Source organism: Varanus komodoensis, unplaced genomic scaffold (assembly GCF_004798865.1).
Source record: "Varanus komodoensis strain SLA01 unplaced genomic scaffold, ASM479886v1 scaffold41, whole genome shotgun sequence".
Classification (NCBI taxonomy): domain Eukaryota; kingdom Metazoa; phylum Chordata; class Lepidosauria; order Squamata; family Varanidae; genus Varanus; species Varanus komodoensis.
In genome coordinates, this window is record NW_025335954.1 from 5,881,792 (window position 1) to 6,025,970 (window position 144,179).

The 144,179-nt window shown below is 45.5% G+C and overlaps 3 protein-coding genes across 8 annotated transcripts in view; 1 reads left to right on the plus strand and 2 right to left on the minus strand.

Annotated features, from left to right (window-relative positions):
* Nucleotides 1-20,003: 20,003 nt before the first annotated feature.
* Nucleotides 20,004-20,825, plus strand: LOC123029868 (transcription factor Sp5-like). Its single transcript, XM_044443245.1, has one exon. The coding sequence runs from the start codon at nucleotides 20,019-20,021 to the stop codon at nucleotides 20,823-20,825; it is 807 nt and encodes a 268-aa protein (XP_044299180.1). The 5' UTR covers nucleotides 20,004-20,018.
* Nucleotides 20,826-31,104: 10,279 nt separating this feature from the next.
* On the minus strand, nucleotides 31,105-93,862 carry ARHGEF25 (Rho guanine nucleotide exchange factor 25). Its single transcript, XM_044443319.1, has 16 exons — nucleotides 93,720-93,862; nucleotides 67,450-67,760; nucleotides 62,830-62,907; nucleotides 61,191-61,318; nucleotides 59,169-59,235; nucleotides 53,863-53,966; nucleotides 53,650-53,719; nucleotides 51,140-51,229; nucleotides 49,516-49,608; nucleotides 45,786-45,836; nucleotides 45,226-45,303; nucleotides 44,490-44,684; nucleotides 43,702-43,882; nucleotides 42,653-42,861; nucleotides 34,421-34,525; nucleotides 31,105-31,612 (listed from the first exon to the last, which is right to left on the minus strand). The coding sequence occupies exons 1-16, from the start codon at nucleotides 93,808-93,810 to the stop codon at nucleotides 31,502-31,504; spliced, it is 1,962 nt and encodes a 653-aa protein (XP_044299254.1). The 5' UTR covers nucleotides 93,811-93,862; the 3' UTR covers nucleotides 31,105-31,501.
* A 35,504-nt stretch (nucleotides 93,863-129,366) lies between these two features.
* The window catches only part of DTX3 (deltex E3 ubiquitin ligase 3), a 22,071-nt gene continuing 7,258 nt past the window's right edge, over nucleotides 129,367-144,179 (minus strand). For 4 of the 6 annotated variants that reach the window (XM_044443247.1, XM_044443248.1, XM_044443251.1 and 1 more), the window contains exons 2-6: nucleotides 140,708-140,782; nucleotides 138,334-139,085; nucleotides 134,447-134,664; nucleotides 130,780-132,569; nucleotides 129,367-130,550 (exon numbers count right to left, since the gene is read on the minus strand). In XM_044443247.1, coding sequence (XP_044299182.1) covers nucleotides 132,494-132,569; nucleotides 134,447-134,664; nucleotides 138,334-139,085; nucleotides 140,708-140,720 — 1,059 coding nt within the window. In that variant the 5' untranslated portion in view covers nucleotides 140,721-140,782 and the 3' untranslated portion in view covers nucleotides 129,367-130,550; nucleotides 130,780-132,493. The remainder of the gene's footprint in view (nucleotides 130,551-130,779; nucleotides 132,570-134,446; nucleotides 134,665-138,333; nucleotides 139,086-140,707; nucleotides 140,783-144,179) is intronic. The other 2 variants (XM_044443249.1, XM_044443252.1) reach the window with 2 other exon arrangements.

Sequence of the window (144,179 nt, forward strand, 5' to 3'; positions counted from 1 at the left end):
AGATGAGACAACTTCCTAGCTCCCTCTCACTGACCAGACAGGCTCCTATGTTTTGCCCATGACAAAACTCCAACAAGGAAGTAATTTCTGGGCAGCAATTTGCTCTGATATTATCATCTGTTTTGCTGCTTACGTTTGTATACTGACTGATAGCTGAAGGTCTCCGGGCAATTCACAACAATTAAAACTTAAAGCACAACACAATAAAATAGCAGATATAATTTTTAAATGACCATTTAAATTTTTTTAAAATAGAGAAACCCCTAGTAGCTGTGTAAAGGTTTAAATTTAAAACTTTAAACTTTAAAATATAGAAAAAAGGTTTAAAACAGCAAAAACAAAGGACTGCAATACCTGAGGAAATCAGACTTTAACCTAGGGATGAAATGAGCACAACATAAGTGCTTGGCAAGTTTCTCCGGGAAGATTATTGTACAATCAGGGTGCCATAGAAGGCCTTCTTCTTAGTAGCCATCCTCCTCACTTCCTTTGATGGTGACTCTCAAAGAAGGGCCACTCAATGATTATTTGTAAATAATCATATAGAACTTATATTTGTATTTCACACCACATGTGGGTGTGGGAGGATAGACTGGCCATGGCTTTGCAATACAGGCATAGCACATGTATGTATGGTCAGATTAGGAAATAATGAAAGAAGATTAAATTTCATTGAAAAATAATTTGCCTTTTAATCAAATAGTATGAGCATTATCAAATCTATCATCATACTGACATGTAAGCTAAATTACAACTTAAACAAACAAAAGCTATTACTAAATGCCAAGAGAAAGGCCACCTTTAACTGTTGGTTTTTATTTCCCTAATATAGTAATCTCCTTCATGGATCACTGTCATATCGTGGCGAAGGGGCTTGCGTAGCTCAATGAAGCTATGAGCTATGCCGTACAGGGCCACCAAAGACGGACAGGTCAGAGCAGACAGCTCTGACAAAACGTGATCCACTGGAGAAGGAAATGGCAATCCATTCTAGTATCTTTGCCATGAAAACCCCATGGACAGTACCAAAAGGCAAAAAGATATGACGCCGGAAGATGAGCCCCTCAGGTCGGAAGGTGCCCAATATGCTACTGGAGAAGAACGGAGGGCTAGTACTAGTAGCGCCAGAAAGAATGAAGCGACCGGGTCAAAGCCGAAAGGACACTCAGTTGCAGATGTATCTGGTGGTGAAAGGAGAGTCCGATGCTGCAAAGATCTATACTCCATAGGAACCTGGAATGTAAGATCCATGAATCAAGGCAAGCTGGACATGGTCAAACAAGAGATGACAAGACTGAACATCGACATCTTAGGAATCAGTGAACTAAAATGGACAGGAATGGGTGAATTTAATTCAGATGACCATCAGGTATACTACTGCGGGCAAGAATCCCTCAAGAAATGGAGTAGCTTTCATAGTCAATAAAAGAGTAGGAAAAGCAGTACTGGGATACAATCTCCAAAATGACAGAATGATCTCAGTTCGAATCCAAGGCAAACCATTCAACATCACAATAGTCCAAGTCTATGCCCCAACCACTGGTGCTGAAGAGGCTGAAGCTGACCAGTTCTATGAAGGCCTACAACACCTTCTAGAATTAACCCCAAAAAATGATGTCCTTATCATCATGGGGGATTGGAATGCTAACGTAGGAAGACAAAAGATAACTGGAATAACAGGCGAGTTTGGCCTTGGAGTACAAAATGAAGCAGGGCACAGGCTGGCAGAATTTTGTCAAGAGAATACGATGGTCATAGCAAACACTCTTTTCCAACAACTCAAGAGATGCCTCTACACATGGACATCACCAGACAGTCAACACAGAAATCAGATTGACTATGTGCTCTGCAGCCACAGATGGAGAAGCTCTATACAGTCAGTAAAAACTAGACCAGGAGCTGACTGTGGCTCAGATCATGAGCTTCTCATTGCAAAATTTAGGCTTACATTGAAGAAAGTAGGGAAAAGCACTAGGCCATTCAGGTATGACCTAAACCATATCTCTGAGGAATATACAGTAGAGGTGACAAATAGAGTTAAGGAATTAGATCTGATAGACAGAGTGCCTGAAGAACTATGGACGGAGCTTCGCAACATTGTACAAGAGGCAGCAACTAAAACCATCCCAAAGAAAAAGAAATGCAAGAAAGCAAAATGGCTGTCTGAGGAAGCTTTACAAATAGCTGAGGAAAGAGGGGAAACGAAAGGCAAGGGAGAAAGAGAAAGATACACCCAATTGAATGCAGAATTCCAGAGAATAGCTAGAAGAGATAAGAATGCCTTCTTCAATGAACAGTGCAAAGAAATAGAAGAAACAATAGAATAGGGAGGAGCAGAGACCTCTTCAAGAAAATTGGAGATATGAAGGGAACCTTTCATGCAAAGACGCATGATAAAGGACCAAAATGGCAGGGACCTAACAGAGGCAGAAGAGATTAAGAAGAGGTGGCAAGATTGCATAGAAGTACAAGAAAGGGCTTAACGTCCCTGATAACCATGATGGGGTGGTCACTGACCTTGAGCCAGACATCCTGGAACGTGAAGTCAAATGGGCCTTAGAGGGTCTGAGCAACAACAAAGCTAGTGGAGGTGACAGCATTCCAGCTAGGCTATTCAATATCTTAAAAGGTGATGTAGTAAAAGTACTACACTCAATATGCCAGCAAATTTGGAAAACCCAACAGTGGCCACAGGATTGGAAAAGGTCAGTTTACATTCCAATCCCAAAGAAGGGCAGTGCCAAAGAATGTTCAAACTACCACACCATTGCACTCATTTCACATGCTACCAAAGTGATGCTCAAAATCCTACAAGCTAGGCTCCAGCAGTACGTGGACCGAGAACTACCAGAAGTACAGGCAGGATTTCGAAGAGGGAGAGGAACTAGAGATCAAATTGCCAACATAGGCTGGATCATGGAGAAAGCTGGGGAGTTCCAGAAAAACATCTACTTCTGCTTCATTGACTATGCTAAAGCCTTTGATTTTGTGGATCACAACAAACTGTGGCAAGTTCTTAAAGAGATGGGAGTACCAGACCATCTTATTTGTCTCTTGCGAAACCTATATGCAGGTCAAGAAACAACAGTGAGAACTGGACACGGAACCACTGATTGGTTCAAAATTGAGAAAGGAGTTTGGCAAGGCTGTATACTGTTGCCCTGCCTATTTAACTTATATGCAGAGCACATCATGAGAAAGGCGGGGCTAGATGAATCACCAGCTGGAATTAAGATTGCTGGGAGAAATATCAACAACCTCAGATATGCAGATGATACCACTCTAATGGCAGAAAGTGAAGAGGAACTAAAGAACCTTTTGATGCAGGTGAAGGAGGAGAGCGCAAAAGTTGGCTTGAAACTCAACATTAAGAAAACTAAGATCATGGCATCTGGTCCCCTCACTTCCTGGCATATAGATGGGGAAGAAATGGAGGTAATGACAGATTTTATTTTCCTGGGCTCCAAGATCACCACAGACGGGGACTGCAGCCAAGAAATTAAAAGATGCTACTGGGGAGGAAAGCTATGGCAAATCTAGACAGCATACTAAAAAGCAGAGACATCACCCTGCCAATAAAAGTGCGTATAGTCAAGGCTATGGTTTTCCCAGTTGCAATGTATGGCTGTGAAAGCTGGACCATAAGGAAGGCTGAGCGCCAAAAGACTGAGGCCTTTGAATTGTGGAGCTGGAGGAGACTCCTGCGAGTCCCTTGGACTGCAAGGAGATCAAACTGGTCAATGCTAGAGGAGATCAACCCTGACTGCTCTTTAGAAGGCCAGATCCTGAAGATGAAACTCAAATACTTTGGCCACCTAATGAGAAGGAAGGACTCCCTGGAGAAGAGCCTAATGGTGGGAACAACAGATGGCAAAAGAAGAAGGGGACGGCAGAGAATGAGGTGGATAGATGGAGTCATTGAAGCAGTTGGTGTGAGCTTGGGTGGACTCTGGGGGATGGTGGAGGACAGGAAGGCCTGGAGGAATGTTTCCATGGGGTCGTGATGGGTGGGACATGACTTCGCAACTAACAACAACAACAAATATAGTAATGTACCAGAATACAAAATAATACAAGAAAAGTTATTTCTATAGATTACATGAAGCCTCACTGATTAAAATTTGCTTCAGTAAGTTTTAACATTTGATTTCACAAATTTTAATGTTAGTCCCCATTGATGGATTGATTAATCAGCTACAGTTTAGAGAGCACATCCGGGTTGGCGAGATAAGAGGGATGATGCTCCTAAGAGAAGGTATGGTGAAAGGCCTGTGACTCTTCTGTGCCTCTTTCCCCATGGCAAGGCTGGAAGAACTTTCTGCCAACATATCCCACCCACCAGGCATTATCTGACCTACCTGCTCTTCCACCATAACGTACCACCTGGATATTCATCCATCTCTGTCTCAGCCCAGCAACCACAGCCTGGCAACATCCTGAGCTGGTCTGTGGCGGGTGTCCTCCTCACAGGCAAATATCTAATGCAGACTATTGGCTTCTAACCTTAGCATCCACACAGGCAGGATGCAAAAATTTCCATCAGATCTCAAAAGGTCAAATGAGACACAATCAAATTACAGCCATAGTTTCCTCTCAGTGGCCTGGCTGGTCCTCGCTGGAGACTCTGAGACAGGTCAGCACAGATCTGCACTGGGGAGGACAACGTGTGGCTCTCCAGATGCTTTGCTTTACAGGTCCCATCATTCCTCAAATTGGGCTATGCTGGCTAGAGCTGATGGGGATTCTAGGCCAAAACATCTGGGCCACAGGTGGAGAAAGTGGATAAAGGGAGAGAAGTGGATAAATGCATTTATTATCCAGTGTACCCAGAAGCACAGCTTAACAGCTATTTCTCCCAAACCAAAGGAAGCAAACCAAAATGCTGTCTTGAAACCCTGGGAAGAAAGACATGGTGCTACATCATGGATTACCATGCTTTCTAAGGGCAGGAAGCTACCTTCTAGCTGCAAAAGCCCGTCTGTGGAAGTCTATTTAAGGTCAAAGCTATACCAGAAAATTACAGCACTTTATGCCAGTTTAGTGGTCACAATAAGAATGCCAAGAACTGTACTTTGGCACTGAAAATCCTGGCATTGGATTCAATTTGGCATTGAATAACCTTGTCACACAGCAGCAGCATCACCATCACGGTGCTCTCAGCAGAATGGTTCTCTACAGAGAACACAGCGGGAGAAGAGGATGTGCCCCAAGGAGCTTACAAACAAAATATTGACACCAAGGGAGCCTAATTTTCTGTTTTTGCCAAAAGGATTCTTGGTGTAGGGGAAAAATGGTGAGGGAGAAAGCATAAAGTTGGGTGGAGGAAACTTCTGGGGCTGGAAAGTCTTCACTCACAGTATTGCAGACTCTGGCTCCATGCCAGTGGTCCTACTATTAAATGAGGAAACCCATCACTGGTGGCGGATCTAGGGGCGTCATTAAATGATAGCAAACGGTTGTTTATTTAGCTTGACATCATGCAAGAGGCAAATTTTAGAGTTATTTCTTTAGTCGCAGGAACCAATGTGCCTTGGGCTGTCTTCTGCAGTACTTTGGTTGCACCTTGGGCTTACACCAGCTTTCAGGCCAGTCCTGCTTCCTGTACTTAGAACAGCAGCACTGAGTGAACTGCAGAAATTCAGAAAGAAAAACCTTTTGTATCCCAGGAAGCAGCTGCTTTATACTACTAGATCATGCAATTTATGTATTTGTTTTATTTCTATACCATCCGATAGCCAAATCTCCTTTTCGTCCTTCTAGCCCAGGATTGTCCACCTTGACTCAGGGCTGGCCCTGTCCTTAGGCAGAGTGAGGCAGCAACCTCAGGCAGATGTTGGGAGACGGCAGCAAGGTGGAGGAGAAGAGACCCCGTATGCCACAAAACCCTAAGTTAGCCAGATGCCTTGAGAAGCAGGGGAGGGCGCTGTTCCATCACCTTTATAGAAGAAAGATTCAATTGCTAGCCCAGTTGCCTCATTTCTGCATGGAATGAGAGGGGGCATTCTCTTCTGTTCTTTGCTCAGGCTGCAAAATGTTTTGGGCAGGCCCTAGAAACAGTTCTCCAGGTTCTCAAGTAGATCTTCTTTGCCATCATCACCTACCCAATTCTTGCTTTTCTTCTAAACAGGGATGGTGGGGACTGAACTCAGCCAGCCTGCTTAGCTGGCATGTGCTCTTCAACTGCACTATGGTCCCTTCCCTATGCAAGTTTCAAAGGATGGGTTCCAGCTGTTGCTGCTTTTGAGGAAGCCCAACATGTCACTTTACTTCCAGAGCACAAAAAAAAAAAAAACCTTCCTGTGCTTAATTTCCATATGTGAGACTACTGTTAAATATACTGGAGCCGAGCCAGTTAAAAAGTAGGTGATGGTAGCTGTAATTAGACATGCATCAATCAGCAAAACCTGAATTTGCTGAAGTTCTCTGAATTCTCAAGGAAGCTTGTTCTAACTTGAGGCTGTTATTAGAGAGATTTCTCCCCTTTTGCATGAAAATCTGTACATATTTTCCCAATGCATGCATCAGTTATGCACATGTTTGAAATTTATTTATTTGCTTTATTCCCCTCCCATTGAATAAAGCAAATTTATGCACATTTTTTCAGAAGTACATATTTTTCACATGCATTTTCAAAGGTATGGATCCTTTCTAATCACACTGTAAGCTCAGAAATGTGCAGATGTTTCCCACAGACTGCATCCAAGTGTGTTTCAAGCAGGGAAGTGCAAACCAGGAACATCCCAATGAAGAAAGTAACTGAAATTAATTTCTCACACAGCCCTAGTTGTAACATGCGCACTGCACCCCCATTGCCACAGCAGACTTTGCCACTCTTCCTGCTTAATATATGGCATCAACCATCACAATCCTTTCAATACACCCAAGGTGAGTGACTAATAAAAAAGGCTATGAGGGGGTGACTAAAAGCGGGGCTATGAGCACAAGGCTTCCTTCCTACTTCTGATCATACATGAAAGTCCTGCCTGCATGCCGATTTAAGGGCCCACACTCCATACAGCTGTTCATCCAAGCATGCTGAAGTTGCGGCCTTGCAGTGTGCTAGCACTGCCCCTGCCTTGACCTGCATCGTCTCCTTGCGCATACTTTGCTAGCTGTAGTGCTACCTGGGAATTTTGCTGCCCGAGAAGGAGGCCAAGATGGTGCTCATCACCACCCGTTCCACATGCAGAAGTTGACTGAACTGGCAGTTGACTTAGACACTGGCAATGGGATGCCATCCTCCACCACCCCTGAGCCAACAGGCTTCTTGAGGGGGCCTGAAACTGGCCTTGGACAGAGTGGACAGTTGCAGGCAGCTCTGGAGGAAGAATGAAAAAGCACTCCTGCTGGCTCCAGGTTTTTGAGGGTCTGGGGGCAAGGCACCCTCAGTGGGCTTCCTCCCTCAGGAAGCCTGCCTTCCCACCACCCTTGTCACCAGCTGCTCTTGCTCCTCATCCTCTCTCAGCACTGCTTGTTTCATAGGCCGGCAGAGAGCCAGAGAGCCAGCAGGTCACCCCCTGCTCCTCCTTCCTTCTGCCACCGTTGTCTGGGGCAGAGCAAGAGGTGGGGGAACATGCAGGTGGCAGTGGGGAAGCGGGAACAACTCCAGTTGGCTCTTGGCAGCCGGCCTCTGCTGGCAGGGGTGGGGGGCAGTCTCAGCTGGTCTCCAACCATACCCAAGTTTGGAGAAATGCTGTCATCACTACCCTGCAACATCTCCCTCCAAGGCAGTTGCATCAGTTCGCCCAACGGTAGGGCAGGTTCTGCATGTCTTCATCCAGGTAGCAATCAATGCATGGAGGAGCAGACAGGGAGTAGGCCTGCCCTGCTATAGATGCATTCCAGGGCACAAAACTTTTGTGCATGTTGACACATGGGACTCCTGTCTTCCATTTATGTGGAGCATGGATCATGCACACAGGAAAGGACCAAAACTTACAAAGCAGCTTTCCCCAACCTGGTGACCTCCAGATGTGCTGGACTGCAACTGCCTCAGCTCACACTGGACTTCCCTCTTTCTAGACCGCCAACTTTGTTTTTAAATGTGCTGTTTTGCTTTTAGATCTTGACACTGCTGCTGCCTTTTACTTGGATTTTCCCTTTAATTGTATGGCTGTCACAGTTGAATACTATTCTGTTGTTTGCTTTTGGGTTGTAACTTTTGTAAAGTGTGCAGGGAGCTTGGGCTATTGGGTGAAATAGAATGTCAAAAATAAAATAGTCTCCCGCTGCTGCCTGGGAGGATGCTGGCCTGGGAGGATGCTGGGAATTGTAGTCCAACACATCAGAGGGCAGCAGATTGCCCCACGGGTGGATAACCTGCACCCAGGGGACTCGGTAAATGTACCGAAGTGGGGGAGAGACATCACCTCGCTCTGTCCCACCATTTCTGCAAAGTTGACACGGCTGCCCTGTACTAGGCGCTGCTCGGGAGGGCACTATCGCCTAAAAGCGATGGCATTTTGGAGTTGCGGCACACCTGCTGCCTTCATCCCTTCCCTCTCCCTTGCGCTGTACCTTTAACGAGATAAAAGGAGAACCCGTCGCTATCTTGATCGCACACACCAGCCCAATCAACCCCTTTTGCATCCATAACAAGCACCCCAGCAGGGGAGCCCGGCACTTAAAGGAGATCTAGCCAGGCCCCTCTTTGAAATCATTCAATCTATTTTAATGATTGGTTCGCTCGCCCGACTTCAAAGGCGCCTCCAATCGCCACTCCTGATAGGCTGGGAAGGGCAGCCAAAAACAAAACCCCCAGAAAGGGGGGGAGGGGAGGAGGCGTGGGGGTGGGTGGGAGCATCACAGTAGGAAGAAAAAAGGTGCGGGCGGGGGGAAGAAAAGAAGGGTTTCCTACAGACAGAGGCAGATGGTCGCCTCGGATTTTCCGCCTCTGCTTTCTCGCTCTTTTCTCCTGGAGACGGATGATCTTTCGCCTCCGTGGGTAGTTTCCGTGGCCCCGATGGCGACTCTGGCTGTGCAAAATTCGGAGAACATTTTACACTCCTTCATGCAGGTAAGGAGACCCTGCCAGGAACAAAAGTAGAGGTGTTAACCACCTTGGCCGAGCGCGGCACTTCCGCACCTTGAGCCGGGCGTGCGGTCGAGCGGGCCATCCACTGAAGTTCCTGGCAGGCGTGGAGGAAAACTTCACCTGTTGATTTTCCTTCCTGGTATGAAGAGCGCTCGAGGAAACGCGCCGCGGTGGGGCGGGCAATCAACGGCTCTTCTAGAGTTGCAGGCCCGTCGGGTGCGCATCTACTGGAGAGACGAGACCTTTGCAGGTCAATGGGCCAAGTGAGGGTGTGGGCGGATTGCGGCCGTAGGGCGGCACTGCAAAAAGGGGATGCGGTTGAAACCCCTCGGGACTGGCCGTGCAGTGTTGGCCTCTCGCCTTTTGCCAAAGAGGCACTCGGTGCAGCTACCCAGGCAGAACCGAGGTAACCACGAACTCAGCATTAGCAACTACTGATCGATTACCGTGGTACGAAGGGAGAAAGAGTGGAAGTTCAGGACTGGCCTGCAAGCTCCGGGAACACACAGAACCCTGTTGTAGACAGAATGATAAACTGGCTTCTTTTGGGATTTGCGCTGTCCTAAAATCCCAGGGCTGGGAGGGGTCTAGATTGCTTTTATTCATTCAGCTCCCGTGAGCTGTAGCAGAGCTATTCATCATATCCTGATCGTAGTATGACTCAATCTAGGCTTCCCATACCAAATTTTGCTGCTCATTTCAGAGAACAGCTAAAGAATTGGTCTGGGGGAAGGTGTAATATAAATGTGTATCTGTCTTATATCTAAATGCACTAGTCCTAAACAAGGTAACTGTGAACGTTAAAAACAACAGGAAGTACTTCCTCTTGGGAACCTTTAGGATCCAATCTGATGCATATTTAGTCCTACAAGCCTGATCCAGAGTTGTGGATTTTTTTCTGTAAGTGTTCATAGGATAGTGCCTTTAGTCAGTCTATTGGAGTATTTGGAAGGACAGGACAGCAAACTCCAAATATCTTTTTTTTGGGGGGGGGGGATTAATTTGGTGGTTTCAGCCAGGTGCCAAGACACATGTAAACCCTCCCCACGGTGTGAGAACAGAAGGTGTGCTCAGTTTGGGGCCAAAAAACAGCAACAACACGAGAACAACCCTATTTCTGATTAACTGAAGCATTCACACTTGAACCATATATTTATTATACAGCATCTGTTGTATATCTTGCTATGTATCGTTGAGTGTTCACGTCTGAAAATGGTCTAATACTCTGGTGCTGCTTTATATTGTTACCTTTTCTGAGACCCATAAAAGGTCTGTATTCAAACTCAAGCAAAGATGATTTTTTATCTGAGCACATTTTAGTACATATTGTCCAACATCAGGATGGCTGATTAGATGTGGGACCACAGCTCAGAAAGAGAGTGAAGGCTTTACATGGAGGCGGATACCGATTTGATCCCCCGCATCTCCAGTTTGGAGAGAAGCAGGGGTGGGAAAGGTTTTCTGCCTGAGGCCCTGGAGAGGTGCAACCAGTCCGAGTAAACTAGACTTCCACAACTTAGTGCCCTCCAGATGTTGTGGACGGCAACTTCCATCATCCCAACCTAGAATGCCCAGTGGTCAGACAAATTCCAACCATTGGAATTGGGTAAATGCACGATGGAGAAACTATCAGTGGCAACTAGTTCAAAGATTTCAGGGTTGCCTTTGGTATCAGAAGCGGTGCTTCCATATACCAGTTGTTGGAGAACATGCATGGCTGAGAATAGCACTCCAAGATATCTAGAAGGTGCCGGGTTGGGGGAGGCAAGACTAGATGGACAAAAAGGTCTGAACTGATATAAGACCGTTTTTGTTCCTATGAGCAGGAACATTGATATGAGGCTTAGAGCAAGGCCCTTAAACTTTGTGTCCAAAAATAATTCTCTGCTTATTAGGATGTGTTTCATTATCTCAGTTATCCTGACAACAGGACTGTAAGATAGACTAATAATATTTCCCCCATATTGCTGTGGATAGAATTCTGTGTTGCCTCAAAAAGTGAATTCTGGACAAAAGGGACTTCCTGATTCACAGCTCACTCTCTGAACCACTCCACTGCACGAGCAGCAAGCTTGCTAGCTTGAGGATGGGGAATAACCCAGGTTCTTTTTCTTCTACTCTTTCCCCAGGCCCATCTCCCCATCACAACCGTTTATTGACCACAGATAGTTGTTACAGTGTGATTATGGCATCTGGAAGTCTGCCTGGAAAAATATGGTGTAGCCTAGCCTCAGATAAGATGAGCTGTTGTAGATTGGTGGTTTATGTGCCTAGGAAAATTGTGTTCACATTTTCTGAATGAGCTAGCACTCCCTTGAACGTCTCCATCTTCTAGAGAAGATCACACATAGTCACTAGAAGCATGGGACACTTTCTACCACTGGAGGTTCATGTTCCAACTACAGCCCTTGCTAGACAGGAACAGCCTGACCCCACTGCTGACCTCCAGCTTAGACTGCTGTAGTGTATCATATGTGGGGCTGTCTTTGGGGGTTGTTGGGAAAGTACAGTTAGTTCAGAATACAGCTACTTACCTATTATCTGAGACTATGCAATGCAAACACATCTTCCCTGTCCGTTGCCGGCACAATTCAAGCTTACTTTTAAAGTCCTACATGGCTTTGGTTGGGGCACCTGAAGGACCACCTTCTCCAACATCAGATCCTCACACCATGTCATGTGGGGCTTTCTCTGCTTTGGTTTTCTGTTCTTTCCCCAGAGCAGCTTGCATGGTGAAGAATCAGGTGTTCCTTCAGCATTAGATACTTTGTTTTGATTTCCCCAGCATTTAATCCATACATATTTTGAGTCTATGAGCAAATAGTTTGAACTGTGTTACAGAGCTATTGTTTTTTTTTAATCTGTTTGGATTTCTTTTTTGGTGCTCTGTTATTTTTGTAAGTCAACGTGGAAATGTTTCTCAATAACGGGTATGGCATCAATCACAGCTTTTAAAAGTAGAGGCAAACATATTGACTTTAGAGGGGGCCCCACCATGTTCAGAGGGACATACTCCTAAGGAAATATGCATAGGACTAGAGATTTAATGTTGAATTGACTGATGGAAAAATAGAGGCATTCTATCCAGTGTTAGTCCTACTTAGGGCAGCCCTATTAAAGTTCCATGGGACTTAAGTTAGACAAAGATTGTGTATAGCTCATTAAATACAGCCTAGAATCTGCCTCTGTTCTTGGTGAGGTCCCATGTTCTTCATTCCCTCTACTAGCATATGCTTTCTACTCAACATTAGTGTGAATTTTCAGTAGGAATCTTTAGAGGGTAGACATAAACAGAAAGATCTGTAGCACTTTAAAAACTGCCCTAAGCCTTCATGGGCTGCAGCCCACATTATCAAATACCCTTCAGGTTATTTAGACAATACAGATGGTGGTAGGGAGGGAGTTGGGGGTGGGGGGGTTGATTATGTGGTCAGTCCAGACTGGTTCTGACAATTACATTAACAGTGATCATTTCAAATGCATGCTGTTGCTGATAAACATCCTGGCATAAGGTGAGACGATTACCTGATGTGTGATAAAAATCCATTATCCTGATGCAAGCCTCTAGTGAAAGAATTAAACCTGATGATAAGTTCTAACCCAGCAGTTTCTTGTTCTCCTTTTGAATTTAGTTTGCTTCACCATGAGCACTGAATAGAGCGTGTGGGAGGCTAAAGTGTTCTCCCCCACTTGTGTCTATTTATCCTTTCTGTAGAGACTGACCTGTTTCTCCATGAAGAATTCACCACCATGTATATGTGTAAAACCCCCAAAATTTTAATATTCCATGCAACTGATGAAGTATGTTAGACTTCCGTGTACCAGAAGCAGCTTTATTTCAGTAGGAAATAATCCAGTTTTGCAAATGAAATGGCTGAGAATCAGCCACATTTCCCATGTGGCAGAGACCAATTCAAAGGTTGTTGACACCCTTTGATATATAGACCATAAGCCAATGAAAATAATAAATATCTCTTTAAAAACCCAACCTGCTGGTTACTGGAACTAAGAAATTCCAGGAACTTTCATTTTTACAATTAATTGTAGTGCACAAAATCATATCATTCATGAAATTTATAATAAAATAGCACCATGTTTTGTGCTATGTCAATCCAAAATAAATGATAACCATTACTGTACAAAACTTTCTTGATATAGCCTTATAAAATAACATGCTCTATATTATCCCATGTCTTTTGTACTGTGCAATCATGCTGATTTACTTGGAAATGAGTCCCACTGGGTTGAGAACTATCATATACATAGATTTAGAATTGCAGCCTTATGGTACAAAGCTGTGCTTGTCTCTTCCGGATTGTGCCCCAATGGGGCCTGCTCCCACACTGAATTGGCCATCCTACATTCACTAACCTGCAAGCAAGCTCCCTTGGACCCAGTGAGACTTACTGCTCAGTCGACACAGATAGGATTGTGCTCTCAGTTGCTCTTCTGCTACCCCAAATCTAGGTTCTGCTATGAGAGTCAATGTCAGGTCTGCTTCCTTTCCAGGGATGAACCACTTTATTACCCTCAGTTGAAAGATAAAATGGTATATATTTTAGATAAAATTGAAGATCAATTGAAGATCAATTTATCTTGAAGATAAAATGGTATATATCCTTTTCTGCAAGGATCGATAGGATTCTTCTTCCTGTGAATCACTGTGTAGGAACCAAGCAGATGCTGTCCATCTAGATCAGTCCTTCTACACCAGTGCATATGAGTGTAACTTTTTGTATTTGGGGCACATGTTTTTTCTTCTCTCTCTTGTATGAAGAGCAGAGGTGTAGTTCAGGTAATCTGATACATGGCTGGGGCATGCTGGGACTTGTAGGCCTTTCTTCTATCTAAACATAGGATGGCACCCTTGGGGAGACAGGAATTTCCCTAGTACTGAAGGGAAGCACTGAGCTGTAGCCTTTCTCATAGCTCAGACACAGAAAAATGCATTTATGCTTTCTGAGTCAGCTCCCACAAGAAGGAGCCGGCATTCTCCTCACAGCAGGAGAATGCCACAATTAATATTCCTCCCTGCCAGGCCATTTTATTTTAGGTATTTATGACATTTATATATTGTGCCTCATCTAGACAGATTCTGGAGTAGTGAACCATGAAAAAAAATAAAAGAATAAAACATCAGAAAAGAATATCAGCATCCATCGCTGCTCAGTCAAGGAAGGCTTCCTGAAACAAAGATTCAGAATTTGAGGGGCACCATAAACAGCAGCATGTTGGTGTTCCGCCTGACCTTCAGAGGCAGCTTGTTCCACAGAAATGGGGACCACAATGCTGTGCCCATTCTGTCAGAAACTAGGAATGGAGCCCTACTTTCTGTCCTGCCCTTTGCATATCCTCAGAATTTAGGAATGCCTCACACTTGCTAGGCAATGACAGAGTTAGGAAAGATCTTGACAATCAAACTCCAGCCTCAGGATGCAGTTGGACCACCTAGCCTTGGTCTAAATACCCCACAGCAAAGGACAACCCACCACTTCCTGAGAAAGCCTTCCACTGATGAACAGCCCAGACTGTTAGGAAGCTCATCCTGATGGTTAGATGAAATCTGTCATCTTGTAACTTCCAGCCATTGAGTCTGTTCCTTCCTTCTGGAACAAGAGAACCCGTTTACCCCATCTTTTGCTTGACAGATCCCTGAAGATGGCTGTCATGGCACTCCTTAAGCACCTCTTCTCTGAGCCAAGAAGGATGCTGCTGCTGCAATTTGCCTGCACCTGCCTGCTTCATCTACAGTGTAGATTCTACACAGAGGGACTTCTCATTGAGTTCAATGGGGTGATCTTCTTTGCTGGCTTTAGGAATTGTAGCTTTTCAAGATTATTCTGGCTGAGCCGGGGAGAAGCACCAGGAGGTGGCTTCCTCCAGCTTGTTCCAGGTATGAGTTTCCCAAGAGCAGTTGCTTGATCACTAGACTAACCATCTGGTCCGAGCCAGCACAGTTGGATCTTAGGTACCTACAAACCCTTGGACAGATGAAGATGAGTGTTCTAAGAACAGCCAGGGCAAAGGGGTTTAGTTGATGTTTAACATGGAGTCAGCGATAGTTAAGTATTAACTGCCTAGCTCCTTGCAGATCTGAGGGTAACAAACAGAAAGGGGGGAAGGAGGCATCTGTGGTCTGCCTTTAATGCATTCAAAAAAGACAGAAAAATCCAGTTGGCAAATCTCTTCACCCATGTTATGTCCCCACCCTCCTTTAGTGCTGATTTTGCTGCTATTTATCAATCACACTGTACCTCCCTCCTCCTCAGTTTCTAAGACTTGCCTCTAGTCCACTATTAGAGTTACAAGTTTGTGAGGAAACATCTCAAGCAAAAAACCCCAGCTGTAGACAAGCCCTTTGGTTATCATAAGGACAAATATCACTCCTTGACTTTTAACGGGTCCTTCCTCCCCTTATTGGTTTGACTTCCGATGTTTTAGTCAGCTCTAGGGCTTCAGTCTAAATAAACCTCTCCAAATTTGTAGGACTGCCCCACATTATCTGGGGTCCTCCTAATGTGTTGGAGTACAACACCCACCAGCCCCAGCCATCAAGGCCATTGTAGTCCAGGACACTTAGAGGTCATAGGGTTCAGAATGGATGCCACAGAACAACATTTGGCCCACACACAAGCAGAGATGGGCAGGGGATGGTTTCAGCTGGTACCAAGAGATCACCACGTCCATCACTTTGGGGATGGGAGAAATACTTCGGGAGAGGTGTGGCTCAGCATCAAAGGGAGCAGGGAAGCACTTCTGGAACCTCCCTCCAAAATACCAAACAATTAGCAAAATATTCCCATGAATGTCATGTTTTGCTGTATGTGAAGGATTGCAGGGGCATGCCTGCATTTAGTAGGGAACAGTCACCACTCTTTCTTCCATTTAAGAAGAATTTTAAATATTTGAGAAAAAGATCACTGCATTGTTCAGTCTGGGTGGGGCCTTTATGGTGTCATTAGCACTTTCTAATAGAGATTTTAACACTCATGCCACTGCATTGTATGTGAAACATGCTTTTACTGTGATTTATTTGCGGGTTTATATGCTAGAAGAGGCCCCTTTTGATGATGGGCAGGGTACAGCTGGAGTTAGGTCTCTGCACCTGAATGTGCTGCACTGCAGGTCTATTCTGCCAGCCTGGATCTGCCCCACATTGTTTCAGAAGCGGTGGGCCAAAGCTCTGCATAAGGCAAACAACAGCCCGAGAGCAGTGGTTTCAGGGCACTAACAGCAGAGCAAGTTGGTCCCCTGGTGCAGAGGCAGAGGAAGGTCGGAATTATATCTGAGTGGTGCAGCAAGAGTGTTTATGCTAGTGGCAGGCACAGCAAGGAGCTTCATTTGGGCTCTGCTTGGGGTAGCAAGCTGCCTTGGGCCAGCAGTGAGCACTTCGTTTTTCACTGTGGGATGGATGGAATGGTAGCCAGTCAACAGCTTAGAACAGGGGTCCTCAAACTTTTTCTAAAGGGGGCCACTTGACAGGTGCCAGCCATGGGCGGGGGCCGCCAAGGCAGTGCTGGCGGGGGTGGGTGGATATGCATGTAAGGCGAGGTGGGGCGCTGGCTTGCTCATGAGGAGATCGAGTCCAAAATGACCACCTTGTGAGCAAGCCACCAGGTGCCGGCTTGCTCACGAGGATATCGTTTTCTCTGAGCTAGTCCAAAACGACCTCCTCATGAGCAAGCCACGCACCCGCCCAGCAAGTGCAAAACCTGTGGAGTGGACCAGTTAAATGGGCATGGTGGGCTGGATCAGGCCCGCAGTCCTAAGTTTAAGGACCGATGGCTTAGAAAGTAAAGAGTTACAGTGAGAGACACCACTGAGGTAAAGCAAAACTGTTGGGAATAGCTCACTCAAGCATCACCAAAAAATGACAGCTATTGGCATAATATTTGCATAGGCATAGCTATATGTTGAGATTCAGATTTAGAAATAACTATTATTTAAATAGAAATACAGTCATGAGGAAGTTCTGACCAGGTGGTGTGAGTGTTATGCTCAGTCCTGCTGTCCTGAATATGGACAGGCAATTTCAAGGTTCTTCCCTGCTCATCCATCATAGGTTTCTTGATCTTTACATCGGACATGGGCTAAAGTCCCCATCAAAAAGAGAACCATCCTCTGTAAAACAGAACACCTAACCATCTTGATTGGCATGTCATTACTGCCCTGGTGAATTTAGCCACAGATAATCCTCCTAGCTCCATCCTGGATTTCTCAGGAGCTTGGCTCCATGGTCCCCTAATTGCATAAGAGCAGTGAGGTACAACCAAGTTCTGCTTGCTCAGTAGTTTTGGAAGGCTTTCCCAGAGATCGAGTAAGAAAACTGAAGGCCAAACTAGGCAAACATGGAGGGAAAAAAAAGAAGTCATACTCAGACCCCTTCATCTCTGTTTCTCTTAGTGGCTCATTTGTGGACAAGTTAGGCGAGGAAGGAGCGGAAAGAACTGTTCTGTTTCCAAATAGGACCATGTTGAATATCAGCTTGTTACTCATATCTAAATTTCACGGAAGTACATTTGGGGGGTGATTATAGCATGGCTTGAAAACAGTAATTCAACTGAAATTATATCAGTAAGAATAAGAGATAGTGGATGTAGACATTTAAAAAAAGTATAAGTAGCCATGTTTGCCCATGAAAGGAAAAAGTCCTAAAGCAATTGTTGTGCAATATCTTTCTTTGGACCAGCCCAAATGTCACAAAGCCATAAACAAGCTTTCAGGTTCTACAGAATTCTTCTTCAGATTAGATGTTCAGTAAAACAAAACAGGGGGAACTGGGGAGGAAAAGCAGAGCAGAATGTGAAAGCTCAAAAGAATCTGACCTTTAGCACAGCCTTCCCCAACCTGGTGCTCTCTGGCCATTTATTTATTTATCATAGAATACTAGAGCTGGAAGGCCATCAGGTCCAACCCCCTGTTGTTGCAGGACAGCAATTTAATTTATAGACTGCATCTGTAGCTCTGTTAGGGCTTTCTGAGCAGTGTGCATTTCATTAAAGCCAAGAATAAAATAATTGGCTCTATAAAATACTACAACACAACAATATGGACAGAATATAGAAGCTTAAAAAAGGTAAAGGTTTCCCCTTGACGTGAAGTCCAGTCATGCCTGACTCTAGGGGGTGGTGCTCATCTCCGTTTCCTAGCCGAGGGAGCTAGCGTTTGTCCGCAGACAGTCTCCGTGGTCATGTGACTAAACACCAAAGTGCACGGAACGCTGTTACCTGCCCACCGAAGTGGTGCCTTTTTATCTACTTGCATTTGCATGCTTTCGAACTACTGCAAGGTTGGCTGGAGCTGGGACAGAGCAATGTCAACTCACCCCGTTGTGCAGATTCAAACCGGTGATCTTTTGATCAACCAGCCCAGCAGCACAGCAGTTTAAACCACTGTGCCACCTGCATCCTTTCATAAGAACATCAATTAAAAAATTCATGAAATATATTTCACAAAACAGTTTTCACCTGGCACCAAAATGCTAGTAATGAAAGCACCAGGCAGACTTCTTTGGGGAGCCTATTCCAAAGGGGAGGTGCAACCTTCAAGAAGACTGCAGCTGGCTGGGACATGATGGAAGTTGTATTCCAGTACATCTAGAATGCACCAGGCTGGAAAAAACTGGTTTATTACATTACACAAAGGGCCATATGCCATAATAAGGACAAGCTCTCTCACCTGTTTTAAACTACCAGGACAGGTATGTTCAGAATAAGGTCTGCTCCTGTATCTTCATTTTAACACAGCTCAAGGCATCAGAGTTAACCAAATTTTACTAACACTCTGTCTCTGGATCCTGCAAAATCTTTTAAATAACAAGGTAAAATAAAATGAGTTTAAGGGAATTTTTTATATAATGGTACTCTTTTAGAAATCACACAGGGGTTTTATTGATCTGTAAAGATTCATCTGTCAAGTCTCCCATGATCTGTAAGATTCATCAGTCAAATTATTCTGTCTTAGCAATATTTTGATCAGTTCCATTCCCAAATTCTTAAGAAAAGCCTAAAAATGAAATCATCCCCTTTTAAGAATTGTTAATTTGCTCAAATAATATCCCACGGGCACGCAAAAGCCCTCTGAATATCATTTTAAACCAAGATTATTTAACATCATGTTCTACGCAACAGTTTGTACTGTAAAACTGTAACCAATTCAGCTCTGTGGTGCCAACAATGATCATAGACTCATTTTTGGAACTATCTCCAGGGGCTTAACTTCCCAGAAGCCCACCTGTGGGCCTGCCTCAGCACTTGCTTCGGCCTGTACCGAGAGACAAGAGCCCCAAGCGTAGCTGCGTGGTGGTTCCTTTCTTCTGTCAGCTCATGCAAGTGGGGTGAGGCTTGGTTCAGCACATAGGCGTGTGCATGTGAATGCACTTCCTCCAATGCCCATGCGTCCATTCAGCCTCTTGCCCTTGAAGCCAGGTGAGCAAGCAGCTTCCCCAAAGAGCCAGCCCACTCCAAAGGCCATGCTCCCGGGAGTCCTTGCGTAGAGTGAGGCCGTCTAGGTGAGGTGGCTGCACAGATGGCTTGCGTCGCTTTGGCACAGGCGATCGCCAAGGCCACCTTGCCCAAAATTCCTAATTTTAAAGAGGGACTCCTCAAAACGAGGCGTAGAAGGGGATGCAGGTAGCGGGGGGCAAAGAGGAGTGAGGGGTGGCCGTGCAGTGGAAGAAGAGGGGCAATGGAGGGGTGAAGAAGAGACAAGGCAGGGGTGTGATGGCAGGGAGAGAAGTAATGGGGTGGAAGGGGAAGATGGTCCCTGGAGCACCCAAACACCTAGAACGGGGCCCAGGTTAAAGAGTAGGGCTTGGTACCGCCTGTGCTCTTTCTCAGCTGTTTTCTCTCTGCCTCAGGACCGGACCCCCACATTGTCTCCAGGGGACGCTGCTCCCTGCAACTCCACCTTGGCCTTCATGGGAGCAGCACCCACTGCTCCTCACTCCTCAGCCTGCACCCCGAGAGCCTATGAGTCCGTGGGGATGTTCCAGATCTGGAGCAATGAGGTACCATCGGGCTCCCACACAGCCATGGCGTTTGGGCTGCCCAAGATGCCCTATCAGGGGCAGGCGGCATCTGGCACGACTGGCGGCACAGCCCACGAACTGCCTCTGACCCCGCCAGCAGAGCCCGCCTACTCCTTTGAGCTGTCGCCTGTCAAGATGCTGGCACCCCCCATGCCGGCCTCCTACCCCTTCTCTGAGGCCCAGGACTTCTCCAGCTTCTTACAAGGCCCTCGGCCTCTGGGGCCAGCCGTCGTGCCTCCCCCAGGCGCCCCCTTGGCGGATGATGTCCCCTGGTGGAGCCTGCAGCAGCCAGGCAGCTTCTCCCTGGGCCGCCCGCTGGTCCTCAGCCCCCAGCCGCCCTTGGCCGCGTTCCTGCAGGGAGCCCCCAAGGGGCTGCTGGGGACAGCCCGCCGCTGCCGCCGCTGCAAGTGCCCCAACTGCCAGGTGGCCGGCGGGGCAAACGAGGAGCCGGGCCGGAAGAAGCAGCACATCTGCCACCTGCCCGGCTGCGGCAAGGTCTACGGCAAGACATCCCACCTGAAGGCCCACCTTCGCTGGCACGCCGGGGAGCGTCCCTTCGTGTGCTCCTGGCCCTACTGCGGGAAAAGCTTCACTCGCTCGGACGAGCTGCAGAGGCACCTCCGGACACACACGGGCGAGAAGCGCTTCGGCTGCCAGCTGTGCCCCAAGCGGTTCATGAGGAGCGACCACCTGGCCAAGCATGTCAAGACCCACCAGGGGAAGCGAGTGCGGGGTGTGTCTGTGGGCATCAAGCAGGAGTGAGGAAGACGAGGGAAGCCGGGAATTTAGGCTGACGCGGGCAGCGCGCGGGAGCACCCGGGGCCCACACCCGCTTCCACACTGCCAGCCTAGTTCACATCATAACCCCCCTCTCCCCAAAAGGATCATGGGAATTGTAGTCCAACATGGTGCTAGGAATTTTCAGTCAGAAACCACTAGGCTAGGGGTGGGAACATGTGGCCCTCCAGATGTTGTTTGACTGCAACCCTCTCCAATCACAGCCAGCATGGACAACAGGGACGGGACAAGAGGCGATGCTCACATTCACTGAGGCTCTCCAGGCCCAACACAGAAACTCAGGCCACCTCATCCCCATTCCTGGTGGTGCTCTGGAAATGCACACCTTCCTTCTCTTGACTGAAGTGTGCATTTTAAATGCACATTTTTTAAAACGAATGCAGGTTTGGAAAGAGCTATGCTTTCCCTGAAAGTGGTTCTTCTGCTTATGTTTGTATTTGCAAATGGGGCAAATCCAAGGTAAACTTCAAGGACATCAAGTAGTTGCACTTCCCTACTGAGGGCTGATGGAGCTGCAGTCCTGCAACATTTGAAGGGCACATGTTCCCCTACCCATGGCCCTGCCTCAGAGAAGTACATTCCCTGGAAAGTAGGAAAGCTCTGTTATGCCAGTCTAAATCTGTAGGGTGAGGAGATATTTCCATACAAGTGGCACAGAATCACCTCTTCAAATGCACACCTAGGAAATGTCCTGCTGCAACTGGGTCAAATGCAGCATTAGCACAAGTTACAGGGCAATCCAAAACGCAAGGTAAGGAACAGGTAAATGGTTTAGCACAGCAGTTTCTGTCCAGTCAGGGAACAGGCTAAAAAGCAGGAGTGGTTGGCAGAGCAGCCAAAGGTTAAAACCACATTAAGCAGTCAGATACGTTATAGACTCCAGAGGCAGAAGCAAGCAGGAGTCCGAGGTTCAGTCACACAGAGCCTCAGTCTTAAGGCTGTGTCCAGAAAACAAGATATAAGGCACTAGACCTGAAAGAACAGCATTGTTTCCAGCAACTTTTTTCAGCTTCCAGCTGTTAAGCAGAGGCTGCCAGAGCCTTGGCAGTGGGTCCAGCCACAGCTTATCAGCAGATGCTAGAAAGCAGGAGTCCCCTTACTCCTGAGGAATCCTCTGTTACAGCCAAGCTCTTCACTTGAATGCAGGGAGTCAGGCCTGCGTCTTCCGCTCGGAATGCCCCTGGGACTGTGTGGTCTCTCCACTTTTGATTCTGAAGTAGAGCCTCCTCTTACGAGAGCAGTTTTTGCAGGTGCAGGAGTGGGATTACTGAAGACGCAGGCTTCGCTGGGCATTCTGGCCCTGGCAGGTTTTGGCGCCTCAGCAACGGCTGGAATCTCTGGGTCTTCCTGCAAAGAAAATTCCTTCAATGGGAGCTTGATTGGAAGGATGCAAAGACTTCTCCTGGCCAGTCCCTTGCTTGTGACTCACAGAGTAGGGGAATGGCTCATTCACATGGGAGCTGAGTTGCCCTGAGGATCCACCCAAAGAGGTGGCAGATGCAGACACAGAGAGGCACAAATGGGCAAGCCACTCACCCAGAAGTATTCTCAGTTCCATTCACAGTCAAATACCTCACTATCCAAAAGATTACAAGTGGCTGCAGGCTCAAGAAAGGCAGATCCACACCCAGTGACTTGCAGAGGGATCATAGTCACCCACTGGGCTTGATATCCGTGCAAACACATCAGTGCAGGTGTAACAGACGACTCAGGGATTGTAGGAAACTGTCATATACTAGCCAGAGAGCCCCACTTGGAACTATTGGATGTGGTTTTATAAATCAGATTATAACCAGTCGGAGCCATAGTTTCCCCAGCATGCTTTACACTGGTTTGGATCCAGGCTAAAGTGGGGTCAGCTGCAGTGGTGGGAACAGGCTTCCCCACCACCTCCTTTCTGTGGCTGCCCAGCTGGACCCCAGAACATGCTACATAAATTGTTCACAGCCTACTCCATCCAGTCATTTATGTGTGAAAGAAGGATCCCCAAAATTGGGCAGAGGGACTTTCAGAAAGCAGATGCTGTTACTGGGTTCTGCAGGGTTTCAGAGAGAGATGTGCCTAGCCCTATCTGAAGATGCCGGGCACTCTCCACTTGGCCCTACAGTCCTTCCCTACAACAGTAAGAGTGGTGTATATTCATTCCTCACCAAACAGTCATAATGAGATCATAGCACTGAAAGACAGCCCATGCATTTTTCTATCCCTGTGCTGGCTTCTTTCATACGTGCTTGATGGCCACTGGGAATTTCAATTGTGTCTGCAGTCCTCCTTCCTTAAAATGGTGCCCTGATTTCCTCTGTTCTTGCTAAAAAAAAAAAAAAAAAAAAAACACTGAGACTTAGTTGACAAAGATGAGGCAACAGAGCTGTTCTGGACTGTACCACTTCAGACAAGAGGGGAATTCTCATTATTAATCCCCCCACAACCCTATTGTGCCTTGCCCCTACTAAGATACACGTATTCATATCTTAGCTGCTAACTCTGTCTGGAAAGGGGATCCCTGCTTTAAACAAACCAGGACAACTGAAACAAATCTAGTGGGGGAGGGGGATAGGGATGAGGAGGGGACACCCACACCTGACACTCATTCCTGATTTAGGAAGTAGCCACCATCGAAACCCACCCATGTGTTCATGCAAATACACAAACTTAAATACATATTTGTGCATTAATATTTGGGGAAGGGAGCACCTCAATGTAAGAGCTGCTGTTTTGCACTCTCAGGGTGAAAGGTTTGATTCGCAACATCCCTAAATGAGGCAGGAGGAATTCCTGCCTGAAAGCACAGCTTCTGCGAGCAATTATAAAGCAATATCCGAAATACGAAATAGAACAATCTCAGCATAGGCTTCTGTGTCCCTGCGTACACCCTTGTTAAAGTATAACCTCCTCCCTGATGCACTGCATTATACCACACAGGGATATTTTTGTCCTGTGGACGTGCCCCATCAGGTGGTTCCATGGCTTGCCGTTTGAAATGGTATTGCTGAGGAATGTTTTAACCTCTTGCTGCTTAAGTGAGTTTGAGTGCTGAAAGGTTCTGGTAGTTTTACCCCATAAAGAGAAATACACAAGCAAAACTTGAATACACTAAGGGTGCATCCAGCTAAACCTTGTTAAGTTTCATTCCATGCTGCACATTTGGGTGGTCCTTCCTGTAGACTAGGAATATTCCTATTATACACACAAGTGCAACAGACACTGGACAGGAATACTCTCACCTGGCAGATTGCAAGAAAAAAAGTATTGTGGGGGGGGGTGAAAAAATGGGAGTGCAGCTGGGTTCAGGGATGCTAAAACTTAGGGCACAATCTTATGCATGTTTAGACAGAAAAAAAAGTCTGGCACTTCCCAGTATGCTTTGGAGCGTGCCCTAAGTAGTAGCCGAAACAAAGATATCCCAGTGCATGAATGCCAGTTCACCAAGCAATCTAGAAGTGTATGTGCGCACAGAGGGAGACATTTAAAAAGCTGTCTCTTTCCATCCATATTGCTGAGGTCATTCTGTACCACAGTAGGCAGAGAACACGTTTTGAATACACGTTTCTCTATGTAAAAGAAAGACAGTATCTGAGGAGCTGTAACTCATACATTGGATTTGACGATCAGAAAAAGAGACACGCTTGCACAGCCTGGTGCTTCATCCTCACACATTAGCACTACATTGCACCCCAAAATCTACTGATTTGCACGCAGCCCTTAGATACTACAAGCCTAAACCCAGGATCAGCAGAAGTGTGTATGGCCAAGATATGTACTTATGTAAATGATAAAAGCATATATAACTATACATCAACGTTTATAAGAAATACACAAAGACAATAGCCATTTACATCTTGCCAAAAAAAGGTGGTGCATTTACTCATTCATATGTCAAGACACAAATGTGGAAATAATTACTAGAACTGAAACAGGATAATAGGACATCGCACCCTAGTGGCTGTTCTCCAGGTAATGAGTGCTAATGGACATCTTTGAGGCTCCTTCCTTTAGGGTTTGTTGACTTTAAACAGACATGGAGAGGACTCCCCTTCCAGTGCACAATACCTTCAAATAGAACTGTCCTCTGTGAAGGGGGACACAGGGCCAGTCTAAGAACAAGAAATGAACAGACATATAATCACATGTGCTGAGAGCAGAGACTTCCAACCTGATTGCACCTATTTCCAGGTGGACACTGAAGCTTGTGGGCTGCTGAGTATCTAAGTCCTCCTGTTGCCTCATCACCTTGTTCTGTGTGGGTGCCCGGGGAGGCCTTGCTGTCAGAGGGCACAGCTGGTCTCTGTTGATGGGGAGGCTGTCGGGAACCCCAGCTGAACTGTAACATAGATGGACACCCACACTTTAACCGTTACCCTACCATAAGTTGTATGCAAGCAAATCATTAAAGCAGCTCCACCAAATAGGGTTGTGGCTTTTCATCTGTACCAGGACTGAGAACATCTTTCAGCAAAAGGGCCAAATGTGTCAACATCCTGTTGCGAAAAGCTCTCGCCACCAAGCCTTAGAAAAGGCCCTTCAATCTTTCAGAAGGGAGAAACTTAGGAAGCCACGGTATGGTCAGTGGTTGGGGCAGAGGAAGTAAGGCCCTCTAAGGAACCTCAGAAGGACAGATTGGGACCCCATGAGGGCCAAATTTGTCCCCTGGTTTGAGGATCCCGGCTTCTGATTTATACTGTTATGTGGGAAGTTGCCACAGAAAGGGCAAGGGTCCCTGACATGGACTGTTGCGTGTGTATATCTCCATGCCTGGCTTTGCTTCTTCTAGTGAACTGCCTCTGACTAGACGAGAGAGAGTAGCGAGAAGGTTCCCTCATCAAATGAAGTTGGCCTGGCAATACTTCTGCCCTAATCTCAGAACGATGCAAGGAGGCAGGTGCTAGAAAAACCATGCTGTTTCATCATGCACTATCCAGTTCCGTTTCCTGTATCCCTGTGACCACCCAGATCTTTCCAGGAAGCCCACACAAATACAACCCGAGCGCAAAAAGCTTTCCCTTGGTTTCCACCCCAAACCACACCCCATCTGAAACTGGATTTCTGTGACATATTACCTTTAAGTATGTAGGTACAGTAGAAGACAGGCACTCTGCACATGCTCCCTACTACACATCCTTTATGCTCCTGTTTACAGTTCTGAGGGTAATCCTGGACTGAAGTCTATCTGGCAAGCTTGCAACTACTCTGCACTGTCTTAATCTATTTCAACCATCAGCTCCTGGGCAGGGACACTTCTGTGGGATTTTCTCCCTCAGGAGCCAAAATAATTCTGCTCTCATCTACTGCAAACATTTGGGAATACAGTTCTTGCAGCATGCCTGGCTTGAGCACAGGTGATCTACCAAGCTGTGTGAGGCCAACCACCCAAGTATAGTGGCTCAGTGGGACCCCGTGCACTTTTGCTGCCTTCCTTTGGCTGCAAAACCAGGGCAGGGCAGCCATGCCATCCCCAGAGCTGTCAAGCACCAAACAGGCCACAATCCCAGTTGGCTGCCCAAGATGTTGCAACAATATAGCTCATCATGTCATGCAACAGCCAATGGGTTCTGGAGGACATGCTACCCACAGCAACAAGCCACCCTGGCCAGATTTGCATAACACAAGAATATGTGTGATTTGCCAAATTAGCTGCGATATGCACAGCTTCCCATGTTGTCCAAACCAAATACGTTGTGTGGTGATGCTAGCTTCAAAGCACCCCAGAACCCGTGGCTTGCTGCAGGATTCTGGGGTGGTTTTGATGCCACCCCTTGCCTTGCACCACACCGTGTTCAGACAACACTAGAAGCTGTGGAGGAAATCAGGCAAATCATGCAGTGTGTGACTGGTGGGGGCGGGCAGGCTTCTTTTCCACTGCTGGTCGTGTGACCCCAACTCACAAGAGGGAAATAAGTCACTGCAATCATAAGACTTAGGCCAATAGTTGTGGTGGGCCTGTGAATGTTGTTAATACAGAATAGAAGTGGACCCCCCTTTTAAGTAGGTTCTCCTTTGTTAAAATAGGCTGCATTGCCTTTGCTATACGAAAGAGCCAAGCTTGATTCTTTTGCAGACCCTCCATAGTTCTGGATGCGTTATACAAACTGAGGGAACAGAAAAAAGCAGTTCTAGCCTGATGGACGCTTTCTCTTCCGCAGGTGACATGCTGTCCACAGGGTTTATTCTAATGTGCAGCTGCTCACGTTTTGTTTGTGAAACTGAGATTTTTGCAGTCAGGAATAGAGGCTTTAATAAGGAACAGCACAGCATCTTAAATAGGTAATAAACAAGATCTAAATGATTATTACTGGTTTTTTTTTCAAAATATTCATAACCTTATTATATATTGTTAGGACCTACTGCTTAACTAGTCAGAAGCATGGATTAACTCATGTACCTACCAACTACATATGCAAATATACAAGTGATGCATTGCAGTACAAACACACACAGCAGTGTTGCCATAACTGTACAACTCACACTGAACCTTGCTTGAAGGCATTTGCAGATATGTTTTAAAACCACATCTTTCCTCTTATTTTAGAAGCTTTTTTGGTTTTGTGCTCTTGTTCAGTTATGCATGGGCACACTTGATACCTTGGGATCCCATTCAGCAAAGGGTGGCATATTGTGATAGATATATTCGTTTTCTGATTCAGGTGAGAGTTTGTTTCTGATTATGGCTTTCAAAGTGAAAATGCAACACTTGTGGTTATGAGACTTAATTGCTAGAAGACATGCCTTGAGTGTTGCCACATTTCTGTGGATTGTGTAAAAAAATGACCAAATAGGATAATGTAACCTTGCAAACATCATGGATGCTATCGCATTCAAGCAAGCGTTCTGCTAGGTCAAGGTCTGTACCTGACCAGCTCCCAGGTTTACTGCATCTGGTACCTACTGAAGATGGTAAAGGTCTGCAGCCAAGGAGGACAAAAGTAAGAGCTTATCTGCATCAAGGTGGAATGCAAGAAACCCACGTGCTGTTTTCTCATCAAGAGGCCTGGAGAGTGCCAAAACACTAGGACTGAACGAAGTAGCGAGAAGGAAAACTCTGTTCACCAGCCCTCAAAAAGCTTAGGGAGCACAAGCTAACAGCAGCTTCTGGCTTCTGCAATGTCCCAAAGTTCTCTGGATCTGAGCCTGATGTGTAGAAATCCTTGCTCAGCCTTACAAACTGCCAGAACATGTGTTCAACTCGGTTATTTGTAGCTCTCCACTAGCATTTCAGCAGAGGCACAAAGATTTTCAATTATTATCCCTCATTTTGGGTTGCAAAGGAGTCCACAAACCAGACTTCTCACCTATGGCGGACGCTCCACCTGTGACTGAAGAGGATGAATGCATGAAGACATGCCTGGCTGCTGTAGGCACACATGTCTTACCACAGGCTTCTTCAACTGCATCTAGCACTCCTTTTCCTCTTCAGGTTTTGTAATGACTTCCACAATCACATAGATGCTGTCACGTCTGGTTCAGTCCACCTCAGGGACAGCACCAATGCAGCGTCAAGACAATTCCTTGGTGACACTGTCTTTGTTACTTTCTACAATGCACTATATACTTTCTTTGTGGGCATAAGAGGTCACATATTGAAAGTCCATTTCAGTCCTGTGTACCTGTTCTACACTGCTACAGGGGGGAAAAAAACAGGTGCGAACTTACAATGACCCTTAGAGAAAACAACCACACACCTGGAGACAGTTTCTTTGCATTGTCCATAAATGTCAAGGAGAAGAGCGCCACCTTGTCTGTTGCTTTTTCATTGGCTCCGGATGCTGCTTTTTCCATAGAGGAAACCTGTGTGACACTCCACAGATGTGGTTGGCATCTCCACTCTCCTTTTGGGACTATCGGATGTCACTGTAAAAATGAAATAAATAAAAACTGATGGTTTGCAGGGACAGAGATGTTTGAGAGTACTGCTGGTACAGCAGAAACGGTTGTACTGGTAGCAGCAAACACTAGAGGTTCCTCAGCAGATGCCACTGAGATCTGAGATGTGAGTGGCATGTCAACAGGTGGTGCAGGAGTTATGTCAAGCCAGCAAAGACACCATGGGTAGTAGCAGCAGTGTATTGTTAGTACAGACCAGCACTGCAGAGAGCCTGGTTTTGCACTAGAAGCCTGGAATTCATGACTTTTTTGTCATTCTAATACACCTGATTTACTAAAACAAAAATTTAAGGACGAACAATTGACCATATGGGTTAAAAGAAAGCCTCATAGCTGCTTTTCTCCCTTCTGTCTAAATGTATCCCAGCAGATACAGACTTTGCCCTTGTCCTAGCCAGCAAGCATCTCCTTCCAAAGGCAAAGTGGCTAGTGAAAACTGGGCTGCACTCTAGCAATACCACCTGTTTTCTGACTACTATCTCAAGTAGCTACAGTTTTTACCAGCAGCCCTGGAACTGATTTCTTCCTTCTCAGCTTTTCAGCAACAAGAATTCACTCTAGTCCCTTTCAGCTGTCAGCTCAACAAGGGGCAGGCCAACTTTACTTCTTCATGTAGATTCTTCCTCTCCTCCTGCTCCTCTAATCTTTGAAAGGAAGAAAGGCAGGATAGAAATATAATAAATAAAATGTGCACTGCTTTGGGTTCCTTGGAGGAAAGGTGACATATAAATGCAATCAACAAACAAAAACTGGTCTGGAGTGGCTACTAGATCTTGGAACCAAGCAAACAACTCTATTTGTGTCAGATAAATTCGTAGGCGGGGCTATTAGCCATTTGCATGCCTCCCTGTCCTCCATATAAGTACAAGCAAATTCTCTGGCTCAGCATTTCTTATCCTGTGAATTACTGCATTGCTGCTTCAAAAATGTCCACTCCTTATGATTTCACAGCATAACAGAGTTTGTGTGTAGTGTCTTCTGGATTAACCAAAAACAGGCTTTGGCTTGGTTTAAGCTTCCACCCCAAAACAGGGTACTATTCTCTTATGAGGTCCCTGGATCATCAAGTGAATTATGACTTGGATGCACAAGCATGAGACCCACCTGTGCCCCTGCCAATTACTTCCAGAGTGGGGTGTTTGTGCATGCAGAGCAGCAGCCATGCTTGCTTAAACTGTGCCTGCAAAGAGACACAGCTCCACTTGCTAATCTTTTCCTTCCTCTCACTTTCACCTATGTAAGTAACTTGCTCTAATCACTGTTGAAATATACGTCCTTCCCTTGTATTCCATGAAGTGTTTGGGGGCAGGCACAGATCTAATTAATAATACTGATAATGCTATAATAATAATTACATACAGGCAGTTGTGCACCCACAGGTTCATCAATTAGCACAAATTCAAAAGCTGGGCATATGTTGGGTGCGTGTGCACACACACACACAGAGCAATATGCAGAGAGTCCAGATATGGGTGATTAGAGCAACATATAAATCTATTAAATTAATATATGCTCGGTGCCATATTGTAGTACATATTTAGAACCTCTGAGTTACTCCAGGGTAAATAAAGCAGCAGCAGTTGAGAAAGGACTGTGGGCATTGCCTCAGGATTTAAATGCAAGGAAAACCAGCTGTGTACATCTGTGAGGGTGGCATACACACCACGCAGTGCCATGTGTGCACCTTAAAATTTAACTCAGGTTCTTTCTGTAACTGAGTTCAAAAGTAAATTGTGACCATCTAGCTATCCTCATTTTTAAAAATAAGATGGGGTAGAAGGAGAGACTCGTGGAATCTCTCCTGCTAATAAAAGTGCCCCCCTTTTCTCTCTCTCTCACACACACACACACACACGAGCACTGTATATCCGTTCTGCACATTCTTGGACACATACAAGAACCACAGGGGCAGGGCTGATGAAATGGGCTTTCCACCCTGCACGGGCATCCTTAATTGTGGCGGGATGTCAGAGTGCTCTTGTAGTGCAGTGAAGGTGGTGTGCGAGTGTGCAGGATCTTCATGGAGTATGATACATGGCGGTGATTGGGACAGAGACAATCCGTCAGAGGCTCTTGGTTACATGTTGTAAAATGCTGTCTCTTAAAGCTTAGATTAAGTGAGTGGGGGAGTAGGGCGAATGGTGGAACACATTCATAGCACAGACAGACAGCCCTATAAGGAGTTATGAGGGGTTTAGTTTTATGCTAAACAACACAGAAATGGAAACAAGGAGAGGGATCTAACACACAGCGCACAAGCTAGTTACGGAAGAGAAGCTCCTAAGACTGAGCCATGTAAATGCATTGTGACTGGTGCCTGTGCAATTTGCCAGTCTTGGATGACGCAAAGACCTGGATCTCTGTGTTTGTTTTAACTAAAATCTTTATTATTACAACAAACAAAATAAAATTCTCATGTCACGCAATCCAACCGCCTTGTCTGACAGCCCTGACCTGAAGCCCTCTAGAACCCCACAGCATGCATATACGAGGGTTTGGGGGAGAGGGAAGGGCCTCCGGCAGCATTCCCTAGTCCCAATGTGGGGTTCCCGAACCCCAATATAGGAAGGGGACATCTGGCCTTCAGGAGCAGGATCAGACAGCAGCACGTGCTTTCATCCTGGTGCCGCCGCCGCCGCCACAGCCTCTCTCTCTCTCTGAGCCACCAGAAGGAGAGCGTGCAGAAAAGGAGGGAAGAGCCACTTGGATCTTCCCCAGTCTAAGTTCCTGGGCTTCACAGGGGCTGCCCCACAGTCCAAGAGTCACAGTTCATCCTCATCGAGTTTGGCGAGCTGGGCGCAGCCTTGAGGGAAGGTGATTTCCAGGACATCAGGTTCGGGGAGCAGTGGCCTGGCGTCATCGTCACGCGGGGCCTGAGAAGGGGCAGAGAAACGAGTCAACTCTGAAAATTCTCACAAGATCTTCACCCATGACACAGTACCATTGTACGGCTGTTTGCGTTGCATTGGGCTGAATCCAGACAGTCCTACTTTGAGCAGACCCATTAAAATCACACAATTGCATTAGTCCTGACTACCTTGTCCTGTTGGTTCCAATGGGTTTGGTCTGAATCTGGATCTGACCCCTTGTCAGTAGGCAAAGCTGGTACACAACCCTGTGTTGTGCTTTAAACAAACAAAACACTCTATGACCATGTGTTTGAATTCTGGCTCAAGAAAGCTACATGCTGCAACCTATTTAAATTATGAAAATGAGCACATGGACTGCTTCATTGCATCAGGTCGGGTTCCATCAAGGTCCAGCATTCTAGCCTGAGCGATCATCACCCCATGCACCACCGAGACACAGCCCCAGGTCAGTCTGTGGCAGGGACCGAGCTGACTGAGCACTGAGAGCCGGAGGGAGGAGCAGCAAAGCAGTGACACATTAGCTGTGGTCACTTGATTACAGCTACTCTGAGAGTGTCCCTCCCATCATGCTGGCCATCTTTCTCAGAAACCTTCTGCCCTGGGCCAAAGGGCACTGCCCATTGGTGCCTGTTTGATGTCTGTTTGGTGCCTGGTTGGGCCTGAGACTCCAGCGTTGGCCTGTTGGGTAGGTGGTTTGTAGTTGTAGGCTATACGATGATGATGAATTGTCTAACTTTGATTCTGTCTATTGCTGTTATTGCTTCAGAAATGTTTTAAATTCTGTAAATTGTGTTTATTGCCTCATCTAGCTGTTCTGATTTTGTCTTGTTTTGAACTCTTGTACCTTGTTTTACACTGTATCTTATTGTATTCTGTATATTGCATTTATGCATTTTGTAAACTGTCATTTTATGACTAAGTAGTGGTATAGAAATTTAATAATAATCCCTAAAAGTAACCTGACTGCTCTTTAGAAGGCCAGATCCTGAAGATGAAACTCAAATACTTTGGCCACCTAATGAGAAGGAAGGACTCCCTGGAGAAGAGCCTAATGCTGGGAACAAAAGATGGCAAAAGAAGAAGGGGACGGCAGAGAATGAGGTGGCTGGTTGGAGTCACTGAAGCAGTCAGTGTGAGCTTGAGTGGACTCCGGGAGATGGTGGAGGACAGGAAGGCCTGGAGGAATGTTGTCCATGGGGTCGCGATGGGTCGGACACAACTTCGCAACTAATAACAACAAAAAGTAACCAAGCAGGTTCCTCTGGAAGCTACAAGTAGGGCTGTTGTTTCTGGTGTTCAGAGGTATTTTTTCCTCTCTCCATTAGGTTTAGCCATCATGTCTAATAGACATAGACTGACCTATCATCCATAAATTTGTCTAAGCCAGTCTTCTCTAACTAGATGTTTTGGATCAAAATTTCCAGTATTCTTGACCATTGGCTATGCCAGCTGAGGTTGACAGGAGCTGCACTCCAGAATATTTTAAAAGGAAGGTTGGACACATTGAGGAAGGTTGAGGAAGGCTGATCTAATCTAAAAAAAACCAAACCAATTGCCTATATACATTTATTCTATATAGCTTATCCTGTGCTCCAGCAAATCACAAGGAAGGGCAAAGGTTGCTATGTACGGCTCTGCAAACCAGTCCCTAACCTAGTGAAAATGCACCCCCACCATACACGTGTGTGCAAAATTCTGCCTACTTCAAACACTTGCACTTGCCGTCACCCACAGAAATCAGCCTATCAACACTTGTCAATATCAGGGATTTTCACTGTCTCTTACAGCAAGGGCAGGAAAAGCATTGCTGGCATCTCTTCAGGTGCAACAGAGGTCTCGACCAATCGACCAATCGACCAATCTCCTAGACTTGAGAGACAACGGGGTAGAGCAGATGGTCAGGTCAGGACCAAGGGAAATTAGGACTCGGATCTTACACTCAGCCATGAAGACCTGGGCCAGTCACAATCTAACCTACCTCACAGGGTTGTTGCAACGATAAAAGTGACTTGAGGGGTGACTTGAACAATATTTGGTGTCATCAGCTCCTAGCAGGCAAAATGAACTGGTGCCTTGTCCTTTAGGGCAGCTTAAGGGGGACGCAGACCAGGAGAATGGTATGGGGGACAAAATGAAGCCCCTTCCTTTGATCCACTCCCCCTGCAGTTGCCTTGATCCTTAATAAGAAAGATTCTGACTAGCACTACATTCTTGCTCCTTAGAAAGTATGTTTAGGGAACTGTGTGTAACAAGAGGAAGGAGGACTGGTAAAGGAGAAACATGGATGACCCCCCTTTTGGCTCTGGCACACTCATTACTTGTGTACATCTCTGCACCCCTGCATGCACTGTTCTCATGGGCCACTGGCCCTTCACCGAAAGGAAGTTTGACAGCCTTGCTCTATGGTACTGATTTTAAACTGGGTTCTGGAGGAACCTGGAGTTTCCTGAGGAACCATTGGTGGTTTCCAAACTACAAGATCAGAAATGGTGGTCAAGATTTGAATTGTGCAGCTGGTACCAGATGCTGCATCACACTCCAATTCCCAGGTGTTCCTGTGGAATTCACAGCATACCCTCACAGTCCTGGTTAAGATCTACAAAAGGTAACATCTGGCCAAGCGGTAGAGACCGGTCTGTATGTAAACACGTAAGCATTCAACTTGAACCAATACTTAGAGGAAGGGTAAAGCAGCTAACCAACAGCTTTAGTGGGTGAACCAACAGGATCAGAATCCTCAAATTTTCCAGAATGAGCCTGAGTCCTCCTTTGGACGCGTGGGAGCATTTCCTGAACCCTCCCAAAACTCACCATATGCAGTGACTCCTGCTGGAGGGCACCTGTGAGCTGGACCTCAGAGCTCTCAGAGTGTATGTGAATCGGTTCAGGCCCTGGAGAGCTTTGGCTGCGAGGTGGCTGGGGATAAAAGGCAAAGTGGGGGGGGGTGTTAATGCAAGGAGACACACCCCACACAGAAGCTATACATCATGTCTTGGGGACAGGCACTTTTAATTTGGCACTGAAAAAGCACATAAGTCATAGCTTCACTAGTCCCACAGTCAATGTGGTGAATATTTTGACCTGGCAGTGGATAAAAAGCATGCACTGTGGTAATCTGATTAATCTGATCTCTCAGATAAGAAAAATATAGAGATATGCTCTCAGAAAGATAATGGTTCTTTGTGTTTTGCTCTCCCAGCCCCTATTCGAGATATGATAACAGTCATTTTACTTAATCCAGGAGTAGAATTCCAGAGAGCTGTACAAAAAGCACACAAAGCATGTCCACTCTACTGCTTCCAATCTTTCAATTAATTTCTAACAACAGAAGCTAGCAGTTTTGTCCCCCACCCATCAACCCCTCTCCCTCCAGCAGTCCTTCCCCCAACACTTTATTATAGTTTATAGAAATTAACATTTGATAAAATTGGATAATCAACCTAAAAATACAAGTTAAAATGTTAGCCAACACACTAAAACAATAATTTTTAAAGGCTGGGGGACACAACAATGAAATGCAGTGTCATTATTTACCAGACAGATGAACACAGGAACAATGACAATAATTATTTTCACAGAGGGATATTGGAAGGGATGCAGTTGGTCTAACAGTATTGAAATGGTCAGCTGAAATAAAGAGCGGAGTGTCCGCCATTTTGTTCAGTCTTTGACGACCGAACATATGCCCCCATGTGGAAAAAACTGTCACTACTAGATGAGAAAAAGTCGGTACTGTGAAAAAAGGGAAAGCATCGGTACTGACGAATATGTCCACTCCCCGACACTGACACTGAGTGGAGCCAGCGGGTGGGTTGTGTGACTGCACAGATGGCCTCTCAAAGAACATCAGTTACAGGTAAGCAACCTGCTTTTCTTCGTCGTGGCCTCTATGCATCACACATATGGGTAGATTAACAAGCTTACCATAACGGAAGTGTCCTCAACGAAGAACAGATGAAAGAACGGCTCTGCCAAAGGAGCAATCTTGCTGAGCCCGAATGTCTAGACGATAATGTCTGGTGAAAGTGCAAGGGTTCGCCCAAGTAGCAGCTCGACATACATCATCAATCGGGACTCCCAATGAGAAGGCAGATGAGGCAGCAACAGCCCTAGTTGAATGGCTTCAAGGAGCTGTGGCTAATTCAATCTTAGCCAGTTGATAGGATAAAATGATAGTATGGACTATCCACTTGGAAAGTCTCTGTGGCGTGACTGGAGCGCCTTGATCTCTGGTAGAATGTTTAACGAATAGTCTATTTGAGCGCCGAACAGATTCAGTCCTAGATCAGTAGAAGGCTAAGCAGCGCCGAATGTCAAGTGAGTGCAAGTGACCTTTCTAACAGAGTCGATGGAGACAGAAAAAAGGCAGGTAAGATAATATCCTGTCCCATATGAAAAGATGTGGCCACCTTAGGAAGAAAAGATGGATCGGGCTGCAAGACGACCTTTTCTCTGTGAAATTCAAGTAAGGAAGGTCTATGCGGAGAGCGCAGAGCTCATTGGCCCTTCGGGTCGAGGTAACTGCCACAAGAAACGCTGTCTTCCATGAAACCAGACGTAAATCGACTGTTGCCAATGGTTCAAAAGGAGCTCTTGTAAGCGCTTGCAAAACAACAGAGAGACTCCAGTTAGGCATTACTGGTCTGATTGATGGATTAAGATTATGAAGACCCTTAAGAAACCTCTTAATACTAGGTTGAGAGAAGATGGGTGATCCGTCCACCATGCCACGATGATAGGTGATTGCCGCCGTATACACTTTAATTGAAGATGGTTTCAGTCCGGAGTGGTGCAGTTCTAATAGGAACTGAAGGATTTGATGTATCAATGATGTAAATGGAGAGAACGAACGAGACTCGGCAAAGGTGGAAAATCGTCTCCATTTAGTCGCGCAGGGCTTCCGCGTAGATGGCTTTACAGCAGAATCAAGAATGTGTTGAATATCTGGATGAAAGGTTGTCGGATGCGATGGATCAATCCTCGGATCCGATGGTGCTGGAGGAACAAAAGAGGAAGTAGCGCTGAACGCAGCGGATTCAAAGGCACTGAACTCAGCGGATTCGAAGGCAGGATTCGAACCGCTTGAAGTTGCCATCGATACAGATGGCGCAAGGTTAGTTATCGGATTCGCCACGCTGTTAGGTTCAACAATAGTAAATCTGGATGGCGAAACGTACCGTCCTGTTGGGTTATGAGTTATGGAAGCAGTGGAAGATGAAGGTATTCCCCATGAGAGATGTCGAGCAGTGTAGCAAACCAAGGTTGGCACGGCCACCAAGGGGTAATTAGTATCCCCGTGGCCCGATCGTGTACTATCTTCGCTATCACTCTCATCATAAGAGGAATCGGCGGGAAGGCGTAAAAGTTCAGGTTGTTCCATGGGATCATGAAGGCATCCCCTAGGGATCAGTACACGATTCCCGCTCTCGAACAGAAAGCATCGCACACCTTGTTCTGTTGGGTGGCGAACAAGTCCACATCGGGGAACCCCCAGCGATGAAAAAGATAGTCGCATGTCTGAGGATCTAGCTCCCATTCGTGAGAGATGAACATGCGCCTGCTGAGGAGGTCTGCTTCCACATTGTCTGTACCAGCCAAATGGACTGCCATAGTGTAATGTCTCTCGGAATGCAACAGTCCCAAATCTGCATAGAAAGTCTGGCCAGAGTCGGGGACTTGGTTCCGCCTTGTTTGTTCAGATAAAAGACGGTGGCTATGTTGTCCAAAGTTATCTGAACGACCCGATGTTGGAGAATATCTTCGAAAGAACGCAGGGCTTTGAATACTGCCAACAGCTCCAGGAAGTTGATATGATTCGTGGATTCTCGATGAGTCCACATGCCCTGGGTATATAGGCCGGAGCATACTGCTCCCCATCCCAGAAGAGACGCATCGGCACCAAGGGTTATCGACGGGCATCGGGGCCTGAAGAGAACCCAAACAGTCAGATTGGCTGGGACCAACCACCAGAGTAGAGAATGGAGCACCGAGGATGGGATTCGAATCAACTTCGACGGTGAGTCTCTCTGTGGGTGGAACATCTTGTTGAAAAGTAGTTGTAAATGTTGAAGTCTGGCGTGTGGCACCACAGCAACCGAGGAAGCCATATGTCCCAGAAGCCTCTGGATGGACTTTGCCGGAACCGTCCCATCTCGTCGCATTCGATGGATGTGGCAAGCGAGAGTCTGTTGTCTATCCTGAGGAAGGAAGGCTTTTCCCAGCGTTGAATCCAAACAAGCTCCGATGAAGGTAAGCGTCTGCGTCAGAAGAAGAGAAGATTTCTCGGTATTAATGCATAGGCCCAGATCGTCTAATAAGGCACAGGTTGTATGGATGGATGTGAGGAGTCCTTCCCTAGACTGGGACACCAGAAGCCAGTCATCAAAGTAAGGGTAAACTTGTATGCCGTGGAGGCGTAGGAAAGCACAGACAGGGGCCATACATTCGCTGAACACTCTTGGAGCGGTGGTCAGACCGAAAGGTAGAACCGTAAATTCATATAAATGGGGTGCAACAGCAAAACGAAGGAAACACTTATAACTCGGGTGAATCGAAAAATGGAAATAGACGTCCTTCAAATCCAATGAGGCGAACCAATCCTCCTTCCTTAGCAGCGGCAAAATATTTTGAAGGGTGGTCATTCGAAACTTTTTCGTCACGATAAATCGATTTACGAAGAAGTTGTTGTATTTCATCGAGCAATACCGGCAAGCATGATGTAAACCAGATCGGAATCAATGGAGGAATGATGTCGAATTCTATCCGATAGCCGTGCTGGATGATGGATAATACCCACCAGTCAGATGTGATGGACTCCCAAATGGGGAGTCAGCTTTTCAGCTGGTCCCCAGATGAGAGGGGGGTGGGTATGGAAGGGATCAGAGGAATGGTTCGCCAGTCCCATCAATGCTGCCTCCTATCTCCGTCATAACGGCAATGGCTCTGCAGATAGCGTTGCTGGGGCTGTTGATGGCGGCATTGCTGTTGCTGCGGCCAGTGTTGGGGCTGTTGTCTAGGCTGATACGATTGTCTATAGGATGGACGGGTCCATGCCCACTTACGCCTAGTTTGAGTCTGAAGCTCCATCTGCCTGGCCGTGATGTGGGACTCATGGAGTTTCTTCAGCTTGTGGTCAGTTCTGGAGTGGAAAAGCCCAGACCCATCAAAGGGCATTTCCTCAATCCTCCATTTAGTCTCCTCCGGGAAGTTGGAATTCCTTAACCAGGCATGACTGCAGAGAGAGACGGCACCAACCAAGGCTCTTGAGTCCGTGTCCACATGATGCCTAGCTGTGGACAACTGCTGGACGGCGACCTGCATCGCCTCCTTGATACCCTGGTGGTCCGGGAGGGTTGAGATGATGTTGTGGAGGCATTGCATTATGAAGTATTGATACCTCGCCAACGTCGCCTCGTAGTTGGAAATGCGCAGCCCCAGGCCTGAGGCTGCGTAGACTCGCCTGGCCAGGGAGTCGATCTTTCGTTCCTCCTTGTCCCTTGGTGTGGTGTGGCCTCTCGCCTCTCTGCCCTGGGAGGACTCCACCACAACCGAGTTCGGCTTGGGGTGGCGGAGGAGGAAGGGAATGTCCTCCTCCTGAACCCGGTACATGGATTTGTACCTCCGAGACATGGGTTGAGGGTGAGAAGGCAAGTCCCAGGGTTGCGTCATTGCCTGTCGTAAGGTGGTGATCAACGGCAGGACGATGGAGGAGACGTCGTAAAACTTGTCCGTAGTGGGTCCCGGACACTGGACGGCGTTGATGTCAAGGGACTGGACAAGTCAGGACATCAGCTCCGTGAAGGAGACATATGATTCGTCCGGTGACGCAGGGACCTGGGAGGTCACAGCGACGTCAGGGGAGGTTGAATCGACCTCCGAACTGTCGGAGTCAGCACCATAATGCAGAGGAGCCGATGATGAGGACTCCACCGGAGAGAGGGACCGGCTACTCTCATCCCGAGGAGGTATCGGGGATGTGCGCCTCAGACCCGAGGACAGTGGACGGTCGCGGGAAGGCAGTGAAGACTGACCCCTAAGGGCGGGATAGAACCCGACGGAGTGTGGATCGTCCCAGGCTTGATAGTAGGAGTGATGCCATCCCTCGGAGCGCTGTTCTATGGAGTGACTCCTTTGGCTCTTAGGCGGGGACATCTCCACATCCACCTCCATTGTGGCTGCGGGCATAGGTGTGGACGACCTAGCCCTGGGGGGAGAATCTTGAATTTCCCCATCAGAAATTGACCCCCACTGTAGAGTTGGAAGCAGCTCAGCATAAAAGTCAGCCACACGGCGAGGGGACCCTTGAGGGGTAACCCTCATAGCCGCCTGAAGCACCAGATCGGGTGGAGTCGGTACAGTGACTGCCGCCAGTACCGAGGGGGCCGTCGAACCCGAGTCATGGTGTCGAGGGCGCTCCGGGTCCTTCGACTTTTTCGCCGGTTTCAGAGCCTTCTCCTTCCTGACTTCTTTGCTGATTTGTCGGTTTCAGCATGCTTACGCTTCTTGTGCTTTTTCTTTGGAGAAGCAGGTGGAGCCCCCATGGTAGACGTGCCTTCATCTGAAGGGCATAAGGGCGGAGTCACCATAGCAGAGCCAGGCTTCGAAGCAACGAGTGGGTCGGACTGCACGAGAGCCTCTGCAGACGATTCTCACGGTTTTTCCTGGCCTGCTTAGAGAAGGCCAGACAGTGAGAGCATTTGTCAGTCCAATGCCCCTCCCCCAAGCAGAGGAGGCATAGGTCATGCGGGTCGGTCGGAGACATCTTAGACCTGCATTCCGCGCATTTGCGGAAAGCCACTCGCTGCGCCATCGCAAGAAAGGAAAAAATAGGAGATAGTACAGAGGGTAAGAATATATTTTTGGTTTTTGTTTTTTTTTATAGAAGATCGAAAGAGAAGGTAGAACGATAGAGAACTATGAAAACTAACAAGAACTATAAGAACTAACAGGGCTATAACAACTGGGAGAGAACAATCGAGAACAAGAACAAGCTAGACGAGCAACGGTCAGAGCAAGAACGAAAGCAGCATGAGGCACAGCGAACGGCGGTCACAAAGACTGAACAAAATGGCGGACGCTCCGCTCTTTATAGGCTATGGGAGAGGGGGAGCAGAGCTTTCCCACCAAAAGCTTGCAATCTGCCAGCCAAAGGCACTGCGCAGGTGCAGCACCCATATGTGTGATGCACAGAGGCCACGATGAAGAACCAAACCTGCTCTAAACTTACTCTGCCTTTTCCCTGCCCTCTCTTCCCATCCTCTATAAGGTGGACAGGTGTGCAAGGTCCAGATAAGTATCTGCACAACGGTCCTTGGAGCGGAGTAGGAAGTAATAAAGGCTCATGGGGTGGACAAGGACCAGTCCTGCATCTCTTGCCCAGCACCTCATGGGCCGAGCAGTCTGGAGAACCAGGCAAGTACAGCCATGATGCTAGAGAAATGGGCAGCAGCACAGCCGGTTCCTTTGGAGGGCCTGGTGACTGAGTGAGCAAAGAAGCTGCCTCATCCAGGCAGGCTGCAAAGGGGATGATAGGCATTCTTGATTGACTCATTTGGTGACTGGTACTCGACAATTCTCCTCGCCAGCCCAATTCTTGAATGCTGCCTGCATAGATTAAGATCCTGTCGCTGAACATGTATTTATTGACTGGGTTTGCTTTGCGCCCAGCTTTTTAGTGAGAAAATAGCATTCAAGGCAGCTTACAATACAATCACAGACAAGTAAAACTTGATTAAAGCAATAATAGATCAACATTAAAACACAGCAACAAGAGTGTAAAGATAGCACCCAACCCAATAGACCTGCTTACCTGCCAAAAGTCTGCTTGAATAAGAACATATTTGCCTGCTGGGGGGAGGACAGCTGAAAGGGAGCCAACCTAGCCTCCCTTGGTTCCCCCCCACCCCCAGGACCTCCCTGGGTTTTAGAACCTCCCTAAAGTTGCCCTGGACCCCACTGTGCCATCCCCCACCACACTGGCAACAAGTGTCTGCTGCCAATCTTAATAAAGATGACTTGCCTCCTAGCATCCTATAAACCCCTGTTACAGCAACATTTTACATGTTGGAGGAGAAGATCTCTTTTCTAATTGTTTAGTACATACTTAGGCAGGAAGTGGACAAATTTAATCCATTAGCAATTGCTACAGAACCAGGCTGCAGTAGTTCCTTTGGATGAATGAACATGGGGGCACAGAGAGCAACCTTATATTTACATGCATGGCATGAACTCAGTGTCTTTTAACTCCAAAGACCCCATTATTTTTTTCCCAGCTGGAAAGACACAAGACACTCTAGTTTTATTCATATATTCATTCTATGTTTATAAACAGTTATAAATATTTTCCAATGCAATTTATAGGTGAGATAATAAAATATTAAATAAACTGGAGTCCCTTCCTCAGTATTTGCTGACCTGCCCTATTTTGCTAGGAAGCTAAGCCCTAAATTTTCAAAACATCTCTGCTTGGGCATCTCTTGCTTGGTTGACTCAACAAACAAAGCCTCCTGAAAGGTTGTTAATTCAGAAATGTTGTGGAAAATATTTTAATTTTTTGCCTTTTTACTCATTGGATTTTTTAAAATCAGGGGCAACCAGCTGTGGATGGTGCCTCGCAGCCACTGACTTCAGCTGAGGCTCCTGCAGTTGCTGCTTTGGTCCAGAGTCTGCTTTGCTGCCTCCTCATTTTCCTTGACTGATGAAAGGCTAGGGAGGATGGGTTTCACTTGAAGCATTTGTGGACTGGATGGGGAGCTCCGGCAGACCCAGTTTGGCCTGCAGATTAGAGGTTTCCAGCCCTTGATTAAAAGTATAAACATGTTATGAGTTACTAACCTTCCCCCAGTCTGGTGCTGCCCAGATGTGTTGGACTACACTACAGCAGAGCTGGCTGAGAATGATGGGAACAGTGGTCCAACTCAGCTGGAAAGCATCATGTTGGGGAGGGATACTGTAAGCCAGTAAAAAAAATGAACTGAATTTTAACCTGCCTTTTCCAACTACAAGCTCCTTTCATGTCCAAATTTGGAGCAATTATTACCTTACCTCTACAGATGGTGGATGTTCAGGTTGGGCTGGCCCAGGAAGGTAAAGGGAGGGCAGGGAGGCATTGTGGGTCTGGAGGCTAGATCCTTTGTTCTGGTCCATGGAGACTGAGGAGCAGGGTCGGGCAGGCGAGGGATGCAGGGCTCCTGTCCGCCCTAGACTGTGGGTCTTGCTTTCTCGGCGCTGGTACTCTATGGGTGATTGCAGTGCTGTGAAGAATGCAGTAAAGGGAATTGAGCCAGAATTTCAATTCTAGAAGGGAGAAAGTTCACCTTCACTAACAAAAAGATGCTGCCAACCAAAAAGGTTAGAGGTAGACAATTTACAATTTACTGCTGTTAGGTGTTTTGGGGTAGAAAATGAGTATGTAGGGAGTTGGTTGACATACAACTGTTCCCATCGCTGTGTTCGTTCTTTACTTGTAAGGAACTGGGAGGTATTTTTGTTTGTGCTTTTGGTAAAAAAAATAAAAAAATCCTAGGGACTGCTTAGTCTAAAATAGTACATTACATTCTAACACCCCATTCTTTGAAGTGTTTACAGAGCCAGACTTAATTATGTGTCTCCAAGCAATAAGACAATAAGTGACGAAAATGCGTATGTGTTATCAGCCCTGACAGGGGATACACTCTAAGTTTAATACAAACTAGTTAGCTCATCAGCAATTTTTAACCAGCCTCTGAAGTGGTTTCTTTCACAGTAGAAAGTACCAAAGACTATTCAAGTCTGTGAAAGGCAATAACATTTGTTAATAGATCAGTTTTGGAAAACTGTCTACTGGTTTATCCCCATCTATAAAAATTCTCCATGCTTCTGCAAAGCCCTGCAGTGATACCCCAGTAGCTTTTGTAGCCCCCCTGAGCAACTAGCAAGAAAGGGTAGGATATAAGTATAAATAAATGAATATTTAGCTCAATTTAGAAGCTAGGGAAATGAAGGGAAAATACTGAAGTATCAAGCCCCTGAAGAAGCTGGGTGTAAGTTTAAGCAACTCTGTGAAGTAACCCCATTGAACCAAAATAGGGGATTGAACGTCTTTGACCCCCTACCATTGAGGAAATCACGTTGTGTCTCCAAGATGAGGTTGATGTCGGCCACCCAGGCCTGGACAATCTCTGGTGTTGCAGCCTGCAGTACATAACGGATGGTGCCCCGTTCTGTGCCACGGGAGATCAGTGCAAATTTGCAGGGATCGTTGTCCACACAGGGCTCCAGGCCCAAACAGCTTACCTGGCATACAGAGGGGCAGTGGATAAGTAAAGACAACAGAACTGGAGCTTGCTGAAGAAACACTGGACCATATGAAACTCGGATGCATAGTTTTTCAGGCAATGATGCTCAAAACCAAAGAAGAATATAACTATCAATAAAATGGACACACACATAGAGACAGAAGCTGGATAGTCAAGCAGGATTTGGGTGCTTCTGCATGTATTCATGAAGTCTTATAAACTGCATGGTTCTCTGGATTTAGCTATATACATCCTGTGCTTTAAACATACATACATCAACATTCTGCAAGAAGCCAACCTATGTCAAGGTTGGCAGCATTATGCCATGTACAGTCATAATCTGCAACCTGTACAAAGTTTGTGAATCAAGCGGAAGTTGATCTTTTCTTGTTTTGCATCACTCCTGCTCTTTGCCCTTGAGATTTCACCAAGTATTGCCAACACCGTTGCTAGCCATAAAGTTAAGAAAATGCATGGCTGAGTTTTTCAAGATACTTAAGTTAACAAGCAATAATGCATCTGCAGAAACATGGGATATACAGCCTTGGATATGGGGCGACCCTGCTGTAAAGTGCCCCAGGAGGCAACTACTAGCCCTGTATTACCTTGATGCTGCTCTTGAAGGTATAAGATGGGGCGGCATATGGACCACGTCGCCGCTCCAAAGTCTCACTTAGGATGACAATCTGCTCAAAGAGAAAGATGCGGCGTTCACGACCACGGACCAGGATCCCACCTGCCTGCTCTGTCACCCAGAAGGTGTTCTGCTGCAGCAGCTTTCCCTGGGCTGTTAGGTTCCCCTGGAGAGGAGAGGTAGATCTTAGTTATTCAGCTGTGCAGAAGGTGCAAAATGGCCCTGTTTTCAGAGTGAAACGATGAGAATTAACTGTTGCAGATGGAAAATGTAAAACTAGGACTTTTCTTCTTAGCTTTCCACATGCAGAAAGCATTTGGCTTTTTTTCAGCTTGGAGCAGCATTGGAGCATGCAAAACTACAGGAAAAGCTGAACTACATGATATTTCTAAATGTGTAGTTTGGGCCTTAATTTTGCCCATTACTTTCCCAATTTCTCCTCTACTTCCAACTGTGATACTTTAAATTCACAGTTCCTGGGTTAATGCAGACTGAGGTGGAGAACCTACATAACAAATCAAATAAGAGCCCTTCATTGGACAGGTTCCAGGCTTCCCCCATAGCTACAAGACAGGAGAAGATTACTCCTGTGCTCCTGACCATACCTAGCTAAAAATCTGGAAGGCCTTCCAGAGTCCCCAGCTGACAGCCTGGCTCCCAAGGGATCAGCAGAATCTCCACCGCAGCCACCAACTCCCAGAGCCTACCTCAAAGCCCTGAAGACGACCCACATTCATCATGTCATTGCAGCGCTTGGGAACAAAACACATCACCTCCACAGCTTTCTGAAAGGCAGAATAAGGAAGGAACTTGGAAAAGGTGCTGGACCAAAAATGATCAGGACAATGGCTGACTGGAGAAGTAGGCAAGAACATCAGCGATGAGTAGGTAGCACCATCACTATTTAAAAGTATACCTGGATTAGACAACAAACACCATGCAGGCTGATGAGGCTAAAGGCCCAGGTCAAGGAATGTTGTCAGGTATGGATGCTGTTACAGCAGGGACTGTGAAATCTGTGTTTAAATTACCTCTTGGGTGGAAGTTTACACCAGGGAAAATGAGAAAGCCACAGCTCCCTCTCTCTCAAGGCTTAAGTAGAAAGAGGACAGATTCACAATGTGCCTAAACTGAGCTTTGTGTAGCCCTTGCAGGAGAGCTCTGCAAGTCCTGATTTAAAACCTGCCGTGGAATATCCAGTCTATACCTAATGATGCTGTGAAGGAACAATGGCTATGGGACAAGATTCCATGCATTCACCTCCTACCTCGAGCTGTTCTGTGTTGTTGCCAGCTTTGCCATAGTACTTCAGGAAATCCTGGGGGACAAGGGACGGGGAAGAGGAAAAGAATGCATATATTCTTAAGTGGAAGATGTAAAGTGATATTTGCTACTTTTTGATGACCAGGCTGGATGTGACCAGAGCTCTGGGCAGGATCTGGGGACTACTTTTCTGGTGCCCCCAGTACTGCTGCCAGCTATACAAACTGTGGAAACAAGGCCCCATTTCTCATTTGATTCTCCTCTATAAATTCTAATAAAGGCCAGAATAAGGGTCATTATCAATGCCAAGGAACTCAGACAGAAGAACAGACTCTAGATATACAACCTCACTCCCCATCATCAAAAATCAACAGGACCATTGTCAAGATTCCAAGATCACAAACAAGAAATGCTAGAAATTTCAGCTCTGTCACCTGGATGATTTTGTTAGCTCCATTCATGAAGAGACTTACTTTGCTATGCTTTACATACATGCGGTGCACATTATGATAATGCATTGTGGTGATTTGCCACAGTGGATGAGCTCAACAGATGTCTGGGTTGATTGTGGGTCCTTTGCTCACTCCTTTCCCATGTCTTAAAGGCAGTATTCCAGGGGACACCACTGCAGGAATGAGTCCCCTCTCCCTTCCTGATTCAAAGACAAGCCATTTCTAGCTCCCACAGTCCCTCTGTGGGCACAAATTAGGGGAACTCAAAAAGTTGAGAATCTTGCTGAAAAAAGAGGGAAATCCCCCCAACTTCCTTTCTTTGCTGAAAATTTATCAATACATGGGTTCCTCTTGACTTATCAGCTTCTCTGATGCGTCAAAAAAACTTGAGGGAGAGGAAGAAGGTTTTTAAGGCTCTGCTGTGCATTGTTCAGAATGGATACCAGCTGTCTCTGGGACATGGGTACCCCAATGCATGGGTCTCCAAGCCAGTTTGTAATGTTCCCATTAGCACTTTTGCAAACAGGTTGCTTTTGCATAAATGGAAATGTAAAAAAACACACAAAAAGTTGTTTTGTGTATATATTTCCAGGTGCAGATTTTTTTAAAAAAAAACATTGAAGCCAAAAATACCAGCATATTTTAACATAAATCTCCTACTGAAAGTAACTGTCATTTTGACCTTTTAGAATAGGGCAAAAAACCTGCACAAAAGCCAAGAAACCACCAAATTGACAAAAGAGTGTTAATGATTCCTAATGACAACAGATGGTCTCTTGAAAGGGCACTTCACTGCATGGGTGAAGGAGGTAGAGGACCAGTGCCTGAAAGATGAATGCATGATATCAGTTTGTAGCTGGAAGGAAAAGGAGATACAGAGACATTCTTGTTAAAGAAATGTCTCTCTGGGAATCTGTTTCAGACTATGCTGTTTACTCACAGGAGTGGATTTGCCTTCACTGATCCTCTGTTTGTATATTTATAAATAAAACAACAAGCCCAAAGGTTACAAATAATCTAAGTCTTCATGCAAAGGAAACTAAGCCCAGCAGTGATGACCCACAGACCTTTTACCACTCAGAGCAGTGAGGAGCATGTAAGAATAAGTATCAAAGATCTGAAGGGAAGCATCAAGGAATGGTTGCAGTCAAGAGTGTACACATGGTTGTTGTTCTTGGTCAGGAAGTCGTATCTGACCCATCGTGACCCCATGCACAACATTCCTCCAGGCCTTCCTGTCCTCCACGATCCCCCGGAGTCCACTCAAGCTCACACCAACTGCTTCAGTGACTCCATCTAGCCACCTCATCCTCTGCCATCCCCTTCTTCTTTTGCCATCTATTGTTCCCAGCATTAGACTCTTCTCCAGGGAGTCCTTCCTTTCATTAGGTGGCCAAAGTATTTGAGTTTCATCTTCAGTATCTGGCCTACTAAAGAGCAGCCAGGGTTGATCTCCTCTAGGACTGACTAGTTTGATCGCCTTGCGGTCCAAGGGACTCGCAGGAGTCTCCACCAGCGTCACAATTCAAAGGCTTCAGTTCTTTGGCACTCAGCCTTCCTTATGGTCCAATTTTCACAGCCATACATTGCAACTGGGAAAACCATAGCCTTGATTATACGCACTTTTATTGGCAGGGTGATGTCTCTGCTTTTTAGCATGCTGTCTAGATTTGCCATAGCTTTCCTCCCTAGGAGCAAGTGTCTTTTAATTTCTTGGCTGCAGTCACCATCTGCGGTGATCTTGGAGCCCAGGAAAATAAAATCTGTCACTACCTCCATTTCTTCCCCATCTATTTGCTAGGAAGTGATAGGACCAGATGCCATGATCTTAGTTTTCTTAATGTTGAGTTTCAAGCCAACTTTTGCTCTCTCCTCCTTCACCCGCATCAAAAGGCTCTTTAGTTCCTCTTCACTTTCTGCCATGAGAGTGGTATCATCTGCATATCTGAGGTTGTTCTCCCAGCAATCTTAATTCTAGCTGGTGATTCATCTAGCCCCGCCTTTCTCATGATGAGCTCTGCATATAAGTTAAATAGGCAGGGCGACAGTATACAGCCTTGCCAAACTCCTTTCTCAATTTTGAACCAATCAGTGGTTCTGTGCCCAGTTCTCACTGTTGCTTCTTGACCCACATAGAGGCTTCTCAAGAGACAAATAAGATGGTCTGGTACTCCCATTTCTTTAAGAACTTGCCACAATTTGTTGTGATCCACACAATCAAAGGCTTTAGCATAGTCAATGAAACAGAAGTAGATGTTTTTCTGGAACTCCCTAGCTTTCGCCATGATCCAGAGTATGTTGGCAATTTGATCTCTAGTTCCTCTCCCTCTTCGAAATCCTGCCTGTGCTTCTGGTAGTTCTCAGTCCACATACTGCTGGAGCCTAGCTTGTAGGATTTTGAGCATAACTTTGCTAGCATGTGAAATGAGTGCAATGGTGCGGTAGTTTGAACATTCTTTGGCATTGCCCTTCTTTGGGATGGGAATGTAAACTGACCTTTTCCAATCCTGTGGCCACTGTTGAGTTTTGCAAATTTGCTGGCATATTGAGTGTAGCGCTTTTACTGCAACATCTTTTAGGATTTTGAATAGCTCAGCTGGAATACTGTTGTCTCCCAGACTTCCTAAGGCCCATTTGACTTCACTTTCCAGGATGTCTGGCTAGAGGTCAGTGACCACCCCATTGTGGTTATCAGGGACATTAAGCTCTTTCTTGTATAGTTCTTCTGTGCAATCTTGCCACCTCTTCTTAATCTCTTCTGCCCGTTAGGTCCCTACCATTTTGGTCCTTTATCATGCCCCTCTTTGCATGAAACGTTCCCTTCATATCTCCAATTTTCTTGAAGAGACCTCTGCTCCTCCCTATTCTATTGTTTTCTTCTATTTCTTTGCACTGTTCATTAAAGAAGGCAGTTCATTTAATAAGGCAGTACACATGGTGGGAAGCACCAATTCACTGCCTTGTCATGTTCAAAGCAGCCCTAACCACAGTTCCAGCTTTGGAGGCAGATACAACTACTAGCCATTAGGTGGCAGCAGAAGCCACCAGATGGGTTAGCCACTCCTTTTCCTTTCCCCACATTCCAGTGGTTTCTTCTCTGTAGGTGACATAGCTACTGCAAGACTTAGACATCTCCTCAAAAGACAAAACACAACACTCCACTGCCTACTTGCGTCTGCTGCTCTCCTGATCTATATGCAGTCTTCCCTCCCCAGCCACCTACCACCAACCCCTGCATTGCTTTAGCTTTGGAGGGCAACACTCCACCTCCCGCTTTAGCACCTTAAGCAGCAGTTGGTATTTCATGATCCTCTGTATAGGTTTGATGAGCAAGTCACTGAGCTGCAAGCGATGTCCCAGTTCTTGCTTCATTTCCTGCAAGGGAAAATAGTGTGAAAATAGTGTGGGAGCACCATCATCCCGCCTTCTATATTCCCACCTTCTCTGCTGGAAAATTATCCTGCCCCCAGAAGCTTTTCACTCACATGCCTAGGAAGACCCTGGACCCCTTCCTACATGGCTGCTAAAGCAGGGCTGAAGAATCTGTGGTCCCCCAGCTGCTGTTGGGCTATACTTGCCATCATCTTTGATCACTGGTCATGCTGTCTGGGGCTGATGGTAACTGTAGTCAAACAAGCTCTGTGATCCAGTAAGCTCTGGAAGGCCACCCATGTTTCTAGAGCCTGCAGTCCAGTAAGTTCTCCACCCAAGCTTCCAGCCTCAACAGCAGATGGCAGCAAGTGCAGCAGGTCAGTCAAGATACTGAGCTGCTAATGCAGAGGTTTCCAGTTCAAGTCTCACAGTGGCCAAGAAGACACCAGGTTACCTTAGGCTACCCATTGCCCCTCAGCCTCAGAACAAAAGTGCCCACTACTGGCAGTGTGTGACAAAGCTTGCATGGCATGCTAAAGGTCCAATCCTGAGCATCTCCTTCAAAAGGATCTCCGATGGCAAGAATGAGAAAGGCCTCAGGAGAGCAACAGCGGGTTGGAGACCCTGAGAGAGCTACTGCCAGTTAGAGTAGCCAGTACTCGACCTATAGCAAAGCAAATACAACATATGCCCAGAGCATCTCTTGGTGCAGAGAAACCCTGCCAGGATGGGCACCTTGGGGCAGCTTGCAGTCAAGATCTTGTCTCAGTGCAAAGAAGCTACAGGAAGGTGCCATTCAGCATCCTGGGGAAAGACATTCCTTTCCCATTTAGTGTGAGGGCAGGTATTTCAGGGGGAAAGGGCTGTCTTGTAGCCACAGCCCAGATAAAAACATGCTCCCTGTGCCTATTCAAAGAGTCAGTCAATGCATGCAGGTCTCTGAGGGGCATGGCTTCGACACTGACTCTCATGGCAGCTCTTACCTCAAAGCAAACTAGAGCGGAAGGGACATGGTTCAGTGGAAGAGCAGATGCTTTGCATTTAGATGGTCCTGGATTCGATCCCTGGCGTCTCCGGAGAGCGCTGAAAAATTTCCCACCTGTAACCCTGCAATGCTATTGTGGCTGGTTGGTATCTACAATACTGGGGAAGATGAACTGGGTGTCTGATGCGTTATAAGGCAGGTTCCTATGCACATGCAGCTTAGATGTCAGGAGCTGAATCCACTCGTGTTGCATATCACAAATACTTTTCAGGTCTATCATGGCATGTAAAAATCAAGCCAGTGTGTGTGTCACTTGCTGCATGTAACTGATTCCCGCCTGCCCCACCCCCAGGATGGGAGCTGCTAGGTGTTAAAGAGGCTGCCAAATACCCTGGAGTTTATTTCTGCTGGCTCGGAAAGGGGCACGAAAGTGTGGGAGACAGAGGCAGATGGATCCTGGCGGGAGACTGAGTCACCCACAGGCAAGCCATGTGGCAACAGTGGTAGCAGGAGAGGACAAGGCTGCAGCAAAAACACAGAGCCCCTTACCTCAAAGTAAGTGTCAATAAATTCGGACACAACATGCTCAGATTTGGGCTTGTTCTGACAGTAAACAACGTACATGTGCAAACGGCGCTCCTGGAAGGCAAGATGGAAACCATTCAGTGGAACACTCAAGACAACCCTGAACATGGCACGTGGCACTGTAGCTTGAATACAGGCGTAGAGTCAGGGTCATCTCCTTGCTCAGTCATGCAGATCATTAAGTGGCCTTACCGAAGCCACTAGCCCTGTTGAAGGCCTCAGAACAATCTTGGGTAGGGATAGTCAACCTGTTTTGTACAGCAAAGACCAAGAAGAGTCCTGTAGCACGTTTACAAACTAATAAATAGCTCCTGTGAACCAGGATCCACTTCATCCTAGCTTTATAAGGGTGGTCAAAACGCCAAGGAAATGCCAAAAAAGGCAGTAGCACTGTCCTATTTCTAGGCAGAGCACAAATGAACACCAGATGCAATCAGCATAGCACTCCACTCCCCAGCCCATAATCTGACATTACTTTTTAATTGAATTACACATTTATATTCTGCTCCATATCTATTCAGATTCTGGAGCAGTGATCAATCAATGATAAAATGAGCAATGCAACCATATTAAAATGCATGTTTGTAAGAGCAACATATCAATAAAAACAGTGGCTGGTCAGGCAAAGAAGGCTTCTTCTAGTAAACATGTTTTCAGGAGGCACGAATTTTGGTGCCTCCCGGACCTGCAGAGGCGAAAGCTTCTGCAGCAAGGGGGTCACCATACCCTGTAGCAGCTCTTCTCTGGGTACACTTCAACTGGGCCATGAGTACATGCAGAACCACCAGAAGCATGTGTTCAGATGACCTCAGTGATAGGGCCAGCTGGTAAGGAAGACAGCATCTCAATATGATGGTTCCAAGTTGTTTAGGGATTTATGCACCAGTCCCAAAAACTTTAAACCTGTCCTGGGAGTGAAAAGGCAACCAGTACAGTTCTGCTGGCAAAGGACCTGCATGTTGAAAATAGCTCCTGACAACAGCAGAACTGCTGCATCCTGCATGAGCTCCAGCCACTAGACCAGCCTCATGGGCAGCCCCGCATAGAGGACATTGCAGCAATCCATTCCTGAGGATCCTAGCACCTGTCCCACTGTGGCCAAGCTATCCCTGCCCAGGACAAGTTGTAGCTGGCAAACCATCTGAAGCTCATAAAAGGCACTCTGAGCTGCCACAGGGCTCCAGTGACAGTGATGGATCTTGAATTTACCCCAGACTACAAACCTGATATTTCAAAGGGGATGCAACCCCTCTAGAACAGGCAATTAAGTCTATCTCCCAGACTCTGGGCCAGGATTCAAACTCAGTTTCTTGGCCTTCAGCCAGCCCATCACTGAGTCTAGGCACTGATCCAGGATCTGCACAGCCTCACCTGATTCAGATGTCACAGGGAGACAGTGCTGTGTGCTGGCACTTGGCTCCAAATCCCCTAATGACCATTCCTAGCTACATGGCCAATAAGCAACATTATTTACCATGTGGCCCTTTACTATTTTTTAAAGAACGCAACAGTATCTCCCACATGCTCCCACATTTGAGAGTGACTTTTCAAAATCCGTTTCCTTCCTCTCTTTCATATTCAATAACATTTTAAAAATGTTCACCTTCAGTGTGAAATTGACTAGACTAGAAGCTGCTTATGACCTACTAGTGAATTTCACAGTTCCACTAGCTGATATTAGACTAGGCTGCCTTGAGCAACACAGGGGGCCTGTGTGCAGTTTTTCATGGCCATTGTTATGGGGTCTCTGCCCCTGCTGGGCAGCCAAAACTGCAGCTATTTTGTAAAGAAACAACATATATGAGGAACACATGCCATGTTTGCAAGCAGCATTGCATTTCTGAAGGTCTCCTAGTGGGAGTGAAATACTGCTTTGAGTGAGTTTGGGGGAGGCAAAGCATCTCTCCAACCCACAAAAGCTTCCCATCTCTTGGGGAGGGGCAAAGTCTCTCCCTGTAACTTCTCCATTGCATGTGTACCATTCTGAAGCTAACAACAGAATTGGGCTAATGTTACAATAGTGGGCAAGTCACTTCTACACTTACCTGTGTAGAAATGATGGTCTGCAAACCACTTCCAGTGCCCTCTGTGTTCAGAGACAGCCTGTCCTTGACTTAAAATGCTTGAGATGAACCTCTGGGATACCAAGCACTACCATTTTCTGCAACTTGCCCTGAACCAATCACTATGTGAAGACAGTATGCTAAGCTAGATGGACACAGGAAAATAAGTTGTGCAGAGCTGATTCAGATTGAGGTTCCACCTAGCCCAGGACTGCTTCCAGCTGTGGTCATCAGCATCTTTTGAAGCCGCTTACATGACAAGCCATGCATGTAACAACTATGGCTACTATTTGATCCCAGCCCTCAGTAATGAGAATTACACTGCTTCACAGTGGGGGGTTCTATTCAGTCATTAAGCCCGAGCTGGGCAGCTCTTCTGCTCTTATTTTAGTAATGGCAGCAACAACTCACGTGCTTTATGAACAGGTCCGCCAACAGTTCAGGATCTTCGGGACACCTTTCCAGCTGCTTCAGCAAATAGCTGTAGTCAGGGGATGAGAGGGAACAGCAGTTGGTTGAGATCCACAGGACATGTTCTCTTGACCATACCCACTGCTTGCGTTCCATCTCATAGGCTTTCCCCCATGTCCTGATGCACCCAGGAACAGATGTTCACTCACTCACTCTTTGTGCCAGTCGTAGATCTGGTGGATGTTCCCAAAAATTATCTTGTCTTTGCCCTTCATATTCTCGGGGATGCCTCGGGCATTCATGGTCGCCATGTAACCCTGCAGAAGTCAAAACAGTAGGCTAGTGCAGGCTGCCTGCTTAATCTTTAAGATGGTGGAGGGAATAAATTGGAGAAGTGGTGGAGACTGATCCCAGCCCAATAATTCCTGGGCTGGTGGAATCAGTGCCCAGAAGGAGAGCGCAGAAGAAGACAGGAACAAGGGGACATGGGCTTAGCCTGGTGACCGGGAAGGAAAGGTGTGTGTGCGTGCATGTTACTCACAACAACGTTTTTGTTCTGGGGAACCCTGAGCGTCTACCAAGGGTTTTACCAGAAAAGTATCACTAATGGTAGACAAGCCCATCTTTCCCTGAAATGTGTGGCAGCAGAACACTCGAGAAACCAGTGCATTCTGTTTATATGGAATAATGAGGAGGAAGCAGGAATGGGGAGGAAGAATGCAGAGCAAACCCTAGAATATACCTCTCCTCAAAAAATAATCTGCAACACCATCTGGTGTTCCTCAAAAGACAAACTGGTGTGAAAATAGTTTCCTGAAGACAGAACATTTGGAAAACCAGTGCAGTGCTGAGCTGAAGACAGGACTATTTATATGCCCATAATAAAAATTCTAATTTTGCACCTGATGTGCAAAATAGTGCATTACATGCCTTTAATGTACATCACATGAATCCAGTTTAAAGTTGATCAACCTGCATGCTTTATTCTGAACTCCAGTATCTTAGGGCCACTAGCTCGGTGGTTTGGAGAGAGGCCCTTTCTGAAAACTCAGTCTCATGAAGAAACGGAGTTGTATTTGTGAAGATACAGTGGAGTGGTGCATTGCTACCCCATTGCTCAATAAGAAACAAACCTGCTCCCACCTTCTAGTCCTTTGGCTAAAGTATGGAAACCCCCAGAGATAAATGAAAAGCAAAGGAAGTGAAGATGTCGTGCTCCCTTTCGTTCTGCCTCCTGGTACTGACCAGTGCGCAGATGGTATTTTCATACTGCCACCATTTTTTTAAAGTAAAGCTGCCATTTTGGTCCTGTTTACCATGGCTGCATTGCTTTCATGTCTTCCTGGATTTGCTGGGCTTGCTGACTACTTTGCAGGCTTTTCTGGCTTGGTGACAAATTGCTGAGCACAGGACATTCATTTTTCTGGCTTGAGCACATCCTGGTGGGCACTTAGCACTTATTTTTGTCATCTTATTTTAATAAAATGTCATGAAATAATTTTCATCAGAGACAGGTTTGCATCTAATGGCCATTATTGGACTGCATAGACCACAGCTTGCCAGAATCTAGTGGGAACAAGTGAATGCTTGTCCCTGACATCCTATGGATTGTTGTAATCTGAACTGGGTATAAATGTACAACACCAGCATTATTATGAAGTCTTTGTTTAGAGTCAGCAGCACAACATTTCTGGCTATGTGCTTGCAAAATCTAACATTTGTGCAATTTGTGATGGCCTGATCAGTGGCAATATAGTGACAGAAATGGTTAAGGACCTAATTTAGGAGGTATTCCTCAAATGGAAAAGTAAATAAGGTTAACATAATAGTTGTAAAGATGTAATAATACTCAAAGAAAATATGTACCACGTTTTTAAAGGAACAAACAAGTGCAACAGTAAGCCAACATGCTTAAATAACAGAGCCAAGCAGACAAGGCAACATGATTTTCATTAAAAAGATGTTTTGCCTAAGTGAAGAAAGAGCAAGAATGAACACAGATTTTGAAAACCAAACATAGATGTACAATATAGCAAGCGGCAGAAAGGAATATGCAACAGAAATGGCTAAAGATATTAAAATATATGAAAACCCCAACCATATGTTTCTTTAATTGTATAAGCAAAAAGCCAGCCAGAGAGGCAATGGGACAAAGGGGACAAAGATGTGAGAGGAGTCATTACAGGAGGCAGGGAAATTGCAGAGAAAATAAATGAACTCTTTGCTTCAATTCTCAATATCAAAAGATGGTGGACTTATATCCATGCCTGAATCAGTCTGTTTTAGAACTGAAAAAAGAAATGAAAAGAATCCAAGGTTTGTGGCTGAGGGCATTCATCCAATGGTTCTTAAAGAACAAATAAAAAACTGCTGAAGTATTAGTTAAAATATGTAGGATTGCTTAAATTAGCTTCCTTGCCAGAGGACTTGGAAAGGCAACCAATATTTTAAACAGTCTTTTGAAAAGGAACGGAGGGCGGGGGGGGGGGGGGCAGGAAAAGATCCAGAAAATTACAGACCTGTCCCAGGTGCAGTAACAGAAAGTACTATTAGGAATAAAATTGTTTTTAAAATAGAAGAAGAGCAAGCTTTGCTGAGGGAAGAATAGCAGGCTTTTGGAAAGGGAAGTTTTGCTTCACCAACATTTTAAAATTCAAGAAAATATGTAAACATGCAGGCAAGTCAGTGGACACTGCATTTTGATAAAGACTATAGCTCCTAAGTTTGACAAGCAATGGAGGATAGGAGCAAATGGTAGAAAACATTATCAGAACTGTGTAAGAATCACTCCTATTTATTTTGTTCATACATTATCTAGAATCCAGTGTAAATACAAGGTGGTCATGTTGGAGAATGACACCAAATTATTCAGGAAAGTAAAAGCCAAAGAAAACTGTGAAAATCTGCAAAATCCTTTCCAAAGAGGGTGTCTCACTAACAACACCATAACAGATTAAATTTAAGGTAAGCAACTGTAAACTGATAGCAAAAAGCTGACTACAGTTCAGTAAGCAGAAGAAATGTACATGCTATTTTAAGGCACAATTCAATGCGTGTTTAGATAGAAGTCCTACAACTTTCATCACTCTCCAGTCAGCACGGATAGCTGGGCAATGCTAGGAGCTGTAAGAATTTTCCATCTAAAAATGCATAGAATTGCACCCCAAATATTAGAAATTACAAGTGGGAGGTGCACCAAAATGCTCTTGTTGTGCACAGTGCTTTTTTTGTAAAAAGAAAAAAAAAAAAGGGCTGGAACTCACCTCTTGGGGTCACACTTTTACACTAAAAAAGATTTTCAATTCACCAACTTTTTTTGAAACAAAGAACTTATTTACCTTTTGCACATAGCCAGTCACTCTACACACACATAAACATAATGGTCGCCGCCGGCAGTAAGCACTCAGCGCGCGACCACACGACCGATCCGAAGCTGAGCAGCGTCCCGGGCCAAGCAGCGCCCTCACAAGCAGCGCGAACACACACGCAACCCGCAGGCACTATTTCAATGCTTTTTGCTGCTGACCTGCTACGCCCGACAGGGCGATTCACAATCACATGGAAAAATCCGTCAAAAAATGGTGCCGGAACGCCATTCTGGTGCGTTCTATGACAAAAAAAGCCCTGGTTGTGCAGTGCTCCTGTTCAGGGTTCGAAAGTGCCTTCTATTAATTCTTCATGGATCTTTCATTCCATTCCATCCTACCTTCATTATTCTATGCCCACTGAATGTGCTTAGTCCTGACTGTTTGCAGGTTTTCAGTTTTACTCCCTTGTGGATGTTTTTTCTAAGTATTTTTGTACTTCTGCAAACCTTTTATACCCCTACAGACTCAAGCTTGTTGAGACCTCCCCCCCCCCTTTTTTTTTTTGCATAGATGGTGACATTTTGGTTACCAGGTGAATTAATTCACTACAGTGTACAGGAAAGGGATTGATGTAGTCTATAGTATAGCATCATTTGGAATACTGTATACTTTTGCAGATGATTATCCCTTTTAAAAAAACATATCACAGTACAGAGCTGAAGGAGAACTCACAGAAATGAGTAACTAATGAACTGAGGATACAGCATATTTACTACAAGGACAGGTCTGAGAAAGTGAGTATTTGTAGTTTAGAAACGAAAAAAAGATAACCAAACAGAGATAGGGCTTTGTTTATAAAATGACAGTGCAGAGAGAGTAAATACAGAAAAAAAAATCTCAGAATGCTGGATGTAGCCAGTGAGTGCCCTTAGATAGCAGCAGCACAGAAAAACAAATGCATTTATCTAGGCAAAATCAAATTACAAAGTGAATTGTCACAAAATGAGATAGTGGTAACTGAGATAACTTTTCAAAAATCATGGTGTCTCCTTCACAGAGACAGAGACAGATACACATACGCATATAATCTCCCATTCTCTCCCTCTCCAAGGGGGTCACTAGCACCTCTCAAGGGTGTAAGGCATGGGTCCTCAAACTATGGCCCACGGGACGGATCTGACCCGCCATGGCCATCCATCTGGCCCGTGCGACTGTTTGTCGCCCATGCACGGGCTCGCTGCGCAGGCTGGGAGATGACGGCTTGCTCACTCGGAGATGGTTTTGGACTTGCTGGGAGATCTCCGAGCGAGGCACCTCACCAGCCCGCGCCCCCAGGTACCCCCACCTCACTGGCCCCCAACGGTCACCATAGCCTTTCAACTGGCCCCCTATTGAAAAAGTTTGAGGACCATTGGTGTAAAGGATGCAATAACACCTGGAAGTCTGACTGCACGGGCCTGTATGATTCTTCTTATAAGTGGCATTAAGGACAATATATATGGGATATGACTAAAAACTATGAGAAAAGAGCAGAGACCCATATAAGGCAAGGATGCCACATCACTCAAAAACTAGATCCCTTTGCAGCTGTTACAGTTGGCATATTTACAATAACTGTGAGGACTAGAAACTGGTCTTATGTTAAAAACCAAACCAAACCAAACCAAACCCTCTTCCAGATGAAATGCTGTACAAAATTGTGTGTGTGTGAAATTACTTAAGAAGAACAGATGTAGCCAAGCTGATGTCATTAGGATAGCAGGGTCTCCAAAGGGGCAGTTTTCTGATCCTAGGAGACTGGGTTAGGTGATAAAAAGGAAGATAGTGGGGCCTTGGTGAAATGCAGCTGGGCTTTCATACTGGGCAAAGCTCTTTTTTCCTCTGAAAAAGCACCACTGATATACCACATAAGGAATGGGATGGTCAATCTGGCAGGCAACAGCTGCCTAGGGGTGGAGGTGGGAGGGGCACAAATACTTGAAAGACCCACAGAGTGGATCGCTGGGACCAAGTATGATAATTAATCCACCCTTCCTACTGCCCTGCCACTGCTGAGGACAGCAAGGAGGGTGCATCAAGAAAAACAAAAGTGAACAAGCAGCGCAGCTTCACTGGAAGATGGGCAGTTTCTTGCTCAAGGTCACACAAACATCTGTAGAGGGCCCTGCTGGATCAGTCCCAGAAATGGAAGGGATAGTTGGCAGCTGGTACCTCCACAATCTTGCCCAGGTCCTCCACATACTTCTTCTCAGTCTCGATCAACTCCCTGAGCACAAACCTGCAGAAAAGAGGAAGCAGCAGTGACACTCTGTGACCCTTGTTCCCTACCTTTCCATAAATCCTCCCCATCTCCCCTCCTCCTTGCATGGCACCTACAGGCTCCTGTCTTCAGATTATGCTACAGGCGATGGACAGAGCAGGTATACTTCAAGAGCACAACTGTGAGGTCATGGATTCTCCCAAACTATTCAAGGCATTTTTATACATGAACTTAGTAGAGGGTCAGGGTCAATGACAATTCAACGACTTTTGATACCGTTGACCATGGTATCCCTCTGGAGAGCTTGGTTGCCTGGGAGTTGGTGGCTCTACTTTGCAATGGCTCCTTTGTGACCACCTCCAGTTGGTGGAACTGGGGGACTGTCTTTCTGCACCATGACACTTGTGCTATGGAGTCCTGCAGGGCTCTATTTTGTCCCCCGTGCTATTCAACATCTACATGAAACCACTGGGAGAGGTCATCTGGAGATAATGGGCTGAAGTGTCACCAGTACGCTGATGACACTCAGCTCTACCTCTTGTTTTCATCTAATCCAGGTGAGGCAGTGATAGTTCTGAACCAGTGTCTGAGCTCATTAATGGACTGGATGCGGGCCAATAAGCTGACGCTCAATCCATACAAGACAGAGGTGCTGTTGGTGGTCAGTCCATCTGTTCAACTGGGGAATTTTCAACCTGGGACAGAGTTGTGCTACCCTTAAAGGATAACGTTCATAGCTTGGGGGTGCTACTGGACCCTGAGTTGTCACTTGTCTCACAGGTGAGTTTGGTGGTCAGGAGCACCTTGTAACAGCTTAGGCTGATTTCTCAGCTATGTTCCTACTTGGATGAGCGGAGCTTTGCCACAGTTATCCATGTGCTGGTAACCTCTTGCCTAGATTACTATTATACTCTCCATGCGGGGCTGCCTTTGAAAGTGCTCTGGGCACTTCAATTAATCCAAAATAGAGTAGCACAGCTAGTAACAATGACCAGTCTGAGAGACCACATCATGCTGGTCCTCTGCCAACTGCACTGGCTGCCTGTTATTGCCCGAGCCCAATGTAAGTGCTTATGCTTACATTCAAAGCCGTAAATGGCTTGGGGCTGGGATATCTGAAGGAGCACCTGTCTCCATAGAGCCCTACCAGGCCACTAAGCACTTCAATAGAAGCCCTCCTTTGTGAGTACCCCTGAAAAGAAGTGAGAGGAGAATTGGTGAGAAAAAGGGCCTTTTCTGTTATGGTACTTCGTCTTTGGAATTCTTTCCCTCAAGAGGTGCAACTGGCACCCTTGTTGCTCCGCTTTCTCCACCAGGTAAAGACTTTTTAATTTAGTACTTGCTTTTAGAATAATCAAGGTTTTGTCACACTATTTTGCTGCTTGGATTGAATGCTTGTTTATTTGTTTCCCCCTTCTGTATTTTATATTAGGATTATAATGTTACTTCAGATGTTATAGTTTTAATCTTATTATGGTTTTTTATGGCTAAATTGTTCCTGTTTCTTCTGAGCCACCCAGGGAGCCCCTGGGTTATGGAGTGGCATACACAACAAACAAATAAATAAATACAAATACATTACATAAATAATAAATAAATTCCACAAGCATTTGCACTGTGAAAGCCCAAGGTTCATTAACTACTACTTAACCTCCTAAGGCAGCCTTCTGCAGCCTTGGGGCCTCCAGATGTGTTGCTCTAGAACACCCATCAACCCAGTCTGACATGGGCAAAGCTCACAGTTGAGGAGAGTTGTGTTCCAAGACGAGTGCATCACACTGGGAGGAAGGCCACCCTGAGAGGTGCACCCAGAGCACACACAAGCTGACCGTACTCTGAAGCAGCTAAACATTCCTGGCTCAGTGCTCTCCAGGACTACACCTCTGTGCCTCCTGCAGCCCGACGCACTTGTTGACTTCTCCCCACATGCCCTTTTCTCCCTGTATGCCAGCACACCAAAGGAAATCACTTACATACTCTTTTCTAAGGCACTGCGCCTCTCCTCCTCCTCCTGTTCCTCAGAGGCTGGGGGCTGCACCACAGGTTCCACGGGGGGGCCAGGGCTTTGGGGATCACTGGGGAGCAGAGAGGGGTCAGGACCCTGCCATGTGAGAACAGAACCCGTAGCATTTTACAATTTTTGTCAATGAGCAAATGAAAGGGAACGGGAGAGAGAGGCCCAGGTATGCATCACATCCTTTTGCTTAAGCCAAGAAAGGGTAGTCCTCCAGGCTCACATCTTCCCCAAGCTCACTTAGCTCTGACAGATCAGTGGAGGGAGATGCTCAGAGACACAAGGACACTTTCCCACTTGGTGCAGACATCCTGCTTTCCATGTTGCTACCGAAGTGCCCAAAACAGAGCCAAAGCTAATTTTGTGGGAAACATTCCAAATCATTTTATTGCTTTTATATACTGTTCAACAGCTATACATGGCTCCCATATTAGACGTTTTCCTTTTTTAAAATTTAATTTCCCATTTCAATGGGAAATTTTGTTCACATTTTGCATTAATACTTTTTACACCTATACAATAGGAAAATGCATATAAAACTAAAATAATTTAAAAGTATCTTATTTTCTATTTGCTTTGTTTTCATTCAACTTTAATAAAGAAAAGTTTAAAAGAGATAATTAACATTTCCTATAGAGGTTATCAGAATAATTAATTCCACAGATATGCCTCTAGCCACACATATCATATCTACAATGGAAAGAAACAAAATGATATTGATTTATGGAATTGTGAAGAAATAGAATATTATTTGAAAATCCTTATATCACTTCTAAACGAAAATATAAAAGTAATTTGTTTCCATAGCTGCTAGATATCATCCTTCATTTTCCAATTCATATTAAATTACATCCAATCCTATCCATACCTTCTCAAGTCCCATTGAATGCAATGGGGCTTAAACGAGTATTAACTAGTTTCATTAACTAGGTCACATTTTTTTTACAGTATCTGTCAGAACATCCAGCTTTTTCCATCTTGCTGTTATCTCTGCTTTTAATGTCTCATGTTGCATAGCACTTAAAACACATATCTTAAAATCATGCTAAAATTTCAAGATAACAAAATATTAACAGCCCAGTCTTAGACACAGAAAAGTAGGTACAAACAAACCTGTTGCAATCAGTGGGCTTTATACAAACATTATTATTATTATTATTATTATTATTATTATAACATTTCTATGCTGCCCCTTGCCGAAACCTCGGGGCGGCTTACAACATGAGATCAAATGCATATGACCAAACACTATTACAAGCTCTCCAAATTCTGCATAAGTTTGTTTTTCTAAATCTACCTAAACATCCATCAGTGTGCCCTGGGTGTTACATATATATAAAAGAATTTGTTTAGATGCATTTCACTCTAGTCTAGAGATGGATTTAGCCACATCCACTCATTAAAAAAGGTTACTAAGAAGCACCCAGCCCACTGGCTGGGCACAGAGGTAAATCCAGAAGCAGCTGTCCATTCATGCCAAGGTCTAGACCTTTGTGATGTGCTGACAGCCACTTTATCCCATGGAGGATTGTTGCCCCAAACCCTGCCACATATACAGTGCAAGGCAACCTTGCCACTTCTGCTGTTTCTCAGCTTACCTGGGTGGGTTTTCCTGAGCCATTTCCTTCTAGCAGGCTGGAGAGCAAGGAAAGGTCTGGGAGATGAGCATTGCCTTCCTTTAATACAAGGGAAAGAACAGAAGAGGAATCATGCTGCATCAGAGAAAAGGTTCACCTAGTCCAGCATCTAGTGTAGACCACAGTGGCCAGCCAGATCTCTGTGTGAAACCCAGAAGCAGGATGTGATGGCAACAGCACCCTCCTTCCTACATTTCCCTGCAACTGTGTACATTGGCATATAGCCTGTGATACTGGAGGTCATACAGAGCCATCAGAACTAGTGGTCACTGATAGGCTTCCAGGAATTGTCCATCCAGGTTGATGGCCATCACTATATCTTGTGGAATGTGAATTTCATATAGGCATGTGAATTTCAATTGGCATGGGGCGGCATAGAAATGTTTTAATAAATAAAAAAAATAAATAGTACTATGCACTGTGCAATTAAATACTTTAATTGTTTGAATCTTCCACCAATCAGATTAATATGATGGCCCCAGTTTTTAGTATAAAGGAGGAAGAAAAATGTCTCCGTATCTTCTTTCTCCCTATCAACCATGGATAATTTTTATGCCTTTATCATGGGCTCCCTTATCTCTTTTCTAAACTAAGCAGTCCCACATATTATAGGGGAATTGCTCCAGCTCCTAAATCATGTTTGTTGTACTTTCTGCATCTTTCAGCAGAAAGTACAGCACGGTCATTGACACTGACATTGGTCAGTGGTCATCCAGCACATCCAGAGGGTATGAGGTTGAGAAAGTCTGCACTAAGCATTGCATACAAAGCACTGTATAAAAAATTCCAGTGGCTTTTTTCTTTTTAAGGCAAAGGGATCCCAACTCTGTGTTTCACTTGTAACTTGGCAGATTTGGTGGATGCGGTAATTTTCTCTTCTACTCCCCAATTCTACTTCCTTGCAACTGCCCATTCATTTTAATTTATTTTCCCTCCAGCTGGGCTTGGAAACTGGAAAGTGTCCTAGACAAGGCCTAGGAGAGATGGACTTTTGTATCACTGGAAAGGAGATATCAGCCTAGTTACTGAGCCAGATCCAGAACTATGAAGTTCTGTTGAAGCACCTACATTGTGGAACTCCCTCTCTATTTTATAGCAAAAAGCAGGGTACAAAGGCTTAAATAAATACGAATATTAACAAAACTTCTAGCTTTAAATAATGATTTAGGAAGGTATTTACTCTGCCTTCTCTGGGCCTTTTCTGAAAATCCAGCCTCTCCAATGGATCTACTCAAATCTTTCAACCAGAGTTAAATATATAAATCAAGGGAATTGCTTAAATTAGGCTTAAATTAGAAACACACAGAAATTGTGTTTCTGCTATTTGAATCTTCAAGTTCCTTGAATTTTTGAAGCATAAAGGCACAGTGGGGGTGATAACAGGCAAGCAGAATAGACTTTAGTCTGATAAACATTAGACATTTTTCAGGGGGAGTGAACAGGAGTGTTTTCAGATATGCATGTGTGTTTTAATAAAAGTAAAGATGGTAAAACTCATTTTATCTTCTTGTTCCTCAAAAAAGATTCAAGGAGAGTAATAATCTTGTTACCCTGTTTATTATTAAAACAGTAAAATAAGAAAAGCATTGTCTTAAAATATTGCAAAAAGTTTGAAGCAGCTGAGCATAAAACAGTTGCCAAAAGAAATCCAGTATAACAATCAAGACAGCTTCCAAGCAGATTAATACGCTTAACAGAAAGCCCATCCTGAAAAGAAGTGAAGGGGCTAAAAAAGAGATAGCAAGGTACATTCCCCCTAGGACAGAGGTCCAAAGGCAGAGTGTAGCCACCCAAAAAGGCCTTCTTTTTAGTCCCAGCCTAAGCTAGCCAAAATTATTTATTTATTTATTTAAAGTTTTTATATGCCGTCCCCATTGCTACACAGCCTCGGGATGGCTCACAACACAAATAAACAAACAAATAAAATTACAATTACAATTAAAACTTGGAAACACACTGGCTGCATAATTAAAACTATAAATATTAAAGATTATTAAAATACTGTTTAAATAAAAAGGTCTTGGCCTGGCGCCGAAACACAAATAACGACGGCACCAGGCAGACCTCTCTGGGGAGCGCATTCCACAGATGGGGCGCCACCGCAGATAAGGTTCTTGCACATTTCATAGCCATGCAGAAAAAAGTATTTCAGCAGGTGTAGAAGAAGATGTTTCAGGTGATGTAGTTAATCATGAAAACTACACCAGCTGAAATTCACTTTTGTATACAGGTATGAAAAGGTGCAGGAAACCTGCATCCTCCTTTGATGGATTTTGGCTATCCTGTCCCAACCAGATGTATGGGTTATTGGGACATGCAACAAGGACCCTGTTGAAGATTTCAATATACAGACAGGCTTGTATGGGAGAAAGCAGCTCTTTCGATTACTTTTAGACCCTTTTATTGTATGGGACCCAGGATATCAGCAGAACCTTTGAATTACATGAGAAAACAAGTGTGCTTCTTATTCTATTCATTTGTCCTGACTTGAGGGAGGAAATCAGACTGTGTCAGAGAAAATCCGCAACACAGAGATTAACAACATATAATACAGGGATGGAAGAAAACACAATCTTTTCCTAAAGACAGAGAGGGGGAGGGAGGAGGGGACAGACAACAAATCTACAAATGCCCTCATGGGCACCGTGGACAAAAGTCAATTGTAGCCTGGTGTCCCAAGTTACCCATCTTAAGTCACAATGATTCCTCTACAACTACCAGGCATTTATGTTGTACTAGCAGTACAGAAAGCGGTCTCTAACCTGTGGGAATGCAAAGGGACCCAGAAGTGGGTGGAACCAGATGATGCCAGTCTAAAAACAGTCCTCCCAAAGCCAGTGCTAGTCCCACCCCAATGGATTAATCCAGTTTCTAGTATGTGACCCAGTATCATGTAAATTCAGAATATCCAGGTCTGCATCTACATCTAGGATGCTGCAGCAGTTTCAGGGGCTTCATGATACTTTAGTCCCTGCCACACATGCACAGGGTCAGAGGCCTACTTAGGGTCCCCACTCCCCTATTTCAGACAGTATGGGATCAACCTATAGGAGTGTTCTATGACATACATTGTGGGCTTGGGGGTTCTATTTTAAGTCTCTACAGAGCCTTCAGACACCTAAAATAGTGCTCCCAGGGTCATGGTGCAAACAAAGCCTTCCAGAACATTCTTTCATGTTGCCAATAAGGCTCCATGTAAAAATGGAATTCACTAACATCGCCACAGAAAAGCAGTGAAGGGAAGAAGGAAGGGCTAACAAAATTAGAAGATGGGATGTTTCAGGGAAAACTCAGTTGCTGTGGGAGCAAGGATTGCTCAGATGCTACAATTATGATCTACTTCAATGAGAAAAGACAACCCCACCTGTTCTCTTTTGAAAAAATATAATCCTACATATTTGTTTTCCTTACTTTCTTGGGAACAAAATGAAAGGAGAGAGAATTTTGGGTGGTGCAGAGATGTATCCTGTCCGTATCCCTTGGGATGACCAATGAAATCATAGAACAGTGGAGTTGGAAGGGGCCAAGAAGGCCATCAGGTCCAACTGCCTGCTGTTGCAGGACACCAGTTTACACCATCCCACTCAGATGGCTGTCCAGTTTCCTTCTGAATGTCTCTAGGGTGAGAGGGCCCACCAACTCTCTAGGCAACTGGTTCCACTGTCATATTGCTCTGACAGTGAGGAATCTTTTCCTGAATCTGAATTGTCACAACTTGAGTTGATTATTCCTTGTCTCACACTCTGATATCAGTGAGAAGAGATCTTGACCTTCCTCTTTGCAACAGCCATTGAGGTATTTATAGAGTGATATCATGATCCATCTCAATCTTCTCTTCTCAAGGCTGAACATACCCAGTTCTCTCAGCCTCTCCTCATAGAGCAGTGTTTCTAAACCCTGGATCATTTTGTTGCCTTCCTCTAAACCCCTTGGCTTTAGTAAAGTTTCCATTTGAAATTCTTCCCCTCATTCAGATTATGAGTGTGTGGTTGTGGTGAGAGCAGCTTTCTCCTGCAGTATGTTGCTTGGCTTGCTTCTTCAAGTCATCTCTAGATATTTACTCTATGAGCACACTTGTGTTGAGACTACATAGACTGATCTGTATGGGGCTGGTAATTGGCTAGTGCTGCCTTGTGGCAGGAAGTTGAACTAGGTGGCCTCTAAGAGCAGTTAATTCGCAATATCTACTTTTGGTTTGTCAGAGAAGGGAGATCTGAGCATTACACAAAGGGCATTTCCTTCTTTTTTCTGGAACTATGGAACTTCTAGGTGGTGCTGTAGTAGTGCAAATACATGAGAAAAAATTGCACATTTTACCTTTCAAATTCAATGTCAAAATTTTCCCTGCTCTTAAAAAAAAAAAAAAACCCTCATGGAAAATGTTCCTTAGACACAGAACCTTTAGACAACCATGAGTAAGAAACGACAAGACATGATAAATGCTTTCTGCAGGAAAGCCCTAACTCTGCAAATCCGTGTTCACAGTTTTGTGGCATTCTGTGGCCAAGACGGCATAAACCAACCTGCAGGGGACTGTGAGTCACCAGATGGTCCCTAACTGCACAAGTCCTTTGCACTCACCGTGCTAACTGGCTCCTGTGGGGCAGGAAGTGGCCCTTCTGCTTGGCCCAGAAGGCCCAGGTCGATGCTCTTGCGATCCTCCTGACGCCCTTGTCGCCGAGTCCGGCCCTCTGTTTTCCTGAGTGGGCGTTCGCCCCGAGGTAGCCCACCAGCACTTAGCTTGCGCACAGGGTTGGTCAGCCATTTCTTGAGGGTGCTGACCGAATGTCGGGAAGCAGGGGAGCTGGGAGCCGAGCTGCTGGATGCCTGTGGCTGGACTGAGGCCACTGAGGCAGAGATGCTGCCATCACTGCCTGCAATAGAGTAGGGATCTGCCGGGAAAGGACAGGCTCAGTCAGTGCATACACAGACAGATCTTGAATGGTAGTCCAAAGTATACATAACATCGAAGGCAGAGCTATGCTTTCTTTTCAAGGCAGAAGCAGATCGTTTCCAGAGGAAGTCACACCCGTTGACCTGGGAGCCTTTCCCCGTAATTACCAGGAGGGTTCCTACGTGTTGAGACAAAGGCAGTCTGGACATGCTCAAAAGCACCCATGGCTAGGGATTGGAGAATTGGGCATGCTCAAGTTCCCCAAGAGTCCAGAAGCTCCAGACTGAAGCTCAGGATGCCTTGTTCCTAGTCCCACTTGCAACCTGATTTCAACTATGGAATGATCTCCCCACTAAGACCTACCTGGTGCCAACACTGTCATCTTTTTGGCGTCAAGTTAAAACTGCCCTTTATTTCCTGGAATTCATTGGCACTTAATGGCATATGATGGATTATATTGGCAATGTTACAAGGTCTAGTTTTATTGGAATTGTTTTAGATATTTGAATGGTTTTAAATTTTTGCATGTCAGAATTTTAAAAGTTTTTTAAATGCTGGAATGTTTTAAAGTAGAGGTGTCCAACCCGCAGCCTGTGGGCTGCATGCAGCCCAGGATAGCTATGAATGCAGCCCAGCATAAAATTGTAAACTTACTTAAAACATTATGAGATTTTTAATGATTTTTTTTTGTAACTCGATTGCAGTTTTCAACTGTGAACTTTGTAGACAATGTCATGTCACAATGTCATGTCACATAAGACCAGCATTCAAAGTGAGTAGGGGGGTGAAAAAATTACACCATCCTTGATTCTTCCCTCTCACCTCTGAGTAAAATTACCTTCTCCACTTTGTAATATAGGGATGATCAACACAGTTAAAGGACCACGTTTCAAGGCAGGGGCTCTATTGTTCTTAGCTTGCCACTAGCACTGAGCAGTATCTCATAGCTCCTTCACCAGCTAATCTCACCTCCTTCAGAAGCCATTCACATTTTATACAGGGCTTCTAGACAAGACATTTATTGTGCTCCCCTGATTCCTCACCCACAGTAAGCTTTCCATCAGGGCATCTTCCATGCTTTCTGAGCATTTCTGCAACTTGTTTTAAGTCAATAATGAGCTTTTAAAGGACTAGCATGCCTTAAAATGCTATAAAATGGTCTTATATTTTTACAATTCCACTATACTGCAGTGTCACCTTATGGTTGTATATTGGAACATAAGCAAAGGCAGAGAAAGAAAAATCCAGAGGGTGGGGAGAAAGAGATCACCTTAATCCTGCAACAAATCCAGAAGCAAAAGCCTTGGTAAAATTCTGGGTTAAAAGCCTAATACCGAGAAGCTGTAAGACATTACCTTGTAGTCCCCATGTTTATTTTAACAGAGTCAGCTCAAAAAACAAGGTACTACACGTCAAATATAATGAAATCTAACAATATACAGGCTTGTGTGAAGCAAGCGCTGATGACTAAATTTATTTACTGGCATTTATTACATCCCTTCAAGGTGGACAGGGTAAGACAGATAGCTCTTCTCTTCCTCTTTTGGCCACCCTGTGATGTAGGTCACTCTGAAAGAGAACATGGGATGTGAAAAAGAAAAGAAAAGAAAAGAAAAGAAAAGAAAAGAAAAGAAAAGAAAAGAAGTCATGGCAGCTTCCTTTCCCTATACCATATAGGCTGGATGCACACTGCCTTATTTCTGACCTTGACCAACATGAGCAGTAGAAGTCGCTTTCACACCACCACTTAACCCTAGAAGAAGCGTTGGGTTGTGGGATGGTTTGGAAGCCACCCTGTCACACATCTGTCTCATCAGGGACAGACAAGAGAGCAGCCTGCACCTGACATGGCTAATTAGGGAAATGAGATGGTACACAAGCAGCACATACAGGACAAAGTAAAAGAGCGGCCATGGGCTCTTTTCCTTCCCCAGTCCTACCTGTGATGGTCCCATTCATACACAAATCATTAGATCGTGAAGTTCATCAAATGATGAGCATGGCTATGTGAACTAACCCAGATGTAAGAGTAATTCAAATAGGGTTCCTAATAATCTTCCCATCTAAATAGCTTTAATACTAGCTTTTACTGTACAATGCCTTGAAATCTGAATTTGCTGTGTGTGTGTCTGTGTGTGTGTGTGTGTGTGTGTGAGAGAGAGAGAGAGAGAGAGAGAGAGAGAGAGAGAGAGAGAGAGAGAGAGAGAGAGAGAGAGAGAGAGAATATGCGCAAATAAAAACAAAAATCAAACAGGGCCAAATTTGCCTAGCTTCAACATTAGGGGCATGAGATACACCTTCATCATCCCATTGTCTGTTTAGTTCTACAGGGCTACCCCAAGACACTGCTGCTTGAGGCAAAGGACAAGATAGAACTGAGGGAAGGGCAGCATGTACAGAAATGAACTTGGCTTCAACACTGATGATGGATGGGACAGCATCCTCCACTGCAGCTCAGGGCAGCAGACTAGCTTGTGAGCTCACAGGCCAGGCTGAGCAGCTTACAGATAGCTGTGTGCTCCAGCACCTCCATGTCGCATCCTGCCCCCAGCATCTGCTGCCTCTGAGGTGGCTGCCACATCCCACCTAGTCTTGGGCTTGGCCCTGAGTGCATGGATTCATGCATGCCAATGCAGACAAGTGGGCATATGCAGAAATATGTCACAAGTGAGCTTGCAAGTTTTAAGGACAGAAAAGGGCAGACCCATTCTCAGTAATGAGCACAGTACCAACAGCCTCGGCAGTGCCCAGCAGGAGGCAATAATGCAGTGCAGCGGCATGGCACCTGATCCCAAAATAACTGTGCCTGCGTCAGGAACCTGAGATGTGTCAAGCTAATGCCACAGGCACCTGACCCCACCTTGGAAACTGACATGGCAGTGTGAGGGGTGTTGCTATGGCAACCAGCCGGCACTACATGGCCTAGTTGGGACCCAGTGCTTAGAAATAACCAATTTTTACCCACAACGGATAGCAAACAGTCTCTATCACAGCTGCAGCTTTCTTTACCCATAAGCTTTGGCCTGCTCTTTTCTTAAACCTGTGGCAAACCTGTGTCTGGGTTATACTGCTTCGAACTGACGAGAGCTCATGTCAACTGAAGATGCTCTTCCATATTTAAAACCAAAACCAAACACATGCACGCACAATCCAATCATGAAAAATAGCATGGCATGGAGGGAAGCTAGAAACCCTTTTTCTGGCATCTTATGTAGTGAGAATTCTTCTATATGGAGTTGCTCCTGCCTGCAATATGAAATGGTAGCATCTAGAAGCAGGTTTCCCATGTCAGTAAGAGCTCAACCATACTTGATGTTGCTGTTTTTTCCTGTTTATATTAAAAATGGACAATTGCGAGTGCTAGTAGTGGACAACGTATGGCTCTTCAGATGTTCTAACCTACAGCTTCCATCCGCCCAAGCCAGTATGGCCAACAGTGAGGGATTATGGGAACTGTGCCCCTGCCTCAGGCGTTTTGGCCTACAAGTTGTTCACACTTGCCAATAAAGTTCAAAAAGAAGATCAAACATGAGACTCAAGCATGCAGGCAGCACAGAATGACATCTGGAAATAGTGTGAACAAACATTTTCTGGCCAGGCATTTTCTGGCCAACCATTTTTTCTGCAGCATTGTCTTTTAACTACTTCATTCCCCAAATCACTAAGCTCATGTCTCTCATTGGCGTACAGCACATGGAGCATTTCTAAAGAGGGGTCATACACTCTCAGTCAAAGAAAATCCCCCACATTTCAAGTATCTAAGTTCATATGAGTAATTTAAGTTCACAGACACAAATTGATCAGTTGGTAACTTGTAGAATCCAGTGCATATGAACAAGCTGTCACAAGATCTAACACCAGAGACATGATTCTCTCATCACCTCAACACATAAAGCTTCTCTCTAGGTCTGTGGTGGCCAGCCTATGGCATGTGTGCTGCAGTGGGCACGCAGAGCCCTCTCTGTCAGCACACGAGCCAAGTCGCCCCAGCATCACCCCAGCAGCCAAGCATCGGATATCGGCGCACACAGGGGCCATGTGCATGCTCAGAAAGGAATAGTGGTGCCAGGCGATGATGTCACAAGCCATGTCTCATTAGTTGCAACTCATCCGAGCTTTCGCATGGCCAGTCAGTGCACTGCCAAGGATGGATATAGATATAGATACATAGATATAGATTTGCTTGGACTGGCTGTGAGTTTTAATACATTTGTTTTTATTAACACAAGATTTTAGCTTTGAGTTTTCATATGAAAAATTGAAATTTAATATCTAAGATTTATCAAAGAGATGTTCTAATTAAGAGACTGAGATTATTTTAATGGCGTGCTGTCCCCCTGGCATATTTGAATCTGCAGCATCATATTCAGGTTTTATTGCAGTGTTGGCACTTTGTGATAAATAAGTGGGTTTTGGGTTGTAGTTTGGGCACTTGGTCTCTAAAAGGTTTGCCATCACTGCTGTAGGTGAAATCAATTCAGATATTTAGTGACATATGTGCACGTTTAAATCAGCTTAAGAGTTAGTGTAAGCTTTCTGTTTACTCTTAAGTCACCACAGTATTATTGCTAATATGAAAATCTGCTTTCATACTTCACTCTCAATGCACACTTGCATGGGCACACATATTTTGCCACTATAAAATAACTGTGTACAGGCCATACTATTAATGCTAGCACTATGACAATTACCTCATGTCTCTCACACAACATTAGCTACACCTCTGGCTTGCAAAACTTCAGAGATCCACTGAATGCAGCCCATGAGAAGCTCAATAAGCAGATGTCAGCCCAAACTACTTTGCTGCCCAGTGGAGAAAATGCTAATGGCAAAGCTCACTGTGGCAAAGATCAAATAAATAATTAATTAGATCATAAATGGTCAGCTGTTTTGGATGGAAACCTACCTTGTTTCCCATCCCCAGGATGGGGAATCTAAGGCCTGGAAGTCAAATTTAGCCATTTTGAAATCCTAATATTGTTCTTTGGGGCATCAGCAGACAGGTCTGGATCCAGGAATGTCCTGGAGGAAGCTGTCCCCCACCCCCACCACCCAGCATTTTTTTCCTGCTCCCCTACCTTTTTAGGCCCCCTTGAAATTTTAGGCAGCCTACAAGTCTGACCATGCCCTTTCCCCCTGGCTTCATCTCCTTTCTCCAAACATCGTTTGGTGGCTTTCAGGCTTTTGTGCAGTTTTCCCCCATTCTAAAAATACTGAAATACTTCTGATAAAGCTGAGTTACTTACTAAGAGAAGTAGATTACAATATGCTGGTGTTTTTGACATTTGGCCACGCCCCTTTGCCTTTAGTCCTGCCCACCACTGGAAAGCTGGCTTGGAAAGCTTCTTCAAAATGAGTTCAGCCCTTGGTCTGAAAGAGAGTTCCCACGCTTGCTCTATCTAACAATCATACCAGCTCTGTGAATAAATGTCCTGTTGTTGCAGCCTGCCTAGATCTTGGGGTGGGGGTATAACTGAAAAGCTGCCAAAATCCTGGCAGGTCACAATATGTGGCTGGTGGGTTGTGCTCGGCTCATCCACTCACAAATAGTTGTGTAATCCTGCTGAAATTACACCATCTTTCCAATCCATCCCTCCTTCCCGCTGATCAATTTACAGAGAGCTGTCGCTCCGCAGCTCCGCAGAAGAATCCTAAGAGCCAGGGTGCAGCAGAGAAGGGGTAATTGTCATGCTCACATGAGCTATGCTGCAAAGAAAGGTCCATATTACTCTGTACTCTAACCAAGCCATTCTCCCTTTGCTCCCTCCTCCTCTTCTACGGGCAACAGGCAACAGCCTAATATTGGCGGAGGAGGAATGTGCACGGCACGTTCCTTGGCAGGGCCTGTGTATCTCTGGCTGCGCCTTCCACCATCTGTTTTTCAGGAGTTCAGTGTGCGGGTAGGTGGAGCCAAGTGGGGGAAGGAGAGGCTCAAACTCAGGGGGAGAGGACTTCACATAGTTTTTCCCTCTCTCTGTTCATCATCAATTTATTTTTCAAGGTTTTCTAAAGGCAGCAGCTTGCAGACTGTATTACCAGCCAGCACGCAAAACCTCAGCACTCTATTTTCAGTCAATATGGGGGGGAAAAAGTGCACCCAGGGAGGGAGCTGAACTTAATGTAAGTCCATCGTTTACAATGGCAGGGCTCCAGCGACTATTTTTCAGTGTCAAGACTAATTCCTAGAACCTGTGAAACAAAAATAAAAGTGCAGAGAACCTTTACATCTATGAAGAAGATCTTCTCTCTTTCCTCTTTTTCCCTGCCCTGTGAAAAACCATGACCACAACTGGAATTGGGTAGTAGGGCTTTCTTATTCAGCAGGTGTGATTTCCAAGCAGGATTAAGTCCATGGCATCGGTTTTGTAGAATGGAATAATTTCAGGACCTGAATTGGTGTGAAAAGGTTGTGGGGTGAAAAATGTCAACGATAAAATAATGTTTTGGAACTTTGGCTGTTCTAAAGAAGGCAGCTCAGCAGTCATGGACGGTGGCCTGATAAGGATTCAAAAATCTTGCATGGTGCTGCCTGCTCAAGTCTGAAAAAACAAGGGACCAGGTTGTGAAGCTCTTGCAAGCCTGGGAGACCAGTAGACAATATAATTTGCCCTTAAATTGGTTAGGCTTTAAAGTGCCACAAGTTTCTGTGTTGCTTTTGCTGCTGGAAACTAACATGGTTGCCCCCCAGGGGAAAATTGTAATGTGTATTAATATACAAAAGTGCCTTCTAAAAATCCAAACTTTAAAAAATAGAACAAAACTTCCTGGTAAACTACAGAATATGGCTGATGAATCCTAAGTTGTACAAGTCTAATCACAAATATGTGCAGCAAAATACATGAATAGCATGAATAGAAGAGTTTGGTGTAGTGCAGCCTTCCTTTCCCTGGGGCCTTGCAGATGTGTTAGACTACAACTCCCATGCTGATGCTGGGAGTTGTAGTCCAACACATCTGCAGGGTGCAGTTTAAGCTAGCTCTGATTTCATTCATCAAGACATGTTGTTTCAGCATTACCAGCATATGTATGTGGGCTAATTTAGGCTATACTTGTGACCACTGGCCACAGCTGTAAGGTACAAGTACAAGCTGTACAACTTATATGGCAAGCGTTTAGGGTCATCATAGGGTGTAAAGGCACAGAAACCTTTTTGTTGTTGCTGTGGATGCTGCTTTCTTCTTTTTGCAGCTTATAGGGCTACCACATTTTATGGAGAGAAGCTCGTGTGTCTTTACAGCTGCACAAACAGCAGTCATTCTGGAATGAACTATTTCCTAACTTTGTACCTCCTCTGTGGTGGTAAATAGCCTGATCTGTAGGAGTTAAACACAGAGAAGCTTCTGCCTGTAACCAAATGTGGCAATATTGCAGGGATGGCCATGGAAAAAGTAGATTTTTAGGGGGAAAATATACCATCTTTCCACAGGATACTTCCTCTCCCTTCCCATTCTCAGTCATAAAGTACTACAGCTAACCAGGAGTAAAAAGTGATGGTGCTGGGTGGGTTGCATCCTCAAGCTCTGGACAAATATTAAGGCACATCCAATATATTCAATAGCACCACCATGTTCAGAAATAAGTAACTATTATGTAATATAAAGGACACCTGGCGACATGAGTATCCAGCCGGATTCCTGATTGCTCTTATAGTTATGAATAAGAGCCCCTAAAATGTGAGAGTATTACCATAAATCTCTTGACTTCAAAGTTTAAAATGTCAACCTCTTTTCATGATATTTGCTTTTGGAAAAGTACAAGTGTTTATAGTAGGCAAAGTCATATTTTCCATAATATCCCCCTCCCCACACAGCCCGCAAGCTAGCAATTTAATTTAGTACCCCCTGCTGCTTGAAAGTTCTCATACGTAAGCCCCATTGAAAAGAACACAAGCAGTGCGAGAGAATGCAGAAGAACCTTCAGGTGGATTGCACACTTACTTTCCAATTATTTTCTCTATCGGTTTGTGCCTCTCCCACATTATTCTTTATCCTCCTCCTTCCTACACACCTGCTTGAACTTGTGTGGTCTCTACAGTTTGATAATCAAAAACAAATCATGCAGATGGGTACCTTTCAAATTTCCCTGTTATACTGAAATCATGAAAGGAACAATTCGTCCTGAATGCTGAAGCAGCTCCCCTCCTTAGATTCAGTGCTACATCCGCCTTCCCCAACATGGCTGAACTAGGCTGGGAGTTGTACCCTAACTTAGCTGGATAGTATTAAGCTGGGGAAGCAGGTGGGTTTCTTCAACCTGAGACAACCCACATTGCAGCACAAGCATGAGGGCCCACAATGTGCCTGACAGATGATCAGTCACATTGTAGGACCCACCAAGATCCCTCCACACACACCCCCACACACACAGGCACGCAGAGTCCAAAAAGGCTTGCATTCGGGGGGTGGGGGGAGTAGAACATGCTATGGACACAGGTTTATAGGTTTCAGAGGGGTAACATGAGAGGGGGTGGTGGTGAGGGAAGCCACAGTCCTGGCTAACTTGCAAGTCACCAGTGGTGATTGCCATAGTAACCTGCAGGAGAAGCCCCTGATAGCTGCTCCCAAGTGCTGCTTGGGCTCTTGGGGGGGGGGGGGGGGGGTGTCTCTCAGTGCTGCTTGCCCAGCTGACAGTAGGGAAGAAGAGGTGGTTTAGGCTGACATAGAAACAGAGCGAGGCAGAAGGGGCCTCCTGGGCCATCTAGTCTGAATCCCAGCCCCAGCCAGCTCTGCTCATGACATGCCTACTTCCTTTTCCCCACTGCCACCAGCCCTGAATGACTGGCAGCAGGGGCAGAGAAACAGAAATTGGGTAGGGAAAGAGGGCTTTTGCTGTCAGGTTAGGGAGGGAATTTGTCTGATGATTCCCCCCTTTTCCTCTTGTTTCCCTTTAATTAAACATTAGAAAGTGATGTGTGCATCTAAGGACTAAAACTGATGGAAAGAACATTCACAATATGGGAATTAGGGACTGCTGTTGTGTGCTGGTTTTGCTGGGGTTCCTCTGCCTACATCATCTATGCAAGCACTCAATGGGAAATGTTCAATCACCAAGGTTGTAGCTCTGGACACACATGCCACACAGTCAAGATGTTTGGACTGCATTGTTAAACAGACCACATAACAAGCAAACAAAAATGCTTACAAACAGCCTGAATGCAAAGGATAGGCGAAGAGGAGACAGAGGTCAACACCTTCATCAGGTGGGATGAAGCACCCTACCTCAAGAAACAGAATACTGAAGAGGAACTTTCCCCAATCTGGTGCCCTCTAGATGTTTTCGACTTCAATTTCCTTCAGCCCCAGCAGCTGCAGCCAACGGTTAGCAATGCTGGGAGCTGCGGTCTAAAACATCTGATTGCAGAAGGCTGCTTTAGTGGTTTTCTGCCTCAGGCATTTGGGCCATCTCTGAAAAGATCATTAATCCACAGTGGTATTACCTGCACTAGTCAATGTATTTGCATTCCAGAAACTCCCATTCCTATCCACCTGACACCACAAAAATCCCACAGCACCATCGGCTGGGGCTACATTGGGATAAAGTGGTGATTCTTCATCCCCCACAGAATATGGCTAGAAAAGACACTTGATATTTACATCTTAGCAGGAAAAGGCAGCTCAGGTATAACAAGAGGTTTCGAAGTAATCAGGCAGTGCCAGCACCCTCCACCCATTAGGCTCTCATGCCATATTTGATGCAGCAGGGTAAATGCAGGGAGATACAAGATAAAGAAGCAGTAAGCTCCTCTTTCGCAGCCAGGCTTAGATGGATGGTAAGGCTGCATGCTATAGCCAGGATAGGAGGAGGATAACATGGGATTCTGAGTCTTAAACATCACTCCAGGGAAAGCACAGGAGATTAATTCAGGTTCACGCGCCAGCCAGAAAGTCCATGTCAGCAATATCCCCCATTACAAGTGTGTTTATTTTAATGAGGTTGAGGAAAAAATGTTGGGTTATTGCAGTGGGAGGAGCTGCCAGAACAGCCTGAGAGTTGTGCTCTAGTGAGACATATATATGATGTTCCTTTAAACAGAGCCAAACCACTGATCTATCCACCTAGCATAGCTCAGTAATGTCTGAGAAAACAGGGCTTCTCTAAGGCAGCAGACACCTTTTCTAGAACTGTTGCTGTTTGAAATCCCCTTAGCTCCAGATGCCAGTAGCAGAACTACTTACTATTCACCCTAGAAAGAGGATATCAGCAGATTTGCATGAGCTCTGCATACTCTTAATAAAGATTCACACATATAGCTGCAAATATAGAAAGCATGACTGTAATCTGAGTAGACTGTGACCTGCCTGTGCTTGCTCTGTTTGCTGTCCACGTGCTAAAATTGCCCATGGGGGTGTATATTTGCTTATGTATGTATACATAAAGTGTCAATATTTCTATATTGTACTGCGTTTCTGAAGCTAATCAAGGTGGCATACAAAAATGTCAGAAAATAAAAACCAAAAATCAAATAAAGACTAAGCACAACAGTAAAAACAAAACAAAACCATTTAAAAGGCCAAGTCAAAAGATGCATCTCAGTTCTCCAACCCCCTTGCTGAATGCAGAGTGGACCCACATTAACATCTCTCACTGCCATTGAATGATTCTTTACCTTTAAACCTAACTAAGGACCAATAGCCCTTCAAATGGAGAATTGCTCTCTGACAACCCTTCAAATGCAGCCTGAGCACAATCCTCTGTAAAGTAGGACACATGGTCACCCTTTGCCAGGAAGTTGATGGGACCTTCCACACGCAAGGATTTCCGTACTCTTACACTGAGCTATGGGTCCAGCCCCAAAGGGGGTGAACCAGTAATGGGGAAAGGAGGAGCACCTAGAAACTGCCATGATTCAGAGCCATCAGTGTAAGAGGAAAGAAGAAAAAGAAGCAGTCAGTAGGGCACAGTGATTAGACTGGGACTCAGGAGACCCAGGTTCTAGTCTCTACTCAGCCATGGAGCTCACTGGAAGACATTGGTCCAGTCACTGATTCTCAGCCCTACCTCACACGGTTGCTGTGAGGATAAAATAGGAAAGAAGGGTGGTCTGACTAGATGGCCAGGAGACCCCTTCTGAGCTCTGTTTCTATGTTTCTAGGTTAACACAGTTGTGATTTGGCAGAAGCCTAAAGAATCTGAAGAGGCAGCCTTCTCATGACAATCCTACATAGTGCTGTGAAAAGCATTTAAGTTTCTAAAGAAGGAAGCAAATTACTTTGATGACATATTAGTGACTAGGGAGTGTCAAAACCTAATATTGTCAAGTACATATTATTGGGCTGTGTGTGAGAGAGAAGCTGACAGAAACCTGAGTGCAAGAGAGAAATGAGGATCTCTGTTTGTGTTTCTGAAGACAAAGAGTGAGCTATCTCAATCCAACGTTAACATCGCAGATTGATTTATTTACTAAGAAAAGGTTAGAGAACATCTTGAAACAATTGCACTTATTTTACAAGTAAAGTTTTACTTTGTTTATTGTTAACTCAGAGTCATAATCAGCATCTCATCCTCAGGACCACATAGTCCAACAAAGGAGCCTTACAGCTTGGGCACAATCCTGTGTGAAAGGTTAAGTGAAAAGATTGGAATTAAAATTCCTGGTGGCAGTGGTAGATACCAAAAGAGTTAAAGACAGACCACATCCATACAAGGAAAGGAGTGTATTCATGACAGGAGGGTCATGATGTCATCTAAACAATCCATAAACAACCACTAGTAGGGAATCATGAGCATACAATAAATGCCATGTGTATTAAAACTATGTTGCAAACTTAGACTGGCTGTATAACACAGTTAAGTGTTATTGCTTTCCCCCAGAGAATCTTGGGAGTAGTAGTTTACTGATGCTACTGAGACTTTTAAAAATCCATAGTCCCACTCAGAGAAGGAGAAGGAATGACTTATTAAACCATTTTAATTAAGTCTGTAATGTAAACATGCCCTGTTGGAGTATCACTGTTTATCATCACATTTCCCATATGCTTTTTAGAAATCCAGGCTTGAGGGGTCCCCCCACCAACAGACCATTGCACAACTACAGCCCTGAACATCTCAATAAAAGTGACACAGTTTGCAGATAAGAAAAAGATTTGGGGGAAAGGAGACAACATGTTGAGTTTGGGCTATGAATTAAGCATATTTTTATGTTGAAGTAACTGGTTTCATTTCTGCTGAAATAAATCAGCAGACAAAATTCACTAGGTGTCCAGTTCAGTGAGTGAGGACAAGCCAGCAGCAGGGCTGGCATCACTGGGCACTTGCCGAGATCCATTCCCTGAGTGAAGGGGGCACTGCCATGCACTGGCGCCCCCTGTCCATGCTGCTAGTGCTTGCTTCCCTGCCCTATTCAAGTGAGCACGCAAATAGGAGGAGGAGGAGGAGGCTAGGCTGAGCTCCCCTTGTTCTCTTCTTCTGCAAACTGGAAGGAGGAAGAAATCAAGTGAATGGGCAATGATGAAAGGGGTGGAGAGGCCCTGTTCAGGGAAGAAGGTCCCACAAGCTTCTTGGCCAGGCCCTCCCCAAAACACCTGAAGCTGGCACTCCTTTAAAACAAAAACAAAAACTGCACCAATTACAGAGGGTGGGATGGATGAAAATGATGGGTGGAGAGGAGAATAATGTAACTTTTCTGCCCAGATTACTTGTGCAAAGACTTGTATGTAAAAACAAGTATAATCCAGCACACTGCAGGATGTAGTTTGGATTACACCTATATTTTATGTTTTTTTTCTATAGCAATTTATGTATACCCCAAAACACTTGCAACTCACAAATGAATTAAGAATTTCTCTATAGGTGAGACAGATATAACATTTTTAAAACCTTTTACCCCATTTAGTTCAAGCACACTTTTTAAAAATTCTCAGGTAGCATTCTTAAAGTTTCTGCAAACTTGCAACAGAAGCCATCTGTAGATGACAATACCTGAACAATACCTGTGTCATCACAAAATGCTTCCTATTCCCAACAGCTCGAATAGTTTTATATTAAAGACAAAAACCTTTCCAATATAAAACAGATACAGTATTGTTTTAAAATATTATACAGATATAATGTTTATGAATATACTGAAAGACAAAGTGAAAAATTATCTAAATGCATAAGCCTTCATGTTCTGCTTTTAAAAAGCAAAAAGAGCAGGACAACCTGAATCAGCATTTACTTTGTTGCTATGAAAGCCTATTATTTCAATTGCAAAGCCAGGAGGAAGCTGGAGCTTTCCCCACATTTGAAGAATTCACCACAGACATTTTGCATACCATTGGCTGGCTGTCTTCACCCTATATTCCAAGTTTCACAACCAGGTTATCAGCTGGCCCTTTATTAGAATGCCTCCTAATCAAAGAACTACATCTAGCAGACAATCCGCCCACAGATTGAGGAAGTCAGTATGTACTTGCTAAGCAAGGGTTTTTACATTCTTCTTAGCTTTGCCTTATCTGGAAGCAGAGTGTCATTTTAAATCTGCATACATTTAAATGAATTATCATTAGTGTATAATGAGCAGTAGCCCTTTCCTTTGCTCCTCGGAGAGGGATGGCAACTCAGCACAGAGAAGAAATTGCCTGAATCTGTAAAATCCTACAGGATGTTGGTCTTTGACTGGTGAATTGGGACCCGACTGACAAGAATGACAACAGTGATGCTGCAGCCATCAGCTACACAGACAGAGGGGGAGAGAGATGGAGACAGAAAAGGTGAAAAAGGGTGGCATGAGTTTGAAATAGAAAGCAGAATAGATCTAGACTGGGTAGGGTGGAGTTAAAAATTAAGAGTAACATTAAAAAAAAAAAAACCCATGCAAGGGTTAAATGAAAATCCTACATCTGGAAAGAAGAAAAGGCAATACCATAAAGCAGACCGAAGCAGAGCACTGGATGTAGAATAAAGTCACAGCTTCAAATTCCTGCTCAGTACCAGACCCAATAAGCCAGCTTTCTCCAGCCTGGTGCCCTCCTGATGTTTCAGATTACACTTCCAAGCATTTCTGATAATTGGTCATGCTGGTTCAGGCTGATGGGAACTGAAGTCTAAAACTGACAGAGGATGTAAGGCTGGGGAAAACAGTACTATGCAGCTTTTAGCAAAGATCTTGCTCCCTTTCTCTCTCTATCACTCTCTCTAATTCAGTCATTCCATCTGGGAATAATTCAGTTTTCCCAACTCACCTCACAAGTAAGTTGAGAGGACAACAGAGACGAAAACCATAAAATTCATTGCACATTGACAGTGCTCTGTAACCACTCAACAACATTAACAGCATGACACACAATTTAAGCTAGCTTTTTCCTATGACAGAAAAGACAAAACAGGATGGCAGTTCTAGTCTGGATGTATTGCCAAATTATTATTTACTGTTTACCAGATTAATACACCACTTTATATTCTAATATAGAGATTTCTGGACAGTGAACAATAGAAGATAGATCAAATGAAGCAATGCATTCAAAACAAAATCAGTAAAAAATCAGTATCAATAAAATTGTGGCTGGTTAGGTTAGGAAAGATTATGATTTAGCAACACATAATCTCCAGCTTCAGAGGCTCACAGTGTACCCCCTACCTTAATAAAGCATCATGAAATGCATACACTAAAGCTTTTTAAGGTAGAGCCTATAGACCAAACAAACCTGATTGCTCCCTCAAATCTCACCTGCATTGAATAGTGCCAAATCTCACCTGTGTTGAATAGTGAACTATGGGACAGAAACACCCCCCCACTCATTGGAACCTCACAGAACAGATATTCTGCCCACTCTAAAAATGCAGCTTTCAAAGCAGTACAGCCCTACACTACGATCAAGCAGGCTAGAGAGAGCAAGGAAGGAATGCATTTATTGAAGTAACCAACAGAGAACAAGAGCAGCGACTCATAACTGTATTCTGTTGATTACTTACTTGGATGGCCTTTAGTCACTGTATTATACTCACCATTCACCTTGTTAGGGGTGGGAAAGGGCTTGGCTGCCCCAGCCTCACCCTTTCACTGAAGTAGCTTTCTAAACTGAGATAGATTAAAATGCATAAGTAGGGACTGAGAGATAGACCAGACATGTGGGACTTGCAGCAAAATGTTGTGAGTGCTCTTGTTCAGGGTTCCAGCCAACCTACCATGCTACATTACAGGATATTCCAAAGCTTTCTTCTCCCACCAGGCTTTCCATCTCCTAGCAACCCAGCCTAGAGTCAGTCAGCATTCGGAGCCCACTGAACAGACACAGTCTTCATTGGGTTGTTCTCAATATTCCACCCCCATTTTAGGGATCCTCCCCTTGCAAAATTTTACAAGCCTTGTGTGGATAGCATCATTTTGGCACATAAGGATTCACACCCTGAGAAAGAATGTACTACTAATATATAACATTAATACAAACTATTACTTGATTCACATGAAATAACATGGTCCATGATTAGCTATAGTGGGTTGTCATGTTGTATGAATGGTGTGGGTTTTTTTCAGGGTGGAGCATTTTTCATGCAAAAGCCATGCTAAGAACCCCTAAGCTTATTGCAGGGTTGCTCTTGCCCTTAATGGCTTATTGTGTCATCTGAACCCAGCAGGGCAACCATATCATGACTTGTTGGGAATGGCTAGAGAGCTACTCAGCAAGAACAGCCAATCCCTCGCCTGTTTGCTAGCATTATCATGCCTGTGACTGCAGTTCCACTGATGCTGAAATAGCAATTTGGCAGGACTGTTGCTTGTTTCTTGGCTTTTTTATTTTTGGAGGTCTTTCACAACTGGGGAAGTGGGTGCTTATGACTATTTCATATATGGAATCTTTTCTGGTCAATTTCCTTGTCAGTTTCAGGTGCTAAAGAGAAGACAAGGCAAGACAGCATACTGGCTAATTTGCAAAAAGTGACCAGGGCTCAAATGCCTAGCATCAATTGAAAAGCATTGGTAAAACATGGGGTGGGGGGAAGCAGCAAAAGAAAATGCACCAAAACGGGGTGAAGGAAATATCTCCCACTTAGCAATATAATATTTTCAATTTGACATGACAGTTTCAGTACCTTCAACCTTTTCAATACTTCCCTAAGTCTCTTGGAATGTCTCCCCCACTTTTCAGAGGACTCATTGCTGTTGGGACTGTGGTTTCCTGACAGTGTTTTTTTCAAAAAGCTTGCTGAACCCTGTGCAAATGTAATGCTTGTGAAGTAAACAGAGGCAAAATTTGCACAAATTTTTAATGGCTGAAGAGCAAAGTTGGGTGGAATCTGCACACCTGCATAACTGCTCCATTAACTGCAGGTGTGCTAATTCCCCCTCCATTTACTTTCTGGGCATTAAATCTGTGTCTATTTGTTTGTGGTTTCGTCTACTAATCAGTAATTAGTGCTTTGAAAAGAAGGGAAAGAGACTTAATGTCTCTCACCTTTCTCAAGTAACTGGAGAGTCAGGGAAGTCTTGAAAAGGTGGAGGGGCCTCCCCCCCCCATATATATGACCCCTATTTGCCATTTCTGAGGTTCTGGGGGGAAAGCAAATGAAAAGGTGTAGTGGTTGGAGTGCGAAAGAAAACAAAACAGGCTCTGCCATGAAGGACAATGAGATATGGATTGAAAGACCCAAGTGGAAGGATAGGGAAAACAGACCAGAGTGAGCCCAGTCATCTGTTGGCCACACCATGGGTTGTTCACCGAACCAAATCATAGTGGTTTATTCAAAGGATGGCTTAGCATGGTGTGCTAACCTGCCCTACATTAATGTAATGTTGCTAAAGCTGGGGACAGACCATTTTTTGAAGATGGGATAACAAAAGATTGCCCTTCTTGCCCTTGGCATACATGCCATTTCTTTCGTCACATTATGATCTCAATCGCTTTAATTTTTAAAAGATCACAAAAGAAACCTATAAAGCTTGGGATGACAACAATGAGATGTATGTGCACACTATAGGCAATGATCAGACCACTTTCAAAATTCAGAGGAAAAAAAATCATCTGTATACAGCCTAAGAGAATAAGGGCTGATTCACACAATTGTTCAGTTTGCAGTCAGCTGCTATTGTTGTTATTGTTGTTATTGTGTTTGCAAGAATACAAGGAAATGGCTGGCATTTGCACTGTTTGCCCTGAGCAGAAGCTGCAGGGGCGGTTTCCATGCCTCTGTTCAACCCATTACCCAGGTTCACAGGACCATGGAGGGAAAATATATCACTGCAGCTTACTTTCCCTCCCCACACAATCTAGTTGATAGCTGCCTAATTAGCATAATTATGCTGATTAAGCAGTTCCTAACTGGCATTCATGGGAAGAAAATAAGTCACTTTGTGCAAAGCTGCCCCTTATCTACCAGTTGCGGATTCTGATCATGGCCAGAAAGCCTATTCACCAGACAGGAAGACAAAAGAAAGCCAGCAGCCATCCACAAACAGACTGGTTGTGTGAATCATCCCTTCAAGCTCTTTCCACAGCACTTATGGCTGATGTATTTCCTGCAATGAGGGCCCATCTGGGGAAGAAACAGAACAGCACTCTCATGAAGATTGCTACAGGTGACGAATGGATGTCCTTGTATTTTAAACATATGCACACAAGAGTATTAGCATGCTGGGAATACTCCACCAATATGGGAAAGTCAAGGCCTATTCCCTAGAGTGCATCCCAAACAGTTCTAAGAGACAGCAGGTATGCCCAATTTTCTCATGACTCCCTTCCTTCTTTATTCGCCACATCAGCAAGATCATGAATTGGGTAAATATTCCCTATATACATATGTGAAATGAATAGGGTTCAAGCACTTGCTTCATAGATGCTGGCAACAGGGTACAGACGCCTACCCAATAGGTCCATGAATGGGATACAGGCTTCTCCCTGAAAGGTGCTATGAACAGGCTCCCCATAAAGGGTTGCAGACTTCCCTTCAATTTGCTCCCCCTCAATCCACTGATTCAGGGGGAGGGTTCATAGGAGCAGGGTGGTCCTACAGAAAAGGCCAAGCCTCAAGAGAGATACTTATTCTAACATATGATTGTTGTCCATGCAGGAAAGAAAACAAGTGAATGGTACTTGCATTGTGAGTGAGAATCTTGGCCAATGCAGCTTTTGCATTAGCTTCACAAATCCCGAATTAAGCAAAAGGTGTTGTAAGGCTTGCAAGTAAGAGAAACATGCCCAGTGAGCAGGCTGCAGTTTAACAACCCCTTCAAAACTTCATGAGACTTGGTCTTCTAGGAATAAAAAAGTGCAACATGGATTCCGTGATTAGCAGAGAGGCAACAACCAATTACAGCCTGTAAGAGGGAGCTGACAGCCAGCACTGGTCCAAGATGAATCCCCGGGATTTGTTTTGCATTTTTAGGCCTTGCTCCTTAGAGTCACATCTGTTTTGCAGGCAGACTTCCCCACAATACATGTATACCTTTGCTATGTTCTGTAGCTGTTCCAGTCAGCAGATGCTGCAACAGCATCCACTTAGGGGAATGTTGAGCTCAGGGAAACATGAACCATCATCCCCACCATGGAGGTTATTGACTGGTTCATACTACCTTGGAGCTCATGACAGCTCATCTCTCAGATACACAATTATCCATGACCATGTGAAAAATAAACAGGGATAGTCACATGTAGGTCCCCTGTAAAGTGCTAAAGAAGTGTCTTCTTTACTGATTGCTCCCCTTCCTGAAACTGAATGGTAGCTTAACATGAATTTGGCTGCCAAAGCTTTACCAGCTACTGATCAGCAGCAGCATTTATACAGTGCTTTCTAATCTTCAGTAGCTTTCTTGCGATCTTGTCATCTGAGGAATGCAGAGATGAGGGCTACACACTCACAGGCATCATTCATTGAGTAGCAACATCAACCTCCACCATGAGGTTGTACCTCATGCCAGAGAATATAATGGCAAAGTGGTGATTAACTTGGCATCTTCCATTAGTCAGAGAAGGAACTGCTGATCCAATGTTTGCCTTAGTTTCCCTTTTCCCTCCCCATTCCTTTTTCCTTTTTTACTGCATACATTAGATTGTGAAACTATGGGCAGGGGCTGTCTTGTCTTTCAATATATATACAATGCTTTGAAAAATTAAGATACATTATGAATGCTTACTACCAACAACATCAAAAACAACTAATGATAAAGGGCTGAGTCTGAGGGAGAGAGGGTTTTGTAAACTCACCCAATTACTACACAGCAGAAGCAAGATTTGACTTATGGGCATTCTGGTTTCTAGATTAGTCTTCTATACCAATGGAAACCTCCCTCTCAGGGCTAATAATTGCTGGGGGCAGGATGGGGGCAGGCTGAGATTTTCATTAGGACTGCACCAGGAAAGAAGGCTTAAAAACTACTGTAGCCCCACCTGGTTAATTTCAGTTTATTGGGCTGGTATTAAGAACACAGAAGCCAGCCAGTGAAAAGAACAATAAGATGTTGGCAAACCTAAAGTAAGAATGTTATGGCTGCAAGAAGCAATGGGAGGTGCATTTGGTTTTAGATTTAATTGCACACCCCAGATTCAAAAGTTGATTCACAGGAATGAGAATGTCCTTCTCCAATCACACACACTACACATAGTGGACCATGCAGAGTAGATCACTGCTTTCTTTCTTGTTTGGATATTATCTCTCTAGATGATAAGTTATCTGGAGATGGATCAGCCTCAGGCACTGCCTGTATTTAAAATAGCTACAAGAATCTGCTTTAGTAAGGAACCTTGCAGTGTCTCTCTTCCCCCACTCCCAGTCTCTACAGCCACACATTAGACCTGCATTTCACTTTACTTTCAAGATGCACTTAAGGAACTAACTCATAGTAGTCTGAAAATTCACAGCTTTGCAACAGATGTAAGTGCCTAACACATCTGGCTGGTGAAAGCCAGACTAAGTGGATTGTGAGCTCATCCACAAGGCAGTTGCACCACAAAAATCAGAAAGGATACTGTGCCGACACATATTTTACTCACACAAGTTTAACAATGCTCCTTATATTTGGATCATCTCTAGATGCCTCTTCAGAAGCAAGTGTCTTTCCATTCCATCTGACAAAGAGTTCCATGTACTTTAAAAGCTTGCACTGTCCTCCAACTTGCCTGCAATGAAAGGCCTGATTTTCCCCCACACCCTTACAATTAATGTCACACAAGCATTCTGCTTGAGACAGCCACTGTCTGCAACACATCTAAGATCACAGTGCAAGGTAAATGGTGCCTTCTACCCCTGATAAGCTAATCAGACATGCCCTTGTCTACCGTCAGCAAGATGGTTCAAACTGTGAGTAGCAAATGGCTACCGCAAAACAGAGGGGCCATGAGCATTAATGCTTACATGTGTTGTTAATAAAGCCATTCACTTCCTAAATTATTTATTGTTTATTCACTGCTAGTGATTCCACTGAGACTGTTAAGCGCATCTTGTCCGGGACAGTGTTTGTACAGGCTTCTGGGGCCTGCCTCTCTCAGATCTCATCTCAACATGCAGGAAGATTACCCATTAGAGCACAGAAAGGAGACCAAACAAGGGCAGCCTAAAAGGGGACTCAGTCTACAGGCAATATGAGGGGCAGCAAACAACAGGGTGGCAGTTACATTCAGGGTTAGTTAATAGAGACAGTACAGTAGTAATTTGGAGTGTAAAGTGCCACCCAGCTGTGTCTAGTTACTGAGCGCCAAGTGGGCACCCCATTCCCAGCTGACAAGTATGTCCTGCTCAGCTCCTCTTTTCCTCACAGGCAAAACAGCCTGCCCACTGATACTGAAACAATTCATCTCTACTTCCCAGAGAGAACTGGATCCAGGGAGCCTTGGCACCCTCAGATCCCAAATCCTAGGACCTAATGCATTAAGCTCCACACAGGAGAGGCCCTGACTGAGAATTCACCTGCCCCACCCCTCACTGCTTAAACCACCATATTTCCCTCCTTCATTCCCTGTTTAGATTTGAGATAAGCTGCACAAACACACACACAATCCCAAGAATAGGATTTCTAAAATGAGAAATGCCAGAGCTCACACTGGCCTAAACGCTATATCCTGTCAAACCTGGAAACAGTTTCTTCTATTCCAGCACAGTCAGTTGATATCAAGTAATTTGGAGGAAAGATGCCCTGCCTTGGCTGAAGGATGCTGCTGTCTTAATGGGACTTCCTCCCTTCTGGGGCTCAAACCAGTTCCCAGAGCTGATGACACCTGGCTTGCACTGAGACACCCCCACAGACTCACAGAGTCCCCAAATACCCACCCAGCATGTAACATTCACAGCAGGAAGCGTTTCCATGGCTTGCCGGAGGCCAGCAAGCAGGGATATAGGGGCAGAGTATAGCAACGCTTCCCCCGCCACAATCTGGGAGCAGCTCCAGTTGAATCTAAACTGGGAGAGTTGTTGGTAACTGGAGCAGCCAGCTGTAGCATGGATGGTGAGTCATGGATGCCTGGGCTTTGGCCAGCATTTATTCTAGGGTCAGATTCTCAAGGAATATCCTGTGGAGCAGGCAAGAGGGGCTGGTCTTTCCCCTCCACTCACCCTGACCCTTCCCTAGTGCCTAGTTTTTTAAAATAAGAGGTCTAGGAGCTACATCCTTATGTGAGGAAAAGGCCCTGTATTGGCCCCTACCTTTTTCACATGAGATGCCTTGCTTGCTTCTTATACAACCCTTTACTATGATGAGGGAGTTGGGGAACATGGAAGCAACACATACATCAGCAATTCCAGCTGACTGTCAGAGCACCACCTTTGATCTCTGAACACAGGAAGGGAGAATTAATGCAAGCTGCTATTTCCACAAACACTGCCTTACCATAAGCATCTTCTTGTGCCCTCCTCAAGATGTGAGCAGAAGCCAAGCATCCGGCGCCTGCACTCTCTGTTCAAACTTCACTAGGATCACTGCCGTTATCACAGCTATTTGTACGCCTATTTGGGGGGCCTTGCAGGTCAAGCCAAAATGGAGCTCAGATTGGGGATTAAGCAAAGAGCCTCTGGGATCCATAATAAGCACAAGCCCTACAACTTCACAAGTAGCGTGGAAAGCAATAGTAGATCTGTGCATGAATAGGGACATATACACTAAATCTTAAAACAGGGATATGACCAAGAATCGCAGTGCAACCTACAAGATGTTAGCTTCCATATAACCTGAAATGCCTGATCCTGCCTAATCTTAGAAGCTAAGCAGGGCTGGACCTGGTTGAAATCTGGATGGGTGACTTAAATGTTGTGAACTGCCCTGGGAGCTTTGGCTACTAATGCTATAGAAATGCAATGTAATAATTAAAAATTGTAATCATATTAGGTGAACTACATAACAGCATGCCAAACATCCTCAAAAACCTGCTAGTATTCAATTATTTAACAGTGTCCACACTACCAAATTAAATTTATTTATTTATCTGAACCCTGTCTTTCCCCCAAGAAAACAGTGCCCAAAGCAGCAAACAATCATAAGATCAAGAGGTAAAGGATTATCTGTCCAAATAACTGAATATTCATGTATGCAGAGTTCCTTGAAGGAAAAATGCAGGATATTGATATGATATGATTAATATACTATAATATGCAACCAGTTTCAAACTTCCTAATTGTGATGGGGCCATTTGGTGCTGAGCATTGCAGTTCTTGAGCATTCCATTAGTGAAATCTGAGGACTATGAAAAAAGCACACAGAAACAACACCCTACAGGTCCAACCAATTCTTAACTGGCTCTTTAAATCATTACAAACAGGTTTGAAACCCACAAAAAAGTCCTTGATGCCAATTGTTGCCAAATTGTCCCCTAGATGGTTAATCAGTGAGTGGTTCCATCTTTGAATCAGCACTCAGGAAGAAAGGTACCCTACTCTGCAAACCCTGAGAGGCACTGGTATCCCCTCGGTGGCAAAGATGTCAACTTTGGTCCTCTCTGTTGTCCTATCATACTGCTAGTACAAGTTACACTACTGAGAAATGGGAGGCATCAACTTATTTTAGTGAAACAGCAAAGGAGAGGGCAGTTCCAGAACAGAGAGAGGAATACAATAAGAGGGAACAAAATGAACAAAGAACATAATGATCAACTACCATCATTAGTATGATCAAGGAACTCTAGAAACTCCCTTTAAGAAAAGGTTACAATGTTGGGAGCTTTTAAGCTTAGAAAAAGCAAATAAGGGGGGAAATGACAGAGATGTATACAATTATGCATGGTATGGAGAAAGTGGAAAGGGAGACATTTTGTTCCCGCTCTCCTAATGGTAGAACCAGAGCTTATCCTATGAAACTGCATAGCAGGAATCAGGACAGATAAAAGTAAGTACTTTGGTAGCTGACACATGAAATTCAGTACCACAAGATGTGAAAAACGATAATTTGGATGACTTTAAAAGATTAGACAAATGCATGAAGAATAACGCTATCCATGGCTAGTAATCACAGTGACCATGTATCATCTCCACCATTAAAGGCAGTGTGCCTCTGCATGCCAGTTGTTTAGGAACATGAGCAGCAGGGTGTGACATTGTGCTCACGTCCTGTCTGTGGCCTCCCCTCTGGGCTGTATGAACATGATTCTGCATTAGAGAAGTCTTTGCTTGGAACCAGCACCCCTCTTCCTATGATCTTATGTTACATTCTTACAGTCAGCCTGGACAAAATTAGTTGGGCACAAAAAGCACCAAAGAAACCCATAGGTACAATGGCAGAACAAGGAGAGTCAAGTATAAGATTAAAAGCCATGCATGCATTCCTTTAACTACCTTTGCATTCATATCTGGATAAGCACACCCATACAAATTGGCCCAGTGGTCTTCAAACTTTGTTCCAGAAAACACCAGTGGGGTCTTTCAGAAGCTTTTCACAAGATTCTCAATGGAACAATCAGGAATCTTGGATGAGCTTCCCTGAAAAGACAGCATGTCCACCTCTACCAAGCTTCCCCTGCAATGTGCAGCCACGGGGGAGTGTTGGACACATCTTAGGGCATCCTTTCGCCAACAGGGGCACCGAAGTCTTACATGCTTGACCAGTGCCCTGCATGGCCTGACCACTTCCTGAATGCCTGTCCCAGAATCCTCTGCAAGTTACTGCAGCTCCATGGCCAGACTACAAGGGTTCTTCAGGAGAGGAAAGTCAACATCAGAAGGATTTGCAGAAGGCAGAATCCCTGAAAAGCCACTGACAAAGGCAGCTGCCCACATGTAGTTGTTATTTACATACAGTGTGGTCAATGTACATACTGTTTTCTTGACACAACAACAAGAAAAACACAGGTCCCTGCCCTGAGGAGCTTGCAATCTACATTTTGCCAAGAGGGAGGAAGTTTAGATAACTGTGAGGCAATTATAGGTTAAACTAGCCTTTGTTTCAAACAGCTAGGTATAGACAATGGGTGCTTAATTCAAAGGCTTCACAAAAAAAGTGGATTTTAGGGACCAAAAAATGGAAAAAATGCACCCTGTGTAACTATTCTTGGGTGGAGTTCCAGAAGAAAGTAGCAGCAAGAAAAATGCATGAAGAGATGGCGCCTTCCACCCACATTCACAAGACCAGCGTTAACACCAAAGAGTACCAAGATGGGGCTCCTAGTTATGTACCATCCCCAGCCATACCTTCATGGTTCCTCAATGCATAATCCATTTATTCTTTCCACCATTACTATGAGTGGCTTTCTGTCCTGACCTAGCTGTGCGGGCTATGAAGTCTGGCTGAAAACAGGGGCAATGGTGAATGGCAGAGAAATCACCGCAAGGAACATTGCCAGCTTCTGAAGTATCTCTCCCCAGTGCTGCTCCACATCCTCCATACCAAGTGCTTTACACTTCTTGCTGTTGCTGTTTATAACTATGGGCACGCAGAGTGTGCTATACATTCTCACACCTGTGCACAGAGCGCGGTACACTAACACACACCTACATGCATTCCCAGCCTGCTAAGCAATCACTTACAGACATATGGAAGAAATGCAGTCACTCAAATAGTGAGACACAACCATACACACAAGCAGCCTCCCACACAGACAGTCTCCTCCCACGCTTGCTCACACACACAGCCTTCTTACTTAGCCAACCTCCCACAAACATCCTTCCCCTCACATGCCTAAACATTGCCTGAATGCAGAGATGAACACATGGCTCATATAGAGATGATGGAAGAGTTCTAATTTACATCTGCAGTCCTGAATACAGTGTTCCGACACAAGCACACGCACAATCACACTGAAAGAAGAACAGGCAGGCGATGCCCTCTTCTGCATGCATGCATATTCAGATATTTATAAAAAACACACATCATCATATGCAACAAGACCCACTGATCTCCTCAATACCATTCCCCTTTCCCCGCTACTCTTCCCCCTCCCATCCAGCAAGTAAGATCCTGGACCACCCCTTCTTGAAATGTGCTTTTTATTCTTGCCACAAACTTTTTCTAACCCTTCCCACAGCTCTTTCCCCTCCCCCAAGGGAGAAGCATCTCTAAGATAAATCTGTCCCCCCCCCCTCCACACACACAATTCTATCATGCCTGTCCTCGCCTGGAACCAATCCTTTTGCAAGCCAGAAGAAAAAGAAAAAAAGTGTCAGGCTCCTATAAGGATGAGAGAAATAACATTAACAAAAGCAGAGCTCATTTCAAAGGTCAACCATACCATGCATCAAGACATGCCACATCCATAAAAAGCCTGGCACAGGTGAAGAGCAAAGGGGCTGGACATGGGACACAATGTTCCTCAGTGCCAGCGACAGTACGAAGGACCCCACTGCAAGCGGTGGTGCACAAGGACAGGGATACTGGTGCCCGAGCAGCAGCAACAGCATCAGTGGCCAGGAAGGGACCCCAGGGCAGGTGATGCTGCTGAGCAGGGAAGACAGACAACGCCCATGCCATGCTGAGAGCCGGCAGATGCTCACTTCAAGTGACCAAGTAGTAGGTGGCAGGTAGGAGGGCAGTGTGTGTTGGCAGGTGAAGAGCAGAATCAGGGTTAGGGAGGGAAGGCTGGGGCGGTCTGGGGACAGGAGAAAGCGGTGCCCGTGCTGGAATACCACTCACCTCGTGCCCGGGAGGGGCAGCAGCTACACTTGGCCAGGACTTTACGGAACAAGTGGTGGCAGGCACAGCCTTGCTGGCTCCCACCCCTCATGGTGCCGCCCGGCCACGCTGGGCTCTGTCACCCGTGGCGCCAGCCATTGAGCAAAGGGAGGGATGGCACAGGCCGGTGCTGAAAGGGGCCTGCGGGAGGGGGGCTCCCGCCACCGCAGCCGTTTGCTTAGTGACAGAACAACAGGGCTGGGCTGGTGCTACCCGTGGGGAGGAGGAGCCTCTGCAGCTCTCCCCCGCTTCACTGCTTTCCCTCCCTCCCTCCTCCCTCCCTCTTCATCCATCTCCAGAGCTTCCTGGAGCCAGACGCCCCCCCTCCCTCCTGCTGAGCCATTGCAGCCAGCTCTGCAGCACTGGAGCCTGCAGTGGGCACCGGTGAGGGGGCAGGCCAATCTCCCTGTCCCCCCACCCCACCAGCAAGTGGAGGATACTAGTGAGTGCTGTGTGTGTGTGTATGCATGCACAGAAATAGAAAAGAAGTAGAAGAAACCAGTGGATGCAGGGGTCAGAAGCTGGGCGTAAGGATGCCTGAATGTTTTTTAAAAATACACATGCACATAGAAGGAACAGAAAGAGGAGAAGCTGTGTAGGTCTCTCTCTCTCTCTCTCTCTCTGTGTGTGTGTGTGTGTATGCGCGCATGCACGTGTGGGGGCATAAATTCAGAATGCATGAAGTTGGAGGAGCTCTGAGTATCAGCTGATAGACTGCCCAGGAATGTGTGGGCAACTCTGTGTGGGAGGTTGCTCGGCTCAAAGGCTCCATACGGAATACGTGTTATGGTCACCCCTGCCTACACAGTTACCGGTGCTCCAGAAATAAGGAGTGCGAGGAGAGCAGTCTAGGTCCTCTCCCACTGCCCTACTGCAAGGTTGGGGACAGTCCGTATAGAACACATACTGGTCTTCCCCAGCTGATTCTTGCTTTCACTGTGGATGGATGGTATACGAGAGGAAAAGCTTAAAGCTGCTTCAAACTACTACATGTTTCCTGTGCAAAAAGTAATTCCACTTGGCAGAAGGGGTGGGGGGGATGCATGAAATCCCCTTGTCGAGATTCGTCATTTAATGATCATACACATATCCATGTGTTGTATGCACACATCATGAGCTCCCAATGCATCTATACACACAGTGAAACAGATTCATGGTGACTGGCAAAGTGAAGTTTAGTGGTGAGAGTGTCTGCCTAGGGCTGGGAAGAGCCAGGTCCTTATCCAGTCATGAGTGACCGCTGGACAACCTAAACCCAGTCATGAAGGGTGCTTCCTGACAAAGCTTTTATAGCACAATTGCTGTGCTTCATTTGCAGAATCAAGCAGGGGGTCTACATGAAGGACTCCTATGTATTTCCACCACCTTTTCCATCTTTACTGCAGAAGTGTTATTAGGGGGGCGGGGGAAGCAAAATAGCTGCACAATGACTTGGTGCTGGTATCACTAGTAGTCTTCCATCTGGTAGCACCCTGACCTTGACCTACCTCACAAGATTGTTGTGAAGTTAAATTGAGGGTGAGAGGTGAACCATACAAATGTTTTGCGAACAAAGGAAAAACTGTTGCATTTACACCAGCCCTCAAGTGTACAAGATTGCCATCTGTCCTCTTGCAAAGACAGCGATTCCTTCCCTCACCCATCTTTAGCACTGCATTCTGCTGCTTGCCACAGTGAGCAAGCCACCCTCCTCCCAATGACATACCCATGGAAAGGAACTCTGAAAGGACCTGCAGTTTTTCCACAGTTCAAAATGCAACCCCTGACCAAAGCTGCATAGAGGGCTGGTTTGCACAAACTGCAGAATGAGGTTCAAAATTCTGGCGTGACAGAATGCAGATTTGGAGGAAAGGAACCCCATCCGTTAATACGCTCTTGCATATAATGATTTCCTCTTGATGAAAACTACCACTAGCGGAGAGAGAACATTTCCCCTCTGATGGGTCAGGTTTGGGGGATTTGTTTTTACTTGTGGGAATTTATTTACCACATGGAGTAGCAGTTAACCATAACATCTCCAGTCTCTAGAAAACACGGGGAAATGATGAGCAAGGTGGTCTTGAGCATGTGAAGAGTGCCTCCCACTTTTGAGTAGCCAGTCATTCCTAATATATCCTTGACTCCACAGGGAAGTTTCCTCGAAGCATTTCTTTCAGACACCTTTCCCTCACCTTGTGTTTTTTTAAGACCCCAGAAATAGTTGCTTCTGGATTTGAGCACCTCGACAGTTGAAAATGCTTGCCCTCTCAGAAGGCTATACTTAAGATACTTATGTTGTTTTTACACTACTTCAGCCATCACAGTTTCCTGGGGATGAGGTGCTTATTTAGACAGGTGCTGAGAATTACCTACTGCGGACTTCTGTACACAAGGAATTTATTGTGCGCTCATGATCCCTCACTCTTGGAAGCCTGCAGGTCTTTTTCAGTGTCACCATTCTCTAGGGTCTCTCCATGTTTTTCAGTCATTTTGAAGGATTTTCACAGCAAGGAAAGTCAGCTGTTAAATTCCAAATGCAGAGCAAACCAGAATCCACATTCAGTATAATTCTGGACCAATTCTGCTACCCTGCAGCTATATCACAGTGCTTCCTTGTGGCTGGATAAAGGCTGAGAAAGACAAATCTTTGGACAGTAGTAAGAAACATTGTAAAGGAAGAGTTCCTCCTTTGGCAAAGAAAACAAAAGAAGCCTCAGTAAAGTGGTGACTTAAGCACCTCCTGTAAAGAAGTTGCATCTCCTCGCCACAGTTCCCAGGAAAAAAGGAAGCTTAAATCAGTTAGCTAGTTATAACTGAGTTTCAGAATAGACTAGGGTGAAGAAGAAATCCAGCCTCATTGAGCCAGGATGCTGTGGGAAGAGTACAGAAAATTAAACTTTGAAAAGAGAGGGGAGGGGGGACTAGAAAGTAGGAGAGGTAAGGCAGAAAGAGAAGGGAAAGTGAAGAGACAAAAGTGGAGAGACACTAGGAAATAGAGAAAAGAAGCAGGAAAGAAAGGCATTGCTTGAGGTGAAGCAGTGAGGGGCTGTGGATTGTAGATTGACTAACTCTTCTGCAGAGTTGGGACAGTAAGAGGAATGGTCATTGCTCATTTGCTTATGTTAACACACTTTCCCTCTTCTTAAATGACCACTGAATAGAAGTGGTATTTGGGCTGTTTTGCATTCCCCCTAGCCAGTGATTGGACTCACATAAACACAGGGAGCAAAAATCATGGTGACTTATTTTCTCCCCCCACCCCCGTGCGCCCGGTGCAAGCCACCTAATTACCTGCACTGGGCATGAGTTACTGTGACTCCAAACCCACCCGGTTCAGACGTGACGACAACCATGCCCAGTGAACGTATTTGGGCTAATTAGAGGCTCACCACCAGCCCCTACAAGGAGGGAAAATAAGCCACCATGGCTTACTTTCTCTTCATGATCATGCAAAACTGCCAAGCTGGCAGTAAAACCAAACTGGAACAGCAGAAGAACATCAGCTGCATAGGAACTGCCAAAGGCAGACAATAATAAGATAAGAGATGGCACATCAGGTAACATGACATACACAACAGCCTCCCATTCTTCGATTCTGTGTTCATTCAGCTATTGGGCAACATAGAAACTAAATAAATAAATACAATTCTTGGTGAAGTACAACTACCCACTAGTTTCACACTGAGATGCCATTCACACAACCTGACAAACCCCTGTGTGGTTACCATGAGTTGCAGCTTTTTACTATGATTTACACGACAATCAAGTATCATGGTTTTCATCATCCCTCCTCAATCCCCCTACCCTTGGCTGGTATCCCATCAGCCACTATGCCTATGTCACCTTCCTCTTTCTCACTGGTCCATACATATAGGCTGGATGGCTGAATTGGCTCCTGCAGTTGCCACTCTTTATTTATTTACTTATTTACAGCTTTTATATCCTGCCCCTCACAATGCCTCAGAAGACTCTGTGCAAATTGCGTACCAGGACTATGCAAACCATGATCCTGGGTACATACAACATGACTGACCATGGTAGTACAGAGAAACTATAGAGCAAATCATTGTTTCTTATATAACTTCTAAAGACCAAACTTACTATGGTGAAATACTACAGCTGGGTTCAGACAACACAGTAGACCAATGATGATTTTAAAAATTACCATGGCTTGTCATGTTCCCTGAACCCAACCTTGCAGTCACTCAAATGAATTGTCCCATCCCAAATCCAGACTGGTTGAACTGTACCAGCTGGCTCTGTACAACAACAAATGGCCTAAAAGTTCCCACTAACTTTGCATGCGGAAGGACCCAGGTTTAATCCTTGATATCTCCAGGTAAGGCAGGGAAAACTAGCCAAAACTCTTCGGGAACCCTGCTGCCAGTCTATATCATCAATACTAGATGGACCAAGGGTCTATAAAAGAGAGCTTCCTATGTTCCCTCTGGATCTGAAGATACTGTAATAGGAATAAAATTTGGAGTTTGCTAGAGAGCAACCCTTGCCCTATCCTGGTGTGACCACCAGGAAGAAGGAACAGGCAGGATGCTAGCCTCTACCTGCACTCAACAGAATTTCACTGAAGAGATGTCATCAGGTCTGAAATATCCCTAACTTGTTTCCCTGACCTGTCTGCCTGTTTTTCACAGAAGTATTTCCAAGAGTGACTGCTTATTCCTCAAACTCACATTCCACAATCAACTAATGTCAATTTTTGCACAGACTGTCACACCACCCGCCTGCTCAGTCTTCTTGCCCCTTCCTTCAAACCTCTGGCTTCTGTTCTGAATTCCTTAGTTGGCCCAGTTTATTGCACTGGTCACTGTGATCATCTGACTCCTTTTTGCCTATATTGGTTCCCTCTTTCTTCTTGCCTTCTGTTTAAACTTGTTCATCTGTTTAAGCAGACAATGCAGGGCTAGAGGGACCGCCCAACATTTTAATTCTTAGTTCTCACTTCTGTTGCTTATTAGCTTCTTTCGTGTGCTCCCCCCCCCCCGCCCCACCTACCCTGAGCATTTTTCTCAATCCTTTGGCACCCTTATGCCCCAGAAACCATGATAGAAGGGGATGTAGCTCAGTGACAGGCTTTAAATGCAGGAGATCCCCCAGATTTGATCCCCAGAATCTCCAGAAGGAGCAAAGAAAAAAATTACCTGAAACCACTGCCAGGTCAACAATAGATACTGGACTGTCAAGGGTCTGCCTCAGTTACAAAGCAGCTTCCCATGTTCCTAAAACTCAGATTAAATCCCCCATCCCCTAACTGTGCTGTTTCTCTTTTGCTGCTTGCTTCCCAAGGCCAGTTTTCTTTCCCCGAATCTGTATGGCCCCTCCATTAGACATGACAAAATAAGACAAAAACTCACTTCCTTGCTTTATCTTTCTCTGATCTCACCTCTTTCCCAGGCTCTCAGCATTCTCCTTGTGTGTCCCTTCTTAGAATATAAGTCTGGGGCAAAGTCTGCTGTGTGTGGCTTTTATTTTCTTCTATCTGCAGTGCTGTTTATATAGGTCCTTTAGAATAATAGCCAATCAGAACAGGAATACCTCATGACGGCAATAGCTTACACATACAAAGGCTTCTATAATGTTTATCTATCGCCTTCATTTGCACTTTTGCCCCAGAGGGTGGTTTACTCCCTTTCCCCACTGGCAACCAAGAGACTAAACTAGGTGTGACATCATTCACATTAAGGATTGCTTGTTCCTTGTTGATCTTTGGTGTCAATAGCAGGGGAAGAGCCCTGATCTGGAACAAAGCCCTGATGGTGGATAAGGAGGATTTATCCCTTCGCCCCCCCTGCTGTGCTTCTGATCCAGGATAGCCCCGCTCCCCACTATGGACTGTCATGTTAAAAAAAGAACTTTCACAGTCTCTAACTTCCTGAATGGTGTTTACACAGTCTCTATTTACATTAATGGTGTCACTTCACCTTTGGCCCAAAGACAGAAAGGCAGAGACTTGCCAAAGGCCACCTCACCACACACCCATGGTTCACCCAGTACTAAAATGAATGAATTCTGGTTTTATTTCATCTACATCTTAAGATCCTGGTCTGGACCAACCAGGAGAAAGGCTAGGAGAACCACTGAGAACCAAACAAGGGTGAGCGGAAAAGAGTGGGGGGAATGGGTTATTCTCTCTTGTGTCCCCCCTTCATATATACTAGTGTTGGGGAATCTGTGTCCCTCTAGATGTTCCTGAACAGCAATTCCCATCATGCTGCTTACTGACTATGCTGGCTGGAGCTGATAGGAGTTGGATTTTAATGACCTCTGGACCAGCACATGTTCCACAGACCTACACTAAGCACTCACTTGGTTGTCAATAGGCAGTATAAATTTTAACAACAGCAACAACATCATCATCACCCATCATCAAAAATCAACAGCTACCCTTTGCTACCAATTCCTCACCATCCCCACTTCCCTTCTCACTTCAATTATGTAACTTCTTCCCTTCTACAATCCGAAGTGGCATACACATAAAATACTCCTCTGATTCTATTTAGGTTAGCCTTCAAGCAACCCTGAAGCAGCAATAAGAAGGTGCCATATAACAACCCAGTATGGAGGCGGTTGTTAAGGTTAAAAGAACAGCAATAATTCAGGCAGAAAGACTGATGGCAGACTCCAGGGTGGCCAAGGGGGGGTTATTTATAATGCCAGACAACCAGCCACTTTGGCACAAATCAGCTTTGGCCCACACCTAGCCTGTTGCTGACTTCAATTATAATGGGGCTAACAACACATGAAGCCAAAGTGATGGGTTGTCAGGGAATGCTAGGCCATGTTGCCTGCCTGCCTCTTTTATTTTACAAGCCATGATCAGCAACTTCGTTGTGCAGCACGATGTTTGAACCCAAAGCACTGCTTTGTTTAACTCGGTATTTAACTCAACAATAAACTATGCATTCTAGCTTCTAAACAACCCAATAGTTTGGGTTTGCACATCATTCTGAACAACCAAAGGAGGAGGAGATTTTCACGTGTATGCTAGAGCAGAAGAAGTGGGCAGGCACCACGCAACCTTGCATCTCTGACAAAAGTAAATGGGTTGTAACCAATGGGTTAAAAACGGGTGGGTAGCAATTACCTGTGAACCATGGGCCACATGTTCCCAGGTGTTTGACACTGAAAGGAAATAGTGAAGCAGCTTTTAGACCATCAAGACAAGCATCTGGGAAATTCTCTCAAAGGCAATCAGCAAAAGAAAAAAAAGCTTCAAAAGTGAAAGGAATATAGTGTTGCCACTCTTGTGTAATATAGAGCACCATTACACACAGGGCAATCTTCATTGAGGGAGCAGCATTTCTTTATTAATAAATATTTGCATAATGCTGGAAGGAGGGAGGTTAAATCTCTTCTACTTCAGTGCTGTGATCCTAACCAAATTAACTTTGTAGTATGTTTTTATTTAAATAAATAAAAAAAATTCAACCTAACCAAATTAGATAAGGAGGCTGTGGCTAGTGTTATGTTTTTCAAAAGAGTAGGGGACTTTTTCTGGCCTGAGGGCCAGATTCCATTTTGGGCATACTGGACAGGTATTTCTAGCTTTCTCAGTGCTCAGATTTCAGAGGGGAAGATCAGCTACAGATAAAGGAGAAGAGCTTTTTCCTTCTATGGATGTGGGTCAGCTCAAAGGTTCCTCAACCTTGATCTCTAGTTTGGTCTCTAGGAACAAACTGCACATTACATGCAAATGTGTATAACAAAGTCCGGACAGTTTTGGGAGGCTGAGGTTTTGAATGGAGGAGTGGCAAGCTTGAAGAGAGTCCTTTGCTCGCTCACTCACTGGCTTGCTCACTCTTTCTTTCTTTCTTCTCTCTCTTTTTTTTTTTTTTTTTTTGGACTCAACATCATCATGGCATGCCAAGCTGCTTTTCCTTCTTCTGTGTTTCCAGATGCCTGTTTGCAAGGAGCACAAGAAGCTGCCATATAATGAGTCACATCATCTTTCCTTATAGCTCAGTATTGCTTACAGTGACTGGTTTGAGATAACATGATTACTGACATGCAAGGATTGAGTGTGGGTTATCACTGAATCATGGATTATGGTAGAAATATAGGTTATCATATGCCTGAACCCGGGAAAGATAACAAACCATGATGAACAACTCACAGTTCACAACTCAACAACAAACCATAGGTCCTCTTTATGGGTTGTTTGTAGTTAATAAGCCATGACTTGCAAGCACAGCTGGATGCAGACAACACGATAACCCATGATTCAATGACAACTCACACTCAATCTATACCTAACCCTTGAGTGTAGGTCATTGTGTTATTTGAACCCAGCCAGGGACTGGTAGCAGCTATCCAGGGTATCAGGCATAGATTTTCCCCTGTCCTGCTGAAGATATTATAAACTGAGTCTAGAACTTTCTGAACACAAATAATCTGTTCAGAACGCCTTGGGTGTGGGAAATAGGACCATTTGAGGAAGGAAACTGCACTGGGGAAAAGGGCAATGAAAACATTAACACCACCCCCATGCTTCACAACTCCAAGCTGCTGTCACCAAAGCTGTTTCACTCCTCTCCAACAGAAGCAGCTCACATTTGTGTAGTCCTGTGTAGTCCTGCCCTGATCTTAACATCTGAGCTTCCAGGACCGCATCAGCGGTTAAGCATGTGATAGCTGCCCTTCCCAGTCTGGCAACTGGACTACTCTCTCAGATTTTCCAGTTTATTTTGCACTCTGTGCAATAGATGGGAATTCTAAGGCAAAACTTACGCTCAATCTGACCCATTTTAAGGCTCATGTGGCTGGCTAAAGGCAAACGAAGGAAGCATTTAGTTATGAAATCTGCAGAAGTGTCCTATGTTGGTTGTACAGAGTGTAGATGGCTCCATCATGGGTTCACAGATGGCAACCTGTGGCCTGAATCAGACTTACAGACATCTGCTCATAGCTCCACCAAACTATTCTACACTCACTTATATGCACTCGCTTCCCTTTCTCCCCTTGTTCCTAATGTTCCCACTCTTGCTTTGGAAGGTTTAGACTCTAAACCTTTAGAGGAAAGCACCTTTCCTCAACCTGGTACCCTCCAGATGTGTTGCAACTCCCCTAATTCTGAGTCAGCATGTTGGCTGGGATTCATGGGAGTTGGAGCCCAACACTTCTGGAGGACACCAGGTAGGGAAAGGCAGCCCTGAACAGCAGACCATAAAAGGACACTGGACCCAGGCATCAACAAAGAGCAGAAAAAATGGAAACAAGTGAAGCAGCGATCCTGCTAGGAGAAACTGGAGAAAATGGGGAGATGAGGCCATTAGCAGGTTCCCCTGAAGTGATGGGAACCCAGAGGTAATGACCAAGTGCCCATACTTATTATTGTTCACAGGTCAAAGGAAAACCAGCAGCAGAGCCAGAGGAATTATTTGTTCTGAATACAGTGAGAATTGCATATTAGGAGGGAAAAGATACCAAGGACTTCTTCTGGTTGAGAGAGGACAGCAGTTGGGAAATGGAGTAGGGAGTGGCTGAAAAGAGCAGGCTGATGAGAGCAGAAAGAGAGCCATTCCAGTGGTCCCACTGAAAGATGACTTCACTTTTCCTCCTTGCTCCGCATCCCTTTTCATTTGTGTGTCATGTCATTTTAGACTGTAAGCCTGAAGGCAGGAAGGGATTATCTTGCTTTACTGGATGCATATAAGGCATGATGTCAGCACCAGATCTGGCCTCCTACAGGCAACTCATTTGAGAAGGGCTGAAGGTTGGGAATGGAACACGCCACCTTGCACCAAAAAGGCCCCCAGATTCAGAGCTCAACATTAGCACTTAAAGCCGCCTTCCACAGCCTGGTGGCTTTCATGTTTTGAATCTCAGTTCCCATCAGCTCTAGCCCACATGAGCAATGGCTGAAGATGCTGAAAGTGGTCTTCCAAAGCATCTGGAGGACACCTGGTTGGAGAAGGTGAAGTAAAAAGGACCACTGCTACATGAGGTCTGATAAACCCATCGACCTCCAGGTCCACATGAGACAAGCTCAAACAGGTTCTGGGGGATCATTCAGAATGCTGGGCAAGGGGATGCACTCTGGCACGAAGCCAGAGGAAACTCCACAGTCGGTCTGTCTCCCTCACTACAGCAGACCTGGAAAGCTGAACATGGAAGGAAACTAGAGGCTCACCTTTTTCTGTGCTCTGGACCTCAGGAGTTTTGGGCTGGGAGTCCCCATGGTGCTGGTCCCCATTGCCCTCGGAAGGCTCAGCACTGCTGCTACCTTGGGGCTGCATGTCAGCTTCTAGCTCCTGAGAACACAGGTCTGGCGGCTGCAATTAAGCATGGAAAAACAAGTTCAGGTTTTAGGCAGGACGTGGACAACCTGTTTGGCGCAAGGAGGATCTGCGTCAGAAGTAGATCACAAGCTGGAGCACAGCCGTTAATGGGCATATTTTAGAAGCGTGCAATTAGCATCTTTTGCAGATCATTTTCCTGAACATCGAGGATGCCAAAACTACAGTTGGCAGACATATTGCACTTATCACACCATATTCTTATTCAAGTGTAGCTGTTCCCCTTAAATGAGAAAAATCCGAGAGCTGGTGTGCATGTTCACATGTATGTAGGAGGCATGGGAATAAACAGCCTTAACATGTAGCCTTAAAAATAACAACTGCTGAAAAACCATGATTTCACTTCTTTTTCTTTGCCTCACCATTTTGTATTTGTCAAGGTTTCTGCCAACTCATTTTCAAGCAACTCTACGAGGACCAGAAACATACTTTTAAAATAAAGATCAGCACAACTAAGGAAAGTGGAAGTCTGAGGGTCACATAAAAGTGCCAAAGAATATCCATCTGTTCTATAGTGTACGTATTTGCTCTGACCACAAGAATTAGTGATCTTATTGGGATGAGAAAGAAGTGAGGTACTGATAAACAAATCCAATTCCACAGAGAACTTCTCCCCCACTGAACTGGATATAGGCATTCTCAAGGGGCTATTAATCTGATAGCTAAACAAAACCTCCATCTTCAGAGGAAAGATGCCTCCAAATAATAAACACTGGGAATAAGTAACAAGGGACAGCCAACACCTCCTGATCTGGGACTTCTTAGGGCCATCCATCAAGACTGCGAAAGGAAACAGAGGACACTGGACTTAATCAACTTTTAGTCTGATCCCAGAGGGGAGTTTGCAGTGATTGAAATCTCACTGCTGTATAACTCTCTACAGAATGAGATGCAGGGGAGAGGCAGTCATGCACTGGAATAGACTTTTGAGTAAGCAGCTGGAAGAAGGCGTGTGGATATTGGAACTTCGACAAGAGGTTCAAGAGCTTTTACAAGTATGGGGAGCAGAAACACATAGGATAAAATAAAGCCACAGCCTCTGAACAACATCCAGGAGTAAAAAAAAAAATCCCACAGCAGATACATGGGAGGAAAGGGAGGGAATGTACTAAGGGACAACTCTAAACCTTCTTATTTGGATTCTTCCCACAGATTCTTCCTTTCATCCCTCTTGAAAGCAGCATTGGAGCTCAGGCTGGGCCGTGGGGCAAAGCTCAAAGGCCACACAGCCCAGTGCCCCTCACACAAATAATCAGCCAGAGAACAGCGACAAACAGGTATCCTCCTCCTCCTTCTTTTTTTTAAAGACATTTCAGAGTTAGGGGCAGCTGACTTAGCATGTACCAGATGCCTGTTGTGTTATGCTGACTTTGAAATTACATCATTCTTTTCTATAACAAATTGGTGCTTATTCCTAACTCAATGCTCTCAGCACCAGGGCAGCCCAAGCAAATTCCATTTCAGTCCTATGCTCAGGTTGGTGCTACAATTTAAGTAAGTTTAAAGTGCAAAATTGCACATACTCAGAGTTGTTGTTTTTTTGTTTGTTTGTTTGTTTGTTTTTTGGTGGGGAGGCTGTTAAGGGTTAGCACATAGTTTTGTTTTGGTTGGTCCAATATACCAGGAATGTAGAAGCAGTTGTGAATGGAATGGTTGGGAAAGGAGAACAGAAATGTTAGCTTTGTGCTAACTAATCATCATGGCTGTCTAAAGGGGACCCTCAAAATGTAATGAGGATCCAAAACCTCTGCCTGGATGTAAAAGCCCTGCTGAATCAAACCAAAACTCCATCGAAGTTTAGCACTCTATTTTCTGCATTTGCCTGGTAGAGGTCCCTTTGAGGCCCATAATCAAAATATGAATGCACTAGCCCCGCATTCATTCCTGCCCCATCCCCAACCCACACATACCAACAATTGTGTAGGTGCTTCTGTACACAAAGCTTTCATTTAGCTACCCTGGCCCATAACCATACAAAAATGATAACCAGTGGCCATCACAGCTTGTGGTGATGAGTTCCAGAAGTTGAAAGAAATGTTTATTCTGGCTGTCCTAGTTGTACTACTCCAATCACTTGACTTTATAACATCCCTTTTAGTTTTTCTGGCCTAATCTGACAATTCAACACCCTTCCTGCAAATAGGTGTAATTTAGAGAGGCGGGATGCAAAGACACAAGGCTTCTGTACCTTTTAGAAATATAGAAAGGAGGAAACCCAACAGGTGCAGTTACTCTAACTTGTGCTTCTCTGCAACAGAACACATTACACCTGTCCCATGCCCTTCACACCTCTTAAAATTTGCAGTAGTTCTGACTTCCTCTGCATCTTTCTGCAGCACTCCATATAATGAAGGAGACAAGTTCGGACTGGAATTGGGCATGGCTAAGGCTTTACAATGCTCTCCCAGAGAAATAAAACAACTGGAAGTGCGAATGAGCCCATATAAATCCATCCTTAGTGAAATATAAGTGCCACTCCATGCCCCTTTGAATGTCAATGTCCTTTGCAGCAGTATTGGAAGAGAGTACAGAAAAAAGCTTGCAAAGTACCACTAGCCTGTGGCAAGCCTGTGCTACCTCCTGTGGCAAGCAAAAATGTACTGCAGGCAAACATGTGATGATAGGAAAATGCTATGGATTACTAAAATGGGTATTTTCCATGGTAGCACCACCTGGAGGGGTAACTGTGTTCATCAACTGGAAGGTATGGGGGAAGCAGTTTAATGATTAGGAGTTTTACTGTGACAAACCTTTTTAGACTGGAGTCATAAAAAAGCTCAGGCTACAGTAAAGCCTTTCTAAAGCCACAAGATAAGTTTTTGTGTTAATGTCACTGCACTTGAGCAATGGGGTCAGAAACAGTAATGTTTATGGACCCAAAATTTAGGTCTAGCCTACTCCAGCTTTCCCCAAGCTGGTGTGTCCCAGATATGTCAATTTAAAGTCTAGGGAATGATGGGAATTCTAGTCTAACACATCTGGGGGTTGCCAAGTTGGGAAAGCCTCACTTAATCCATCCAATGTTCATTAGTTGCTTTCTTCAGATGCTCAAAATACCAATGCCACAAATGCTGGCTTGGCTCACTTACCAGCCCTTAACTGCGATCAGCATCACACTCCCCTCCCCCAAGTTACCTGGCATGCAGAGGGCTTGCAGGGAGAGATGGATTCTTCTGTTAGTATAAGTGGAATAAGGAGGGGGTAAGACCTAGCCTGGTCTGCCCCACTGCTTGGAAAATTCTGCCTCCATTGTGTCCTTTCAAACTGCAGCATTTGAAGGAGGGGAATCTGTGCTGGGTTGTATTCTGCTCACCCTATCTGAACAGCAAATAGGGGACAACCAACCCTGGCATTTTATTTGTAGGGGCTAAACGTTAGTAACACAATTCAGACAGTGAAAGAGAGCCAATTTAAAAACGTACATGTACTGCAATCAGTGTAGAAATTACTTCTCCATCTCTGTTACAAGCATGGAGAAATCAAAGTGCTTCCTTATGCGCGCGCGCACACACACACAGAGAGAGAGAGAGAGAGAGAGAGAGAGAGAGAGAGAGAGAGAGAGAGAGAGAGAAATGGGGGAGAGAGAGAGAAATGGGGGAGACAGAGTGACAGATCACCAAGATTCCCATGCAAAGCCTCTCCCCCAAGAAACTGGAGGGCTCCCCTTTCATGCAGCTTCTGAGAGGCTCTAGCCTACAGAATTTAAACACACACACACACACCATTGCTACAAACTCAGCCCCCTCCCATTGCACTCCCCCTCAGTAACCACATCATGTTGTCCTAGGTGTAGAAGAGGCTCCCTGGTTAACTTACCAGTCTAGCCTTCTGGAGCACATTTTGCTGTGCAAAGCCTGGTAATTTCCCAACAGCATCAGAATCTTTGCTTTTCCACTAGAATTGTGTCTGCCTCACGCTTCAACACTGCACTACTCCACAATCCCCAGCTCGTTTTTCCCCTCCTGGAGCTCAGATATCAATTCTGGGGGTGGGGAGAGGCACAGCCTCACCTGGACTCAGGTTTGTAAGATGCAAACAGAACTGCCTCCCCACATCCCCAGGCCAAGTAGTTATTGCATCCCTGTTCTCAAGTAACAATAAGAATAACATGCAGGAGTTGGGAGATCTATGAGCAAACTCACCCCACTGCCTAGGAACCTCAGCTTAGTCTGAACTGAGGAAAACATCCCAACAGGAGTGAAAGAAGAGAGCCCTTCTCTCTCTTCCCTTCAGAGCAGGAAGTGTCTGGAGGACTGGAAGCATGTTCATCTTGGACTAACAACCAACCAACCAACCAATGCAGTGCCTATCTAATGACAAGGCACCTTGGCAAAAGCTTCTGCAGCCCCAATCTCAGATTAGTATTGGCTGTTTAACTGGGGCCATCGATATCCTTGTTGTACAAAAGAGCAGGAGCAAACTCACCTTTGTCCAAGGTGTTCCAAAGCGTGGATTGCACGTCTCAGCTCATTACTCACTCCCTGGAATACCATCAGCCAGCCCCTCCCCTTTTTCAAATGCACAATGTATCACACAATTGTCCCTGCAGCTACAAGAACACCTTTGACTCACCAGTGCCTCTTCATGGTGCCCCAATTCCCCAATATTTCTGCATGCTACCTCAACATTTCATCCACATGTCTGCCTCTTTCCTTGCAAAGTTTTTTTCCCCGGCCTGCAGCCCCAGCAACTTTCCCTTTCACCTTACCCAGTGTTGGCTGGGCAGGGCCAGCGAGGTCAGGATATCCCCCATAGCCCCCAGCATCTGGTTGGTACGTCCCTCTGCCCGCTGTGGGGCTTTCATGATGCAGCAGCTGGCGCTCACCTTCTCCCAGTGCCTTCAGCTTCAGAGTCAGAGGCATTGGGGGACTGGGAGGAGACTGGGCACCCTGCCCAAATGCTGGGTGCTGGGACAGCCAAGAAAAGACCAATTTCCAGCCAGCTCCAGCTACCATAACTTCTCTGCTAGAAGCTGCTGCCTTTGGAGCCACACCCCTCTGTGCCTGGAGATCAAGAGCCCTTTATCTTTTTAAATATCATCCTTGTTTACACTAGGAGCCTCATAGATAGCACATGGATCGGGGAGGGGGAGGGGGAGCTGGGATTCTACGGACAAAGCCGTGTATGTAGTCATGGCTGGAAGCTCCGTCTATATATGGGAAAAACAGATAGCATGGCTGAAAAGAGAGCAGCAGCTGGGACAAAGCAGATTGTTTCAGAGCAATAGGTGTCAACTAGCTTAAGTACCCCGTTCATTCAGTTTATATGCTTCCCAAGATGTCCTTGGGAGGGTTATAGTCTAGAGTGTGGAGAGGTAGGATTGCTGATAAAATCAGGCATTTAATTATCTGACTCAGGTAAGTATGGCACACAGGTCAAAGGTATTCCAACTCTGCTGTTATCCCATCCTGTCGGTAGGTAGAAGGGACATGTGTTCAGGACAACTGCGCTCTTGAGGGCATTATGTTGCCAATTGCCACCCTCAGCCCATGTTCTCTCCAGCCAAGAAGCAAAGGGAGGTGTGCAGCAGGAAGGCCCACCATTATTCCACCTCCAGCCCCAAAAAACGGTTTCTGGGCCCAGACAGCCATTTTAATTATTTCCAGGCAAGAACAAAGGGGAACTTTGTAATCCCCTAACAAATATTGGGTGCTCTTTACAGGCACAGGCAGTTGCATGGCAACCACCAATTCCTTCCTTTCTTTCTCCCATTCTCCTAAAAGACCACTTCAGAGTGACCTCCCAAAAAATGAAAAGGGGTTAACAGAGAACATGGAATAAACTGTGAAGTAGATTCTGATGTGGGCCAAACTCCAAGCAATTGGATGTCCATGTGAGGAAAGGATGAGACACCCCTCCTCACATGGACATCCAGAATACCACTTTATGCTATGATTTACACCCCTTGGGGCAATTTATTTAGACCTGGCATTTGTTGCAGCAGCTGAATGACTATAGCTAAGATTAGTCCAGTTTGCTTTCTGTTGCTCCCTTTACACTATATTTACAAGAAGAACTCCTGCTTTGCACCTATAGCAAGATTTGGAAACTCTGTCATTCCAGAAATTGTTGGAAACTCAGCTCCCATCAGCCCCAGCCACAATAGTAAATAGTCTGGGGAGTTGTAGCCCTACAACATCTGGAGAGGCATAGTTTCTCGAGTCCTGATCCTATGCATGCTTACTCAGAAGCAAGTCCCACTGGAATCAATCTGTAAGTATATAGATAGAGCCTTCTCCAACTGGGAGGGATGGCCGAGAATGATAGGAGTTGCAGTCCAACACAACTCCTGGAGGGCACTTGGTTGGGGAAGGTTGCTATTTGGGGTCACCATGCAGGGTTTAATGCTGTCCTTTACAATCTTGTAATAACAACAACTACCACCCATTGTAACCTCTTTGCAATGATGGGACATCACCCTATGGTTGGTCCTGCCCTCTTATCAGTAGTCAGAATTCAGTCCAGCTCACTGTCTACTATAAAGTTTTAAATGAGGGCACCTCCTAGAACCTCCCTGCCTCCCAGCAAGAGAGATATTACAGAAGGGTGTTCACCCCAACTGGTTTCCTTAGCTGTCCACTATATTCTTGCAAATACGGTAGCAGGAGCTCCCCCGGGATATTCATTTCCTGTAGTTTTTCATTCCCACTTTCCAGAGAGACAAAACACATTTCTGGAGCCAGAATGTTGAGGATGAGCCATAAGCGAGTGAGAGCGGGGGGGGGGGGGCGCTGGGCTGGGCTGAGCTGAGCTGCAGAGAATGGAGCAGCCAGTACCCCTCTCCCCTCCCCTCCCTGCCACGCAACCACTAAGAGCCTTTTCCCCACCCCAGGAAACCATGCAAGGCCTTCAGCACAGCTTGTCTCCCTTGCATACCTTCCGTCCCACCCAAATGCTTCCATTCGCATTCTGAGCCCCAAAACTGCCTCTTTTGCTCAACTCTCCCTTCTTTCTTCTGGATTCAGCACTAAAGAGCCTTTTTTCACCTTCACCCCAGTAAGTAGCCTGTTCTTAGATCCTGTAACAATAGCATATGCCAGCAATGGCAGCACCCCACCTTGTTCGTCCTCCTGCAGGGCTAATTTGCACAGTCCTATGGCTCGTGGCGGCTGCTTGAGGTTGCTGTACTCAAAAGTGCCTTGACTTTGCAGTAACCACAAGCATCTACAGCTTGCTGTTTATTTACTGGTAACAGTCATACCCTACTATTTCCTTAAGGAGCTAAGGGTGGACAGGGATCTCCACCCCATTATATCTTCACTACAAGTCTGAGAGGTAGATCAGGCTGAAAGTGGCCAAAATTATCTGGAAAGTCAGGGCACGGTGGAGATTTGATCTCAGATCTCCCTGGTAATATTCTAACCATTACAGCACACTGTACTGCCATTAATTATGGGGTAAGGGAAGGCCCACTGAGGTTTCTGCTTTCTAGCAAGGCTGTTCCCTCTTGTTCAGATTTTGTAAAAGCAATACACACATCTTAGGTGAACAGATTTTTCACTGGGCTGCACTAGTAACATCTGGGTTTCTTCCCTGGCATGCCCAAACCCCAGACCCGAAAGACTGCCTCTGGATATTACTTGGAAAGCCTATGTATCTTTTATACCAAGAGCTGGCAAGCCATGGCATGTGAAGGACTTAAGGTTTCTCATGCCAGTCCTATTTACTGGGATGTTTCTGATGGGAGGCAGACAGCCAACTAAATGCTTCACACCGTGGTTTCACAAGGCCACGGGCCAAGAGACTATATGCGCAGCAACATCCAGAGATGGGCAGAGGTAACATTCATCCATCATTCATTCCTACTGCCTTGTATTCATTGGTTCCTTCCCAAGGTGTGCCAGCAGACTGATCTATGCAGTCATCATCCACTGTCTGTGGTGCTACATCTTCCACCAACCCCAGCCAACATGGCAAATGGTCAGTGACAATGCAGCCCAAAGCAATCTGGAGATGAGGCTGGGAAAACCTGCTGAAGGGAAAGCACCTTCTGTGTACCCAAAAGCTGGCACAAGATTCAGCCAGGAAATATCCTTTGCCACAGAGGACCCAAATGAATTGGGGATGGCAGGGACAGATCTGTCTTCAGAAGTTCCTTCTTCAGTCTCTTGGACAAACTCTTCTGCTGAAAATGCATCACTCCTCTCTACTGAATGACCTGCGCATCCAGTCAAGCTTTGGCCTGCTCTCTGCAGGGACTCAAGGTTGTATCCAGTCTGCTTCTCTTCAGCCTGGTTCATAATGCTGATGAAAGGCCGGACTCCTACAATTTCACTCTGCTGGTAGCCTCCATCTCCTGGAAGCCCCACACTGGAAGCCCCACTCTGCTGATCCTCCTACCCAGACCCACCGGAGTCCGAAGAGCCCAGGAATCACTACAAAGTACAAAAGCAAGCATCTGCAAAACTTGGGGTGCTTTCTTAAATACCAAGAGTAGGAAACCCACTGCCTTCAAGATATTTTGGACTACAAGTCTCATCATCTTTGACCATTGGCCATGTTGGTTGGAGGTGTAATCCATGTAATCATCCAGAGGGCAGGTTGTCTATCCCTGCCACATACCTTTTTGTATCATAGCAACTTCTTCTCAGATGAGATTCAGTACATCTCTTCTTAATCCCATGCTATGTGCTTCAGCTGGGAGGACCAAACTCCTTCTGTTCCTCACTTTGCTCTCTTTATGCTGAAAAGTAATGTTTATCCCCCAACTTCATACAGTGACTAAAAGAGTAGGGAGGATATTATAAACATTTCCTAACAAGTCTTGTCCAGTGAGGACAGCAAGTACTTACTCTTTGCTCCAGAGCTATCCACACTGTCTTTTTCAAACATTACAGATACAGCATGCCAAAGATCTTTAAACTACTCCTAAGTTGTTATCAATGTAACATCAAATTACTACCAGTCAAGTGTGCCTTCTTGTTCTTCTGTGACAGATATACAGGCCATAATGCATTCTGCTCCTGGCAGTGAAGACTTTGTCACTAATCAGCAGAGTTTTTTTCAGTTCTCATTTGCTCAGGGAAGGAGCTAAACAGTTTGCAGCCCAGATAACCTTGAGGGAAGAGGAAGTTGTCAGTGTGATTGGGTTTCCTGCCTAGCATCAGGCTGAGAACTGAGAAGATGGGATACCAGGCAAGGAAGAATCCTAGAAAATAGAGAATAAACTCAGAAAAAGGAACTGGAAGTTTGAGTCAGTGGCTTAAGGGAAAAACCACACCAAAGACGGGGCACTGAGGTAGGATGAGGCTAATCAAAGAGGTTGCATTGAAGAAAATTAGGACATTGAACATCAGGAGGTTATATGCAACAGATGGTGAGGCTGGGGGACAGGAATGCAAGAAGGACAATGAGAGAGAGTAGGTTAAAATAACATGAGAATTCCATCAGTTTCCGTTTCTCCTGAAACTGCAGCATTGTGACCTGGCAACTCTAGGGAGCCAATGAAGTCCACAAAGCAGGACAGGTGAGGGGGAGTGGTTGACTTTCACAAACCAATTTGAAGTAGACAGCCTATTCCAGAGCTGCAGCTAGCACGAGGATCTAACTTGAGTCTCGATTCTCAGAATGTACACCCCCCCCCCAAATCTGTTTCTGGATCACAGCTCTGTGACACATGAAGGAATAATGAAAAGCGTACCCCACACAGCTAACTACACACATCTGGTAAAAGCCTTTTATGGAAAGGAACTTAACTTCCAAGCAGGCACATGGCCCAAAACCCCTCAGTTTTAAAAACTGTCCTATGAGTATACGTGCAGTTAAGTAATTTTGGATTTTGGATTCAATGGTCTGACAGGAAGCCCATGCTTTAGAATTAGTGAAGTTACTTCATGGACTTCAAAATGTGGTAAGTAGGCCATGTTGCTTTTGGGGACCCTCACGCTCATTCTGAGTGGCTTCTGGACTACTGCCCCACAGCCCTGCCCTTATGGCACCACTGAAACTAATAGTAAACTGCAAAACACCAGAAATTAAGCATTAGGAAGGCTGGAGCTCCATGTTTGTCTAGGTTGAATTAATCATCATGCTAGGTCTGCTACAGAATATAACTGCAGCCTTAATGGAGAAGGGAGAAGGATCCTATTTTCTGTGGAAGAGATCCTTTAAAATTCTCCAGAGCTGAGACATGACAGAAGCTTAAGCAATGGCAGTGTTCCAGCAGTGGGGAAATTAAAAATGGTGAGAAGCTCGCCTTGCAAAAGGAACAGAGCTGTTGCAGCCTAGGCAGTCTCAGGTTTCAAGGCAGGAGATTGGTGAGACAAGATTATTGCCTCCGCACTAGTTTGGATGGGTTGCAAACAAAAATATATTGGATATCCATCACAGAGACTTGAGGGGTGGAGGATGGGATGAGCAAAATATTCCAGCTATATGTATTCTAAGCTGCATTCACCCTGGAATTTTGGTGCTTATATTTGGTTTGACCCTTTACTCTAGGTCTTTTCAAAGCCATATAAGATTCACTTCCAAGATTCATTTATTCACTTGTTGGATTTGTACTGCAAAGTAACATTTTGACTCCTGAAATATTCAGTGTGAACGAATTTTTGCTAAGAAATTATCCCGTTAAAAAAGCTACACTTTAAAAAGGAAGTTTCAAATATACCCTAGCATTTGACTGCTTACCAAAATCAGTGATTTAACAAATGTCTAGAGATACTTTACTCGTTTCTCCAGGCAGAAAGGGGAACTACTAGGAGGTACACCTGTGTGGTGACACCACATTTTGACCTGTAGAAATGCTACTCTTTGAGAGTGAAAGCTGACTATGAAAGGGGGGAAGTACTCTCTTTAGACTGAGGCTGCATTATTCCTTCACATGCTCCAGGACACACAACACAGGTAGTGAGACATTTTTTTAAGAGTTGCGGGGTCGGCCGTCTCTCAGAAAGACAGGACTCATTCCCCTGGAAGCTCCGGCCCTTGCGTTCAGGTCCATGAGGATCGGGCTGTTCGGTGTTGCAGAAATGCGCCCTGTAAATGTTCGGGAACGCCTTGTTTCCTCTTAAAATCAGGCTATCTACACACTCGGGGTGAGGGGGGGGGGCGCCGTGCAAAACACTTTCAGCAAAGGAAGGCGCCTGACCGCGCATTAAGCCGGGTCTGTCTCTGAGACGAAGCGGAACTTAGAAGCTCCACTCCGGTGAAGTTGCCAGCCGGCGGCCACGCCCATGGCTCGAGACGGTCTCTATACAAACACGCTAAAAAAAAGTCGTCCTTTTCTCGTCCAATCAGGGAGCGGCGTCATCTCAGCGGCGGCTTGGCGGGAGCCAGAATTTTTGCGGCGCGTTCCGCCAATCGGTTTCCAAGAGATTCCCGGGAGAAGTGTTTTCGCGCAGCCCTGCTCCCAAGGCCCACGGTCTCGCCCCTACCCCACGCTTTGTTTCCTCACAGGAGTGGGACGTGATCCCCGACACTGGGTTCCCAGGTCGGTTGTGCTGCGGTGGTGGCTACAGTCGCAATCAGTCACCCGTTGTGCGCCGCCCGGGCCAATCTGCTCCAAAGAGCCTGGGGCCGCCGCCGTAACGTCGCTCCCGCAGCAAAGGGTGAGGGGGGGACAATGGAGAAATAGCCGGGAAGAGAAATCCGATAGCTGCGGGAAAGCAGCCAGGCCGAATTAAGATGCGTCTGCTGACGGATGGAGCGGCTGCTGCATTGCTGAACTCTTAAAACTCAAACCCCAAAGCACGCGGACGAAATGATGGCATTATTAAGTTTGCACTGTTGGGTGCCGTGTTGAAACTGCGCTACCAGGCTAGAGATGGACTGAGAGAAGAATATTCCATGGCGAAGCTTCTGCCAGGCTTTAAAAGTATTCAAAAACACATCTCATCTTTACAACAACCCTTTTAGGTTGGAATTGAAGCCTAGAGAGAGAGTGGCTTCCTCGAGGATACCAAATGGGTTTATGACATTCGAATCTGAGACCTTGTGATTCATAGCTCAAGCAGCCTCAATGTCGTGCCTGCTCCTCCCTTTAGAAAGAGCGTGTACATGCGGTATGTAGGGGTTTAGCTCAGACTTTCCCAAACCTTTCCCTATTTATTTACATAATTCCAGTAATTCTTCATCCAGCATAGTTGTAGCCAACATCCGGAGGGCATTGGGTTGGCGAAAGCTTGTTTAGCTCCAGCAGAATCGTAGTGTCCTATATGAAAGCATAATGGAGACTTGAAGAATCTGTGGAGTCCATCTCTGTCACCACTGCTGCAGAAGTGTAGCCTTGTGTAGAGCACCTCCCGCAGTGCAACCAGCCTGTGCATAATCTGGACAAGTTGCTAGTATAGTCTTGAAACCTGGCACATAACATATTGCTCATCAGCTACAGAGGTGCCAGATGTTCCCCCCATTATCACTCCATGGGATGGACAGGAGAAGGCCTCTAAGACAGTTTTTATCTGAGATCTAACAGCAACTCCTAACATTTTACTTGGTTTAGGCTAAGGGTGGTGAGCCAAATGCAGACTCACCATTTTGCCTGGATTCTATTAGTATTTGTTATAGTTATTTATATCCCACTTAATTCCAGAAACTGGGACTCTACGCTCACCAGTCTGGTTATTGATAGAGTTTGCTCTGTCCACCAACTAGAAAGCTGATGAAAAGAAACCTGCATGGATGAAGAGAAGGATGAAAAGTTCTCCTCCTCCCTCTCATTCAGGGCTAGTATCAAGAAAAGGCATGATGGGACAGCAGCGGAGGGCCCACCCTCAGGAGTTGTCAGCTGACAAGAACCCAGTCAAACTGCTCTTCATTTTCACCTTTGCAGCCTACTTGTTCCCCCTGCCTCTGTCCCAGGCAACAGTGGTAGCAAGCAACAGGAGACGCACCAGCCTCCTTGCTCCCTGGCTCTCTGCCTGTGAAGCAGGCCAGTGGTGGCAATGAGGAGAGAGAGGATAAGGAGCAAGAACAGCTGGTGACAGTGGCAGAGGGACCCAGGAAGGGGTCTTGCCCAAGAGCCCTCCAACCCCTGGAACTAGCACTGCTCCCACCATATGCTAAACTTAAAAAATCACATTTGTAACTCCACCCACTTTGTCTTTGGCCCCACCCACTTTGGAATACAGACCTTGACAGAAAAAACAGTTCTCCACCTCTGCTGGCAGGATTTCCCCAACAGCCATTTGGGAATTGGAAATAGCTTCAGGGCTACAACAGATGCGATATTTGGCACATACCTCTGCCACATAAAGCTGTTGTTGGATTTAATTTTAAAAAATAGTCAACACAAACTAGAACAGGAGTGTGGTGGGGAAGCAGTAAACCTTTGCCCCACTGGGGTCACAGTCAGAGTGTCCCCACCACGAGCACCACAAGCCTCCTATTGAGAATGGGAGGAAAATGCTGAATGGCACCAATAGGTTTCCTTCCATCGCAAACAGCAGACATAGGAGGGCATTTCCTGTTGTAGCCACAGGTTAACATTTTCCTGTCCCACACACTATATGACTAACCAGGTGACACATGCCACATCTGCTTTGGCCTCCTGTGGTTTTAAGGCTTTCAAATACCCATCTGTTTAGAGTGCACTTGCCACATCAGTTTGTTTTCCTGGGAAACCCCTGCACCTTGCGGCGGACTGGGAAACATTTCTCTTTCAGCAAGGGGACTGTTTTAACGCAGTGTTTATTATTATAAACAGCGATTATTATAGCTAGTACACTCTGCTGCAGGAGTGAGCAAAACCCAGGCATGCTGGAAAGATACTAGGTGCAGAACACACAGAAGTAAAGAATTCTGAGCCAGGAATTTGTTTAGATTCCAATAACTGGACAGAACTCACAGTCCTTCCACAGGAATATGTACTCCCAAGCCCCAGGCCTCCTACATTTCACCAGTACCTCCTTGTCACTGTTGTTAAAAAAGTGGGGCATCCAAGATCCTGGATGATCCGCAAATCACCCAGAGACCTACTTGTACTGCACATCCCCTTAGAGTAACATTGTGTTTATAATCATGACAGTGTTGCAGAGCTATTAAATATGCAGCACTCAACATGTTTACAGGAAAAGTACTTTCAAATATGTCAGAATACTGAACATCTTCACTTTTTGGCCAAGTCTCCAAATCTACCAAACATAATGCTCCTGCAACTTTGAGGCAAAGACTTTGTACGATGCAACCACTGGCTCTTCCTGTGGTTCACAGGCAATATTTTACCTCAGAGTGGAAGAAATGCTGAAAGTTTAAAACACACAAATCAAGAAATAAACTAACACAGGAAAGAAGCCTGTTGCAATTCACCCAGCCCCTTTGTTTTCTGAGGCCTGTGAAGGCTCAGAGTCTGGGTTGAAAACAAAGGAATCCTTCACTGACAAGTTGAACTATGCTAGGATTGTCAAGGATGCAGCATTTATTGAGACAGAGGAGGATACAAAATCCTGTGTACATTTATTGCAAGATGAGCATAAATATAGATATATAACAGCCTCACTGGGTACAGCAATAACTAAGGAGTCCAACAATATTATCAAGTTTAATCCAAATTATTGTTGCTACTCAATTATGTTTAATGCTCTTTATTTTCTACGTATTTTCTCTAAAAATGGGTGAGGTGCCCCAGGCCTGGAGGTAAATTCTATCCCTCTGAGATTACCCAAGAGGCCCAATTTCCCCCAACTTCCAACAAATTTGCAGTTTTATTGGCTTTTGTACTAATATTTCCTCCTCCTAAAAGGTTGAAGTGCCTTTCCTGAAGCTTAGTTACAGGTATTTTTGGCTCTACCATTTAAAACATTTGCCTTGGTTCTGTTTCTGCACAATAATACTATGTTCTACAGTGTTGTTTCTAAAGTCCAGATAATAAAGCCTTCCTTTAGTCAGCCACAGTGATGGTTGTTTGTGTTTTCCATTTATATTTATTTTCCAAATGGCCAAAACTAAGATATGTCTTTATCAAGCTGCTTACAGTACAGCAGCTTACAGCTGTTCGCTAACACTGGGTATATTTGTAATTACTGTATTAGTAAAACAGAGGCATTTATTTATGTCTAGATGTTATAATAAAGCCCAATGTTATAACGACTGCAGTGGCACGCATACTTCCTCAGGAGCAAGTCTCACTGAATGCCTCTGTTCACTAGGCCTATAGCGGGATGGCAGAGCACCTGCTTTTTAACCCAGAAATTTCCAGGGTGAATCTGCATGCATTAAAAAGAGTTAGAGATAATGGCAAAGACCTCTGCCCAGTCATAACAGGAAATAATGAACAAGATGAAAAAGTCTCACCTGCTATGAAGCAGCTGGCTCCTATATTCTTTCCAATGAGTTTACTTCTGAGAGGACAAGCATAGAGTCACTTTTCATGTTCTTAAGTAGTAAAATTGGTAAGAGATACATTTCAAGTTTCCCTCAAGCCTGCTGGTTTTTAAATTGATTTCTTCCTCCTACCCACCCCACTACCCTCTATTACTTCAAAATGTACAGAAGCTTTACATCTCTACTCTGTGCAACCCTGCACTCAGGTGGGCTGGTGGTAACACATTAGCACTAGCCCTTTCAGTGTGGTGTGTTGCTCCTGATGAAACAGCAGGCTTGGAACATCAGAGTAAGAAGTCTCACTTTTGTCATTTAACTTCTGCTCCCTCTCACTTCCATTTCTTTCCTTGGAGTCTCTTTGTGCTTTCTGCCTCTAGGCTTGTGATAAAGCATCCTCTGTTCAGTGCAAAGTCTGCTTAGTTCTGTACATCTGAATGTCCTCAGGTAGCCTTGCTGAAAGGAACAGACCAAGGCAGGAATCTGTGGCAGTCCAAGTGCTGTCTAGCTTCGCTCACTCATCCCCCTTGTTCATTCAACTCTTCATGGAGTAGAAAGGAAGTGAAACTATCCAGGCAGCTGGGAGGTGCACTGAGCCAGGCAGTAGCAAGACCAGGTGCTTCCCGAAACAGCTGTCTGGACAGTTCTCAAAGGGACAAGTCCCTATCCCCAGCACTGAGAGAAATGACTGAGAGTTATGAGGCCAAAACCAACTTCCTTAAATGGCTATGGACCGAACACAACAGAGCTTCTACTGGAAAATGGAGGATGTGAATTCAGATGCAACTCCATCTCCTGTGCCTGCAGGGGGCTTACACTTCCTCTTCTGGATTAAATTTGTCTATCCCATAGTGATTACCACAAATGGAGCCTGGAATGATCCCTGTATGCATAAATAAGGGGAAGGGACAGAGGAGAGGAGAAAATGAATATTTGTCTGCCCTTTCTGTGGTGAATGATGTGTTGGACTTGGATTAAGGAGACTGTACTTCAGATCCCTGTGTGGCCACAAAGATTTACCACATGGCCTTGGACAAGTCACTCTTTCGCAGCTTAATCTATCCCACATGGTTGCTTTGAGTATAAAAAATATAACTCTCAATTTATGCTGCTTTCTTGCACACATGCATGCAATCACCAGCCATCTTGCTTTCCCAGCCAGGAAGTCAGGCCTGGTTTAAATAGAACACAAGTCAAGGCTTTATTGTTGATGGTTTTAGGGGGAAGGTCTTGCTTGTTTCTCCCACTGCATCTGTGGTACTTGCACCAGTGGATGCTCTGTTAAGGTTGCACAGGCAGAAACCTGGCTTATAACCAAGGGTGAGCATAGGAAACACATACCCGGGTTATGTTTGTTTATTATAAACTCTGCGTCCAGTTTAGACTAGTCAAGCTTAATAGGGTGGACTTGTTCCCACCATCACTGCCTTGCCTTCATGAGAGTACTAGGACATGATTCGATAGCTCTGTGGGTAGAGGAAAAACATCCCATCCCCTTCACTGTGTTAGGTCAACCTTCACTTTGGTGTCCATTAGGTGTGTTGAACCACAGCTCCCATCATCCCCATCAGGTCATCTCTCAGATGGGGGAAATGACTGTAACTTTCAAGGTATTAGGAAAGGAGGAAAAGAAGCACCCCTGGACTGGTGACAAGGAGTTTGTTGCAGTCCAAGATAATTCCAAAATATATACTTTTGAGGAGGAATTAGCCAGGAATGCTCTGGTTTTGAGTCCTACACTTTGGCCACAACCACAGCATCTGTATGTCCACTGCAGGAATACGATGCAGGTACTCAGAAATGAAAGGTCCACTAAGTAGTTGCAGCCTGAAAAGTCATATTACCGGTTCATCTCTAAAACTACTTTTTCTTTTGGCTGCCTGGGGCAAGCCTGGTCAATGAGGCTTTCCCTACCAGAATCATGAGCAGAATGGCAAGATGCCTTGCATTCACTTCCCACTTCAGGGACAAGATGGAACAAAAGCTACCAGGCTGGAGCCAGGGGTCAGACTAGATGGCCCAGGAGACCCCTTGCTCTGTTTTTCTGTTTCTGTGTCTATGCCTCTTCCCCATGAACTGTCAAATGGCAGCAACCGTAAGGGTGTGGTTGGGCACAGGCGCACGCGTGCACGCACACAGAGAATTAAACACCTCAATGGAACTTTCTTCCAAATAAGAATCCATGGGATCAACTCAGAAATCCAGTAAGACCAAAACAATTTGCCCTTCAAGTGTGTCTCCTTCCCAACAATACGCCTCTAGAAATGCAAACAAGGCATTGTGGCAGTAACTTTCTTCCTATGTCCCCAGAATGTACTCTTCAGTGGTATACTGCTTCTGAACATGGAAGTTCTACTCAGACCAGAGATGGGGATGGTGTGACCCTCCAGATGTTGTTGGCCTGCAATTCTCCCTGCCCCTCACCATGACCTATGGTGGCCAGGGCTATGGAGAATTTCAGTCCAACAACCTCTTGAGGGCACCATGTTTCCCTGTCTCCCCTGGATCCTGTTTCCCCAGCTTGGTCATCTCTAGACAATCCAAGAGACAGGGACTCCCAGTCAGTTCAAAACTTCTGGAAGACATCAGGTTGGGGAAGGCTGCTAAACACCCAGGAACCTCTTGAATGCTTGCCTTGATTGTCTGTCCCATCAACCTGGCTTTCAGCTTGGCCTCCAAAGTACACAACAGGGGCTGGGATGCTTCTGTATTTAGCCTAGCTCAGCTCCAAGGACAGGCAGGGCCAGCTTAATCATTGTTTAAGTGCTTTATAAATTCCCACTGTGAGAATATCTTTCACACTTACACTCCTCTCATCATTAAGCCAGGAAGACAGCTGAGCACCACAGCAGCCTGAGAAGTGTAAGGAGAGCCTTGAACAAAATTTGTATCTGTACTGCAGGCAGGAGTGGACAAGGGCAGGAGACTGACTGTGTTCAGGCCTACCTGAGCAGTATGTGAGATGGCCTGCACATTAAACCGGGGCCTTTGGAAAATGGCTCCTCAGGCCACCAACCACATCCCTCAAGCTAATTCTGTCCCTTGACCCGCACACAAAAATTATCAGGGCTGTGCCAGACTTCAGAGACAACCTGCCGCTGTGCTCCAGAAGCGAAACAGCCAAATATGGGGAAGGCACAAGGAACACCCCCCCCCCGCCCCCAGAGGACTTGACTGAGCCTGAGCCAACTGCAGTGCCTGTGTGGGTGGGTGGTGGGAGGGTGGGTGTGCGGGGGAGACACTGTGGAGATGGAAACGGAAATGGAGCATTAGCTTTTCCAAGAAGCCTCCAGTGAAACACTCCCCCACTCCAAGGCTGCAGCCAAGCAGGCCGGGCGCCCCTGTGTGTCACCCCTCAACAGCCTTCCCAGAGTGTCTCTCTGGATCAGTGCTGCCCAACAAGAGCCCCTGGCATGAAGGGAGCAGAGATAAAAATAGATGCACCCGAAGGTTAAAAATAGCCAGTCTGACTAGGCTCGCACAATTTGCCAGGCAATGGCAAGACACTGGAGGTTTGCAGGACAGGGAGAGGGAGAGAAAGGAATTGGGGGTGCACAAAGATGTGGGCCTGTGGGCATTGGGAAAGGGAAGCTTCACTCGACTGGGGCATTCCTGTCTGCAGAGACAACTGCTGGGTTTGGGGTTGGATTACAGGATGGTGCTGCGAAAACATAAAAATGGGATGGGCAGCCCTGCAGTCTCATCTCAGCTTCGGGAGCCAGAGAGAATGTGTTCTAATTTTTACCATGTGTAGCTATTTCTCAATCCTTGGGCTCTCAGCAAAGCTTACTGCTGTAAACCCCCCCCCCCCCCCACACACACACACAAACATTACTGCATCCACACTTTTGTTTGGAAAGGGAAGGAGGAAAGGCGGAGGGGTGAGGGAACCAGTGCCCCTGTTTTGCCACTGGGTCCCGATTTCCCTGCATGACCTGTACTTGTGCACTATGGCTGGGAATTCTGCAACTTCATGGCGCCACCTCCCGGAAGAAAAATGCCGCAGCCGCTTCAATGACAGCTCTGATTACTTTGCTTCTCCAGCAGAACCAGCTGGAGATATTTTTCTATCTGTGGCAGAGCAGAAGATGCCCACCAGCCTCAAGGTGCATAGAAAAATCCCACAAGTATTTTCCCAAATCACTGGCACTAAAAATGCTAGAGCAGCACATTAAATTACTAACTTTTTTATGACACCCATCATCGGCTGCCTGAGCCAGATGCCTCACTCTGCAACAAATAGGACCGTGAACTCCTATTTTTCACTGCTACTGTTGCTGTTCATTTCGCTTTTGGGGTGGTCACCATCTCCTGACCAGATTGCTCCAGAATGAAGCTACATCTACAACTTTGTGAAGCAGGCAAAACTATAGTCAGGCTGTCCAAACACAAACTCACACACTTTACAAAAGAGAACAGAAGAAGGGGTGCTAATAGTTAAGCTGAGCAAGTTGGAACATCTCTCCTCCTCCTCCTGCAGATATTTGGTGAAATGGCCTCACCGGATTCTCTGCCTACAAGACAGAGCGGAGCATTCCAAGCGGCCGTTCGTGCAACGATGCAGAGCAAGCGAGCCTGCTGCCATCCAGTGCAAGGGTTGATGCTGCCCCATTGCCAGTGGCAGATTAAGATTCAGTTGTGAGTCCGGCTGGTTTCTGCATAGGGAATGGTGGAATGTGCTGGAGCAACTGTAGCCTCCTAATTTTTCCCTAAGGCAAGCAGGCAACTATTTATGACTACCACGTATACCATGAAAAGATTCATTATTTACACTATAAAACAGGAGTGGTCCTAGTCCAAATGTTTCAGCCAACATAGCTTCCAGAAATCCTATTCCACATAGCCATGGGTGGATAGGACAATGGGAATTGTAGGCCAAAACACCTGATGGGCTACAAATTGCCCCCCAGCTCTGGCATAAAGTAATTCCTTACTAGGTCCTGCTTTATCTTCTGTAAAGTGCTGCCTGAACCCGGCATATATTACCACCTTTTTCGCTGGGGGAACATTTCCCCCACCCCAAAAGAGGGGTCCCCGGCATCGATCTTACCTGGGAATGCCACAGGATTCTCAAATGCAGGGATGGGAAGAAGACAGTCCAGATTTCTGATCTGCTGTGAAGGAAAGGGTATGGTTTTGTGAACTGTCTAGAGTGCTACCCCACCCATTCATGCTGGCTTGATTTCTGAGCTGTATTCTCAAGGGGAGGTTGACAAGAAGCCAGGACAGCTGGTTTTGGCTCAGAATCCCTCATGCCTCAAGAGTCCTATTTTCCTGCCCTTGGAAAAGAAAATAGGAGCCCAATCAATAATGGTTTGGAAGGGTACAAAAACATACTGGAGGTACAACCTCTGTCTCCAAGCTAATAGAGAGCAAAACTTCTGTTTGGCATAATGATTTTTTAAAAGTCTGGTTTTCACAGAGCACCTATTCTCAAGATTATTCCATTTAATTTCAAACAATTCCAGTCCTAACACAACCCTGGCACTAGTCCTCGTGCAAAAAATTAAACACTGCAGTACAGCCATATTCTTTTGTGAAGAGTAAGGGAGCTCAGCCAATGACAGACTTGGGGGAAATTGTCATTTTTGTTCTAGTTATTCTGGGGAGGAGCAAAGTATTTACCATAAACTCCCAGAAGCTGCCAGGCCACATCATCACAGCAACAGAGTTGTTCTTGGCAATTCCTGAGCACTGCCATGGTTCCCTCATCCTGATGTGTCCTGATCCTATTCAGTGTTGTTTGGAAATAAGCTGTTACCATAACTATTATTATAACTGTATTAATTTCACATCTCGGCCATCAAATAGCCAAAGGTAAATGTGCACAGGATGACAAACTCAATTCAATGTGGAAACCACACAGGTCATTGGGTAGCAGTGCCTCCCTGAATTAGTTTCCGCAGACATTTGGCTGGGATAACCTATGCAACAGTTCCAAGGCATGACAAAGGGGAATATTTAATCACATAAGGCATAATTTGCTTAGGTGGGAACATCTAATTTGTTTAGAATGCAATGATAGCCAGAAATTCATAGGATATTTGGCTACTGGAACATAGTAGGCATGTTGTGCACATGGTAGGTATGTCATGAACGGAGCCAGCTAGACCTGGGGGTCAGACTAGACGGCCCGGGAGGCCCCTTCCGACTCCCTGTGTTTCTATGGATTTCCACATCAGGGATACTAGACTAGCAGTTAGCAGATAATGACTTGGTTCAGATAACTCATACTCAAGAATTGGGTGTGGGTTATCACTGAACAGTGGGCTATTGATAAAATGTGAGTTTTATCTTATCTGAGCCTAGCTAAGATAACCCATTACAGGGAACAACCTACAGTCCATAACTCAGCAACAAAATATATGTTCCGTTCATGGGTTTTTAATGGTCAACAAGTTGTGCAGCTGAGTTCAGACATAACCTACATTTCAACAAACCTTGAGTCAATGACAAGGCCCACAACCGTTGAATTGAGCTATCGTGTTGTCTGAACCCACATGGGAAAATACTATGGCCATCTCTGACTTGCCCTGATTCTGAGCACACTGATGGGAGTAGACAAACCTTAGTCTGATTTGGCAAAGCAATGGGCCCGCTCTCACAGAATAGACCTAGGATTATAAATTTGGGGGTTGTTTAACCCAAATATGATGACCTTCTAATTTGTTGTAGCTTCATCTTTCCAATATATTCCTAGTGGAAAAAGGAAGCCAGACCTCCTCAGGAAATGCTTTAAAGTAACCACTTGCTGGATTGTCAGTGCACCAATCAGACCATTAGTGTTGAACCTCAGGCCCGTGGACCAAATCTGGCCAGTTGGCCCCAGCCCCCCGTCCCCATCCATCCTATCCTCTCTTTGGGAGGTTTCTTAGCTTTTATGCCATGTTCCCTCATTTTAAAAGGTTGAAACATCTCTCTTCACGACAAGCAGAAAGCTTTAAGCTAAAACATGCTGGTATTTTTTGTATTTTCCCTTTCTCACCTTCCACGGGAATGCTGCCTCCAGTGCTGGACTGTAATCTGGAAGACTGGGCCCACTGGTAGCAGTGCCCAACAGCCGCCCAGGAAATCCTTTCCCCAGCACCCCTTGTGAGGTCACCTCCTGCTAACTCCCCCCATCCTTTGTTATATCATTCAATGTTGCTGAGCAGTGGGTGTCACTGTAAGATGGTGAGCAAGTTATGGGAGAAAGGACTGAAGGAGTGGAGCAGGTTTAGCAACAATCATGGGGCTCCATCATGCCTCCTCTGTAAGTTTTTAAGGGTTATCAACCTACCCACCAGTTCTTTGTACTTACTTGGATGTGTGCTCCTTGGAATGGTGCAGAGCTTGCTTCTGAATAAACATCCATAGGATTGTGCTGTAGATGAAGGGTGCATAACCAGCCAGCCCAGCCCTCTGGGTTCCCAGATGGCCAAGTCCCCCTTGCCTGTTCTTTGATGATTTCCCAGCTCTTGTGCAGTTTCTCCCATTCCTCACTAAAAGGTTGGAATCTCTCCCTTAAGGCCTACTTTACTAGTAGGAATAGCTATAAGGTAAAATGGATATGCTAATATTGTTAGCCCTGCCCTTTTTGCCTCCAGCGCCATCCCCTACTGGCATGCAGCCCTTGAGAGCCGCCCCAAAATGGCTCTTGTCATGAAAGACCCCTGCAAAAGACAGAAATTCATCCAGCACAGAACAGCACTATAGTGCTTGCCCTGACCTGTGTAGAATCAGGCAAATCCTACACTCAGGACAGTAAAATACAAGATGCAATCTACCTGGTCTGACCTTGGACTATTTACCAAGTTGGAAATCCTCGTCAGCATGTCTCCCCTTGTTCTTGCCTTGACATAAATCCTAATGCTAATAAATGGCCAATGTGAAGTTCTTAAGATGCAGCAGGCAAGATTGAGCAGCATCAGGGCCTTGCACATTCTAAACATCACAGGACATCACCTTCTTGAATTCTATACCATGAAAGGTCAAATACTGCGATTAGATTTGTTTGTTGTGCAAGAGGAAGGGCTGTAGGTCAAACACTGATGGCCAATGGCTGAAGAAACCAGCCTTGGGGGCTTGCGAAGCAGAAGGTAAGAGAACTTCAGCCTAGCACCTCCAAAGGTCAACTGCAGAATTCTTGAGCCAAATGCATTTCTAAACATTAGTAGCTTTGTTTCTGTCCTTTGGTGGCTATGCAGACAGCTTAATTGTTGTTCCTTTTCGCCTTGTCCACACAGCTGGGAACCATTATGGCAGCTACCCCATGGGTCTTTGCATGAGAGCAGGTAGAGAATCCCTTTCAGAACAGAACTGCCACATCTACAAGGCAAGCAGTAGCCTCCTGATTCGTTGAATGTGGAGGGGACCAGGTGGTGAAGTGGGAGAGAGGAGGGTTAACCCTTCCCTTGTTTTCTGCTTTCCCAATCTCCAAGACTGCTTTGCTCTCAGCCAGATTCTGAGACCTAGAATAGCTTGAAACACACCTTCCATGCACCCATCCATTGGGCCTTAGCAACATGGGTTTAGGGTTTAGGAACTTGTGCTTGCTGAGGTAGTGCTGCCACAAGAAAAATTAACCATCTTCTGCTCAATTTGCAAGGCAGCACCAGGAATTGGGACATCCTCGAACAAGAAAGCATGAATTGTACACCTCCCAGCCCTTAATCACCAAAGAGAAAAACACAATACCTCAAAGGCATAACCACTTTGTGTTGCTGCCAGCACTGCTGATCCTTCACCCTCACAAACTGGAAAGTCCTCATCACACAGCTACTCCAGGATCCCCACAGCTCAGAGCCCCCACCCAAACAACCATCCCAGAGCAGCAGGGGAGAGCAGAAGCGGCAAATGTTCCCTGACCAGGTTTGCATGATCACGGCAGCTCACTGTGGCTTACTTAAGTCATGGTGGGTTGTGTTGGGTACTGGCTGGCAGCCGTTCTGAATAGATGGGTAGGCTAGGGCCATCGGGGCTAATGCTGCTTGCTGCAGCATTTTCTATCTTTAAGCATTTCAGAATGGGCACCATATACATGGAGAGATGCTGACTGTATTATTTTAACTTACAAATATACGATCCTTCCCCGCAACACAACAAACCGATTATTCCCAAGTGAATCTGTTTGGCATCAGAGGAGCAGAAGCACACTCTATTTTATTCCTGTAGACATGGTGCTGTGATTAGAGTTTAAAATGCAGAACTGCACACACTTGGTAAATAGGTATTTGTTTTGTTTGGCTCTAAACAGCAGGCATGTAAGTGCAGTTGTGGCACTTGGGGTGGCAGGGAGAAGAAAATTCGGTTGCCTGCCTCACTACTCAAGTAGCAGGACATGGGCATCAGCCACTCCTCCATTGCCCACTCCCAGCCAGGTCATTAAATGACCCAGCTGCAACAGTGAGAATGATTATCAGCCTGCTGTGTTCTTTACTAGGGTCTGGGTTTCAGCAAGCACCCACTGGGACCAGTCAGGTTAGGTCACGCTCTCTGTTGCAGAACCACCTGCACTGAGCCTCTCAAATATCCTAGAAACACAGCAACTTATGGCAGCCACTACATCAAAGTGCTGCAGGTCAAAGAGAAATCCTGCACAGGTGGAGCCCACCCCTAACACAGTCAGCAAAGCACAGCTGGTTAGCTGCAGGTATTGTCTCAAACTGTGTCATCCATAATAGGTACAAAGTAGAGTTTGGGATTGCTGGCGTTTTTTAAAGGAAAGATATCAATATTTGTAAGAATCCAGATGGCACCAGATATATTCTTTGGGGAGTCAAAGGAAATGAACAGCCTTGTGCCTCGTATCCAAATAATTAAGACGTTTAGATTTTGTTTCGGTTTCAGATGCCCCAAGCCCTATCCCAAACATCTAGTAGTCCAACTTCAGAATGTTTGCTTTTTGAAACTTTTTGTCTACTAACAAACCCTTTTCAAACATTTTCCCTTCCTTACAAACATTCTTAGAGTTGCATTTACTTTCATCATTTTAACCTTTAAAAAAAAGTTTTGCTCCTCCTGCCCCTGCATGGGGCAAAGAGCCTAATCTTGTGCACATTAACTCAGAAGTAAGTCCCTCAAATTTCACTGAGGCTTTATGCATGTACGGTTGGCATCATACAGTATATGTCAATTCAGAATTTAGTCCCATTGGGTTCAGTGAGGCTTATATTCCCAGGAAAGTCAGTGCACAACTGTAACCTTGCATGCATTTGTTTTCTTTAAAAGCAAAAAAAAATCTTGATGGTGACTAAAAGGAAAAGAATATCTGAAGCAAGATGTCTCAGATTTTCAAACACTACAAAACAACAAAGATGGAATAAATTTCCCTTTGATTCCCCCCTGCCCACAATTCTTCAGGCTGGTCCCTTTTATTCTGGACACACGTCTTGGCTGTGTTGTGTGTCAGCAAGTCTTGTCCCTTCAATTCCAAGAGATGCCTCTTATTGTGCAGATAAACAAACCGGGGACCTGTTAGGCAGAAAGGCAACACAAATAAAAACAGAGCTCCGAGATAAAAGGGAACCGTGATTGAAAGGGCACTACAGTACCTTTAAGAATTCTCCCACAAAATCTCAGTCGAATAAAATACAGTATCTATCTCAAAACTGGCTTATATATAACCACTTACTTGGTCACCTGTGGAAAGGAAGAATCAGCTCCAGGTAACCAATCCAGAAACACTTTTTTAATCTTGAAGAGAAGCAGTTCTTCCCTTTTGGTAAATGGCAGATAGACCAGAAATAAGAGAGATCTACTCCATTGGCTTGGCTTGGCTAGACTGCAGTTCAGCTCCGCCTCTCCTAGAACTCTTTCCTCAATGACTGTTCCCATTATTAAGTAATCTCCCTCCCCTTTCCATTGTTTACTGTGTCCATTCTGTGGTATGACAACATTTTAAATCACAGGCCATCTTCAGTACACTGGCCAAAAGGCAGCATATAAATGTAATGACCATATGACCATAAGCATGACCATAACGAGGGAGTAATAAAAATTGTTGTGGGTGAAGAACTTCTATGGACTGATTTGTAAGTCCGACATGGAAATCCCCAGATACCACTATCCCACCCACATCAAAATTAAAACAAAAACCAACCAACACACACATCCCTGCCACACATACTTTCCGAAAAGATCAGAAGAAAGAGTCATATTTTCAGTTACTCTTTTTAAAACAGTGAAGAAAGCCCCGTTGTCCAAACTGCATCCAAGGGGAGCTCTTACCAGCATGAGACAAACCGAATATTAGAATTCATCTCTGTTGGAGGCAACACACATAGTTAGCCAAGAGACATCCCTTCCCCGCCCCCCGCCCGCCCCCAAACACTCAACAATAGGTGGGTGCCAAGATCAGGAGCACAGAGGCCAGCCAAGACGTTTGGGCAGGCCTGGCTAAGTTCCAAATGACACAAATTATCCCAAGCGGGACCTGTTTGGACTAATTACATGACAGCTGATATGCCAGCATGGTAAGTATATATACACACGAGATGTGGTCCATGGGATCGCCAACCATCCTTGCCAGAGAAGGTGATTGAGTGCGTTGTTTGGTGACCAGAGTCAACAAGCCACTGCCTGCCTAGCCGATGCCAAGGGACAGTCCAACAATTCCAGAAAGTTCTACCAAGTTGTTTTGATGCTGATCCTGGAGATTGGCCTTACGGGAGTGGATAGGTTCTCAGATGGCTGGGCAGCTTAAGTGACCAGCATGGAGGGTTGCAGAGAACAAGGGACACGACTGCGTACAAAGGTCCAAGTGCTGCCACATGCTTCACTCTCCTGTCCCCATTCCATCACTGTTCCCCACAGAAATCCATGCAGCTGTCCCATTGCACTCTGCTTTCAGCCAAAACCTGCCACTGTGCCTTCTGTGCCCAAATGATACCAATTCTGCAAGTGTGCTTTGCTTGATTTTATTCTGCTTGCAATAGTCCAGTTCCCAAAGTGTTTTAGAACTCTGTGAGAAGGGCTAGAGGGCAAAGAACAGAATAAAGATACACGTTGGGTTTCAGCCTACTTTTGGCATCCTTATAGGCAGATTATGAACTCTCACGTTCAAGAGATCCACTGTGGTCATAGAAAATGGACACTCAGCTAGAAGACCTCAATTTTAAATCCTCTGCCGTAGAAACCCCAGGCAAGTTGCTGATTTCTCTCAGGCAACACTCCTTGCCCAGTTTTTTACAACATGATTTCCCACTCACACCAGTGTCCCGTGTGCCTTCCCTAAAGACTGGCAGTTTTAATCTCACCTATCCCCATCCGACAGAGGCCCATGCAATAGAAGCACAAATGGAGGGACCTAACTTTTTCATCAAAGGGGGCATCCAGGTGAGGGGCACAGAATCCTCCCAAGATGTGTAGCTTATCTCCACCATCTCCCAACCTGGCTCTGTTCTCAGAAGATGCCCTGGTTGAGAGACAGATGCCTGAGTATGGGGAGGGGAGGAAAGTTGGCATCCCCCTTTTTATGTCAAAAAACACCCCACCCCATTCTTGAGATGCGAATGGAACAGGCATGTTAACAAGCAACCCATGGCTGCCCCCATCATCTTATCTATTTCTGACCCCAAGAGCCAACTTGCTATTACATAGGATTCTGGACTGTGTTTCTTCAGACTGCAGGTGGAGGTGGCCTTATTTTTGAATGCTCCCCCATATAGAACAAAAGCTAAAAACACCTCCCTGCATGAAGCAGCCTAGCAAATGAGGGAGAACGATTTAGTGGACCTCTCTCTTGTTTCTCACATGAAGGAGCTGCTATCTTTTTTAAAAAAGGGGGAAAAAGCACAGTCCATCATTCAAAATTATACTTCTTCCCCACAAGCAGTTTTGATGTGGTACAGCCCCAAGCTTAACAACTCTTTCTGTATGATGAGTAGATTGGGTGCAAAAGCTCAAACCAATCAGTTTAAATGCATATCTCTAATTCTCATTCTCTCTCTCCCTCTCCCTCTCTCACACACGCACACACACACACACAGAGCTTTCCACATGCCTCTGCTTCCACATGCCCTTCTTTCAGGCAAGCAGTTCCATTGGAAATGTCATCCCAGCCTGAGGGCCCAGGCTCTGCACTCTGGATCAAGGTCCCATTGCAAGACAGACGGCTCCAACACACAAGGAAGCTCCCTCCACAATGGCTGGGCTCAGCAGAAACAACGTGCCATTCCTGGGCATGTGGGCAGCCAGGAAGCCGGATCAGTCATTGGCGATACCCTTGGCCCGTAGTTCCTCTTGCACTCGAGCAAGGTAGGTAGGATCAGGATAGCCAAATCTGGGAGGAAATGGAGACAAAGTGGCATTTATCCTCTGCCTCTTAGCCTATCCTGTGGCTGTATTATCTACTACTCATTTTCCAGACACATTCCAGGCAACATCCTGTCCCACAAGAACAGGAGACAAACATCCTCAAATGATAGTGTGCCCTACCAACATCCCCTGATTTTCCCCACTGGCACCCCCAGCCTTGCACAGCAGGGTTTTGCCTGCATTCCAGGTTGTGCTCCCTTGCCATAGATGCATCAACTGTGAGGTGCAGCAGGCCCAACTAATGACCTGTGCGGCCCAAGTGAACTCAAAACATGCCCCAGAACCCTGCATGCTGCAGATGAGCTCCTCACCAGCAATACTAGGAAATATTCTTCCAGAGTTTTTTAAGATGTTGGTTAAGAGTAAAAAGAGTGGCTACAAAAAGGGTCTTTTCAAGAGTGGCCCCCTTATTTTAGAATGAGCTCCCCAGAGAGGTTTGCCTAGTGCCATCTTTATACTCTTTAGTGCCAGGCGAAGACCTTTTTATTCCGCTGGTATTTTAATTAACTGGTTTTTAATGGTATTTTAACAGAAGGGGATGTGTTGTTTATGAAATCTGCAGTTCTGGAGGGTGCATTTTTATTATTGTTCTATTGTTGTTTTTAGTGATTGTGATGTTATATTGTTTTTGTTTGGTTTTTATAGTTGTAATCTACCCAGGGTGGCTAATGCAGTGGGTTAGAAATCTAATAAATAAATAAATACACACGGTCCAATGCAGCAGCAGGAGAATTCACTCACGCTTCTCCCAGAAAAATATTGGGTCCTGGGATACATCTGAGAAAGCAGACTCGAAAGGCATATGGCGTCAGACCTTAGCGCTTGCAGAGGCCAGAGGCCCTGAGGGAGGGCCTTGGCTAGCCTGAGGCACAGCACAGACATAGAGAGAAATCTAGCATGGGATCCCAGGCAGTGTTGTGGCTTGAGTGCTGCATTAGGCCTAGGGAGACCCACGTTCAGATCCCTGCTCCCCCGCATGACTTACTGGCCTGGCCACTATCTCTAAGCTTACCTCCTGGGCAGCTGGGAAGATGAATTGGGAGGGGAGAAGCATGTTGGCCTCTCTGAGCTCCTTGGAACAAAACCCTTCCCTCACCAGTATTTAGGCTATCATTGTGGAGCTGCAGGTTTAAAAGCTCCCCCTGCCCTGCACCTTGCTACATGCAGAACAAAAGCCCAGCTGCTCACCTAAAAAAACATTTTAAAATGCGCCAACACCTCATGGCAGGAGTGTAGCGCCTCAGAGCCAGATCTGACCCGTCTGGGAGCCAAATCCAGTCCTCTGCAAGTTCCCAGGTGACTCCACCAATTTCCCTCCTCCAAGGATTTGGTGGCTTCACTGCTTCTGGGCAGTTCCCCACCCAATTGCCACACTCTAGTAGGAGGCTGAAATGCCTTTCTTAAGGCTTAGTCACCAGCAGGAAGCATGCTAAGCTCTAATATGCTGCTACTCTGGACCATGTCCATTGTGTCTCCAGTCCCACCTACTGCAGAAATGTGGCCTCCAGCAGCTTCTCTCAAATGGAATTTGAGTCTTGGACTGGAACACCCCGTTTCAGAGTGATTACACTTTAAGAAATAAATGTTTGTGTTCCTGGGAAAATAAGCCTCATTTTCCAGAGAAAGAACGATTCCATCAACTGTTCACCAGTGTCAATGAGGTACTACAGGTACACATGGCAGCTATTCCTAACCAGTACCCTACCAGGGCCAGACGGAGCACTTCCTTACTTATTGGGAGACTTCTAGGATCTTGATGAGTCTTGGTGGCCCAGTTTCACTAAACTTATATCCCCTCCACTCGCCTTCCCTCTTTCCCTACATCCCACGACAGGTCCTTACAGCTGTGGCCCTCCAGTGCAGTTGGTTTTGTGGTGGATGTCATTCCAGGTGATGACGTTGGCCCGGCCGGTGGTCATGGAGGTGCCGATGGTGAAGGTGAGACGTTGGTCAAAGGCCTTGCGGAACAGTGCCAGCACCTTGTTGCCTTCGGGGCAATCAGGAAGGTAGGCCACCCGGGTGGTGCCTGGGTAGCGGACTCCGGGATTGGGATGCTCCATCTGCAGAAAGGGATCAAAGAAAAGTGAGAAGAATCCATCATGAACCTGGAAAAGCAGGTGCATTACAACGCATATAGGCTGTGAAGCCAAGGAAGGCACCCAGTGAAACACCGGCCCAAACCGCAACTCCATTGGCGAGTGCTTGGACCATCCTGCTTCGACTTATACAGGCTTCTCCCGATCTAGTGCCCTCCATGTGTTGGACTACAATGCCCATACCTCCCATTGGCCTTGCTGGTTAGGGATGATGTAAGTTGCAGTCCAAAAGGTTAGGGGAGACTGTACTGAGGCCTCTCAGCAGAAATGTGGGATTTCTGAGACACTGACGGAAAAGGGAGAAAGACTGATACACTGACGCAGTTGTTTGGGGTGGAGAGGTAGGCAGTATGACAGGAGAGCAACGGGAACGTCTAAAGCTTTCATAGCTTTGCTACAAGAATACAATTCGGGGCAGGTGCTGTGTCTATCATCCCTCAAAGTGCTTTTGAGGAATTTGAAATGTAAGGACCAAGGTTTGGTTGACAAACAAAACTGGTATTCATCATGTTCATGAAGTTCTGCAGATGCAAGCACCCTTTCAACTGGTTTATCTGCTGCAATCGAGAAAATATGGAGAGAAATGTACCTACATCAAACCAATTCTGTAAGAAAATTACTTTGATTAGTAGAAAGATTAATCATTGCTCTTTCCTCTTTAATTAATATGTTGTATCAAGTATTAATTGGCGTGGCTTGGGACATGGCTCAGGACCATGATACCTGGTGGAACACCTCTCCTGACCTCTATCTGACTGAGACAGTATGAGCAAGTTCTGGGGCCTCTCTCCAATTGCCACCACTGCGGTGTCCTTACTGTTTTTATCCTTTGTTGCAAATCACGCAGAGGGCTTCAGCTACAAGTAGTATAGAAATTAAATAAATAACAAACAATGCCCTGTGGGAAGCATTCAGAAGGCTGAAGAAAAGGCAAGTAAAGGAGACCTCAGGGCCCATTCCAGGTGAGCTCAGATTTTCACTCCAGGCCATCTACCATCATCTACCTGGGTAGATGGGAAGAAACTGATTGTTTATTTCAATTAATAAAAGCTAGAATCATCTTTCTGTTTACACAAAAAGCCCTGTATTACTAGCATTGCTGGCTGGGGAATGCTGTGAGTGATATGACTTTTTTCTGTCCGAACATAAATATGATTGGCCATAATATTGTGTATAAATAACAGAGAAGGAAAGCAGATCATATCCATGTGTTTAGCTGGAAATCAGCAACTTCTGCTGGGGCTGAAAAGGAGGCAGAGTTGACTTTGTCCCCTGCAGGAAATCCAGGTGTACAATGGATTTCTGTAGACACCTGATATGGAACAAGAACCTATTAGGAGTGCTCAAGGTGCGAATCCCCATCAGGAAGTATCTACAAATAAACCTTACACCACAGAAATACTGCAAGTCTCCATTGTCCCTCCTCTGAAGAAAGGTGGACCCTGGTAAAGCATTAAGAGTCCCTGAAACTTGTCACCACTCTGAAATTGGGCCACACATGGGTACCAATATCAGTTTTCAGACATATTCTCAGGGATACCCGTATTTCCTTATTTCAGTTAGAATAAGGGACAGAATACAGTATGACATCATTCTTGGGGCCCCCAGACATTCCTGCCCCACCGTGTTTTCCCTGGAGAACAGCACCACAGAACCGTCAGCTCTGCACCACATCTCACTTGGCTTGCAGAAGACCGATCTGTTCAGAGTGACTTCTCCTCCACCCTAGTCTTATTCCTGCCCACCCTGTTCCCCTTTGCATTCTTTTCCAGTTTCTTCACTGGACTGTAACCCAAATGAGGAATCCACAAAAGCAAAACCAGGAAGGAAAAAAACCTCGAGGGCTCCTTAACATGTGGACTTACTGTTTCATGCTTATCCTATTACATTTCCAGCTGGATTTCACAAAGGTATTTCCTCACCCCTTGCCTAAGAGACAGTTTATTTTTCTTTGCTGTCTGTTTTTTGGTCCTTTTATCCTTTATGGAAATTACCCTCAATAAAGAGCAGCAGGGTTAAATGCATTGGGTAGCCTTTAAAGCACTAACGTGATGTTTAGGATTCCAAAACCTACGTTAGTACAGCACTATTATTAGACCAAGAAAAAATATGAAAAATGGGCACTCTTCTGAGTGCTTGAGGTCTCTTCATCAAGCAAGATTTATAAAAAGCAGGGCAGGCAGGAAATCTGCGTTGATGGTGAAGTCAAGAATGTGTGCATGTGCAGAGTCCCAAGAAGGGATGGGGGAGGAGGAGTCTGCAGGCATTTAAATTAGGTCCATCAGGCCATGTGAAGAGTCACAGGAAGGATTTTTAAGTGGTATTTTCAATTGATTTCCAGGGCACCTTGGGTGTTTGCTGCTAGTTTCCTCTTGGCTCTGGGCCAATATCATGAGCATGAGCCAGTCAAAGATCAGCACTTTCACTGCTAAGGCCACAATCCTTTGCACACTTGCTTAGGAGTTAGCCTCAACAAACACAGTGGGGCTTGCTTCAGAGTAAATATGCATAGGATTTCAAGGCACACCCTCTTCTGCTTGAGTTTTGATTGGATCATGTCCTACACTGAGATGTTTCCTACAGAGCTTTTAGATCCTAGATACCAATTATAAGAAACACAGGATTCAGAGTAATAGCAAATGCTGGGGAGGGCTCAGAGCTCATGACTTCCATGCAGAAGATTCCCAATTCATCCCCTCCCTTCTCCAGTTAAAATGAGCTAAGCAGTATAGGATGCGAAAGGTTCTCTAACTGGGTCACACTGAGAGCCACTGCCAGATAGATCACACAAGTATTGGGTGAGATTACAATGCCCATTATTCTCAGCCAGTTCAGTCAATGGGGGTGATGGCACTGTAGTCCAACACATCTGGACAGAAAGGCTAGCCAGATGAATGCATAAGTTTGGCATGTTTTAAGGCAACCTCATAAACATACACGCACACAAACACAGAGGTATACAGTGCTGATCAGTTCATGGAGGACCTCACAAAGGGGACAAATTGAAGATGTTCATCTTGCAAGCAGTTATCAACACTGGTGCTAACTGGGATTTGTGTCACAGTGTTGGGGCACAGGTTCCTAAAATGTTGCAATGTTGATAGAGGACATTTCGAGCCTGAGAGACTAAACATGACCTGGTCGGTACTGTACACCTACTTTTCGCCCACCGTGTGTGTGTGTGTGTGTGTGTGTGTGTGTGTGTGTGTGTGTGTGAGAGACCAATGGCCTTCTTTAAATGATTCCTTTGCAACCTTGTTGTAGACTGTCAGGCTTAAATGACCATCCAAAATAATATTGGCTTAGATTTCAAGCAGGCATATGGTGATATTTCCCCCCCTCCCTGCTTGCATCTCCCCATTCCATATCCGTACTGACCCTCCAAAAGCAGTTCAGTTCTCCTCCTCCCACCAGCTTTTACCACCAGCAGCAGACCATTTTAATCTTAAACATTTTAAGAAGTAAACTAAAGATCAGAAGGGACAAGGAGCCTGGTGTGCACCAAGAGAAATGCCAGCAGGTGCCTGGTACCCAGAGATACCACTACACTGGAGACTCCAGAGCTTCAGAAGGGGGGGGGGGAGAGAGAGAGAGAGAGAGAGAGAGAGAGAGAGGGAGATGGACCCAACTCACCCCTTGTATGCCAGGTGGGAAGACGTACTGGATTATGATGGTGCCGTATTTCTCATAACCAGGGAGCAGCAGGCTTGAGTCCTTGGAGACCAGCATGCGCCCATTCTCCGGCTGGTTGCCCACCAGCTGCCCATAGAAGCGCCCACACATGGGGCAGGCTTTCTTGACCTGCAAGGCCCGTGTGATGCAGTCCTCACAGAAGGAGTGCTTGCATTTTTCCAGAGTCTTAATGTTCTGGATCTCTCCCAGACAGATGGGGCACTGGCTGTCCTGCTCCTCCTCCCCACCTCCACCACCGCTGCCTCCCCGTGAGCAGCTGGCCATCCCTCCACTGCCACCAACCACTCTTGGCCCAGAGGTCTGCTGCCCCCTAGAGATCAAGGCAGCCCCACGGCGGTGGAGCTCCACTGTCCCGTGCTCCCGGTTCTTCTCCATCAAGGCCATGCAGCCCATCAGCTCACTCTGGCGCTGGGCCTTCTTCAGCTCCTTCTCCGTCTCCTTGAGCAGTGCCTTGAGGGCCTTGCGGGCCAGGTAGAGGCCATTGCTTGGCCCGTGGGCCGGCATGGTGATCTGCAGCACATAGATCTCAGAGGTCTCGCCATCGATCAGGATGCTGACCTTGTTCTCCTCCTTCAGCTTGACCAGCTTGGCTGGGCTCTCCTTGGTCAGGAAGTCCCAGACGTGCTTATTTACTGTGAGCCTATTTTTTGTGGTGCCTCCGCAAGCGGCCATTCTGGATAAAACAAACGATACTGAAGAGGGAGAGAAAAACAAGACAGTCATCAAAGCCGCAGGAAGTGGCTCCTGACAGCATCAGAGAGAGATGCACACAGGCGAATCATTAGCACAGAGCTGGTCTTCAGGACTCCAGGGGCGGGGGCGTGGGTATAGACTCATTTTGACCAAGCATTCGTTTTTGCTGAGCACAGCACACACCGGAAATAAGTAGAAGCTATTCAGGTACAGTAAGAGGGCCATATAAAGCAGGAAGAATGCAAATAGGCCACTACCAAGGCTGGCCCTACTGAAAGACAAGGTGAGGTGGCTCTCAGGCAGCAGATCTGGAGTTTCCTGACAACAAATTGTTAGTTTTTATTATTTCTGTGGAGGGAGGGAAATGGTTTTTGTGTTTTCTGCATTCAAATAACTTGAACAATAAACAATCTAGTGGCATAAGATTTAGGGTGCATGGTTAGACAGAAAAGCCGTATCACTCTGAGCATTGCCCAGTTGTGTTTTAACACAGTTAACTCCAGGGGGGAAAGGATTACTGGAATGGCCTTGATTCGTGTGGGTGGGTAGGTGGGGATGCCATTTACTGCTGACCCTAAGGCAGCAAAATGCCTTAAGCTGGCCCTTGCTGCTACATGCTGACAGAATAAATAATCCAGCGAGGGATATACTGCTAGAGAAATTACCACAGAATGGTGGATGTCTAGAAAGCATAATTTTATGATCTACAGCAGCATTCCATACACAATTGCTCGACTGAGCTGTGGTCACTAAAGGAGGTTTCGAGTTTAAAATAAAACAAGTTCAGGTGCAATTCTGTGTATGTGTGGACAGAAAAAGGTCCTAGCATTCTTGGTGTTCTCCAGCCAGCATAAGATTACATCCCAACTGGTTCATTTTAATTGCTTTAATTGTGCAACAGCACTAGCTGTATTATCTGTACCTTTTCCTTTTTGTGACGCGAATGTAAGATTACATTGCAATCAAGACTCATAACTCCCAAAGGTAAGTTGTAAAAATTGGCCAAACAAGAGAAAAACAAAACCTGCTCACCCCCAATTTGCATTAAAACAGGATCATTGACAAACTGAAGCCAGATTTGTTCCGAAATCCAGTTTCACAAGAACTGATCCATGAAGATTTTGCCTTCCTGCTCCAATTAAGAGTCAAGCAGTGGCATAGATAGCTGAGGCAGCAGGGCCAGAAGTGTGTGCAAGAACAGACTGCCCCATATAAAAAGGACTCAGGTGCCATGCAGTGCCACACCATGCAGGAGAAGTGCCCAGGTGTCTGGCCTTGGGGGGGGGGCACCAGCAGCTCTGTAGCACTACCACCACCAAAAGGACCCCCTGCCACGGTGGGGTGGGAGCAGGGGGAAGCGCTGTCTTTGCATCCAGGCCCTGACCATTAGAATGAGGTGGGCCCCGAAGGCAAAGGACAGAATAAGAAGGGTTTATTATGCTCTGATCGACTCAGTACTGCACTTACCTGCAAAGAATTCGGTCCCCGGAGGGCAAAAATTCTACGAGAACAGGCCAAGCAGAGGGGATAAGAAGAGGGGGGCAGGGAAGAAATGACAGTGGGGAGAGAAAGGAGACCGCCACCCCCCCCCACGCGCGCCAATGCACAAGCGGCCCCTTACCTGGCGAGCCCATCGGAGAGGCTGAGAGCGAGGACGAGCCGGATGTGGGAGTTCAGCTGCGCTGCAAATCAGAAACTGCGAATGGAAAAGGAGGAGGCGGGTTAGGCCACGGCTTGGCCGACGGGGAAGCAGCATCATATTTATAGCTGTGGCAAAGGAGCTTCCGATGCTGCAACCGGGCGCAACACTCCCCGCAGGGGGGCCAAGCCCCAGCAAGCAAGGAGCTTGCGGCGCTTCCGTGACTCCAGGAAATCATCTTTCCCAACCTCTCTTCTGTTTTTCCAAGTTCACCGACCCTGAAATCATAACCACCTTACTCAGTGGGAAATCCTATTGAATTTAATACAGCTTGCCTCTCGTAAATACATGGAGGATTGCAGCTTCAGTTTATACCACCCCAGGGAGACGGATTAGGCCGGCCTTTCCCAAAAGCTGCAGAATACAACTCCCATCAGCCCCATCGGCATGGCAATTGATGAGAGTTGCTGGGAACTGTAGTCCAAAACATGCACAGGCACCAGGCTGGGGAAGGCTGTTTCCTAAGATGCCCTGGAGGTGCCTCGCATTCTGTGCAGACCATTGGTCTCTTCTGCCCATGACAGTGTAGCTTGCCTGGGAGCCATTCTTTGAAGTATTGAGCAAGGCCTGCTCTTTGCCAGAGACCATTAAAATATAAAGTACTTTTAGGGATCTACACCAAAGAATGAGGAGGTGTTGCGGGCAACTTATGACCCTTAAGAGGTTCTGGCCTTGTTGTTGTTAGTCGCGAAGTCATGTCCGACCAATCACGACCCCATGGACAACATTCCTCCAGGCCTTCCTGTCCTCACCATCCCTAGGAGTCCACTTAAGCTCATGCCGACTGCTTCAGTGACTCTATCTAGCCACCTCATTCTTTGCCGTTCCCTTCTTCTTTTGCCATATATTGTTCCCAGCATTAGGCTCCTCTCCAGGGAGTCCTTCCTTCTCATTAGGTGGCCAAAGTATTTGAGTTTCATCTTCAGGATCTGGCCTTCGAAAGAGCAGTCAGGGTTGATCCCCTCTAGGACTGGCCAGTCCAAGGGACTTGCAGGAGTCTCTTCCAGCACCACAATTCAAGGGCCTCAATCCTTTGGCGCTCAGCCTTCCTTATGGTCCAGCTTTCACAGCCATACATTGCAACTGGGAAAACCATAGCCTTGACTATACACACTTTTGTTGGCAGGGTGATGTCTCTGCTTTTTAGTATGCTATCTAGATTTGCCATAGCTTTCCTCCCCAGGAGCAAGCATCTTTTAACTTCTTGGCTGCAGTCCCCGTCTGCGGTGATCTTGGAGCCCAGGAAAATAAAATCTGTCTCTGCCTCCATTTCTTCCCCGTCTATTTGCCAGGAAATAATAGGGCCGGATGTCATGATCTTAGTTTTCTTAATGTTGAGTTTCAAGCCAACTTTTGCACTCTCCTCCTTCACCCGCATCAAGAGGCTCTTTAGTTCCTCTTCACTTTCTGCCATGAGAGTGGTATCATCTGCATATCTGAAGTTGTTGATATTTCTCCCAGCAATCTTAATTCCAGCTGGTGATTCATCTAGCCCCACCTTTCTCATGATGTGCTCTGCATATAAGTTACATAGGCAGGGTGACAGTATACAGCCTTGTCGAACTAATTTCTCAATTTTGAACCAATCGGTGGTTCTGTGTCCAGTTCTCACTGTTGTTTCTTGACCCACATACAGGTTTCTCAAGAGACAAATAAGATAGTCTGGTACTCCCATCTCTTTAAGAACTTGCCACAATTTGTTGTGATCCACACAATCAAAGGCTTTAGCATAGTCAATGAAGCAGAAGTAGATGTTTTTCTGGAACTCCCTAGCTTTCTCCATGATACAGTGTATGTTGGCAATTAGATCTCTAGTTCCTCTCCCTCTTCGAAATCCTGCCTGTACTTCTGGTAGTTCTCGGTCCACATACTGCTGGAGCCTAGCTTGTAGGATTTTGAGTATCACTTTGGTAGCATGTGAAATGAGTACAATGGTGCGGTGGTTTGAACATTCTTTGGCATTGCCCTTCTTTGGGATCAGAATGTAAACTGACCTTTTCCAATCCTGTGGCCACTGCAGGGTTTTCCAAATTTGCTTAAAACTATTTGTCACCTCTACTGTATATTCATCAGGGATATGATTTAGGTCTTACCTGAGTGGCCTAGTGCTTTTCCCTACTTTCTTCAATTTAAGCCTAAATTTTGCCATAAGAAGCTCATGATCTGAGCCACAAGTCAGCTCCTGGTCTAGTTTTTACTGACTGTATAGAGCTTCTCCATCTTTGGCTGCAGAGCACATAGTCAATCTGATTTCTGTGTTGCCTGTCTGGTGATGTCCATGCGTAGAGTCGTCTCTTGGGTTGTTGGAAAAGAGTGTTTGCTATGACCATCGTATTCTCTTGACAAAATTCTACCAGCCTGTGCCCTGCTTCATTTTGTACTCCAAGGCCAAACTTGCCTGTTATTCCAGTTATCTTTTGGCTTCCTGCTTTAGCATTCCAATCCCCCATGATGATAAGGACATCATTTTTTGGTGTTAATTCTAGAAGGCGTTGTAGGCCTTCATAAAACCGGTCAACTTCAACCTCTTCAGCACCGGTGGTTGGGGCATAGACTTGGACTATTGTGATGTTGAATGGTTTGCCTTGGGTTCGAACCGAGATCATTCTGTCATTTTGGAGACTGTATCCCAGTACTGCTTTTCCTACTCTTTTATTGACTATGAAGGGTACTCCATTTCTTCTGAGGGATTCTTGCCCGCAGTGGTCATCTGAATTAAATTCACCCATTCCTGTCCATTTTAGTTCACTGATTCCTAAGATGTCGATGTTCAGTCTTGTCATCTCATTTGACCATGTCCAGCTTGCCTTGATTCATGGATCTTACATTCCAGGTTCCTATGGAGTATAGATCTTTGCAGCATCGGACTTTCCTTTCACCACCAGATACATCTGCAACCGAGTGTCCTTTCGGCTTTGACCCAGTTGCTTCATTCTTTCTGGCGCTACTAGTACTAGCCCTCCGCTCTTCCCCAGCAGCATATTGGACACCTTCCGACCTGAGGGGCTCATCTTCCGGAGTCATATCTTTTTGCCTTTTGGTACTGTCCATGGGGTTTTCATGGCAAAGATACTGGAGTGGATCACGTTTTGTCAGAGCTCTCTGCTATGACCTGTCCGTCTTGGGTGGCCCTGCACGGCATAGCTCATAGCTTCATTGAGCTACACAAGCACGACAAGGCAGTGATCCATGAAGGGGGTTCTGGCCTACAACTGCCTTCCTCATCAGGTATGCTGGCTAGGGCTGAAGGACTTGGTAGACCAAGCCATCAGAAGGCCATATGTTGCCCAACCTTGCCTAGTGGCATTGGTCATAAGGCAGACCTTATGGTCAGAAACATTAGATCTATTCACCCATCCAACACCTACAGTACATGTGAGACAGGACCAAACCA

Excerpts from the sequence above, each read along its gene's own strand:
- LOC123029868 (XM_044443245.1), top strand. The coding sequence starts at position 20,019 with ATGTTCCAGATCTGGAGCAATGAGGTACCATCGGGCTCCCACACAGCC.
- ARHGEF25 (XM_044443319.1), bottom strand. The coding sequence starts at position 93,810 with ATGAGGGGTGGGAGCCAGCAAGGCTGTGCCTGCCACCACTTGTTCCGT. Across the intron at positions 45,304-45,785 it reads ACAACACAGAACAGCTCGAG|AAAGCTGTGGAGGTGATGTG; the intron begins GTAGGAGGTGAA and ends TCTGCCTTTCAG. Across the intron at positions 31,613-34,420 it reads AGCAGGAGTCACTGCATATG|GCCCCGCGTGACGATGACGC; the intron begins GTGAGTTTTGGG and ends GCCCCTTCTCAG.